The following is a 131,450-nucleotide window of genomic DNA, read 5'->3' on the forward strand; positions in this document are numbered from 1 at the left end:
CCTCGGACCCAGGCTCAAGCTGGCGACGAAGGCTCTGCATTTGCATCGTTGCGTGTGGATGTTGTGTGTGCGTGGCTGGGGATAAATTCTGGACCCAACCTCCTGCTCCACGCCACGGGTGGGTGGGCCCCACCCAGAAAGGCAGAAAGAATGGGGCAAAGTAGGCCAATGTTGTGGCGTAGCAAGTAAACCGCCACCAGTGGTGCTGGCATCCCACATGGGCACCGGTTCTAACCCCGGCTGCTTCACTTCCCATCCAGCTCCCTGCTGTGGCCTGGGAAGCAGCTGAGTACGGCCCAGAGCCTTGGGACCTGCACCCGCGTGGAGACCTGGATTTTAAGAGTGGGCCAGTGGGTGGAAGATCTGTTTCTCTGTCCCTCTGCCCTTCATATAACTAGGAACACCTTAAAAGGGGCAAACCCCGAACTAGCCACAGCTGGGCCTCTAGTGATAGCGCCAGTCTTCCCCAGGAGCTCCAGCCTCACCAGCTGCAAGGAATTCTGGGACTGCCGGTGGGCCTCCCTGAGCCCCTGCACATCCCACTGCCCGGGGTGGGGGGCAAGGAGCCCCGAGCGAACCCCATATCCTCAGCCTCGGTAGGCAAGTGCTGCCAATGTGTTCCTGCTCGCTCTTACCACAGCCCGCTGCGCCAGCTGGGAAACGCTGAACCACTCGCCTCCCGATAGCCGCAAGGGCACGTGGGCAGCGCTGGGCACACGCACACTCACGCCATCACCGAAGGCTTTTGTCCTGCAAAGCCGAAACCCTGCAGCTGGTAGATGGCACCCAAGCCCCCAGCACCAGCATCTAGCCAATATCCAGCCCCTGGCTCCAAGCACCTAGCACCCAGTACCAGCCCCAGCGCCCAGCCCCTAGCTCGAAGCACCTAACCCCAGCACCAGCACCCACTAGTGTACTTGCATCTCTGTGAGCTCAGCCCCTCAGACATGTCACGTAAGCGGGATCACACAGTGCTTATCTTCTCATGAACTCTGCGCCACAGCCTCCAGCCTCCACCACACCGCACACAGCCTCCAGCCTCCCCCACACCACACAGCCTCCAGCCTCCCCCACACCGCACAGCCTCCAGCCTCCACCACACCGCACAGCCTCCACCATACCACACAGCCTCCAGCCTCCACCACACCGCACAGCCTCCAGCCTCCACCACACCGCGGTGTGTGTCCACCACAGCCTCCAGCCTCCCCCACACCGCACAGCCTCCAGCCTCCCCCACACCACACAGCCTCCACCACACCACACAGCCTCCAGCCTCCACCACACCGCACAGCCTCCAGCCTCCACCACACCGCACACAGCCTCCAGCCTCCACCACACCGCGGTGTGTGTCCACCACAGCCTCCAGCCTCCCCCACACCGCACAGCCTCCAGCCTCCCCCACACCGCACAGCCTCCAGCCTCCACCACACCGCACAGCCTCCAGCCTCCACCACACCGCACAGCCTCCAGCCTCCACCACACCGCGGTGTGTGTCCACCACAGCCTCCAGCCTCCACCACACCGCACACAGCCTCCAGCCTCCCCCACACCGCACAGCCTCCAGCCTCCACCACACCGCACAGCCTCCAGCCTCCACCACACCGCGGTGTGTGTCCACCACAGCCTCCAGCCTCCACCACACCACACACAGCCTCCAGCCTCCACCACACCGCACAGCCTCCACCACACCACTCAGCCTCCAGCCTCCCCCACACCACACAGCCTCCAGCCTCCACCACACCACTCAGCCTCCAGCCTCCACCACACCGCACACAGCCTCCAGCCTCCCCCACACCACTCAGCCTCCAGCCTCCACCACACCGCACACAGCCTCCAGCCTCCCCCACACCGCACACAGCCTCCAGCCTCCCCCACACCGCACACAGCCTCCAGCCTCCCCCACACCACACACAGCCTCCAGGCTCACCCACACTGCGGCGTGTGTCCAAACGCCGGTCCCAGCACCAAGGCCGCCCTCCTGACCGCCGGGACCCCAGCCCTGCCAAGTCCCCGTAGCCTCCTGTTCTCGGGCCTCAGGGCAGCCCAGAAGCAGAAATGTTAGGCCACGTGGCAACTACATTTGGCAAGAAAATATATATATATATTTTTTTAATAATATTGTTGTTTCTTTTTTTTTTTTAGATTTATTTTATTTTTATTACAAGTCAGATATACTGAGAGGAGGAGAGATAGAGAGGAAGTGGAGCTGCCAGGATTAGAACCAGCGGCCATATGGGATCAAGACGAGGACCTTAGCCACTAGGCCACGCTGCCGAGCCCCAAGAAAATATATTTTTAAGACTTTATTTTTATTTGAAAGGCAGAGTTACAGAGAGCAGACAGGTTTTCCATCTGCTGGTTCACTCACCAAATGGCCAGAACAGCCAGAGCTGGGGTAGTCTAAAGCCAGGAGCCTGGAGCTTCGTCTGAGTCTCCCATGTGAGTGCCGAGGCCCAAGGACCTGGGCCATCCTCTGCTTTCCCAGGCCACAAACAGGGAGCTGGAACAGAAGTGGAGCAGCCGGGACTTGAACCCATGCCCACATGCCAGAGCCACAGGCCAAGGCTTAGTCTACTACACCAGAAGTAACACTTTATTTTAAAAATTTGCTTATTTTGGGCCCGGCGGCATAGCCTAGCGGCTAAAGTCCTCGCCTTGAACGCATCAGGATCTCATATGAGCGCCGGTTCTAATACCGGCAGCTCCACTTTCCATCCAGCTCCCTGCTTGTGGCCTGGGAAAGCAGGAGAGGATGGCCCAAGACTTTGGGACCCTGCACCCGTGTGGGAGACGCAGAAGAGGTTCCAGGTTCCCGGCTTGGGTTTGGCGCAGCACCGGCCGTTGCACTCACTTGGGGAGTGAATCATCGGACGTAAGATTTCCTCTCTGTCTCTCCTCCTCTCTGTATATCTGACTTTGTAATAAAAATAAAATAAATCTTTAAAACAAATTCGCTTATTTTAAGGGCAGAGTTAGGGAGAGAGGCCCAACGTCTGCTGGCTCACTTCCTAAGTGGCCACAGCAGCCAGGGTCGGGCCAGGCTGAAGCTGCTCTGGGAATTTCTCAAGTTCCCGGGCCGTTAGCCGGGAATAGAACCAGCAGGATGGCGGCGTTGAGATGGCAGCTCCACCTGCTGAGCCATGTGCCTGCCCGGCTCACAGCTGTGGGACTCCCTGACTCCGCCCTGGTGAGGGCCTGGGGACGAGCCATGGGACAGGAAGCCAGGGAGCTGACGGGGGTCCCTCAGGACAACCTTAGGACTTCCCACCAAGAACCTCTTCAATTTCAAAAAACTTTATTTTCATTTTATTTGAAAGGCAAAGGGACAGACTTGCACTCACAAAATCACTGGTTCCCCTAAATGGCCACAAACGCTGGGACTGGGCCAGGCTGGAGCCGAGAGGCTGAACCCACCCTGGCCTCCCAGCACTCGGGCCACCACCTGCCGCGTCCCAGAGAGCAGGGCTGGCAAGCAGGGCTGGGACACAGGACGTGACTGCGGCACACACTCCTCACACTCCAAAAGCCTGCCCCGGGCCTCGCCTGCTGTGGCTTCCTGCAGTGCGGGGCAGCCTGGGCCTTGCCAGGGTGGCTGTCTGTAAAGATTAACTCAATAGTGCCCTCTGCTGCCAGTGCGGTGAACTGTGGTACGCTGGCCTGGGAAGGGGCTAGGAGGAAGTGGTGTCTCTGGTGGGAGGAAGTGGTGGCTTTGGTTTTTCATTTCCCTTTTTCTCCTGAAACCACAACTTACCCCCCTCTCTCCCCTCACAGCATCTGTACCCACACAGAGGGTGATGACCTGTGCTACCAACTGGGCAGAGGGAGACCCTAAGGGTCCCAGCCAGGGCCACAGAGGGACCCAGGCGGACAGGGCAGGGGCACGAGGGGCGCTCAGCTCCTTGGCTGATGGGAGATATGTGGGCTGGACTCACCCCTGAGCACCACCTGTGAGGCCATGGGGCCATGCCAGCCAGGGGTTGGCATGGTCCCACTGCCACCACATGCTCACCCCTAGAAGTCTCAGGCTCCAACTCTGCCCGCACTCCTGATCCCTCACTTGTCACCACTCTGCAGGTGGCAGCTGTTGTGCGAGCCCCCCACTCCCACAGACACCCACAATTGTGGGGACCCAGCCAACCCTGGGGTGCTGGCCCTGAGACCGCGATGAGGGCTACAGGCCATCTGTCCTGGGGTGCTGGCCGTGGGACCCCACGAGGGCTAGAGGCCAGCTGTCTTGGGGTGCTGGCCGTGGGACCCCTATGAAGGCTTCAGGCCATCTGTCCTGGGGTGCTGGCCGTGGGACCCCTATGAAGGCTTCAGGCCATCTGTCCTGGGGTGCTGGCCGTGGGACCCCTATGAAGGCTACAGGCCAGCTGTCTTGGGGTGCTGGCCGTGGGACCCCTATGAAGGCTACAGGCCAGCTGTCCTGGGGTGCTGGCCATGGGACCCCACGAGGGCTACAGGCCAGCTGTCTTGGGGTGCTGGCCATGGGACCCCACGAGGGCTACAGGCCAGCTGTCCTGGGGTGCTGGCCGTGGGACCCCACGAGGGCTACAGGCCAGCTGTCTTGGGGTGCTGGCCCTGAGACCACCATGAGGGCTACAGGCCAGCTGTCTTGGGGTGCTGGCCCTGAGACCACCATGAGGACTACAGGCCAGCTGTCCTGGGGTGCTGGCCGTGGGACCCCACGAGGGCTACAGGCCAGCTGTCTTGGGGTGCTGGCCGTGGGACCCCACGAGGGCTACAGGCCAGCTGTCTTGGGGTGCTGGCCCTGAGACCACCATGAGGGCTACAGGCCAGCTGTCCTGGGGTGCTGGCCGTGGGACCCCACGAGGGCTACAGGCCAGCTGTCTTGGGGTGCTGGCCCTGAGACCACCATGAGGGCTACAGGCCAGCTGTCCTGGGGTGCTGGCCGTGGGACCCCACGAGGGCTACAGGCCAGCTGTCTGCCCCTGAGACAGTATAGTAAGTACGTACAAGGGGAAGCCAAGGCCCACACTCCACAAGAACACATTCAGCAAGACAACGCGGAACTGGGAGAGTCAGTGGGGAGCGGGGAGCCAGCCAGAGCCTGACACTGGATCGTGGGCAATGAAGACAGGCTGAGCCAGCCCACGGGACGGAGCCACAGGGAGAGAGGCCTGCTTCACCAGGGCCCCTGCGGGGGAGGGCCGCATCCCAACCACAGGGACTATGAGCTTTTGTCCGATGCGACACGTGGGGAAAGCAGGGTGGTTACAAGGCCAGCGGAGGCAGGTCGCTAACCAGCCCTGTGGACCATGAGGCCAGCACAGTGGCATAGCATGCTGATCCTCTGCCTGCAGTACCAGCGTCCCACAAGCGTAGGTTCATGTCCCAGCTGACCCGTTTCCTGTCCAGCTCCCTGCTCGTGTCCTGGGAAAACAGTAAGCCTCGGGACCCTGCACCCGCGTGGAGACCCGGATGCAGCTCCTGACTCTAACCCAGCCCTGCCTCTTTCAGTCACTTCACAAATAACTTTCGTCAGGATTTTTATGATTTTTTAAATTTCCTAGAAAGAAGCAAGTGTGTGAGGTTTCGGCTCAGGCCCAAGGGAGGAGCTTCCTCACCCCAAGCCCCAGGAAGCAGAAGTGGGGTCACACCCCCAGGCGGTCGGCAGGACATGGAGGGCTCGGTGGCCTGCCAGGGCCCCACAGATCCCGACACCTAGCCAGGGCTGGCACAAGGACCGTCTCCAGGGAACCCTGGCCAGCCATCTGTAGCCGCTGCTCCCTGTGCCCGAGAGTGACCGTGAGCTCCGGAGCCGGGAAAGACCAAGGCTTGCAGAGGCACAGACACGCACAGGGTCCCCAGGGATGCTGCCACCGAGGACGCCCAGCATCCTCCCGCCCAGCCGGAGCAGGGGAAACCAACCGCTGCCAGCCACCGCCTGCTCAGAGGGCCAAAGGCAGGCGTCACCCGTGGGCTGAGGAGCGTACACACTGCCCTCTGCTGGAGGACGTAGCATGGCAGCCCAGGTCTTCCTTTAGACGCACATGCGTGGTCAGCACTGCCCCTGGAGGGCACTTCAGAACTGGCAGCCAGCACCCCTGGTCTCACGGGGCGCCTGTGGTTGGCTCTGCCCCCTGGTGGAGGAGTGGTGCCCGGCCAGCAGCAGTCCCAGTGGACATCTCCACCCTGGACGCCCTGGTGGCTTTCACTTCTGCTCCAGGGGTTACTTGGTGGTGGACTGTCCCCTCACCAAGGATTCACCAGGTGCCTCCAAGCCCACCAGACGAGCACTCTCAGCCCAGAGCCTCCGGGCCACCTCCTCATCCTCCGCCTCCGGGGCTGCAGCCTTCTCTCGAAGTCCATCGAAGTACTTTCCAGAAACTCCCTCGAGTTCCTCCGCCACCGCTAGGTACGTGCTGGGTTGGGCCGCCAGCTGGGGGCTCTTGACCAGCAGCCAGAAGATGGGCCCTGCAATAAACCCAGCTCTGTCCACACTCCTGCAGGAAGGGGTCAGAGCCCAGCCCACCCCTGGAGGCCACAGTCGGCCCTGTGCCCTTACGGTTCACCTCCAGCTGGAATTCACTCAGACTAGCCCAAATGCCACCTCTCCCAGGGAGCCTCCTTGGCTTTTCCCCAGAACAGAAGCTCTTTCTCCTGTCAGCCTTGAGCCCTCACTCTAGCCATCCATCCCTAAAATCTTCCTGAGTGAATCCCCTGCTGTGGCCTCACCCCAAGATTCCAGTTCCCAGCACCACACTACATCTTTCTCAGCATTCCAGGTTGCTCTCACTGACAGGGCTCATCCACTCACCACCATGACCATGAGGTGGGTCACGGCACACCCTGCACTGGCCAAACGGGGAACCTGAGGCTAAGCCACGAAGGCATCTTCCTGGCTGGCCTGGGGGGGACTGGGCAGGACAGCATGCTGCTGGATCTCCGGTCAGCCACAAGCTCCAGCACACACAGCACACTCGGCCCTTCACACCCCACAGACACGGGGGAGGGACGCCTCTGAGGGAGCCCAGTGCTCAGCTGAGGGACGTGGGGACTCACCGAGTGTGAGGCTGGAGAAGGCGGAGCTGTGCATGCCTGTGTGTCGGCCCAGCTCTGTCCGGGCCACGCCAGGATGCAGGGCGTTGGCGGTCACACCTGTGCCTGGGGAAAGCAGAGAGTGAGGGACAAGGGCAGGGAAGAGCCAGGCTCACCCAGACACTGCCCACCCTGAGCTTCCAGACCTCCAAGTCTCTGCTCCAAGACGCCCAGTTAGGATGCACTCTCGGGGACTGAAGGACAACCATGAGAGCAGGGATCGATTGGTTATGTTGGCCAGGATGCCCAAGGCACTCCGCATGCCACACTCCGGCCTGCCCTCCCGTGCTCCCGTCAGGCTCCCAGGGGAGCTGCCCCACACACCTTGCAGCCGGCGGCTCAATTCCTTGGTGAAGAGGACCACAGCCAGCTTGCTCTGACAGTAGGCAGCTTTGGTGTCATACCTCCGTGCCTGCCAGTTCAGGTCATCAAAGTCAATGTGGCCAGCCACATGGGCCAGGGATGAGAGGTTGATGATCCGCGAGGGGGCCGAGGCCTTCAGCTTGTCCAGCAGCAAATTGGTCAGGAGGAAGTGACCTGGGTGAGGGGAGACCCACGCAGGACTCTAACAGCTTTGTCCAGGACGGCCATCCCACCTGCTTCACGCCCCGTCACGTCTGTCACTTTTTAAAATTGTAAACAAAGCCATCTTGGCAGAGGTGACACACCCTCATTGGGGTTGCAGTCTGATTACTTTCCTGACAACTGCAAACCAGGCATGCAGATCCGTAGACCACGATGGAGACACTGTGAAGCTCTCACACACTTAGAGGCAGCTGGCACAGTGACACTCAAGTTCACCTGCACGCACACGACGCGCAGCTGCTGCAGCCACAGCCCGGCAGGAAGCCCCTCCCGGCAGGAAGCGTGGCCTCTGGCTACCGTCTGTCCCTCCCACCACCCCCGGGCCCTGGGGTCTCTGTATTCCACAGACTCCAGGGAGGATGAGGGATCACAGCACTGGCGCCTTTCTGTGCCTGGCTTACTTCTGCCTAATGATGCCAGCCCCCGGCCAGGCCTCACCCAGGTGGTTGACCCCAAACTGCATCTCAAAGCCATCCTCAGTGGTCCAGTGTGGGCAGCGCATCACAGCAGCGTTGTTGATGAGAATGTCCACTCGCTCCTCCTCTGGGGGGTGAGACGCGCATCAGGGAGGGGTACACTCCCCGACACACCAGCCGTCTGCAGGGTGGGGAGAGCAGCCCCTCAGGGAGAAGAGGAGCAGTTATGGCACGGCTACGCCCAGGGCCCCACATCTCACGTCAGCACGCCTCGAGTGGAGTCCAGCTGGACTTCCGATTCCAGCTCCCGGCTAATGTGCGCCCTGGAAGGCAGCAGACAAGGGCTCGAGTCCCAGGGCCCCTGTCACTCCCGTGGGAGACCAGGATGGAGCTCCTGGATGCCGCGGCCATCTGGGGAGTGACCCAACAGGTGCAAGGCTGGTCACCCACGCCACCTCCTTCTATGGTTTACTGCTTCCAGTCACCCCACTACTCCGGCCCCCCAAGTCCTGGAGAACTCGCCCACAGGGTCTCTTGGGGTCTCAAAGTGGAGTGACTCACGGGAGCCAAGGAGCTGTGCATGCACAGGCACCAGTCGGACCCCCAACACCTCACCTGCAGGGAAGTAGCTGAGGCTGCACCAACAGGCCGAGGGCGCAACAGGGTCAAAGGCCCTGGGGCCCAGCTGGAGCAGGCACCGCCACAGCACCCTACTGTGCAAAAAGCCATGTCCCTGGAGGAGGGCCACCGAGGTCTTCCCAGACCCCATGAGCATGTGATTTGGAAGGAGCTGCAAGACAGGCTCGGCCAGCACATAACGCCCACCTTCTGCCTCAGCGGACACTAACAAGACCTGACCCTGCTCACCAAGGCTACGGCGAGCCAGCAATAGCCCCAAGCCACTGAACAGCCACGCTGGCCCAGGGCTGTGCGTGGGCCTCCAGAGTATCAGCAGACCCTACTCCGTGTGTGGGGATGGTATGGCCGTGAGTGGGCTGGAGCAGGGATGCCCAGCGCCAGGACCCAGCCACCGAGACCCATGGCAGCTCTACCGAGAGGCCCAAGGCTGAGCCACAAACTGGCACCCTCTGCTGCCCACCTGCAGGGGCTGCCTGCTGCACCTGCTGGCCTTGGGTGGGGAGGACAGGACAGGCTTGCAAGCCAACATGCCTGGGCACAGGGCTCTGACACGGGCTGGGAGGACCCAGGGTGAGCTTCGCTGAGGTCAGCTGGGCGAGCCCAAGGCAGCTTCCCAGGGCCCAGCCAGCCCAGCTGGCCTCGGGGCTCCAGCATGATGACCTCAATAAACAGATGCCTACTGTACACTCCAGCCTGCACACAGCACAGACGCCTACTGTACACTCCAGCCTGCACACAGCACAGACGCCCACTGTACACTCCAGCCTGCACACAGACGCCTACTGTGTACTCCAGCCTGCACACAGACGCCTACTGTGTACTCCAGCCTGCACACAGACGCCTACTATGTACTCCAGCCTGCACACAGACGCCTACTGTGTACTCCAGCCTGCACACAGACGCCTACTATGTACTCCAGCCTGCACACAGCAGACGCCTACCGTGTATTCCAGCCTGCACACAGCAGACGCCTACTGTACACTCCAGCCTGCACACAGATGCCTACTGTACACTCCAGCCTGCACACAGCACAGACGCCCACTGTACACTCCAGCCTGCACACAGACGCCTACTGTGTACTCCAGCCTGCACACAGATGCCTACTATGTACTCCAGCCTGCACACAGACGCCTACTGTGTACTCCAGCCTGCACACAGACGCCTACTGTGTACTCCAGCCTGCACACAGACGCCTACTATGTACTCCAGCCTGCACACAGACGCCTACTGTGTACTCCAGCCTGCACACAGACGCCTACTATGTACTCCAGCCTGCACACAGCAGACGCCTACCGTGTATTCCAGCCTGCACACAGCAGACGCCTACTGTACACTCCAGCCTGCACACAGATGCCTACTGTACACTCCAGCCTGCACACAGCACAGACGCCCACTGTACACTCCAGCCTGCACACAGACGCCTACTGTGTACTCCAGCCTGCACACAGATGCCTACTATGTACTCCAGCCTGCACACAGACGCCTACTGTGTACTCCAGCCTGCACAGACGCCTACTATGTACTCCAGCCTGCACACAGCAGACGCCTACCATGTATTCCAGCCTGCACACAGCACAGACGCCTACTGTACACTCCAGCCTGCACACAGCACAGACACCTACTGTACACTCCAGCCTGCACACAGCACAGACGCCTACTGTACACTCCAGCCTGCACACAGCACAGACGCCCACTGTACACTCCAGCCTGCACACAGACGCCTACTGTGTACTCCAGCCTGCACACAGACGCCTACTATGTACTCCAGCCTGCACACAGCAGACGCCTACTGTGTATTCCAGCCTGCACACAGCACAGACGCCTACTGTACACTCCAGCCTGCACACAGCACAGACACCTACTGTACACTCCAGCCTGCACACAGCACAGACACCTACTGTACACTCCAGCCTGCACACAGACGCCTACTGTGTTTAGCTGACACCCCATCCACACTTCCTCTGAATTGGGGTAGGAGCAAACGCAGGCTCCCAGAAGGAAGCACAGCCACATTGCATGGGCTGACAGCGCAGGCCCAGTGAACTGGGAAGCGTGGGAGTTTTAAACTGTTTCCTGTCACTGGAACTGACCAGGGTCCTCTGCCCCGGCCCTCTCCCTGTGGCTTCACAGAACTCCGCGCCTGCCCCAGCATCCAGGGGCCTACCTCACGGGCAGGGCAGCCTGCGGGCAGCAGCCCACACTGGCCTTGTAAACCTGTTCCATGCACCCAGTTTGTGTTGTCCACACATAATCCCCTCCGGACACCTACTTCCCCCTCCCTGGCTCCTCGGTGCCCTGCAAGGCCTGCACGCACCCCTACCTTCCACGACCCTCGCAGCAAACTCGCGGACAGACTTGAGGGAAGCCAGGTCCAGGTGGCGGGCGCTGACGCGGTGGTTGAGGGTCTCCCCACGGATGTCCTTGGCCGCTGCCTCACACTTGTCCTTGTCCCGACATGCCAGGATGACCCTGCCTCCTGGAGGCCCGGACAAGACTCTCTGAGAAACCCACCTCAAGGGAGGAACCCACAGGAAGACAACACACACTCCACAGCCACATGGGTGCCAAGGCCCGTGCTAATACTCAGATGAGGACCACAGGGTAGGGCCACCTGGGCCCATACCACACAGCAGAGCAGCACACAGCCAGGATAAGAGTGGCTGCAGGCTCTGACCTACAAACCCTGGGGAAACACCATATTCAAAAGGATACACAGGCCAGCGTTGTGGCACAGCGGGCACAGCCTCATCTGCAGTGCCAGCATCCCACAGGGGTACCAGTTTGAGTCCCTGCAGCCAGAGGTGGAACAGCGTGAAACCTTTTCCAGATCTCCCATGTCAGCGCAGGGCCCCAAGCACTTCTGCCAGCCCCAACCGAGGCCGCGACAACAGCCACCCCGCTCTGGGAGCAAGCCAGTCACTGGGCTGTGCATTTACGAGGGAGATACGGGTGTGTGAGGCAGACCCCAAGACCTGCTTCATGAACTTGTTTTTGTTTTAGGATTGTGTTTATTTTTACTGGAAGGTCAGGTTTACAGAGGAGGGACAAAAGATCTTCCTTTTGCTACTTCGCTCCCCAAGTGGCTGCTGTGGCCGGAGCTGAGCTGATCCAAAGCCAGGAGTCAGGAGCTTCTTCCAGGTCTCCCATACGGGTGCAGGGTCCCAAGGCTCTGGGCCACAGGCAGGGAGCTGGATGGGAAATGGAGCAGCCCAAACATAAATCAGTGCCCATAGAGGATCCCAGCATATGCAAAGTGAGGATTTAACACTTGGCGTGGCACCGGACTCAACTGCCAACAGGATAGGAACAGAGCAGAGGAGGATACCGCGTGCTGACCATGTAAATTACAGTTCTCACTTCCTGTGGGATCACATGTCCCTTCCCCTTGGAATACACCTCACCTAAGCCCTGGGCACTGCCAGGCCCAGAGTGGACGGGCAGCCCACGCTCCTGCTGCCCCTTCCATCCAAGGGCTCAAACCTAGAACCCTGACCCCTCCCTTCACACCTGACCCCACAGGGAGTGCCCAGACCTGTCCTCTCCAGTGACCAACCACCACAGCAGCCCAAGGGGAGCCGCACAGGCCCTGACCGTGACCCAGTCCCCGGGCCCTCAGGACCGATTCGACTACTGGGGGAAAGGGGGAATGCCCCAGGCAGACCAAGGTCTCAGACCTGGGCCCTGCTTGCACACCTCCCCTCTCTGCGGCCGCCGTGGGAAGGAAAGAGCTGCTCCACTCGCGATAAAACCCCCACGGCAAGCCCCCCGCGTGCAGGGCAGAGGGCACCGCAGTCCACCTCCAGGGTCCCTCACCAAAGCCTGCTGAGCGCCAGCACCCGCTCCTCCCTCCCCAGCACCCCACAACTGCGCCAGGAAGTGGAGTCCGACGGCATCATCGCTTCCCTGCTCCTGGCCCATTCCACACGACGTGACGTCCCACGCAGACAGGCCCACAGCCGTCTCCACCCAGCTCCACGGCATGGCTGCAAAAGCTGCCACCTCCAGGCCTGGCATCCCACAGGGCGCTGACGCCCCGCTGCCCCGCTCCCCTCCAGCTCCCTGCCTGTGCCCTGCGAAAGCAGCCGGGGACGGCCCAAAGCCTTGGGACCTGCACCCGTGTGGGAGACCTGGAAGAAGCTCCTGGCTCCTGGTTTCAAATTGCCTCAGCTCTAGCCGTTGTGGCCACTTGGGGAGTAAATCAATGGACAGAAGATCTTTCTGTCTCTCCTCCTGTCTGTATATCTGACTTTCCAAGAAAAATAAAATCTTAAAAAAAAAATCTCTCCCCACGACCAGTGGGCGGTACCTCTTCTGGCCAGCTCCAGGGCCGTCTGCTTCCCGATGCCAGTGTTGGCGCCCGTCACGATCACCGTCTTCCCGGGGATGGTGGCCTTGCTGGGGCACGCTCCGCCAGCCACATAGTCCCTGGGGGCGAGGACGGGTCAGCCCGGCGGCAGGGGGGCTGGGGTGCAGCAAGCCCCACCTGACAGTCACCAAGGGCACATTGGGGACCAGCCCCCCAATACCATCTTCACTATGGTCTAGTCTTTTTTTTTTTTTTTAAGAAAAAGCTTGGTTTCAGAGAACCAGCTTCCCAAACACCACAGCCAGGCCTGGACGGAGGGGGACCTCGTCTCCCCCTGGACCCTGGGCTGAGACCCTGAGTCTCCCAGCCTGAGGGGTGACCCCGGGCTGGGAACCCTCAGCACCCAAGGGGGCGTCCCCAGGCAATGACCCCAGCAGTGACCCCTCAGGGCGACCCCAGGTAAGGACCTCAGAGCCTCAGGGGCGACCCCAGGTAAGGACCCTCAGAGCCTCAGGGCGACCCCAGGTAAGGACCCTCAGAGCCTCAGGGCGACCCCAGGTAAGGACCCTCAGAGCCTCAGGGCGACCCCAGGTAAGGACCCTCAGAGCCTCAGGGGCGACCCCAGGTAAGGACCCTCAGAGCCTCAGGGGCGACCCCAGGCAAGGACCCTCAGAGCCTGAGGGAGTGACCTTGGGCTGCCTCTCGGGGGCTGAGGGTGACCTTGGCCGTGACCTGCCCTCTCCCAGCCTGATGAGGATGACCAGGCCGTGACCCCGGTCTCCCAGCCGGGCGGCCCCTCCCAGCACCAGCGCAGGCTCCCCGTCCCCGCGCCCCTCACTTGAGCAGCGCGGCGCCGCCCACCGCCGTGCCCAGCACCGACAGCGGCAGCACGTAGCGGCTCATGCCGGGGTCCCGGAACGCGACCCACGTGAGGAAGCCCCGGCGCAGGGCACGCTGCTTCCGGGAGGGCCCGGGCGCGGGGGCTGCTGGGAGTGGTAGTCCCAGGAGCCGGGAGCGGGGCTACAGGAGGGCCCGGGCGCGGGGGCTGCTGGGAGTGGTAGTCCCAGGAGCCGGGAGCGGGGCTACAGGAGGGCCCGGGCGCGGGGCCTGCTGGGAGTGGTAGTCCAAGAGCTCGGGAGCGGGTTCTGTGCTCCAGCGACATCACACGCGCCTCGCAAAGATGCAGAGAAGCTCCTAGAATACACGGGTTCGAGTCCCACCCCCGCACAAGCAAGAGGCGCCAAACCGAATCTGTCAAACATATTAACCTCTTTCCTTACCTAACAGTAGGCGTTTACCTAAAGAATCTGCCTAGACTACGAGAATCTGAAATCTTCCACGCTAGAAAACAGCTCCTAGGAGAGCCCAAGGGAACTATGGAGGAGGAGCTGAAGACCTGGACCCCTGGGTGTGAGGGAGGAGGGCTGGGGGCCTGTGAGGAGGGAGCTAAGTGTCTCCACGTCAGGACAGGGACATTTCCTGCATGTCTTATGCTCAATAAATCCACAAAACAGACACAAGGTGACAAAGGTTTGGAAGACTTCTGTTGCTCTGTTTCAGAAATTATGTCACAAGTAAGGAACTTACTCTGTGACCACAGATCGAGTCAGCAATGCTCAGGTGGACCTGGGGTTCCTCAAGCTGACTCTAACGTCCTCCTGGGATGTCCGCAGAGTGCCCTGAACCCAGTCTGACAGCCGGAAGCACTTGCCCAGGGTCGGGTAGGCTGGGAAAGGTTCTAGAATGGGTAGGAGAGACACCTTAGATGACCACAGTCCCTCTGGTCATGGGGCAATTGACCAGAGGGACTTGACAGGTGGTTTTAAGCGAGGTATTAGTGTCCTTCATATGTAAAGTCTGAGTCAATAAATAAAAGGGAGACTCCTTCGTAACAGAGAGGTAGGGCACCCAGGCGAAGCCACGAAGAGCAGCCTCCACAGTTGCCGTGAGAGCCACTGAGGGCCACGAGGATACGCCAAGGATGTGAGCCACAGGCCCTACTGTCCTGAGCTGGGAGGACCTGAAAGTCCAATCAGGCCTCCCTGAGGGCAATGCACGGCCAGACCCTGTGCCCGCTGCCCAGGCACCTCCCTCACAGGAACACAGGCCTGGGGGACCAGCCACACAAAGCAGGAAGCTGGATGCGCAGTGGGGCTGCCGGGATTAGAACCAGTGCCCATTTGGGATCCCCATGCATTCAAGGCGAGGACTTTAGCTGCTAGGTTACCACACCAGGCCTCCGTTTTTTCTTTTAAAGGCAATTTAGTTAGGGTCCCACGCCTTGGTCAGTGACCGCATCTTGCATGCACCAGGATCCTATATGGGTGCTGGTTCTAACCCTGGTGTCCCCACTTCCCATCCAGCTCCCTGCTTGTGGCCTGGGAAAGCAGTGGAGGATGGGACCCTGCACCCACACGGGGAATCCAGAAGAAGCTCCTGGCTCCCGGCTTTGGACAGCCTAGTTCTGGCCATTGTGGCCATTTGGGAAGTGAACCAGTAGATGGAAGATCTCTCTCTGTCTCTCCCTCTCTCTGAAACTCTTTCAAATAAAAGTAACTAAATTTCTCTTTTAACATTCATTTTTATCGGAAAGGGAGATTTACAGAAAATCTTCCATCTGCTGGTTCACTCTCCAAGTGGCAGCATTGGCCAGAGCTGAACCCATCTAAAGCCAGGAGCTTCTTCTGGGTCCCCTACAGGGGGTGTAGGGTCCCAAGGCTTTGGGCCGTCCTTGACTGCTTTCCCAGGCCACAAGCAGGGAGCTGGAGGGGATGTGGAGCAGCCAGGACACAAACCAGCACGTGCAAAGGTTGGCCACTGAGCCAGCACACAGAGCCTCTGTCGACAAGAGGGTGAGAGCCAGCCACGGGGCATTGTCCCTGTGCCCACCGCCCCTGGAGCAGGGGCTGCAACACGCTTCCTGCGTCAAGGGCACGCGGCAAATCCCACAGCAGGGCCAGGCCCTGCCCAGGCAGCACCCGCAGGCCCTGGTGCCTCCAACGCGGCTGTAACCCTGTTCTGATGAAATTTGATTCACAAAAGCAAGCGACGGGCCATGGCGGGCTGGCCACGGGCTAGGGAGACTAGCACAGCAGTGTCTGCAGCCAGGACCTCACCCTTACCACAGCTGGCTGCTGGCACAAGCAGTGGGCAGGCAAAGGCCGTCCCCTGGGACCTGCCACCCTCTCCAGGCACACCTGGACCGCAGTGGCCCTTCAGGGTGCTCACGGGGCTGCCTCCTTCTCACTCTCTGACACCTGGCCCTGTGTTGCAGAGTGGATAAGCATGCGCTGAATGAGTGATGGGAAGACAGAATGAAGAACGCACACAGGCTGCAGCGCTGGGGACCCACAGCCCTTCAGGGAGTCTAGGGTGGAAGCCGGCAGCAGGGTGCAGTGTGACCCTTGGCCACGTGGACACACAGGTGCCCAGGAAGTGGAGTTCCAAAGGAGCAAAAAAAAAAAAGCCAATGCCAGGCACGCACAGCCTGCAGCACGTCTTACTCACCCCAGCACTTAAACCCACTTAAGGGAAGAAACCAAGGTGTTCGGGGGGCTCGGCTATACCCTCCAGGCCCCCTGGGACCCTCCCACTTCTCTCTGGCGCTGGGCCAGCCGGGTGTGGGCCAGGGGCCACACAAGGACCAGGCTCCTCCGGTTTCAGGACCAGCAGCCCTGCTCACCCCACCCTGCCTCCCGCCCCGAGAGCAAACAGCGCCCGCCTCCCTCCTCTCCCTCCAGCCAGGCCGGTTCTGGGGCTCTCCCTGCCTCTCTCCAAACACCTGCCCCCTCCCCAGCACACATCCAGGGCAGCCCCCCCCCCCACTCCCCAGCCAGCCAGCCTAGGGGGCTTCCGGGACTGTCTGGCCACCCCACCCCACCACAGCTGCTGCCCACTCCACCAGCAGGTGCCCGCCTGCCACCCAGGCCAGTGGCCGCACCTGCTGGGCCCGGGTGCCACCCCCTCCTCAACTCTGTGAACATGACCAGCAGACCTCATTCACAGGCACTCCAAAGCCCGGGCCTCCTCTTCCTCCCACTGTGCTGAGAACACACCAAGCACACGGCACTGCTCGGCGCCTGCTCCGCACAGCCGGCACACACCACTCTCCGGCTAAGGACGTCCTTTCCAGCCATTACCTCGTCCTTGGCGAACTCCCACTCATGTCCAAACCCCTTTATCTGCCTCCTCTCTCGCACACAAGCTGGAGGACGCTCTTTGGCCCAGTAGGTGCTCAACCCACCACAGCTCCCATCCCCACCACCCTTGTTCTCAGGCTTCCTGTACCCCGACAACGGGGAGGGAGGAGGGGGAGACTGTGCCTCAGGGCTGGGGACACAGGGTGGGATGGGGTGGGGGAGCGCTGCAGATGGGATAGAGGCCAAGGTGGCTGCTCCCCTGCAGGGGGCGGAGCCCAGGCGCCCTAGGGGAACTTGTCGCTGTGAGCACCGTCCTGGGCCTTGGGAGCGGCCTCCGTGCAGGGAAGCAGGAAGCAGGCATGGGGCGGAGGCTCAGGTTTCGGTCTCCGCGCAGCTCCAAACCTCCAGCCACAGGGTGGAAGGGGCCAGGGCACCTGCTGGACCAGACCTGCATTCAGGCTCCGCCTTCAATGCCGCAACCCAGGCCCCACCCTGCCTCCCTCACACCCAGGGGTCCAGCCCAGACCCTCCTCCCTCACACCCAGGGGTCCAGCCCAGACCCTCCTCCCTCACACCCAGGGGTCCAGACCCTCCTCCCTCACACCCAGGGGTTCCCCAGCTCCTCCCTCACACCCGGGGGTCCAGCCCCTCCTCCCTCACACCCAGGGCTCCAGCCCAGACCCTCCTCCCTCACACCCAGGGGTCCAGCCCAGACCCTCCTCCCTCACACCCAGGGATCCAGACCCTCCTCCCTCACAGGGGTCCAGCCCAGACCCTCCTCCCTCACACCCAGGGGTCCAGACCCTCCTCCCTCACACCCAGGGGTCCAGCCCCTCCTCCCTCACACCCAGGGGTCCAGCCCAGACCCTCCTCCCTCACACCCAGGGGTCCAGCCCCTCCTCCCTCACACCAAGTCCTGTTGCCCCCCCCATGTGACTCAATCTGCCTCTGTGTCCCAGCCTAGGAGGCCATGCCCCAGGATTCCCCTCCATCAGTGACACAGGGCTGTGCTCCCTGCCCAGCAGGGCCAACTCACAGAAGGCTTGGGACGTGAGTAACCACAGGGGCCATCAGAGGGGACCCTCCCTTGTGGTGCCCTGGGCCGTCCCAGTCAGCATGTCCCCTCCCCTGGCCATAACCCGCTCCCGTCTGACCAGCCGTTCAGGTTGGGCTCCAGCCTGTCACCTCCTCCAGGAAGCCCGCCCTGACCCTCTCAGCAGCTGGCTCAGATTCTGGGGTGGGGTGCCTGCTGTCTGGGTCCTCATGGACCACTGGCTCTCTGCCAGGCTGTGTGCCAGCAGTTTCCGGCAACCTCATCTGATCTTCCCCATCTCAGAAGCAGGCACCTAGAGCAGAGAGTGAGCTGTTCGCCTAGGGCCACACAGCAAAGTCATACCAGGGGATGGCAGTGAAGGGCCTAAGAGGTGTGGCATGAGTGTGCCCACACCCCTGGGGGGCTCCAGGGGTGCAGCTGTGGACCTCAGTTTCTTCATCTGGTCAATGGAGCTAACAGGAGCCACGTTGCAGCTGCTGTGAGGGCAGAACACTCCACAGGCCGCCAGCATTGGAGCATGGGTTCAAGCCCCGGCGTCTCCACTTCCCATCCAGCTCCCTGCTTGTGGCCTGGGAAAGCAGCGGAGCATGGTCCAGGTCCTTGGGTCCCTGCACCCACGCGGGAGACCTGGATGGGTGCCAGCTACCTCGTGGCTTTGGCCTGACCAGCCTAGGCTACTGTGACTGTGGTCATTTGGGGTTGGAAGATCTCTCTTTCCGTGTGTTACTGCCTTTCAAATAAATAACTGCATCTTTCATTGACTATGTAAAGAGACAAACGCCCAGTCAGGATGGCTGAAAGCCAAGCCTCAAGCAGGGTCCACCTGGACCATGACCGCCCACCTGCACCGTGGCCGTCCGCCTGCACCGTGGCCGCCCACCTGTGCCGTGGCCATTGCATCACTGCGCACATGGGACCTTCTCCCTGTTCATGCCTCCCTCGGTCACCAGCGTCATGAACCATCATGCCTACAGATGTGCCACATGCCAGGGGCTCAGCGCTCTCCTCACAGTGTACCTGAGGTCAAGTTCCAGGGAACGCAGACAGCGGGAGATCCAACCATGGCCCTTGGGGGGGGGTCTCCTTGAGCTGTCTAGTGGGCTGTCTTCCCCAGTGTGGCCTGAGGGTAGGGCACTAGGGGCTGGGCAGAGGGGGTCCCCGAGGCCACAGCCCACAACCCCCAAAGGAAGGCTGTGCCAAAGGGAGGCTGTGCCAAAGGGAGGCCTCTGGCCCTGCAGGAGGCTGTGATGTCAGTTTGTTGTTTGATTGATGCCTGATTAATACAATCTCCGCCCACACAGTGCACTGCCCCAGCCCCCCCCAGTCTCCCCACCAGACCCGCCCCCAGGGCCTGCTGGTGCCAGGTGAGCGCTCAGGTATGCGGAGGGAGGCGGCGGCCCGGGAGGGAGCTAGGAGGAGGGGCCAGTGGCTTGGCCGGCCTGGGGAGCTGAGAGCCAGTGGGGACAGAGGTAGACAGCAGCGCAGGTAAGGAGGTCCGCCCTGGACAGGAGGGGGCGAGGGGCTGGACCCCGGGTCTGAGGGAGGAGGGGGCGAGGGGCTGGACCCCTGGGCCCGAACGAGGAGGGGCTGAGACTCCGAGATCTCCACTGGCCGCCAGGTCCAGTCCAGTCCCCAGTTCCTTGCTGGCTTCCAGGGCAGCGGCTGGAGCCGCCCTTGTCAGCGCCATGAACACCTCCACTGGGTATGTGCCCCCTGCCCCCGTCGCGCCACACCTTCACCACCCAGCAGACCCTGCTCGCTGCAGCCAGGCCCAGCGTGCACAACGGAGGATGAGTAGCCAGCTGCCTTGGTCGGGGGTTAGGGCAGACAGACACCACATCCTATCAGGGGTTCCGGGGCCTCTACCCCTCCCCTGCAGAGCCTGGCAGGGTCCCGCCTGCCTGGAACTGGCAGAAATGCTGGCTGCAGCAGGTGTAGAGCTGGGGCAGATTCCACTGCGGCTGCTGGCATCCTAGGCGGGCAGGAAAAGGCGCTGCGAGAATTGGAATGACAGGAGCTTCCGAGGGGCCAAGCTCCCAGAAACCCATCCGGCCCGTCCCGTGGGGTTCTCCAAGCCCCCAGGGCTGACCTGTTTTGCGGGGGGTACAAACTGGGCAGGAGGGGCAACAGGAGATGAGCTACAGGGCCCCCTCAGCTCCGGGTCTCTCAGGAGCCAGTGACCTTGGAGAGGAGACCAGGAGCCAGTGACCATAGGGCACGTGGCAGCTGAGAGGCCGTGAACTCTTACCTGCACGGCCACGGGGGGCCTGGAGCCACAGCCAGGGAGAAAGGTCAAGGCATGGGGAGGGGCAGCCGGGATCCAGCCCAGGCCTGTGTGACAGCAGGCACCTGCTCCCTGCACCGCCTCCCCTGTCTTCCCGAAACCCAGCTCAGGCCCCACCCTCTCTCCCCTGCCCACGGCCCACCTGTCCCCACAGGCCCCTCATCTCCCTCTATTTCCCCTCCCCAGCCCAGAGGCTGCCCCCAAGCCAAGTGCCAAGTCCATCTACGGTGAGTGGGGTGTCCCCAAGCCATGGAAAGGGTCTGTGGGTGCCAGCGATGCGTACCCAAGGCCTTGAGGGAGGAGGAGCTGGAGCCCTGGGTGTGAGGGAAGAGGGTCTGGACCCCTGGGTGTGAGGGAGGAGGGTCTGGGCTGGACCCCTGGGTGTGAGGGAGGAGGGTCTGGACCCCTGGGTGTGAGGGAGGAGGGCTGGACCCCTGGGTGTGAGGGAGGAGGGGCTGGGCTGGACCCCTGGGTGTGAGGGAGGAGGGTCTGGACTGGACCCCTGGGTGTGAAGGAGGAGGGGCTGGGCTGAACCCCTGGGTGTGAGGGAGGAGGGTCTGGGCTGAACCCCTGGGTGTGAGGGAGGAGGGGCTGGGCTGGACCCCTGGGTTTGAGGGAGGAGGGCTGGGCCCCTGGGTGTGAGGGAGGAGAGTCTGGGCTGGACCCCTGGGTGTGAGGGAGGAGGGGCTGGACCCCTGGGTGTGAAGGAGGAGGGGCTGGACCCCCGGGTGTGAAGGAGGAGGGGCTGGGCTGAACCCCTGGGTGTGAGGGAGGAGGGTCTGGGCTGGACCCCTGGGTGTGAGGGAGGAGGGTCTGGGCTGGACCCCTGGGTTTGAGGGAGGAGGGGCTGGGCTGGACCCCTGGGTGTGAAGAAGGTAGGAGGGACTGGGCTGGACCCCTTCCTGGGTGTGAGGGAGGAGGGTCTGGGCTGGACCCCTGGGTGTGAGGGAGGAGGGTCTGGGCTGGACCCCTGGGTGTGAGGGAGGAGGGCTGGACCCCTGGGTGTGAGGGAGGAGGGTCTGGGCTGGACCCCTAGGTGTGAGGGAGGAGGGGCTGGGCTGGACCCCTGGGTGTGAGGGAGGAGGGTCTGGGCTGGACCCCTGGGTGTGAGGGAGGAGGGTCTGGGCTGGACCCCTGGGTGTGAGGGAGGAGGGTCTGGGCTGGACCCCTGGGTGTGAGGGAGGAGGGTCTGGGCTGGACCCCTGGGTGTGAGGGAGGAGGGTCTGGGCTGGACCCCTGGGTGTGAGGGAGGAGCTGGGGAACCCCTGGGTCAGAGTTTCCTCCTGTGTCCACAGAGCAGAGGAAGCGGTATTCCACAGTGGTCATGGCTGACGTGTCCCAGTATCTGGTGAACGTGAGTCCAGTGTCTTCCTCGGGGACAGGGGTCGGGGGACTCCTGGGGGGCGCTGGGCCGCGGGAGGCCGGGGATAGCGGGGTGTGTGTGGGCGCTGCCAGCTCTCGGCCTCGTGCGCCCGCGGACAGTCAGGGAGCTCGAGGCGGCTCCGACACCGGCCAGCTCTGGCGCTGGGCAGCTGGCCACGGGGGTGAGAGAGGGCAGGAAAAGCCCGGGACTCAGCCCCCCGCGCCGCCCGCCCCAGCACCTGGTGACCTTCTGCCTGGGTGAGGAGGACGGCGTGCACACGGTGGAGGACGCCTCCAGGAAGCTGGCGGCCATGGACAGCCAGGGCCGCGTCTGGGCGCAGGAGATGCTGCTGCGGGTGTCTCCGGACCACGTGGCGCTGCTGGACCCCACCTCCAAGGTGCGGGGCCCGGGGTGCGGAGAGCCGCCGAGGGCGCCCCCGTCCGGCCGCCGCCTCGGCCTCAGCTCGCTCGCCGTCCGCCCCGCAGGAGGAGCTGGAGTCGTACCCGCTGGGCGCCCTGCTGCGCTGCGACGCCGTGACGCCGCCAGGCCGGGCCCGCGCGCTGCTGCTGCTGGTGTGCCAGGAGCCCGAGCGCGCGCAGCCCGACGTGCACTTCTTCCAGGGCCTGCGCCTGGGGGTGCGCGGGGCGGGGCTTCCGGGGCGGGGCTCAACACGTGGGCGGGACCACCACGTGGGCCCGCGTCTGTCATTGGCGGAGCCTCCGTGTGGGCGAGGCTACCGTGGGCGTGGTCCAGAGGGATGGGCGGGCATTTCATGTGATTGACGGGCCTTCTGCGATGGGTGGGGCCTCCCAAGGTGCGTGTGAGAGACCCTCCCGTTTGGGGCGTGTCTCCCTTGGTGGGCGGGCCTCCGTGTTGGGGGCGTTCCCGCCGGCGTGGGCGGGGTCTCCGCACGGGAGGGCGTGGCCTGACGGTGTGATTGGCAGGCGGAGCTGATCCGAGAGGACATCCAGGGGGCCCTGCAGAGTTACCGCTCGGGCCGCGGCGAGCGCAGGGCGGCGGCGCTCAGGTGAGGCCGGGGTCCGGAGGGGAGGGCGGGCCCCGGGCGCCCGGTCCGAGCCGGCCTCGCCCCGTCCCTCCAGGGCCACGCAGGAGGAGCTGAAGCGTGAACCCTCGCCCGCGGCCCCGGACACGCCGCCCCTGCAGCGCCGCCCGTCGGTGCGCGCCGTCATCAGCGCGGTGCCCGCTGGCCGCGGCCGGCCCCGGGAGGACCCCATCCCCGAGGCCGAGGAGGCGCCCGGCGCGGCCTCCCAGGACCCGGGGCCGCGGGGACCCGACGTGGCGGGGCTGCAGGCGGAGCGCGAGGTGGTGAGTGGGCGGGGCCAGGGGTGGGCGGGGCCTGCGGGCCCTGTGGGGGTGGGCGGGGCCTGTGCCCATTGGGCCCGTTGAGGTGGGCGGGCTCTTAGTGGGCGTGGTTATGAGCGGGCGGGGCCTCGTGGGGTGGAGTCGCGTCCCTCGTGCACGTGCACCCCATGCGACCCGCTGGGTCCCCCTGCACCCACTGAACCTGCGGCCCCTGTGCCCCCTGCACCCCTGCACCCCCTGAGCTCTCCTGCACCATCTGTACCCCCTGCGCCCCTGCACCCCCTGAGCTCGCCTGCGCCCCCCTGCACCCCCTGAACCTGCGGCCCCTGTGCCCCTGCACCCCCTGAGCTCGCCTGCGCCCTTCTGGCCTCCGCGGGTTCAGGGCCCGGGCTCAGGCGCGACCCCCCGCCGCCTCCCAGGACCTCCTGAACCACGTGTTCGAAGACGTGGAGAGCTTCGTTTCCAGGCTGCAGAAATCAGCCGAGGCGGCCCGGGTGCTGGAGCACCGGGAGCGGGGCCGCAGGGCCCGGCGCCGCGCGTCCGGGGGTAAGGGGGCGCGCCCGCACGGGGGTCCCCGCCTCGGGCCTGCGGCGGCCGGACGCTGACCCCGCGTCCGACCGCCGCCCCGCGCAGACGGGCTGCTGACGCTGCGGGCCAAGCCGCCGTCCGAGGCCGAGTACTGCGATGTGCTGCGCAAGATCAAGTACGCCTTCAGCCTGCTGGTAAGCGCGGCGGCTCCGCGGCGCGGGGACCCTGGCCCTGGCCTGAGTGACCGCTGCCCGCCTCCCCTGACCCTGGCCCCGAGTGACCGCTGCCCGCCTCCCCTGACCCTGGCCCTGAGTGACCGCTGCCCGCCTCCCCTGACCCTGGCCCGGGCCTGAGTGACCGCTGCCCGCCTCCCCTGACCCTTGCCCGGGCCCCGAGTGACCGCTGCCCGCCTCCCCGCCGCAGGCCCGGCTGCGCGCCAACATTGCCAACCCGTCCTCGGCCGAGCTGCTGCACTTCCTCTTCGGGCCCCTGCAGATGGTGGGTCCGGGGCCCCGGTCGCCCGCGGCCCTGACCGCCTTGACCACCCTGACCGCCCCGCCGCCCTGACCGCCCGCTCCGCCCCGGCAGATCGTCAACACGTCCGGCGGCCCCGAGCTGGCCAGTGGCGTGCGCAGTCCGCACCTCACCACCGAGGCCGTGGCGCTGCTGCGGGACAACGTGACTCCGCGCGAGCGTGCGCTCTGGGCCTCGCTGGGCGACGCGTGGACCAGGCCGGGGTAGGCGGGGCGTGGCCACGGGAGGGCGTGGTCACCGGAGGGCGCGCCGCTGGGGTGTGGTCTCCGGGAGGGGCGTGCTCAGGACGAGGGGCGTGGTCAGCTGATTGGGCGTGCCTCTGGGGAGGGGCGTGGTCACTGAGAGGGGCGTGGTCGCGGGAGGGACCCGGGCTGGGGACCCGGAGAGCGCAGGGGCCAGGCTCCGGGGCTCCGGGGAGGGGAGCCCCACGCGGCTGAGCCGAGCCCGCCCGCAGGCTGGAGCTGCCCCCGGAGGAGGGCGCCCCGTACCGCCCCGAGTTCTGCAGCGGCTGGGAGCCTCCGGCCAGCGACCCGCAGGGCCGCCCCTGGGAGGACCCGGTGCACAGGCAGCTGCAGCACGAGCGGCGGCGCTGGCAGGTGGGGCCGAGCGCGGGGTGGGCACAGCGGGCAGACCCCCGGGGGGCGGGCGCACCCTCCTGATCCGCCACTCCTGCCTCCCGCAGCAAAGCGCCCCCCGGGTGGCTGTCAATGGGTGAGTGTCCCCCGTGGCGGGCGGCGGGGCGGGAGGGGGCGAGCACCCAAGGCTGACTGCACCCCCTCTGTGTCTGTCTACCCCTCCCTCCTGCCTGCCGCCCCGCACAGGTGGGTGAGGTGGTGAGGGGCTGGGGCTGGGGGCTGGGAGAGGGGGGAGGAGCAGGGCATGGACAGGAGAGGGGAGCCGCAAGGGGTGGGAGTGGGTGGACCCCAAGGACAGGGCCCCTGGGGTGCTGCAGGGAGGTGGCCGGGGCTTGGGGGGTGAGTCTGGGGAGGAGCTGGGGGAACAGCTTCGGGGAGACTTAGGAAGGGGTGGAGTCGGCAGTTTGGGTGCAGGCAGAGGTAGTGTCTGGGGGTCAGGACACTGCAGGCTGAGCAGGAGGCAGAGTGTGGCGGGGACCCTAGGCCACCCAGGGAATAGGGGCAGTATGGAGGTGGGGGGACAGGACAAGGCTGGGGAGGCGGGGGAGAGCCTCTCAGCCGGGACAGCTGCCGGCCCCACACAGGGGGGCGCCGTGGCCCTGAAGACCCCCCTCTGTCGTGCACAGGTAGGCCAGCTGGGGACAGAGGTCCCTTGCTGCCAGTCACCAGCTCTGGGCAGCGGGCAGGGGGTGGGACAGCTGCTGCTTCTGGTGGTGCTGGGGCACTGGAGTTAGAGCTCTCTCCTGGCCTGTGTGGGGCTGTACCTGTGCTTGAGGGGTGTTCACAGGAATGAAGGGAACTAGGCGGGAGTCCAGACACCAGGTCCTTCCTGCTAAGGGCCACGTCCAGTCAGTGGCCCGTGCACGCAACAGCCTGGCAGGTGGCTGGGGTTGCTGGTCTCCCACCTGGGGCAGGGGTGTCTTCCCGGGGACACTCCCCCCGCAGCCCCCACTGTCCGGGCTCCATTAACAGTATTAACCTGGCCTCCTGCTCTGACCCCAGCTTGGCCATAACCCCAGCTCACCAGGGCTTTGCTCAGGCGGACAGTGGGCCTGGCTGCCTTCTGACCCTCATGCCCCTCCCCCCAGTCACCAGGATCCAGAGTTGGGAGCAGAACCACAGCTGGAGCAGGAGCCGGCGGCTGGGAAGTGGGTGCGGTGTGACTACGACTTCCAGGCCCGCAACAGCAGTGAGCTGTCGGTCAAGCAGGGGGACGTACTGCAGGTCGGCCAGGAGTGGGGTGGGGGTCAGGGGGACGTACTGGTCAGCCTGGGGGATGGGGGATAACTGGGGGTGAGGGGGACATATGCCAAGGGAGACAGGGGTCAGATGGACGTACCATCAGGGGGCGGGGGTGTCAGGTGAGGGCCTGAGGCTGGCCAGCCCTCACCTCCAGACCCTGGCTCCGAGCCCTTGCCCCCTGCCCGGTCCAGGTCCTGGATGACCAGCGCAAGTGGTGGAAGGTTCGGGACCCTCAGGGGCAGGAGGGATACGTGCCCTATAACATCCTGACGCCCCATGCGGCACCTGTGGTGGACTGCAGCCAGCACCCTGCCCAGCCCCTGGTAAGCCGGGGGGATCAGGTTGCGTAGAAAGGGTACAGAAGTGACCCAGAGCCAGGAGCCGGCCTCTCTACTTCCAGGAGCCCAGCACACCCCCCGCCCCACTGGCCCCGGCCCCTGCCCGGCCACGCTGGGATAGCTGCGACAGCCTCAATGGCCTGGACCCCAGCGAGAAGGGTGAGTGGGGCCGTGCGGCGGGGAGCTGGCCCCAGGGGAGCCCCGCACAGCCCGCCCTGAGCCCGTACCACACTCTGCCCGCAGACAAGTTCTGCCAGATGCTGAGCGTGAACGAGGAGCTGCAGGCGCGCCTGGCCCGTGGACGCTCGCTGCCCGCGCCCCGCGCCGAGCCCCGCACCGCCGAGCCCCAGCTGGGCCGGAACTCAGACGCCGCCGAGGTCCGCACCTGGCTGCAGGCCAAGGGCTTCAGCTCCGGGTGAGCAAGGGGCGGGCGCTGACCAGCAGGAGTGGGGGGGACCCCACAGGGCTGATTGTCACGTGGAAGGATAAGTGTGCCTCCGGCCCCTCTGCATGCTGCCAGCGGCGAGCCCCACTCCTGGGCCCTGACCACCACGCTGTCGCCCAGGACGGTGGAGGCGCTGGGGACGCTGAGCGCAGCCCAGCTCTTCTCGCTGCAGAAGGAGGAGCTGCGTGCAGTGAGCCCCGAGGAAGGGGCGCGAGTGTACAGCCAGGTGGCCGTGCAGCGCGCGCTGTGGCAGGTGAGCCTGGGGAGCGTGGGCGGAAGGCAGGTGAGCCCGGGGAATTGAGAGCGGGGTCCTGAGGCCCCCAACCCCCTGCCACAGGACAGGGAGAAGGTGTCGGAGCTGGAGGTGGTGATGGAGAAGCAGAAGAAGAAAGTGGAAGGCGGGACGGCCGCGGAGGTTCTCTGACCCCTGCGACCCTGCGTCCTGCGGGAGAAGGGCTCTGCGGCAGCCCCCCCGGTCAACGGGGCCCCTAACCCCAGGACGGGCACGCAGGGAACCCGCGCACTGGCACACGCTGCCCCCTCAATAAAGAGCCTCTCCGCATGTGTGTGGCTGTCCATCTGTTCTCTAGCCAGCCGCCCCTCGCCATGCCTGCAGGGCGCTGGTCCCTCCAGGTCTGGGTTCTTGCCCAGCACCTTCCCCGGCTGTTGGCAGGGCTGCAGCAGCCCTCTGGGCCTGCGTTGGGGAAGCCACCCTGAGCCTAGCTGCCCCCTGGCACTCAGCTCCTCCCAGAGGCTTGGCCCGTCCACCAGCGGCTGAGGGCCAGCTTTCTCCTGGGCTCTCCTCCCCCAGCACAATGTGGGCCAGCAGCCCTGTCTGAGGGGTCAGCTCCTCTGGAGCCATAAGCCCCCGGCCCTACGCCCACCCCAGAATGAGCCCTGTGCAGAAGAACACGGCCACGCTCACGCCCCTGCCCCGCATCCCTCCCACCGCACCTGCCTGAGCTCCCTGCAGGGCCTCTGCTGCCCTTCCCAAGCCTGACCAAGCTCAACGCGGTGCTGGGGCTGTCCAGTCACCCCTCCACTCCTTGCCAGCCCACCTCTCGCTCTTAACCAAGGAGCCAGACACGCCAGTGGCCAGAGGGAGGAGCCAGCACTGCCCCCTCACTGCCATGCTTTGCCCAGGCCAGCCTCGCTGGACCTGACTCCATCCTGCACCACTAGGGGCACAGCCAGGTGCACTTGGGACAGCCAGGTGCCCAGCTGGAACCCGTTCCTCCCCGCACACCACCCTGTCCCCGTCCGCCAGAGCAGCAGCAGCAGCCCCAAGCCTGTAGGCTCCGTCCTTAAGGCACCAAGCCCGCCCGTGGCCAGCTCCAGTCTCAAGTGGCAACTTCATAACATTTATTTGTGGTGCCTGTGCTTTGTCTCAAAAATACCTCCTCCCCCTCCCCACCCAGGAGTGGGAAGGGGGCAGCAAAAAATAGCAGACGCCCCTCCCTATTGCACATGGACCCACTTTGTGGCCCACCCGGCGCAGGCCGGTGGGCTCTTGGCACGTTCTGGATCCCTGCTTGGGGAGGGGTGCTGGGTGGCATCACACGTGCTGGGGGCCTCCGGGGCAGCCCCTCTGCTCCGACGCTGCTCCCTGCACAGCCTGTCCCGGCTCCTCCTCCCTGGTCCTCCACGACATCCCCCTACCTGGCTTGGCCTCCCCCCAGGGGGGCTATGGCTTCTCCTCGACCCCCGGAGCCCCGTCACTCGTGCTCAGGCGGGGAAGGGGTTTGTGTGTGACAGAAGCAGCTGTACACATGGTCACTTAGAGAGCTTGCTGATGACTCGGATCAGCGCTGCGTTCTCGTCCTTGAGCCGCTGGTTGTCAGCTCGGAGGTCGGACAGGGCCTGCAGGACGGGCAGCTCAGCCGGGGCCGTGCCCGCCGTGCCCACTGCCCCCAGCACCCAGCCGGCACCTACCTTCAGCTCCTCCTCCAGCTCCGCAGCCTTGCGCTCCAGAGCCCTGCGCTCCTGGATGGAGGGGGGGGGTCAGAAGCCCGGAGCAGCAGGGGAGGAGGTCGTGTGCCCCCAGCCCAGCTGCTCCTACTCACGAATCTCTCCAGCTCCAAGAGGGCTGGCCGCTCGGCGAAGCGCTCCTGCCTCTGGGGAGGACGAAGACACACCGTCTCAGGCAGGTGCCCAGCTCAGCACTCAAGGGCTGGACTGCCACCGCCGGCCCTGCCCCTCGCGGCTCAGCAACTGGGTCCCTCCCCCATGCCTACGGCAGATCTGGGGTCCCTCCCAGTACCCTCCTGCCACCCAGGGGCCCCCACTTGCTGGCCAGGGCCCCCCTGCCGCCCCGGCTGCCACTACCCTCACCTGCGTGGCCCGCTCCAGCTCCACCTTGAGCTGTGCCAGCCGCAGCGTGGTCTCGGTGAGGGCCTCGCGGAGCCGCTCGTTCTCCTGGCGCAGATCCGCATACAGCTAAGGGTGCAGGGAGGCAGGTGGGTCAGCCAGCCAAGGGGGGGTGCAGCAGGCAGGGCCACACCACGGGGCGGGGAGCAGGATCCGCACCTTCCGGAAACCTCCGTGGGAATCTCGAGGCTCGGGCTCGGGCTCAGGATCCGGCTTGGGGTTGCTCACACTTTGCTGCCTGTGCGAAGCGGGTCCGCCGCCGTCGAGAGCGCTGGAGGGGCAGAGCTGGGGGTCAGGCCGGCCGCCCGCGAGGCCACCGGCCCCGCCAGCCCCCTCCAGCCCCACCCCTACCTGCACTCCGGGCCGGGGTCCGCCTCCTCTCCCTGCAGGCACAGGGGGGCTCAGAAGGGGACCCAGGGGCACCTGCACCAGGCCCCCCACCCTCTGCAGGCCCCTCACCTCCGCAGGCCCCCTCCACTCCTTGCCAACCTTGCGGTGCTCCCGGGCTGCCTGGGGCCCCTGACCCTGCCCGTCGGGCGCCTCTGCTGGGGGAGGGGCAGCAGTCAGACCAGACCCCCCCCAAGGAGGCCGTGCCCTGGAGGGTCACTTCCCCAGGCGGGGGGCGCGGCCCTCACCTCTTTGGGCAGGGTTCTCCGTGTCCTCCAGTCCGGGGACCCGGGGCCTCCGGGAAGGCTCCTGCGGCGAGGGGGCAGGTCAGAGGACGGCGCGCCTGGGCCCTCCCGCCGCCCCTGGCGCCCGCTCACCAGGCTGGGCACGGCTGGCCTCCCGGCCTCGGCGGCCCGGCCCGCCGTCTTCTCGGCTTCCTTGAGGTCCGTCAGCGTGACACCCTGGCGGGGAAGGGTAGTCAGGGCCGGCCCAGCCCCTGCGGGCCCAGAGCCTGCCCAGCGCCTGCCCAGTGCCTGCCCAGCGCCTGCCCAGTGCCTGCCCAGAGCCTGCCCAGCGCCTACCCAGCACCTCCCCAGAGCCTGCCCAGCACCTGCCCAGCTCCTGTCCAGTGCCCGCACAGCACCTGCCCAGCGCCTGCCCAGTGCCCGCACAGCCGTCCTCACCTGCGTGGCTCTTCGCGACTGGCGCATGAGGCGGGAGCGGGCTTTGCGCTGGGACTCGGACTCCTCGTCACGCACGGGCATCTGGTAGGACCTGAGCAGGACCCCCCCTTCAGACAGGGCCCCCGCCGGCCTGGCACCCCACCAGGCCACCATGCCCGGACTGCCACCTGGGCTCACCTGCGCCGGTCCCTGGACTCGGCTGCTGGCGCTGGGGGGTCGGGCTCCGGCCCGCAGGAGGGGCCGCTGGAGTTATCCGAGGGAGGGGGCCGCGAGGCCGGCTCAGACCTGTGAACGCGACCTTAGCTGGCACGTGGAGCCTCAGTCCACACAGACAGCACCGGGCAGGGACAGGAGAGCGACACAGGGCCTGCAGGAGGCGAGGCCTGACGGTGCCCATGCTCAAGGCCGCGGGGCTGTGTCGGGCCGCAGCCAACCGGCCTGCAGGGTCCCACTGTGGTACTCACGGGGCAGAGGGTTCTGGCACCTTCCGGGAGAGGCTCGGGGTAACCCTGGCCAGCCGGGGCTCCCTGGCCTGAGAGGAGAGTCCAGTTAGGGTCTCTGGAGGGCAGTGCAACCCAGGCCCCACAGCCTCCCCACTCACCTGTGGGCAGGTCCCGTCCAGGCCAGGGGAGGAGGCTGAGCGCCGTAGCCCGAGCGTCTCCTCGGTCCCTTGCCCATCAGGGGGGCCCAGGGCTCCCGAACTCTCGGTCTTCTGCAGGCCGAAGCGCCTGGAGAAGGGGGCGTCCTCGGGGGCCTGCAGAGGCAGGGGGCCTGAGCTATGGAGCCGGGGACGGGAGCCAGCCCCTCACAGGGGACAGAGCCGACAAAGATGTAAAGGTCACGCGCCCAGGAGGACCCTGAGGACGGGAAGAGGAGGGAGCCGGGTGCCTCGGTTTTACTCCCTGGCCAACCCCAGACCGTGCTGCCCGTACTCACTGTGCGGCCCGGAGCACTAGGGGGTGGCGGGGAGGACACTCCATTGAGGGCACTGGGCTCTGCAGCAGGGGGTACTGCGGGGGGGTGCAGAGCAGCTGCTAGGACTACGACCCTGACCTGCATCCTTAGAGATGGGGGTCCAGCCCAGCCCCTCCTCCCTCACACCCAGCTCCCCCAGACCCCTGCCCAGCCAGTGGCTCTCACCTGCAGGGCCTTCCCCGTTCTCCTCGTCCCGCAGGGGGATAGCCCCGGCTGTGGCAGGTTTGCGTTCCTTGGACAGATCCTGCAGAGAGCCCTTCTCGCGGCTGCTGAGTCGGCACACGGAGCTCCTGGGAGGAAGAGCGGATGTGGAGTGCTGGGTTCCAGGCCAGGGGAGGCAGCACCCACCTGCCTCGGGGCCCCTACCTTCTGTGCTTGCCGCTGCCGCCAGAGGGCGCCTGGGGCTCCTGGCCCCTGCCCTGCAAGGCCTCCTTCTGGCTCCGAAGCTGAGTGGGAAAGGAAAGCTGCAGGGTCGGGGTCAACCCAGGCCCTGGGTGGGAGCAGACACCCCAGGGCGTCCCTTCGTCCAGCAAGGCTGGGCTGGGTCTGTCCTGAAGGGCAGCAGGGGGGCGGGGGACAGGGGAGGCCTGGCCCAGGACTTACATCCTCCTGCTTCCGGGCCAGCTCCTCCAGCAGGCTCAGTACCTCCTCATCCGCCAGGTCGCAGGGACGCTGCCCCTGGAGGCGGGGGCAGCAGATGCGGTAAGAGTGGAGGCACACCCAGCCCTGGCCCAGCTGCCTGCCCACCTGCCCGCCCTCACCGCGTGGGTCAGCGAGTCCATGCCCCCTCCGTGCTCCGCCAGCAGGCGGCACGCGTCTTCCACGCCCCAGTGGGCCGCAGCGTGCAGGGGGGTCCAGCCATCCCCGTCCCGCAGCTCCGTGTCATAGCCAGCCTGGAGAAGCAGCCTGGAGGCCAGGGGACAGTCAAGGCCATGGACACTGCCCCAGCATCCGCTCCTTGGACTGCCAGGGCTGCTGAGTGTGGGACTGCGAGCTGGCAGCCCTGGCCTCCCCTCCGCTTCCCCTGCACCCTGCCCAGGTCCCCAGCCAGTCATCTGCTACACTCCTGGTCTCACAGCAGGGGTGCCCCAGCACCAGGGCAGAGACCAGAGGTGCAGCTCTGCATCCAGACCAGCCCATAGGTCAGGTCCATCCCTGGACAGGCTAGGACCACACAAGGACCTGCTTCCCCTCCCAACCCGCATGGACTGTGCCAGGCAAACGTGTGCTACCTCAGGGCGCAGTACCAGGGCAGACAGCACCCACGCCTGCAGGGGACCCATAGGCACGGCTGCAGGGGACTCTCTGGTGTGCCTGGGCACTGGCCCACAGCAGGCCACTGCAGGAAGCAGCAGCAGCCATGCAGTGCTCACGGACTGTCTGCCGTGCCCGTCCTAGCTGACAGAGGAAGACTGTAAACTAGAACATGCCTCCCCGGGAACACGACCCGTGGAGTCGGGGTGACCAAGGCAGACCTTCGAGCTAGAGACCCCATCCACGGCCTTACCGCATGACCTCAATGTAGCCCTTGGCGGCAGCCACGTGCAGAGCAGAGGCCCCGGTGCGGGGGTGGCGGGCCTCAGGCATGGCGCCCCCATTCAGCCAGCATCTCGTGTCACGCAGCAGCAGCTCCTCCTCAGCCCGCTTGGCCGCCTCCACGTCCACGCCTGGGGTGAGGAGGGAAGGGGCGCCATCGATCCTGCCCCCCGGGAGCCTGGGTGGTGGCTGAAGGGGCCCCAGCTCAGCCCTGGTCCCATGTCCTCAGCGGGGTCCCACTCGGGGCCTAGCAACCATTACCAAGGGCTGGGGACATGGGCTGTTACTGCTAACACATGTGAAACCCACAGCCAGGCAACCCGGCGCTTGGCTCCCTGGCGCTTCACCAGTTACACGGGTTCCCCCAATCTTGTCACTCACATGCTGGGGATCACACCCTGCCTCCCAACCAGGCCGCAGCGGCAGATACAGACGGCAGGGACAACTTCTGCCCAGCTATGCTAAAGAGAACCCCTGTCCACCTGCCACTGACAAGCTCTTTAAGGATCAGCTGGCTTTAGGGAGTTACAAAGAGGGAGAGGCAAGATCTTCCATCCTGGTCCACCACAGCCAGCACCAGGTCAGACGGGAGCCAGGAGCTCTCTTGGGGTCTCCCACACGGGTACACCGGCCCAAACACTCGAGCCATCCTCCACTGCCTTCCCAGGCCCCTGGCAGAGCTGAATGGGAACAGAGCAGCCAGGACATGAACCAGCACCCTCACGGGATGCCAGCTACAGTGGTGCCTCTACCCACTAGACCGCACTGCCAGCCCAAGGCGGGAGGCACTGGGCTTTCCTCGGTGGTCTCCAGGGATGGTGACCATTGTCCAGTGCTGTCTGGAGCTGAACCATCCCTGCACCTGCCAAGCTCCTGGACTGTGTGAACACTGAGCCACAGGGCTCAGTGTTGTGACATAAAATGCCAGGGCTGCCGCTGTTGTGCCATAAAATGCACCTGCCAATTCAAGCTAAGAGGAGGAGAAAACCCATGCTGACATGGTAACACTGGCTACACCGTGTTAGGTAAAACGGAACTATGCTGAAGTCATCTACCTTTCTGATCTCTGCGCTGGACTTCCTGCAATCTCAAGCTGATTTCGTGGCCCACGTCAATCTCCCCAACATCCCCGGATGGCACCACCCAGTGTGGAGAATGGATACAATGGGGGCTGGCTCTGCCTGCAACACAGGCCTCCCCTATGAAAAGCAGTTCAAGGGCCCGGCGGCGTGGCCTAGCGGCTAAAGTCCTCGCCTTGAACACCCCAGGATCCCATATGGGCGCCGGTTCTAATCCCGGCAGCTCCACTTCCCATCCAGCTCCCTGCTTGTGGCCTGGGAAAGCAGTCGAGGACGGCCCAATGCATTGGAACACTGCACCCGTGTGGGAGACGCAGAAGAGGTTCCAGGTTCCCGGCTTGGGATTGGCGCGCACCGGCCGTTGCGGCTCACTTGGGGAGCGAATCATCGGACGGAAGATCTTCCTCTCTGTCTCTCCTCCTCTCTGTATATCTGACTTTGTAATAAAGTAAATAAATCTTTAAACAAAACAAAAAAAGAAAAGCAGTTCAAGGCCCACTGCTCTGCTCCAACCAAGCGCCCCCTAGTGTACCAGGAGAGTAGTGCATGATGGCACAATGCCAGGCTTCTGCACCCCCATGGGAGACCCAGATGGCAGACCCAGATGGCACAATGCCAGACTCCTGCACCCCCATGGGAGACCCAGATGGCGTGCCAGACTCCTGCACCCCCATGGGAGACCCAAATGACATGCCAGGCTCCAGGTTTCAGCTGGCTCCGCCTGGCTGGTCTAGGATCTCTTCCTATCTGCCTCCTGTCTCTTTCAAACAAACATACACTTTATTTTTTTATTTGTTTACACTTTTTTTATTGGAAAAGCAAATCAGATTTACAAAGCAGAGACAGAGAGAGAGCTTCCGTCCACTGGTTTACTCCCCAAGTGGCCACAATACCAGGAGCTGAGCTGGTCCAAAGCCAGGAGCCATAGCTTCCGGCTCTCCCATGTGGGTTCAGGGTCCCGAGGCTTTGGGCCGTTCTCTGCCGCCCAAAGCCACAGGCAGGGAGCTGGATGGGAAGCAGGGCAGCCAAGACACAAACCAGTGCCCATATGGGATCCCACTGCTTGCAAGGTAAGGATTTAGCTATTGAGCCATTACACTGGACCCAAGATTTATACATTTATTTTTATTGGAAAGGCAGATACACTGAAAGATCTTTCATCTGCTGGTTCATTCCCCAAATGGCCACAACGGCCAAAGCTAAACCATTGCAAGGCCACAGTCAGGAACTTCCTCTGGGTCTCCCACACACGTGCAGAGTCCCAAGGCTTTGGGCTGCCCTCTGCTGCTTTCTCAGGCCACAGGCAGGAAGCGGATGGGAAGTGGAGCAGCCAGGATACAAATTATACCCATATACAATCCCAGCACTTACAAGGTGAGGATTAGCCAATTGAGTCATTGTGTGAGGTCTTCAAATAAACATATAATTAAAAAAAAAAATTTCCCACCCAATGATTCACTTCCCAAGTGGCCACAACTGTGCCAATCCGAAGCTAAAAGCCAGGAACTTCTTCCAGGTCTTCCACAGAGGTGCAGGGTCCCAAGGCTTTGGGCTGTCCTACACTGCTTTCCCAGGCCACAAGCAGGGAGCTGGATGGGAAGCAGGGCCACTGGGATTAGAACCGGCACCCATACGGTATTCCTGCACGTGCAAGGCGAAGGCTTTAGCTGCTAGGCTACCACACTGGGTCCAACATATACTTTAAATTAGAACCAAGAAAACACAGCTGGGCAGCCCAAGGCCCAAGTGTGCCACAGTCGTTGAGGCCAGCTAGGCCCTTTCTCACCACAGGCAGCTCACAGGCATCTACCAGGACTGGGCCTGGGGTCAGTGTTTCGTGCCACCCGGTGGACTTGCACAAGGATTCACACATGATGCCAGTGTCACAAGTGGCGGCTTAGCCAACTCACTGTGCCACAGTGCTGCCAACAACGCCAGGAGCCGGCTCACGCGACTCAAGCCTGGGCACTCTGGGCTTTGGCCTTGTCAGCTGGGGGTACAACTCAAGTCCAAAGTTCCCTACCCCTCTGGTGCCCCCTTCTTGGGCAGCCGCTGCCAAGGAGTCTGTGTAACTCCTCTGGCACAGCCCAGTGGCCAGGCTGGGGAAGGGCCAAGTCCCACGGAAAGCACATGTAACAGGCCAAGTGTCAGGACGTGGCTAGTGAGAATGGCTGCCAGCAGGTGCCGGCACCAGGGATGCCCAGCAACACAGCAGGCTGAGCACGGGGCAGGTGTGAGACCAGGCAAGGAGGGGGCCAGCCCGGGGCAGACAGCTGCGTAGGACACAGGCTGGGCAGGGTAGAGGACAGCAGCTCCAGGAGAGGGCTATCGCCAACCATGGCTCTCACTCTGAAGTGGCTCCTCTCCAAGTCACCATAAGAGGCCTTCCCGCCCAGATCAAAGTGCTGTGCTGCCACGTGCAAAAGGGAGCAGCTGGCGCCGCACGGGCAGCAGTCAGGCACAGTCCCCAGGACAGGTGTGCTGTCCCCACTATGACCATTCTGCCAGCTGCTGCAGATGAACGGGTGTGGGCAGCCCCCACAAGGCCACAACCCCAGGTCACTGCACAGGATGCCCAATCGTGTCACAGTGCTGGGCTCCAGACCTGGCCCAGCTGCCTGCTAACACACCTGGGCAGTATCAGGCAGCTAAGCCCTGTCAGTGCAGCCGCCTGGGAGTGAACCAGGGAGTGGAGACCTGTGTCTCAAGACACCCAGGAGCCGCCATCTTCAGCACTGTCCTGCGAGGCTTGGGGCTAGGTCTCCCGCCTGCACATCGTCGCCACCTGAGGTCACCATTCCGCATTAGACAACTGCCCTGCGACACCCCACCCATCTGTGAGGAACAGCGGCCGGGGGCCACCCTGGGGCCGTCCCAGAACTTCCTTCACAATGCTGCATACCATCCCCCTTTCTCCACTCATCCATCTTGCCACGGGACACTTGACCAGCCACTTCCGCCACCGTCCACCCCCGGGCATCTGTGAGGAAGGCACAGCCAGGAGGCCTCCAGGAAGGACAAGCAGGAAGCTCTGGGCCGCTAGGCCCTGCAGAGTCATGGACACTGGGAGAAGGGCGGGGAGAGGACAGGCCTCCCCCACAAGGGCTGCACCTGCTTCTGTGGGGGCCTCCCCGCACCCCACCCCTTCAAGGACATCTCTCTCACTGGGCTGATGACCCTCGCCATGGGGGCATCACTGTGACTAGGCTCTGTGTGAAGCATGGGTCAAGCCGAGTCCACAGCAAGGCCTGGCTGGGTGGCAGCAGTAGAGTGTGGAGTGGGAGCCATTACAGTCTTGGTGGCTGTTCTGTCCAGGGCCAGCTCGAGCAGACCCTAAAGCCAGGACCTCCTACCTGCCAGCCTTTCCTGAACCACAGGAGGGAACATGGCCACTCCTACAGCCAAGTGAGCCACCAGCCACATCTGCAGAAAAACAGAATGCAGCCTCCCTCTCGGGGTCTCCAGACCTCAGTGGTCCCTCTTCTTAGCAAAGGAGGAAGCTCACAGACCCAAATCAAGGTCAAGAGCAGCTCTAACTACTGACAGTCAGCCTGTCTGCAGGGAATGAGATCCAGACTGAGGAGACAGACAACTGAGGATCCAGGCTGAGGTGACGGTGTTCTGAGGATCCAGAATGAGGAGACTGTGCACTGAGGATCCAGGCTGAGGTGACGGTGTTCTGAGGATCCAGGCTCAGGAGACTGTGCCCTGAGGATCCAGGCTGAAGAGACTGTGCCCTGAGGATCCAGGCTGAGGTGACTGTGCCCTGAGGATCCAGGCTCAGGAGACTGTGCCCTGAGGATCCAGGCTCAGGAGACTGTCCTCTGAGGATCCAGGCTGAGATGACTGTGTCCTGAGGATCCAGGCTCAGGAGACTGTCCTCTGAGGATTCAGGTTGAGGAGACTGAACCCTGAGGTTCCAGGCTCAGGAGACTGTGCCCTGAGGATCCAGGCTGAGGAGCCTGTGCCGTGAGGATCCAGGCTGAGGAGCCTGTGCCCTGAGGATCCAGGTTGAGGAGACTGTGCCCTGAGGATCCAGTTTGAGGAGACTGTGTCCTGAGGATACAGGCTGAGGTGACTGTGTCCTGAGGATCCAGGCTGAGGTGACTGTGCCCTGAGGATCCAGGCTGAGGTGACTGTGCCCTAAGGAATCAGGCTTAGGTGACTGTGTCCTGAGGATCCAGGCTGAGGTGACGGTGTTCTGAGGATCCAGGCTCAGGAGACTGTGCCCTGAGGATCCAGGCTGAAGAGACTGTGCCCTGAGGATCCAGGCTGAGGTGACTGTGCCCTGAGGATCCAGGCTCAGGAGACTGTGCCCTGAGGATCCAGGCTCAGGAGACTGTCCTCTGAGGATCCAGGCTGAGATGACTGTGTCCTGAGGATCCAGGCTCAGGAGACTGTCCTCTGAGGATTCAGGTTGAGGAGACTGAACCCTGAGGTTCCAGGCTCAGGAGACTGTGCCCTGAGGATCCAGGCTGAGGAGCCTGTGCCCTGAGGATCCAGGCTGAGGAGCCTGTGCCCTGAGGATCCAGGTTGAGGAGACTGTGCCCTGAGGATCCAGGTTGAGGAGACTGTGTCCTGAGGATCCAGGCTGAGGTGACTGTGTCCTGAGGATCCAGGCTGAGGTGACTGTGTCCTGAGGATCCAGGCTCAGGAGACTGTGCCCTGAGGATCCAGGCTGAGGTGACTGTGCCCTAAGGAATCAGGCTTAGGTGACTGTGTCCTGAGGATCCAGGCTGAGGTGACTGTGCACTGAGGATCCAGGCTGAGGTGACTGTGCACTGAGGATCCAGGCTGAGGTGACTGTGTCCTGAGGATCCAGGCTCAGGAGACTGTGCCCTGAGGATCCAGGCTGAGGTGACTGTGCCCTAAGGAATCAGGCTTAGGTGACTGTGTCCTGAGGATCCAGGCTGAGGTGACTGTGTCCTGAGGATCCAGGCTGAGGTGACTGTGCCCTGAGGAATCAGGCTGAGGTGACTGTGCCCTGAGGCCACGTTTGTGGGTCATTTGTGCAATGGGGGCTGGATAAGCAAAGCAGTAGAGGGCAGGAAGGCAGTGCACACAGCAGAAGCTCCAGCCAAGGGCATGCAAGTGAGCAGCGAGGCGGCCTGCTGCCTCCTGGCCTGGAGGCTTCCATGACCTGCGCCCACAGTCATGTCACGTCAGGGACACGGCACATTCACAAGCAGCACCGGGGCTGCGGGTGACGGTGCAGAGTCAGGCTAGGGCTGTGGCTGGTCCAAAGGGCGCTGCAAGCCTTGAAACCAGTGAGATAGGCAGGAACGTGGTGTGGCAGCTGGGACACTGCCAGGGACATCCCAATCGGAGTCTGGGTTCAAGGCCTCGCTCAGCTTGTAGGCAGCTTCCTGCTGACCCACACTCGGGGGAGGAAGAGATGGCTGTGCCATGCACAGGGAGACCCAGGAGGAGCTCCAGGCTCCTAGCCCAGCCATGGCTGACTTGGGCCTTCAGGGAGCAGAGTGTACTAGCGGATGGGAGATCTGCCTCTCAGTTAAAAAGTAGAAACAAGGAAGGAAAATGCTTAGTAAGAAGCAAGTGAGAGTCTTGTCAGGTAGTAGGGACACGCTGGGACAGGCAGAAGCAGGGCAGCCCCATCCCAGGACCACCTGTGCCCCCTCCGAGGCCCAGCTAACCCCGCTCGGTCACACGAGGCATCCTGCTGATGGAGGGGGTAAGGCAGGTAGGTGTGTGTGTAATACACAGCTGGTCCCTGGGGGCTCCACGGCCTCCCTGAGGACACAGGGGCCCACGGCCTGCAGGTTTTGCCTCCAGTGCCTGCCTGGGAGCCACCACGTACTGACCCTCCCCCACTCCCGCCCCGGGTGGTGATGCACTGTCCCTGAGAACCTGACAGGAGCCAGAAATGTCTCCCTAGCCAGCACTGCAGACGACCTGGCTGTGGGGACCAAGCCCCTGGAGGCCCCTTGGGGTCCAGGGAGACCAGCTCCAAGGCCCAGCTTGTCCGCTCACACCTAAAGACATCCCCAACTCAGTGGCTGCCCAGGGGCCCTATGTGCTCATTCACCGGACCTGGCAACAGGGTGGGCCTGAGGCCCATGGGTGAAGCACCCCTGAACACACCACCCGAGGGCCCACCCCACCCAGAGGCCCCACCCCCACCTCGGCGAGTGATCTCGGCCTTGAGCAACCCTTCCATGGCGTCTGCCTCAGCCAGGTCCAGGGGCAGGTCCCCGTCACTGTTGACGGCAGCGATGTTGGCCCCGTGGCTCAGCAGGTACCTGGGGGTAAGCGGAGGTCAGGGCTGCGGGTGGGTGCCGCCCCGCCCAGTCCCCTGCCCCAGCACCAGCCTCACCTGGCGATGTCCAGGCACCCGCAGGAGGCAGCCACGTGCAGCGGCGTCCAGCCCTCGTTGTCTGCCTGGTTCACGGTGGCACCCTGCTCTACCAGGAAACGCACCACTTCCAGGTTCTCATCAATGCAGGCCTGCAGGCGGGGGGCGGGCTCAGCGAGGCGGGATGGAAAGGGGTCCCAGTAGCCTCTGGCCTGGGCACTCTAACTTCTGACGGCGCGAGAGGGAGCCCAGCCTGACACCGGCGCCCAGTATCGGGAGCCTCAGCTGCAGGCCACAGGCCTCCTCAGCCCAGCCCGGGCTTCTGGAACTCCCAGCCTCGCAGACACCACAGTACGGGGCCTGGCAGGACGCCAAGGGGTTTCCCGAGGCCCCCTCTCAGGAGACACATACCCGACCTGGGGCAGGCCAGGCAGGTAGGGTCTGGGGGTGGGATGGACGTGCGCACACGCGCGTGTATCAGTGTGAACTCCAGGCATGCCCAGGACCCAAGCAGGGGAGGGCTCTGGATGCCAGGGTGCTCTGTACATTAACCCCCCATCTCCCTGGCTGCCGCAGAGGACCCGGGATGCCCAGGCCCATGAAGTCATGGAAACTCGGCTGTGAGGGGGGGCGGTGGAGCCCTGGGAACAAGATGAACTCCGGGCTCGTTTATTTCCATGCTGTTGTCATGGTGACCGGGAAGGGGGGCAAAGTGAAGCTGGGCCTTTCCCTTTCAAGGACCTGGCCCAGCACAGGCACCAAGGAGTGACAGCAGGCAGCCAGGATGGGATCCACTCCCAGCCCCTCCTCCCTCACACCCAGGGGTCCAGCCCAGACCCTCCTCCCTCACACCCAGGGGTCCAGCCCAGCCCCTCCTCCCTCACACCCAGGGGTCCAGCCCAGACCCTCCTCCCTCACACCCAGGGGTCCAGCCCAGACCCTCCTCCCTCACACCCAGGGGTCCAGCCCAGACCCTCCTCCCTCACACCCAGGGGTCCAGCCCTCCTCCCTCACACCCAGGGGTCCAGCCCAGACCCTCCTCCCTCACACCCAGGGGGCCAGCCCAGACCCTACTCCCTCACACCCAGGGGTCCAGCCCAGACCCTCCTCCCTCACACCCAGGGGTCCAGCCCAGACCCTCCTCCCTCACACCTAGGGGTCCAGCCCAGACCCTCCTCCCTCACACCCAGGGGTCCAGCCCTCCTCCCTCACACCCAGGGGTCCAGCCCAGACCCTCCTCCCTCACACCTAGGGGTCCAGCCCAGACCCTCCTCCCTCACACCCAGGGCTCCAGCCCCAGAGCCTCCCTCACACCCAGGGGTCCAGCCCCTCTTCCCTCACACCCGGGGGTCCAGTCCCTCCTCCCTCACACCCAGGGCTCCAGCCCCAGAGCCTCCCTCACACCCAGGGGTCCAGCCCAGACCCTCCTCCCTCACACCCAGGGCTCCAGCCCAGACCCTCCTCCCTCACACCCAGGGGCCCAGCCCTCCTCCCTCACACCCAGGGCTCCAGCCCCAGAGCCTCCCTCACACCCAGGGCTCCAGCCCAGACCCTCCTCCCTCACACCCAGGGCTCCAGCCCAGACCCTCCTCCCTCACACCCAGGGGCCCAGCCCTCCTCCCTCACACCCAGGGCTCCAGCCCCAGAGCCTCCCTCACACCCAGGGCTCCAGCCCAGACCCTCCTCCCTCACACCTGGGGTCCAGCCCAGACCCTCCTCCCTCACACCCAGGGGCCCAGCCCTCCTCCCTCACACCCAGGGGTCCAGCCCTCCTCCCTCACACCCAGGGCTCCAGCCCCAGAGCCTCCCTCACACCCAGGGGTCCAGCCCTCCTCCCTCACACCCAGGGCTCCAGCCCCTCCTCCCTCACACCCAGGGGTCCAGCCCAGACCCTCCTCCCTCACACCCAGGGCTCCAGCCCAGACCCTCCTCCCTCACACCTGGGGTCCAGCCCCTCCTGCACCCCCCATCCCTGGCCTCTACTACAAAAGCAGCTTTGGAGTGAGGGAGGCCAAACTCCCAACACAGAGGCTGGGGTCTGAAGATGGGCACGCAGCATAGTCCTGAATGGGTAAAGCCACAGAGGCTGGCGGACACAGACATGGTGACCAGTGCCCATTCCCAGGGCCGGTAACATTCCTAGGTCCTGGCACCTGCAGTCCAAGGCAGACAGTGTAAACTGCTCACCTCACAGTCAGACCCGGCCCAAACCCCATGACCGAGTAGAACATACCCTAACACCAGGACCTTCCACAGAGCCACCGCAGGCAGGGAGGCAGTGGGAAGGGGCAGCAGACTCCCAGGGAGCCAAGAATAGGAAAAGGGCAGGGGTAGCAACTCCCCAAAAGAACCCCCTCTGCTTCAGGACCGAGGGATCCTACAGGCAGGGAAGCGGAGCCCTGAACCCAGGGCAGTCTGCTTCTGCTGTCACTCCCCCTCTTCAAAGCGTCCCCCTCCCACGTTTCCCCCACAGGCTCCCACATCCCCTCTCGGCTCCCAAGGGCACCTGCAGCCTCCCACCGGCTCCCACGGGCACCCGCTGGCCCGCACCAGAGCTCACATCCCCTCTCGGCTCCCACGGGCACCCGCAGGCTCCCACCGGCTCCCACGTCCCCTCTTGGCTCCCACAGGCACCTGCAGGCTCCCACCGGCTCCCACGGGCACCCGCTGGCCCGCACCAGAGCTCACATCCCCTCTCGGCTCCCACGGGCACCCGCAGGCTCCCACCGGCTCCCACGTCCCCTCTCGGCTCCCACGGGCACCTGCTGGCCCCCACCGGCTCCCACGTCCCCTCTCGGCTCCCACGGGCACCCTCTGGCCCCCACCGGCTCCCACGTCCCCTCTCGGCTCCCACGGGCACCTGCTGGCTCCCACCGGATCCCACATCCCCTCTTGACTCCCACGGGACCCGCTGGCCTGCAGCAGAGCTCACATCCCCTCTCGGCTCCCACAGGCACCCGCTGGCCCCCACCGATGCTATGGGCCCCAGCAGCAATGGCCCAGAACAGCTCAGGCCAGCAGAGCGACGTCCTCCTGACCAGGACGGACAGGAGATAGCCCAGAGCCGGGCCGAGCAGGTGCCTTGAGGCTGTCCATTAAAGGGGCGCTGACGCCGGCCCGCCCACGGGCGGGGAGAGAAGAACAAGACACGGGGACCTCGAAGGTGACCCCGGGTGCAGGGTCTGTCAGGTCGGGCCCTGCCCGGCGGAGGGGGACACCGGCTAGACGCGGAGCAGGCAGAGGGCAGCGCCAGTGACCCCGAGCTGGACCCGCGGGGCGGCGGCGCTCACCTGGTGCAGGGCGCTGATGCCGTCGGCGTTGGTGGAGTCCAGCACGGCGCGGGCGGGCGGCGGCGCGCCGGGCTCGCCCTCGGCTCCGGGGCCCGGGTCGGCGGCGCGGAGCATGAGGCGCGCCTCGTCCAGGTCGCCCCCCGCGCAGGCCGCCAGGAACTCGGCGGCGCGCTCGAAGCGCACGGTGCGGGCGCGCCGCTCGCCGGGGCCCGGCTCGGCGCCCGCCCGCGCCCCCCAGCGCCGCAGCTGCTCCTGCCGCCGCTCGCGCGCCGCCGCCGCCGCCCCCGGGCCCGCCACCGCCGGGCCGTCCTCGCCCGACATGGCGGCACCGCCGCCCGGGCGCCCGGCGAGCGCAGACAGCGACGCCGCGAGCCCCGGGAGCCGCAGCCCTGCCTCGGCCGGCCCGCCCGCCCCGGGGGCCGCCCCGCGACGCCCTGCCGGCCTCCGGGCGCCGGCCCGTGACGTCACGACGCCGCGCCCCGGAAGTCCACGCGCGGAGTCGCGCTCCGCGGCCACGTGCCAGGACTTTGTGCCGCAAGGCAAACCAGGTGAGGCGCCCCGCGGAAAGCCCCGCCGGGGACTCTGGGAAATGGAGTCTTCCGACGGCAGCGTGTCCCGAGGCATTCTGGGAAGTGTAGTCACAAAAGGAACGGGCGACGTTGACTCAGCCCACCGGGACCCTGGAGGATACGGAACTAACTTTCCTTATGACTTTCCACAGACTTTACGATTTTTTTCTGGAACAGATTTCTGCTTCCAGCGTGTTCCCCGCTGGTTCTCAGGGCCTGCAATACACCGAAAGGCGGCGACGGAAAAGTCGCTCTCCGGAGGGGTGAACTGAGGCCACGCAGGACACTCCCCTGGCCGTGTGCACGTGGGCCACAGCCGTGCCAGGCCTGTGCTGTCCCTCCACTGTCCTTGGAGAAGTTGCTTGAGCTTCAGAGACACCCTGGGTCCTCCCCCGACTCCAGCCAACAGGAAGCTGACTTCAACACGGTCCCTAGAGCAGCCCCTGCCCGGAAAGCTGTCCTCCCTGGAGCAGCAGGAGCTCCCTGCTGTTGCCTTGCTATGGTATTCGCTACAACATCCTTACATCTTCCCTGTGCCTCCTCTGCCTTGTGGAACTGAGACATAAGTCTGTCCTGAACTCCTTTAAACAAAGAGCCCCAGGAAGCGTGCTTGGGAGGCGGGGATGCGTCTCCCCGTGTGGGGTCTGGGTACTGGAACTGAGTGATGACCGGCAGACGGGATGAGGGGCCCAGCGTCCTCCCCTCCTGCAATTCCAGACCCCTGCACCCTGCTAGCAAAGGCGCAGCCAGCAGCCCAGGCTCCTCTCCCGCGAGTGGCTGTCCTATCTCGTCTTCTTGTCTCTGCCATCTTTCTTCCCGGACAGCAGGTGTGATGGCTACAACTCCGGCGGTGGACATGACCTCCTCCCCTGCCCTGAGCCGCATGCCTTTATTCCCTGAGGTTGTGCGGGAGGAAGCAAACCCGTCCTTTCCCTCTCCCTGCAAAACCATTCAGTCTGTCTTGCCGGCAGCCAAGCACAACATGCTAAAGCAGAGTAGTGGTGATCCTCCGGGGGTGTCACAGGGCAGGGTCCTGGGTCGGGCCATGAGGACACGAAGAAGCATCGACAGATGGGCAAAGTCCTGGCGCAGGAGGCCAGGCAGGAACGCATCATCCACGAACCCCGGGGACAGCTCCCTGGCATCTGGGGTGACTGAGGAAGCAGCCAGGCCCTGCAGACTCAGCCCAGGAAGAACTGCCCAGCTGAGCCCTGCCCCAGTCGCCAACCACGCCTGCCACTCGGGGCAGCTGTTATGCAGTGAACACAAGCTGGCGGGGGCAGCATGAGCCTGCTGAGTAGAAGGTCCCAGATGGGCTAAGGTGGTGGACAAAGGAGCGGTCATCTTGGTGCTGCCCCTGTGGCCCAGGCGGCAGGCTGCCATCCCCTGCCACCCCACCCGGGGCTTGCTGCTCCCTTCCTTCCATAAGGCAACAGCTGGTTTCAGGCCGGGCTTCGGACAGCCACCCAGAGCAGGGATCCAGCCCTGGAAGCTGGCCCTCACCAGACAACTAACTGCCACCACAGGCACTGAGGAGGAGGGCGCAGTTGGCACCCCCACTGCCCACTCACTCCAGGCTCCCCTCACTGCCTAGTCTCCTCACTGCCCACTCACTCCGGGCTCCCCTCACTGCCACTCACTCCGGGCTCCCCTCACTGCCCAGTCTCCTCACTGCCCACTCGCTCCAGGCTCCCCTTACTGCCTAGTCTCCTCACTGCCCACTCACTCCGGGCTCCCCTCACTGCCCAGTCTCCTCACTGCCCACTCGCTCCAGGCTCCCCTCACTGCCTAGTCTCCTCACTGCCCACTCACTCTGGGCTCCCCTCACTGCCTAGTCTCCTCACTGCCCACTCACTCTGGGCTCCCCTCACTGCCACTCACTCCGGGCTCCCCTCACTGCCAATCACTCCAGGCTCCCCTCACTGCCCAGTCTCCTCACTGCCCACTCGCTCCAGGCTCCCCTCACTGCCCACTCACTCCGGGCTCTCGTCACTGCCATCCTTGTCCCTGCAGCCACCGTGGGATCATTTGGAGTGAGAGGCGTGGAAACTGGAGAAGGTGGCTGCTCGTGGTCATGAAGGCTGAGAAGCCAAGGTCACACCTCTGGCACATGGGGGGTGGGACAGGGATGGGCACCTGCTGCCGCCTGCCTCTGTAGCAGGAGGAAGAATGGGCTCCTTCAGCCTGTGCCTCTGCTCTTTCATCAGAGAGACAGGAGAGACAGAGAGACAGGAGAGACAGAGACAGGAGAGACAGAGGGACAGGAGAGACAGAGGGACAGGAGAGACAGACAGGAGAGACAAGAGAGACAGGAGAGACAGAGGGACAGGAGAGACAGGAGAGACGAGCTGCCACCTGCTGCTCCATCCCAGATGGCCACAATGATCCCCGTGACCGGACCTTCGTCCCCAGCACAGGGGGCACGCGCTGGCCGGCCGGCAGCTTTGGCTCGGTCATTCCTCCATCAGCTTTGCTTTCTTAGTGCCGAGGGCCCCTGACCACGAAGCTCAGACCCAGGTTGGCAACCCTCCCTGTTAACATCCACCTCAGAAGGACCGGGCATTTCCCATCCCCATCGCGTCCCTAGCAGATTCGCCTGGCGCCACTCGTGTCCATACAGGGACCTGCCAGGTGTGGCCGCATGCACCCCGTGCAGCTGTGTCCAGTCCCAGCAGGACACAGTGCTTCCTACCTTTCAACAACAACAAAAGGGATTGCCTGCAAGGTCCATTTTCCACCACCTTTTGGTGCCCCCAGGGCCAACAAGCTCGCAGGACTGTGGTAACGCCCAGCGTGGCCACCTCCCCAGGCAGCTGTCCCACAGCAAGTAGGGGGCTGGACCTGGTGTGCAGGAGCCACAGGCTGCTGGGTCAGACACACAGACCTCCACGCACGTCAGTGACCAAGAGGAACCACCATGTTGGGGGGAGTGTTTATTTCAAGCACAGAACAGCACGCACACTCCAACAGCCATGACGCCAGGTGTCCTGGGCTGGGCCTCACTTCCAGCGGCCACCAACACGGCCCTTCCCTGCCCCCTTCCGGCTGTGAGAGAGAGAAGAGACAGAGGCAGTGCCAGGTCAGGACCGCAGGGGCCTGCATGGACCCAGAGCCAGCCTGGAGTTTGAGCGTAGATGGAGTGTGTGATTTAGGGAGGGGGTTCACATAGGAGGGACCCCAGGCGAGGCAGATGGCCAGGCGAGAAGCAGACCCCGCAGCCCACGCCATGGACACCAAGGCTGGATGGATGGTCGAGCCGCCGGCTGTGCAGGTGCTGAGCTGCACCTTGGGCAGCCCTCTGCCCACCCGGGACCCCTGGACACGAGATCCCTGAGGCCCTGGACAGCGGACTGCAGAGTCCCCGAGAGGGAGAGGCAGGCAGGGACAGGAAGCCCCACGGGCAGGGGCAGGTGGGCACTGGCTGTATCTCACTTACAACTTCTGCGCGTGGCTGATGCGGTTGTAAAGCACGTTGATCTGCAGGGGGAGCAGGGAGAGGCTGGGGCGTCAGAGGCTGGGGCCCGCCCACAACCGATGACCCCGCCTACATTGGCCCTGACTCGCCACCAGCCCTGCCCATCACCGCTAGTCCCGCCCACCTCTCATGCTCCCCACCCATGGCAGGCTCCGTCTGTCATGGCCCCGCCCATCACCTCTGGTCCCATGTCCTCCATCAGTCACGTTGCCCCGCCTCGGACTGTCTCTGGGTCCCGCCCAGCCAGCCGGCCACGCCCACACGTCTCACCCAGGCCCCGCCCACCTCGTATTTCTGCTGCTTGAGCTTCTCCATGAGGTCGAACTTCTCGGATTCCAGCTGGTGGATCCAGTCCGACAGCTCCTGGGCCTTTTGCCTGGAAGGTGGAGCCCAGAGAGGGCATTGGGGACAGCACCCGGCGGCCTCAGCCCGGCTCCGGCCACATTCTGGCCCCGCCCACAGCAGAGGCCCTGCCCACTGCTGCACAGCCACGGCCAAGCCCCGCCCATCGCTGCCCCGCCCACTGATGCACAGGCATGGTGCGGCCCCGCCCACTGCAGAGGCTCCGCCCACTGCAGAGCCCCACCCGCTCTGCACCCCCGGGCTCAGCTGGCCTGTCCCAGAGGGACACAGGGTTAGGTCGGGCCAGCAGCCTTACTGCGGCTCCTGGAAAGCCGAGAGACAGTCGGCGCCCCCTCAGGCCCTCCTCCCGCACCCCTGTAGGAGCAGCTGGCCCAGGCAGAGAGGGGACGCCCTGGGAGGAGAGGGGGGTCCTGAGAAGAGGCGAGGGGGGGCTCCTGGCAGCAGGAGAGGGGTCCCTGGGAGGAGGAGGGAGGTCCTGGGAGGAGGAGGGGGGTCCTGAGAGGAGAGGGGGCCGTGGGAGGAGGAGAGGGGGGTCCTGGAGCAGGAGGAGGGTTCTGGGAGGAGGAGAGGGGGTCCTGGAGCAGGAGGGGGTCCTGGAGCAGGATGGGGGTCCTGGAGCAGGATGGGGGTCCTGGGATGAGCAGAAGGGGTCCTGGAGCAGAAGGGGGTCCTGGGAGGAGAGGGGGGTCCTGGAGCAGGAGGGGTTCCTGGGAGGAGAGGGGGTCCTGGAGCAGGAGGGGTTCCTGGGAGAAGGAGAGGGGGTCCTAGAGCAGGAGGGGATCCTGGGAGGAGGAGAGGGGGGTCCTGGGAGGAGAGGGGGGTCCTGGAGCAGGAGGGGTTCCTGGGAGAAGGAGAGGGGGTCCTGGAGCAGGAGGGGGTCCTGGGAGGAGGAGAGGGGGTCCTGGAGCAGGAGGGGGGTCCTGGAGCAGGAGGGGGGTCTGCTTGTCGTGTCTCTCACACTGTAACCCAGAGGACTGCTGTACTGGGGGCGCTGCGGGGTGGCGGCTCCCAGGGCGTCCGGGGCAGGGACCCGGCCGTGGGGGAAGCTGACCCGAGGCAGTCGCTCCACCAGCCCCAGCAGGGCCGGGGAGCCAGGCCGGCCCGCCGCCTACCGCAGCTGCTCCTCGCCCATGGCCTCGATGTGCAGCGGCTTCTTGCGCTCCGACAGGATCCGCAGCTTGGTCTCGCGCCCGGTCTGCCTCTTGCCGCGCTTCTGCTCCGCCTGCGGAGGGGGCGGAGCCCGGGGCTGAGGCCACGCCCCGGCTGAGGCCCCGCCCCGAGCCTTCAGCCCTGCCCCTGGGCTCAGGCCCCGCCCCGAGCCTGCAGCCCCGCCCCGGCCGAGGCCCCGCCCCCATGCCTGCCCCCTGCCCCTGGGCTCAGGCCCCGCCCCGAGCCTGCAGCCCCGCCCCCACGCGCACCTTCACCAGGTAGCCGCCGAAGTGCGCCCCCATGTTGGACAGCACCTTCTTCTTCTTGGCGTCGTCCTCCGCCCGCTTCTTGGCCTCCTCCTCCTCCTTCCGCATCTTCTCCTCCTGGGGGGCCAGGAAGGGGGGCTCTGGGGGCTCCCCGGGGGAAGCAAAGCCCCGGGGCCCCGGGACGCGAGGAAAGCGGGGTCGCCCCGGGACCAGAGGCGCAAAAGACGGGGTCCACTCCAGCCACCAGATGCGTGAAAGATGGGGGTCGCTCCAGGGCCTGCGGGAAGCGGGGGTTCGGAGCCCCGGGGCGCGTGGAAGGCGGGGGTCTCCCCCTGAGCCCCGGGGCGCGTGGAAGGCCGGGGTCTCCCGCTGAGCCCCGGGGCGCGCGGAAGGCAGGGGTCTCCCCCGGGAGCGGGGGTCGCCCCGGGCCCCCGCCGCACGCACCGCCAGCTTGGCCTGGCGCTCACGCTCCTTCTCGGTCCTGAAGCGCTGCTGCTCGGCTCTCTCGGCCCGGCGCCGCTCCTGGAGGATGGGGGGCGGTGAGGGAGGGGCCGAGGCCGCCCTGCTCTCTAGGGCAGATCCCGCGACGCCCCCCTGCCCAGGGGAGACCCCGCGACGCCCTGTCCCCAGGGCAGACCCCGCGACGCCCTCCCCAGGGGGACTCACGATGCGCTCCTTCAGCGCCACCAGCTCCTCCTCCTCCTTCTTGCGCTGCTCGAAGTGCACGTCTATGAGTGTCTGCAGCTCCAGCAGGTCCTTCTCCATGCGCTTGCGGTGGATGTCCTGCGGGACACGGGGCGTGCCAGGCACGGCCCAGGCCAGGCCCCTCCCGGGCAGCGCTGCCCTGGCCGCCCTCCCCGCGCAGCCCGCCACTTACGTCGAAGTCCACCCGCTCCCCTTCCGGGATCTTCGGGGGGATCAGTGGGGGCACCATGGGCCTGCTGTGGGGACGGAAGGGACGAGGAGCGCTGGGACCGCTCCCTCCGCCTCCAGGGGGCCTCGGCTTCCTTGGTGGGGGGCTGGTTGCGCTCGACCCGCAGAGCAGAGGCCAGGCGCTGGGGTACCGCACCCCGGTCTGACAGGGTCTCACCTAGGTTTGGGGCGCTCCTCTTCTGGTGGGGCGAGGGGATACAAGGAAACCATTAGTGAGCGTTCTGGGGTGAGGGGAGAGGGTATTCCCCGCGCCCCTACTACCCCCCGAGCCCAGGGAGGACTCCGGCGTCCAGTTCTGGGGAGAGGGGTGTGGGAGGAGGGGCAGTGGCAGAAAGTGGAGGGTCACACGCGTCACATATACATTCAGATCTGGTGTGGGGACCCCTCCACCCCACTCCTTCCCCGGGCACCCCAGACCCTCCTCGCTGACAGATCCTGGCCCCGTCAGACCCTCCGGAGGGCAGGGGCAAGGAACAATGCCCCTCTCTCTCCCGCAGCGACCCCAGAACCACACCCCCCAGCCCCTTCCTCTTGTCCCACCTGGGCATCCCACGCCCCAAGTGTGAATGTATATGGGGAAAGGAGATGGCTAGGGGTGGGCGATTGAGGGGCTCTCCGCGAACACCCAACCCTTCTGCCGGAGTCCCCCGAAGAAGGCTTGGGTGTCGGTCTCTTTAAGACGGAAGGGAACGGGTTAGGGGCGCGGCGACGCCATTTCCCTTCCGGCCGCCAGAGTGTGCTAGGGGTGCTTAAAGGACCGGGGCGGGTTGGGCTGGGGGTCCCCGGGGTGGGGGTCCCCGGGGAGGGCGGGGACCCCCGAGTCGGACCCAGGAAGCGAAGCAGCCACCGTTACCTCGCTCTGCCACCGGCTCCGGCTCCTCGGGGGCTGGGGAGGGGCGGGAGCAGAGGCGAGGATTTGGGGAGCAGGGAGGGGAGCGGCCAGGCCCGGGGAGGAAGTGGGGGGCGGCAGAGAGGGGAGAGACGGGAGAGGCTGTTAGAGGAACTGGAGCCCAGGCCCTGGGCGCCCCGCGTCCCGCCGCTGCCCCACGTGCGGCTCCAGACCTCACCTTCCTCCTCCTCGGCAGCGTCCTCCTCTGGAGGGAAGGGGAAGGCGTCAGGGGAGGGGGCGTGGGGAGAGCGCGTGGCCCCGGCCCAGGACCCCTCCGCTGAGGCAGCAAACGGGGCACAGGAGACAAGTGGGCTCTGAGTCCCACCCCGCAGCTCCCCAAAGCTCCCCGTACCTTCTGGCTGCTCCCTGGGGAGAGATGAGAGAAGGGTTAGAAAAGCCCCTGGGAGGGGACCTCGGCTTCTCGCAGCCCCCAACCCACCACGCCATGCCCTCAGCAGTCACTCACTCCTCATATTCCTGCTCTTCTACGTCCGACATTCTGGAAAGACCTGAGACCAAAGGGAGAGAGGAGTGTGAGGTCAGAAAGGAGAGGGACCTGGAGACCCTGGGTGTGAGGGAGGAGGGCTGGGCTGGACCCCTGGGTGTGAGGGAGGAGGGTCTGGGCTGGACCCCTGGGTGTGAGGGAGGAGGGTCTGGGCTGGAGCCCTGGGTGTGAGGGAGGAGTGGCTGGACCCCTGGGTGTGAGGGAGGAGGGTCTGGGCTGGACCCCTGGGTGTGAGGGAGGAGGGTCTGGGCTGGACCCCTGGGTGTGAGGGAGGAGGGTCTGGGCTGGACCCCTGGGTGTGAGGGAGTAGGGTCTGGGCTGGCCCCCTGGGTGTGAGGGAGGAGGGTCTGGGCTGGACCCCTGGGTGTGAGGGAGGAGGGTCTGGGCTGGACCACTACGTGGGCTTGGCACATGCCTGCCCTCCTCCCGTACAGCTGTCCCCTTTTGTCTAGTGACAGGTCTGGGGAACCTGAGCCGTGGGGATTAGGACAGGATTAGGACAGGACTGCAGCGGGCCAGGGCTGAAGACAATAGCAGCCCCACCCACCTGCTATTTTGGGGGATGTCTGCATTTGCTGGGGGGGGGGCTTCTGTGACAATTGGCACCACCTGTGTGTTTTCACCTTCACCCGAGGTGGCACACACCTCCCAGAGCGGCCTGTGCCCTGGACCTCGTTCTGACCCTTCCCCTGTCTCTGAGTCCCCCCACACCCCACTCGAGCCAAGAGTCCTGCAACTCCACGCACAGGGTGAGGATTGGCACGCTTTGGTAGCCCAGATGCGCTATTTGTCCTGATCCCTCACGGGCTGTGACCAAAGTCAGGGCTTAGCCTGTGACACCCCAAATGCCATCCCATCCCTGCGGACCCCGGGCACCATCCCTCAGGGGAGATGGAGACCCCAGTGCCCAACATCCTGAATCCTGAGACCCTCAGATTTGGAGACCCCCTAGTCATAATCTCGGACCCATTGGTGGCCAAGTGCAGTCACCTTCCGCTTGTGAGATTCCCCCAGACTCCCCCAAAACCACCATGGCTCCAAGGAGGCACCCCAAGTCCTATGGTGTACTTTTCCCCTTCACACCAGAGGCCTGCTCCTGTACCCTCACCTCGTGGCCCTCCATCCCCACTGCTGTTGCCCACCCATCCCTCCAGGACACCCTCCATGGAAACCACAGAGCCCCGTTACCTAAAGTGTGGGATGCAGGTGCTGGAACTGCAGCTGAGCCTGGCCTGTCCAAGGGGGCTGACGCATCCTGGGTTTATGGGGGTTTATAGCCGGACAGCTGGGCCCCGCCCACCTTGGGAGAGGGAGGGGGAATTCCTGAGCTCAGAGCCCTTCAAGTTAGGGTCCAGCACCTGCTGGTGCCCCAGCGCCGCTCCCCCACCCACCCCTGCTGCTTGGAGCCCTGGACTGGGGTGGGGACCCCTCAGCTGCCCACAGGGCTCCATGCTGGCCCCATGAGGTCCCTAGACCCAAACAGGGGCACGGCTTCTGGCTCCATGCTCCGGGGCATCTCCGGGGCCATCTCCCCGCCCCCACCCTTTTGTCTGCCACCAGGATTCCACTGTGTTGACAACAACTCTAAAACTGGGAAGCAGGTGTGTGGTGGGGGGAGGGAGGAGAGGATGGGGTGTCAGGCTGGGAGACCTCAGCGTCCCAGCACCCATCCCCACCATCTGACGCTGCTCTTTTTCTGTGTCCTCTCCCTCCCCCAGTCAGGCCGTGACCTTGACCTCCTTGCCCAGGGCGTCTTTCTGGGCTCCATCTTGGTCTGTCTTTGGGCCCCTCTCTCAGGGCATCCTATGTGGGTCTGGCTCACTCTGCCTTTCTGACTGTTCTCCAGGGGGCTGGGTCGGTGGGTATCTCTGTGCGTGCCCCTCTCTCCGTGTCCCTGTGTGGATCTTTCTGGCTCTTTCTAGCTCGTTCTGGCTCCCTCTCCTTGAGTCTCATGGCTGTCTCTCTCGGCTTTCTGTGAGCTGTTCTCGGCATTTCTCTCTCTGTACCTGCTTTTGTCTCAGCCTGCTGTCGCCTGAGGCCTTTCTCCCGAGTGTGTGTGAGTGTGTGTGTGTGTGTGTGTGAGTGTGTGTGTGTCTCCCTGTGTTCTCATTGACACTCCCCCACAGAACCAAGGATGCCCCACACTGGAGGCACATCTTGCTTCTGAGCTGTGAAGCCCCCCGTCTCCCCCAGTCCAGGCCCAGGGGTGGAGCAGAAATGGCTGCCACAGCAGGTGCAAGGCCAGAAGCTTTATTCAGCAGGCTGGTGTCGGGCCGGGGCGGGAGCGAGCTCAGCCCTCGAACTTCTTCTTGCGACCCTCCATGCCACTCAGCAGGTCCACGTTCTTGCGCCAGTCTCCCACCTCCCGGTTTTCCTGGGGGAACACAGCGGTTGGGGTCGTGTCTTGTGTCCAGCCCCTCAAGCCTCCTCCCACAGGGCCACCACATGCTGTTCTGAGACATTTTCTGTCCCCTCAAGCTCTGCCAAGCTCTCCTAGTGACTTTCAGTTCATCATGTGCTTCCTGTCTCCCTCATGCGCTTCCTGTCTCCCTCATGCGCTTCCTGTCTCCCTCATGTGCTTCCTCTCTCTTGCTTATGCTCTCCTGTCTGTCCTTGCGACTTCCTTTCTCTTGCCCTTCAGGTGGCCCCTCCTGCTTCCCTCAGCTCCCAAAGGCGTCGCCCTTGAACCAGACCATCCCTCTCCCAGCGTGGCCACACTCACCTTCTCTGTGTCTTCCTTCTTCACCTGCTTCAGGTGGGCCCGCAAGTCCAGGGACTCCTTGGCCCGGGTGCCCAGCAGCGCCTGCATCATGGCGTCCGCTGAAATCCGCACCCTCCGCAGGGTGGGGCGCTTGAACTTGCCCCTCAGGTCAAAGATCTTCTGGGTCAGATCTGCAATCTGGGGGTGGCCATGGCAGGAAGTGGAAACCCCTCCCTCACTTCCTTTTAAGGCTCACTTCTGGCTCACCAGGTAGCCCTGGTCCTGCCTTCCAGTGTCTCGGCCTCCCGTGCCTGGCTTGGCAAGTGCGGGCTCTTCGTCCCCCGTCCTCCAGCTCCCACCCTGCCAGGGTCCACGCGGCCCAGCACACAGCGCACACCTCGGTGATGTTCTTGGTGACCTTGGCCTCTACGTCATATCTCTCTTCATCCACCTTGTCCACACGTGCGTGCAGCTGACGGCACAAGTCCTGGGTGGGGATGGGGGAATTCCGTGTGTTCCTGGGACTGAGGGAGGAGGGAACAGACGCACCCTTAAAGGACTCTGGGCACTGCAGCTCCCACTGTACGCAGTGGCAACCCCGGGCTGCTTGGAGAGCCCCGGCTGCAAGAACAGGGCTCCAGCTTTGGAGTGTAGCCAGACATCTGCGTCCCTGAGGCGGGAGGGGCTGTGACAGTGGACCCCGGTCCTGAACAGCAGGTGGAACTGAGTCTGTACTTGCGGGGGGCACCTGGTACCTGCAGCTCGGTGAAACCAAGCCCCGCCAGCTCCAAGGGCTGGCAGCGGGTGCTCAGGGCGCGCCCTTTCTCCCCGCGCCGCTCCTCGGCCTCACGCTCCAGCTCCTGTTTGGCAATCTGCAGCATCAGGGTCTGCGGAGGGGCGTCCAGACTGGCACCGGTGCAACGCTAGGCCCCGCCCCTCGGCCCTCCAGAGCTCCGCCCTCGCTCTCAGTGAGCGGAGACCACGCCCCAACGCGAGGCCCAGCCCCGTCCCTCCAGAGCCCCGCCCTCACCCTCAGTGAGTGGAGACCACGCCCCAACGCTAGGCCCCGCCCTCGGCCCTCCAGAGACCCGCCCTCGCTCTCAGTGAGCGGAGACCACGCCCCAACTCTAGGCCCCGCCCCCTCGGCCTTCCAGAGCTCCGCCCCTCGCTCTCAGTGAACGAAGGCCCGTCCCGGCCCCGCCCCCGTGTCACGTTGCGCCGTCCTCTCCCGCCCATCTCACCTTCAGCTGCAGTTTTCTGGAGGCGGAGATCTTGGACTTTTTCTGCCCGTGACATGGAGCAAGGAAGGATGGAGGAGGGAGACGCTTGGAGGAGGAAGGAACCCACCCGCCCGCCAGCCCCGCCTCAAGCAGGTGCAGATTTAGGCCCGCCTTCCAACTTGAGTTCTTGGTTTAGGGGAAGCCGCGCCCGTCTTGGTGCCATCCACCAATCGGGGCTCTGATTCCGCCCAGGTACCGCCCATCCCTGGCAGAATGACAGGCTACGGGGCTCCGCCCACGGGCAGTTCTGACGCGTCCTAGTCCGGCTTCCCCTAGGCCCCGCCCACCCCTGGGGCCCGCCCCTCCCCCCACAGGCCGTCCCGGGGTTCCGAACCCGGGTCCTCCCAGACCCTGTCCACCTTGGCGTGCGGCTCCGTGGCGTAGGCGCGGTAGTTGGCGGAGGAGCGGCGTCGCACCGGGGCGGGCGCGGGGGGTGCTTCCCCCGCCTGGGGTTGAGGACTTGGTCACCACCGGGGCCACAGGCCGCCCGCCCTGGGACCCCCACATCCCGGGACCCCCCACTCCCCGGGGGCCCCCACATCCCGGGACCCCCGACGCCCCGGGACTCCTCACTCCCTGGCACCTCCCACTCCCTGAGGCCCCACACATCCCGGGACCCCCACTCCCCGGGGGCCCCACATCCCGAGGCCCCCCAAGCCCTGCGCCCCCCACACCTCGGGAGCCCCCACACCCCGGGACCCTCCCCTCCTGAGGCCCCCCACACCCCGGGAGCCCCCACACCCTGGGACCCTCCCCTCCTGAGGCCCCCCCACCCCGGGGCCCCACACATCCCGGGACCCCCACTCCCCGAGGCCCCCCACACCCCGGGACCCTCCCCTCCTGAGGCCCCCCACACCCCGGGGCCCCACACATCCCGGGACCCCCACTCCCCGAGGCCCCCCACACCCCGGGACCCTCCCTTCCTGAGGCCCCCCACACCCCGGGGCCCCCACTCCCCGAGGCCCCCCAGCCATGGCCCAGGGCAATCACCGCATCACTGCTCCTGCGGGGAGAGAAGCGCCATCAATGGTGGCCTTTCGGGGCCCAGGAGGCGCCCCTCGTCCCCTCCCCGGTCTCCTGGGACTTCTCCCCCCGCCCCCTCCTCCCACGTCCTGGGGGCTCCGGGGGTCCCCAGCCTCACTCACTCATCCGCCATGCTGGGCAGGGGGCGCCCTGAGGGGTGTCCGGGGTGACCTTGGGGCCGCAGGGGGACACGGGCTGTCCTCCGCTCGGGTCTGACCGCGGACACTGAGATAGAGGGCGAGCGCAGACACTATATATACCAGCAGATAGCGGGGCGCGTGAGGGGCGGCGCTGCCCTTGGCCGGGGTCACGGCCACTGCTTCCGGAACCCTCGGCCCTCCACCGTGGGGTCCAGCTTGACCCCTCAGGGCCCCCGGACACCCCTGGCAGATCGGAACCTCGTTGAGGACTCGGTTTATCTCTTCCCCATCTAGGGGTTCGGCCGCAAACCCGGGCCCAGTGCGGGTGACCGTGACCGTGAGGGGCCCGGGGTGGGGTCGTGGTCCTCCCGGTCCCACTCAGGACACACAGGACACGCTGGGCACGGAACTCGAGTCTTTACTGGCCCCCGCCGGCCCTACAGCCGCTGTGAGGAATGAGGTGCCCGGCGGGAAGGGGGACGCAGAGGGCGGACACGCAGCACGGGTCTCCAGGGCTGGCCTGAGAGGCCTGGGTTGCAGTTAAAAATCCTGAGAACATTCCAGAACACCACCAGTCACTGGGGAGACTGTGGAGAGGGAAGCTGAGAACCAGCGGCCTGGGTGTGACCCCAGCGGGACTGCAGGCTAACACTGGGCTGCTTCCAGACGGAAGGACAGGGGTCCGGTCAGACCCTGCGGTGCAGGCTGACCAGCGCGGGGCGGGGCCAGAGTCTGAGGGGCGGGGCCAGAACTGCCTGAGCCTAGGATGATGGGTGGGGCGGGGCCAGGCCGTCGAGGGCGGGGCCAGAGCCTGTGGGGCGGAGCCAGGACTGCCTGAGCCTAGGATGATGGGTGGGGCGGGGCCAGGCCACCGGGGGGCGGGGCCAGGCCTTCACTGCGTGGACTCTACTTCAGGAGGCGGGACCAGACCATCTAGGGGCGGGAAAAGGCCCTCACAGGGTGGGGTCCTTGCTTCGGGAGGCGGGGCCAGGTCACCTAGGGGCGGGGTCTTTGCTTGGGGAGGCGGGGTCAGGGCTCCAGGGGGCGGGGTTGACTGGGCAGTAGCAGGGGCGGGGTCGCCGCAGCAGGGAGCAGGATCCCGGAGCTTGCAGAAGCGCGCGAAGGTGTCCGAGGGGCTGACTTGGTTCTGCGGGACGAATCCCGCCGCCTGGGCCTGTTCCCTGACGCGCGAACACAAACCCTGCAGCTGCGGCTGCCTCAGGTCCACCAGGTACCTGAGCAGAGATACCGCGTCAGGGCGGGGGCCTGCCCAGCGTCAGGGCCCCCAGCCCGCCGCCCCCGAGCCTGTGCCTCCGCCCGCTGGCTCACCGGGCCAACTCCACAACCAGGTTCCCCCCAGGGGCCAAGCAGGCCCCCAGCTCGGGACTGAGCAGATGGGTCATCCTGCAGAGGGCAGAGGGGAGAGGCCATCACTCGGGTGTCCCTGGCAGAGGACTGGGAGGCCGCTGGTGCAGGAGGAGGGTGCCCACCCCTCCTACCCGCAGGCCACGTAGAGCAGCTGGAACCGGCCACGGTAGCAGCCCTTGAGGTGGAGCGCCTGGGCAGAGCCGAGCGGCAGGAAGTGGACAGTGAAGGACTCCCGGGCGGGGGCTACGGGGAGGACAGACAGGGGTCACCTCGGGGTGAGATGGAACCACGCGTGGACGTCTCGGCGCGCTCAGCGCCCACACTCCTCCTCCGCCCGGTGTGCTCCGAGTCAGACCCTTGGGACGGAGACACCTGCGGCCGGCGGCTCCGGGCTTCTCGGCTGTGCCCCGTGTGTCCCGGTCAGGTCCTCCCGGGCGGCTGCTGGGCACCTCCAGGCGGCCATCTCCCGGAGCAGCTCTGTCACGTTGTGCTGTGTGATCTCCCCGGCGGTCTGTGTGGGGCACACGCCCAGGTTACAGATGGGAGCCGGCGGGGCCCGCGACTTGGGGTGCCTGGGCACAGGACCTGGAGCACAGAGGGGATGGGGTGAGGCCCTGCCCACTGCCCACCTTGATCGGCTGTCCATTGCGGGTCCGCAAGAGATCCTTGTCGTCGGCCTCAATGCCAAAGGCCACGAAGGGTCCTGTGGCGATGTCCCCCCAGTACCCGCGTGCTACCATGCGCTCCCCGCTCTGCAAAAGCAGGGGTGGGAAGAGGAGCGTCAGCTGCTGTGGGAATCGCTGAGCCCTGGCTCCAGGTCCGGTCCAGCACGGACTCCACTCACGTGGCTCAGGACGCGGCTGGACGCCAGGGTTCGGTTGGGCACGTGGTAGGCACTGGAGTCTCTGAGCTCAAAGGCGACCCCCGTGTCCCGCCAGCGTCGGAACTCGTGCGTGTGGATGACCTGCGCCTGTGGTAGGAGGAACAGAGGCCCAGGAGAAGTGGACAGGCGTGCAGGGTGCTCCCCGGCCTCCTCCCTTCTCCCCAGGGTCGCCTCCGCGTCCCCCTCCCCATACCCCTCGGTCGTGCAGTTTCATGCGCAGGTCCCAGTCGCTGACGCCGTGCCGCGCGTCGTAGCGGGAGCCCAGGTAGTGGCGCAGCCGCGAGTCCCAGAGGCGGCGCATGGGGAAGGCCTGCGGCCCCTTCTCCCCGCCGGCCCAGAAGCGGAATACGGCCTCCAGGACGTCTCGCTCGCGGAACTGCACGGCGGGCGTGCGTGGGGCAGAGGTGGTGAGGGTGAGGGGCGGCAGGGACGGCTGCTCCAACGGCCCTTTAATCCCTCCCGCAGGTCAGGGAGTTGGGGCCCTCCAGCCCGCTCCACCCAGGCCAGCCCTTCCTGTCGGCCCTCCATCCCAGTCGGTGACCCGAGCGGACGCCAGGTCCCCGCACCTTGAGCGTGCCCAAGTCGAGCCAGGGCAGCTGCTCCACCAGACGGTCGGGCTCCGGGACCAGTTGTGCCAGCAGGTGTGCCTGGGTGCGCACAAAGGCGGCGGCCGCTGGGCGCAGCAGCGCGTTCCCCCACACCTCCAGAAAGGTCTCGCTCTTCTCTGGGAGGTTGGGGGTCATACAATGAGCCCAGAAATCAGGCCCTTAATATCTGTTGTTCGGTATTAGCCGCATGAGCATCCCCCCTCCCACGCATACCAGGAAGGATAACTTACAACCTAGATCTTTTCGGCCCTTCCTCCCCACCCCCACCCGCTCCAGTCCCACCTATATAGGTGGGGTGTGTGTGTGTGTGTGTGTGTGTGAACAGGCTGTTTAGTTTAGTTAAGGCTGTTACAGGAGGGAACTGTGTGCCACGTACACACATACCCGTGTCCCCCTGTCTACCATGCTGCGTGTCTGAATGGGCTGCTGGACCACCAAGACAGGACACCTGTGGCATCTGACCTTGCAACCCCATCTTCTCAGGGTCCTCCAGGGCCAGGCTGAAGATCAGCATGTGCCGCGCCACGGCTTCCAGATTGTTCTCCAACACGTAGAACTAGGGAGAGAGACGGTGTGATGTGGAAAACTCCCCGCAACCAGGAGTAGGCACAGGAGTCTGGGTCCCCGAGAGGGACCCCCTCCTCTCGGGAGACCTAAGCTGTAGGCGCTTGCAACCCCCCAACTCCTTTCTTCCCCAGGATTCCTGGGTCCAGGCTCCAGCCAGTTTTTCCCTGGACCCCATCTCCTCTCCTCGAGACTCATGAACCCAGGTTCTCCTCTCCACTATCCTCCTACTTCTGCCGCAGAATCCCAGCTCACATTGAATCTCCTGGGTGGCCAGAGAGAGGCTCGGGCCAGAGTCCGGAGCAGGTGTCTGCCATCCACAGAGCCCAACATCAGCACGTCCAGGTCAGGGATCTTGGACTTGGTATCAGCTTGCGAGTCTGGGTCCACCAGAGGAGCTGGCAGAGTGAAAGCGAGTTGGGACGGGCGGTCCTCAAGATTGCCCCCTCACCCTGCCAAACGCCCGGGAACTGTGAACTACAAGTCCCAGAAGACACTGCGCCCGCGACCAAGGTTTTTGAAGGGAGTTATGCCTCTGAGCATTCCGGAACTTGTAGTCCACGACCAGTTCCGATGGGGGACCTTGGGCAACGTTTGCGCGCGCAGAAGGCGGCGAGGCTGGTTGGAAAGGCACCCTTGGCGTGAGATGGCGTGGGGGGACTCACTCTCCGCCTGCAGGTCCAGCGCCGGCGACAAGCCCCACCAGGACACCGAGCCAAAGCCCAAGCCACAGCCGGCCGCCGTGGTCATCGCCCTGCGAGGCAGACAGTTGTCCTCCGCTCTCACGCCGCCCCTCCCGATGCTCCCCTATCCTGCACCTGGCGTCCCTCCCCCCTCACCTTTACCCTGTCCAGGGAGTCCCAGACGCCCCTGCCTGCCTGCCAGCTGCTGCGCGGGCACTCGGACTCGGCTCCGCAACCGCCGCCCGGGGGTCCCTGTGCTTTTCCAATAATGGACCAATGACAGCACGCGAGAAGGGCCCGCTGCGGCCTCTGGCCAACAGATGTGAAGAGGAGCCGCCCACTTACGAACTTGTGGCCAATGGGCACGCTGAGGGACGCCGCTCCCTCCCGCCTCGGAGAGCAGGGAGAGGAGGGCGGGGGGACGCGGTCGCCATGACGACAACGCTGGCCGCCAAGGTGCTGGAAGGGGACCGGGTGGGTTTGAATCTCCGGGCTGGGGGAGGCCTGGTCAGCTTCGAGCTGCGACGAGGGCGCCAGGGTTTGGGGCCCAGGCATGGGCGTTCCTTTCCCCCTCACACTGCAGCCTCAGCCAAGGTGGAAGACGGCGCTGACACCATGGTGCAATTAACCCGTGATTCAGACTGTTTGTGTTGCCCCTGGATCAAGGCTAATGGATTAAAAGAGGTTAACCCATTTCTTTTGAAAGAACTACGCAGGAAGAAGGCTGTTCCATCCACTGGCTCACTCCCCAGATGGCCACAAAGGCCAGAGGAGCCACACAGGTGCAGGGTCCCAAGTCTTTGGGCCATCCTCTGCCACTTTCCAGGCCTTTGGCAGGCAACAGGGTAAGTGGAGCCGCTGGGATGCGGATGCAAGGTGAGGATTTATCACGCAAGCCCGATGATTTTCTTTTGGCTTGATCCTTAGCATCAGGGCTCCTGCGGGGTCTAATGGCCCCTCCTCACCTCGCTCCGACCCTCACCCTGGTCGGGAGCATCTTCCTCGGAGTTCTGCTTACACCCTGCCCGCGGAATGGCCTCAGCCGTCCATGCTACACCCAGAGAGGGTGGCCTTCGGCCCGGGGGCCAGCAAGCTTCCTTCCTGCCGGCCCCTTGCTGGCTCAGCAGCTGCTGTGGGTCTGGATGCCCGGCAGGGTGTGGCTGCCATCACTGCTGTTGGGCTGTGGTCCCTGGTCAGCCCTGGAGGCCCATCCTGGCTGTCCCACCAGGGACCTTAGCAGTTTCCTTCATAGTTACCGCCACCACCACCTGCTGCGGCCTGGGTGTATCCATGGAGAGGACCCACCTCTTGGGCAGAGTAAGGCTTAATTCATGGTCATCACCTTCTGGGCACCACATGGGACATGGCCAGTGAAGGTGTTGCCATAGCCCCCAGACAGGTCAGCTTCATCGGTCATCAGTATAAAATCCTCCAGGACCACTGGGAAAGGGCTTCATTCCAATGGGTCAGAGCGACTAGGCGTTCCAACACTGACCCCCATCCCCCAAGGCCAGTGCCTGAGTCCTGGGGCTGGGCATCTGGTTCCCTGGCGAAGTTGCCACTTGGGACACCAGCATACACCCAGGAATGCCTGGTTCGAGTCCCAGCCCCTCCACTTCCAATCTGATCTGGTCCCCTGTGAGCGCTCCCACCCCACACCCCCCACTCCACACACTGGACGATGACTCAGACTGAGTGGCCACTGGGTGCCAGAATGTTCTCCCATTGGCTGAGCCGTGCGCCCTGCCCCCACCCCCTCCACCTGCTCACTTTCTCTGTGGTCAGCTTGGAAGATGGGTTGGTTCAAGTCTCAGAGACAAGACCATAAAGCACAGGCTCTTGTGTCCTCCAGGTCCTTCAGGCTAAAGTGTGACCTGGCAGCTCATGGCCCATCTTCACGGCTGACTAGTGCTCCAGGACACCGTCCCCACCCCCTCTGCCCTGACCGGACTGCCCGTTTCAATGCTCTGGGCTCTTCCAAGCACCACTGCCATTCTCAATGGCTGAGGTCTTTTCTTCTTTTTTTTTTTTTCTTTAAGATTTATTGTATTTACTTGAAAGGCAGAGTTACAGAGAGAAGGAGGCAATGAGAGCTTCCATCAGCTGGTTCACTCCCTAAATGATCATCATGGCCAGAGCTGAGCTGATCCAAAGCCAGGAGCCAGGAACTTCTTCCTGGTTCCCCAGGTGGGTGCAGGGTCCCAAGGCTCTGGGCCGTCCTCCACTGCTTTCCCAGGCCACAGGCAGGGAGCAGATGGGAAGTAGAGCAGCCGACACCCGAATGGTTGCCCATATGGGATCCTGGCACTGCAGGTGGTGCTTGGCCGTGCCACAGTGTCACTCCCCCTACCCTCCGTAGCCCAGGTCTTGTTGGTCTGTTTATCCTTGGCCACCCTCCAAATCCAAACGGGGCTGCCCCAGGAGAGCGGGTGCCTTCCTGGCTGTGTGGCTCAGGACAGGCCTCACACTGTCCCGGGGGCAACGGCCTCATCTCTCAGCCTGGGGCCATCATCACATTGATGACAGTGGTAGCTCGGGGGACTGTCTTCCTAAAGACATCGCCCCCCGTTCACACACGCATGTGCACACACGTCACACACAGACATCACAGCCTTCCGCTGCAGGAATTTTTAAATCCCACGAACATCACAACCTGCACAGGGATCTGACCTCTCAACCAGCAGCTCAGGGCACGCACTCTCTGTCCCTTCACTGGGTGCTCACGGCCACCTTTCCAAGTCCACAGATCTTCCTGTGTCACCCCAAACCCCATCTGGCATGTGACAGTGGTGGGGGGTGGGGGAGTAACAAGACACGCATCTCAAAAACAAACAAGCAGGTGGCATTTGCTGACAGGAGGACAGGGAGGGACGAGCCAGGGAGAGGACGAGTCTGAGCTTGTGAGCAAGTAACCCTCAGCAGTAGACACGAGGTTTGGGGGGGCCCGGGAGCCAGGGGAAGGGAGCAGGTGGAGAGACGAGGGGGTGCTGAGGCTCCCCACTCCTAGCCTACCAACCAGTGGGAGATGCTGAGTATTGGGCCTCTGGAGCAGGTGGAGCAGGTGCAGGAAGAGCAGGGCTGATTGTCACAGCAGGAGACGCCCCAGGGGTGTAGTGGGGCGCAGCCAGAGGGGCGTGGGCAGTGGTGCGGAGGCAGGGCTGGTGGGGCCCCTGGTGAGGGGGTTGGGGCAGAGGGGTGGCCTTGGTGAGGCGGTCAGGGTGCCGAAGGGTGCCGCGCGCGGTCAGGGGGCCGCAGCGAGTGCCACTGGGCGACGGGCCGCCGCGGGTTGGCCAGCATGTCAGCCCAGTGCCGCAGGCCCACGCCGCCCGCTGCCGCGCCCACCGCTACCCTCCCGATGGCCTCGTTCTTGCCCAGCTTGTCGTAGTCCAGCACGGTCAGCTCCACTTGGACCTTCTGTGGGGGCGAGGAGGAGGAGGAGTGATGGCACGCGAGCGGCTCACAGCTATGGGTCTCGCTGTCAGGGCTGGGCCAGCGGAAGATCTCGCACTGTCCCCAAACTGGCTCTGGCCCCAGGCAGGGGAGGCGGGGAGAACTCGGGCCACCTTGGTCCTGCTGGGGGCGGGGCCTCCCTGAGGGCTAGGGCTACCTGATCTTGCTGGCTCGCAGTCCATTCTGATTTTTTTAGAGGGGAAGAAGCCAATTTTGAGAGCCCCTGCCCAGAGTGCGTCCCACAGACGGGAAGGAAGACCTCCGCTCTCCAGAACCTGGTCTGTAGGGGGCGCTGAGGGTCTCTGTCCCCGCACGGGCCTGGGCTCACCTGCACCTGGTCACAGGGCACCTCGAAGCTGAAGGCCTCGTTGTAGTAGGGGCTCAGCGTGTTCTTCTTGATGGTGGTCTTCTTCTTGCGCACCTTTTTGCCGCCCTGCAGCAGGTGCACCTTGACGTAGGGATCTAGAGGAGAAAGAGGGGTCTCTGTCCAAACTGAGCTCACCTTCCAGCCTGGAAGACCCCCAGGGCCCAGACGCTGTCCCAGCCCCACCTGCCCCCCTTCCTTGCTCCCACACACCTGAGAGCCCACCCACGTCCATCTTCTTCAGGTTCTTCGCTTCCAGGACGACGACGGTGAGCTTCCCAGCCGTGGGGACATAGCGGAGGGAAAAGCAGATGTCCCCTAGTTTCTCTGGCTGTAAGAAGGCACGGGACCCGTCACTTTGGCCCTAGCTCTGCCTCCGCCCCCCCCCCCCCACACACCTTAGAATGGAATGGCCCGGGAGCAGACGCAAGGCCTGTAGGTCAGTGGCAGAGCCACAGGAAGGCCACACACACTCACCTCCTCCCGCGGAGCCATCTGCAGCTCCTGCCACGCCTGCACCGGCCGCCCCAAGTCCACAGAGCTCATGGGGACCCGCACCTCACCGATGGCGTCATTGCGCGAGAAGCGGTCAAAGTCGTACACTGCCATGACCAGCACCCTGCCCCCCAGCTCCACATAAGGAATCTGGGGACAGGGCAGGGGATGTGGAGAGAACAGAAGATGGGGTGCACACACAGCGTGGGGTGGGGGGGCAGCCCCGGGGGGCAGCCGGGGAGACATCTCAGTGGAGTCTAACTGGGGAATTGCGGCCTCTTCAGGAACTAACCAGGGTCAGTGAAACCCAGAAGGACGGGCCAACGATGAAGGCCATGACCAGGGGCCAAGCTGCAGGCAGCCTGAGGCCAGGGGCTCACCTTGAAGGCAAAGGTCTCCTCAAAGCGAGGGCTCAGTGTTTGCCGATGCACCTTGGTCTCATGCCGCCTCCGCTTGTCTGGCAGCAGGTACACCTGCACGTAGGGGTCGGACGAGCCACCCAGGTCCAAGGCTGCCAGGCCTTCTGCCCGCAGGATGCCCACAAGCAGCTGGCACAGGAGACAGAGGGGGAGGGGTGAGGCTCTCATCTGAGCTCCCTCCTTCCGGGAGGGAGCTGGGACCCCAAGATGCTCCCCCAACACCTCACCCACCTGGCCACTCTGGAAGTCATAATCCAGGGAATACTGCAGCCGTCCCAACGTGTGTTTCTCCGCTGCCTGCTGCCCCGCACAGGGTGCTGCTGGCTCCAGGTCTTCCACTTCCGGCTGCACCTTGGGGAGCCATGGGGCAAGGGCAGAGTCAGGGGCAGGGAAGGGACAGGGTGACACGCAGTGCCTCCTCAAAGTGGACCAGGAAATGTCTTATGACCACAGTTCCGTGTGAATCAGCATTCCCGAGTGGTATGCTAAAACTCGCTGGGTCCCTGGCAGGAGTTGCTTCAGTGTCTGGAATTACCCAAGGAGTCTCTGACGCACAGGGCCTCTATCCATCACTGGCTTAAGGGCTGGCTAACAGGACCCTAACACGATCCCGACAGACATACTTCCAGCAGCTATGGCAGAAGGGAGAAGTTCTAAGATGGGGAGCAGAGAGGGACAGGGAGCCCCAGGGTCCCCTGGCTGGGCACAGTCTCCCTGGGCTAGAAACCCAGAGTCCCAGGACCTGCAAGGCCTGCGGTCCAGTTCTGCAAGGGTGTGTGTCCCAGGAGCCCTCTTTCTTCCGTACTTGCAGGCTGCCACACCTTCCCGCTCTCCTGGCCCCAAACCTGCCCCAAACCGCACCTTTCTGAAGGTCTGCTCCTATGCCCATCTGCCCCGTCCCTCTCCCGGGGCTCCCAGGCTCTCAGGCCCCTGGGTGGCCGAGGGCAGGACGTGGACATTCCGTGCCACAGCTTCCAGAACTCGTCCGGGCTCCTCCCTGGGTCTGCTCGTCCCTGCTCCTGGCCAACTCTGCCTCGTACATCCCTGCATAGAAGTCACCTCCCCAAGGTCTCCGCCCTCCCCACCGTCTTTCTTTCTGCTCTTACAGTGCCGGTTAACCCCAAGCGTGACACAAGGCTGCCCTGGGCAGTGTCTGTTAGCGTTTGGCTCCCATCCTACCCAGGACAAGTTCCTGTGGACAGAGGCATGCCCAGCTTTCCAGCGTCAGACATGGACAGACACGCATGGGGCAGGTGAGTGAACAGGAAATGGAAGAGTGGGTCCGTGGAGCAGGGGGCGGGGCCAGACCGCACCTTGTCTATGTAACTCCGCCCCAGCTCCTTCACTTCCTGGAAGTGGACCTGGGCTTGGGCTGGGCTCTTCTTGCCCATCCGCCTGCGACATCGCTTCCGGTACAGACAGAAGCAGCAGCTGGAGAGGAGGAGGCCAGAGAGCAGCAGGAGGGTGGCCAGGGCCCAGGGAGGCACTGTGGAGGGCGGAGAGCAGGGTCACTGAGGCACTGGCAGGTGGGCTGGCGGATGTGGCCCGATCCGTGTGAGGATCTGGAATCCTCACCTCTCTTCCCCTCAAGCAGTTTCCATATGGTCTCCTGATTTTGCCTTCCGACTTGGAAGCAACTTGAGCCCAAACCCGGGCTGACAACCAACAGACTGGCTCACTCCCTCTCCCTTGCCTCTGGCCCTTGCAATCCCGCCAGCCCAGGATCCCCCTCCCGGCCACACCCTTCAGTCCTGGGCCAGCCCATTCCCTCCAGATTTCAGTCCAGAATACTAAGACTCCACATTCCAGCCTGATTTTCCAGCCTACCAGTCTCCCTTATATCTCTCTAATCCCACCCTGGGCCCAGCCCCTACCCCACCTGACTCACCTGGACCATGGCTGAGGCGGCTGGAATCTGGAGGCGCATCGGATACTGGTGACCCTTGAGTTGGGGGCTCAGGAAACATGGCTCTGGGGTCCTACGGTCCTTCCTGTAGATACCCAAGTGCTTGCGCCCGCCCACTCCCACCGCAAGCATCCTCACAAGAAAGGACTACAACTCCCATGAGGCTGCTGCTCAAGCCACCACCGCACACTAGCTGGCCAATAGCCGCGAGCCATGCCGGGAATTGTAGTCCCAGCCTCCTCGCAACAGGCGGGCGCGCCCTTTGTGGAGATTCCAGGATCTAGCTGCATCCACTCCCGCCCTCCTGGGCACCCCCGGTATTTCTCCGACTTCCTTCCTCGCTTCCCTCTCCCGCCCCCAGGCCCAACGGCCTGGACTGCAAGTGGGCGAGGGCCAACAAGGGAACCTGCGTCGCCCAGAGCAACCGCCGGTAGGGGGTAGGGTGGAAGGCAGGCTGGTTGCCGGGCAACGCCCTGTTACCAGGACGACGGGGCCGGGCTGACGCACACTCTGGGGAGCCGGGTGGGGCAGGTTTGCTCCAGCCGGGTGGGTGGGTGCCTGGGACCCCGGGCCAGGATCGTGGGGTCAGCCAGCAGAGGGAGGGGGGCTGCCTACGGTCGTCACGCCTTTGCTTCGGGCTGGGGACGTGTGGGCTGCCCGCTGCTCGGCACCCCGCCGCGCCCATCGCAGCAGGTGGGACCCTCCTGCCTGACCGGTCCTCACACCTGCTCTCCTGACCATCCAAAATGGGCTCCCACACCCGACCCAGACTGCCCCCGACTGCCTCAGTCTTGGGTCCCAACGGGACTCCCGTCCTCACGGGCGTCTCCACCCTCCTCCCTGCCTCTGAAACCTGGGCTCCCTGTTGGGCATCCGGTGCCCCCCTACCCGCGCCTCGAGGGGGCAGACACGATGACACGTTCGGGGAGGGGTCCCAGCAAGCTCCTACCTGCTCGGCGGCTGGATGGACCCTTCGGAGACGCTGAGGCGCCGCCCCGCACCGAGCCCGCCCCCCACACGTGGGCGGTGGTGCTGTCCCGGGTGCAGATGGCGGGCCGGGGGTGCTGGGGGCCAAGCCGGGCGCCGTGTGTGTGTGTGTGTGTGTGTGTGTGTGTGTGTGTGTGTGTGTTTGACTGTCACTGTGGGGATGCTCGTGTGTGACTGCATGTGTGTTTGTGTAGGTGTGTGATACATACTAGCGCATCCCAGGCGTGACTGCATGTTCATGTATGGCTGGCATGTGTGTGCATGCTTGTATGTAAGGCTGCCATGTCCGGGGACTGTCCTAGGAGGCTGGAGACCACCTGCTTCTGGGGCCAGGTGCCCTCCACCGCTTCTCTCCTAATCCTTCTCTCCTAATCCTTCCCTCCCCTGGCGTCTTCCTGGCGCCCACGGGTGTTTACCATGAGCTATAAAAGTCTCTACCTTCTGGACCGACATGGAAACTGCACGATTCCCCTACTCCTGCAGAACACACACCTGGTACCCTCACACCCTGGGGACTCCTCTACACACACCTGGTACCCTCACACCCTGGGGACTCCTCTACACACACCCAATATCCCCACAGCCCTGGGGACCCCTGAAGAACACACACCTGGTACCCTCACACCCTGGGGACCCCTGCAGAACACACACCTGGTACCCTCACACCCTGGGGACACCTCTACACACACCTGGTACCCTCACACCCTGGGGACTCCTCTACACACACCCAATATCCCCACAGCCCTGGGGACCCCTGCAGAACACACACCTGGTACCCTCACACCCTGGGGACTCCTCTACACACACCCAATATCCCCACAGCCCTGGGGACCTCTGAAGAACACACACCTGGTACCCTCACACCCTGGGGACCCCTGCAGAACACACACCTGGTACCCTCACACCCTGGGGACACCTCTACACACACCTGGTACCCTCACACCCTGGGACCCCTCTACACACACCTGGTACCCTCACACCCTGGGGACCCCTGCAGAACACACACCTGGTACCCTCACACCCTGGGGACCCCTGCAGAACACACACCTGGTACCCTCACACCCTGGGGACACCTCTACACACACCTGGTACCCTCACACCCTGGGGACCCCTGCAGAACACACACCTGGTATCCTCACACCCTGGGGACCCCTGTACACACACCTGGTACCCTCACACCCTGGGGACTCCTCTACACACACCTGGTACCCTCACACCCTGGGGACCTCTGCAGAACACACACCTGGTATCCTCACACCCTGGGGACCCCTGTACACACACCTGGTACCTTCACACCCTGGGGACCCCTCTACACACACCTAGTACCCTCACACCCTGGGGACCCCTCTACACACACCCAGCACCCACACAGCCCTGGGGACACCTCTACACACACCTGGTACCCGTACAGCCCTGGGAACCCCTCTACACACACCTGGTACCCTCACACCCTGGGGACCCCTCTACACACACCCAGCACCCACACAGCCCTGGGGACACCTCTACACACACCCAGCACCCGCACAGCCCTGGGGACACCTCTACACACACCCAGCACTGACACAGCCCTGGGAACACCTCTACACACACGTGGCACCCGCACAGCCCTGGGGACCCTTCTACACACACCCAATATCCCCACAGCCCTGGGGACCCTTCTACACACACCTGGTACCCGCACAGCCCTGGGAAACCCTCTATACACACCTGGTACCCTCACACCCTGGGGACCCCTCTACACACACCCAGCACCCACACAGCCCTGGGGACACCTCTACACACACCCAGCACCCGCACAGCCCTGGGGACACCTCTACACACACCCAGCACTGACACAGCCCTGGGAACACCTCTACACACACGTGGCACCCGCACAGCCCTGGGGACCCTTCTACACACACCCAATATCCCCACAGCCCTGGGGACCCTTCTACACACACCTGGCACCCTCACAGTCCTGGGGACCCCTCTACACACACCCAGCACCCCCACAGTCCTGGGGATCCCACTACACACACCCAGCACCCGCACAGTCCTGGGGACACCTCCACATACACCCAGCACCCGCACAGCCCTGGGGATCCCACTACACACACCCAGCACCCGCACAGCCCTGGAGACACCTCTACACACATCTGGCACCCTCATAGTCCTGGGGGTCCCTCTATACACATCCAGTAACCCCATAGCCCCCAGAACCCCTCTACATAACACATGGCACCCCAAAGCCCTGGGGAGCCCTCTACACATAGCTAGCACCCCCACAGCCTTGAGGACCCCTCTACACACACACACCCAGCACCCCACACACCCGGGGCCTCCTGCAGCACACACATGGAACCCCCACAGCCTTGTGTGTCTGGGATCTGAGACCCTGACATAGAGACTGGAGTATTGAGACACCTCTGCAGGACTCCATATGAGTTGCCCCTGACACCATCCTGCGAGCCCTGGGCCACTTTCCCCGGGAGCTCACGTGGATGCCCAGGCCCAACTTCCTCTGCCAGCCTCTGGCGCCCAGAGCTCCACTCTACTGGGCAGACACCCTACCTGGGACACGGATCCCAGACAGGGTATCAGGAACTCACAGCCACCAGCTTTGCAGGGACAACAATTTAATAAGTTACAGGACAGAGGGAGAGATGCGGGGGTGTCCTTCAGCTCAGAGCACAGAAGCCAGTTTGGCTGAAGGGAAGTGGGGCAGGGTCCTGCCTGCCCTGGCTGCACTGGCACCAGAATGTCCAGCCCTGCCTCCTTGGAATCTGGGTTCTGAGGGGACCCTGCAGCATGGGCTCCCAGCCCCTCCTCCCACAGGGCCCTGAGTCTGAGATCTCCAGCTCTCTGCTCTCCCCGGGGTCTGGGGATCAAGAGCCTGATGTGGCCTAGGACTCTGATTCCAGGGCCTGCAGGGCAGCCACGTTCTCGTAGATGTGGTCGACCATGGGGTCATCAGCAGCCAGCTGCTGGGCCGGGGCTGACTGCTGGAGGAACCGCAGGATGCACTGGTGCAGAAAGACGTACTGGGCCTGCGCAGGGAGGGACACCTTGCAGCCACGCTGGCCTCCCCCAGCCCACCCACGCCCTTCCTTCCCCTGGGCACCCTGTCACCTCGGTCTGCACCATCAGCGGCCGGCTTTCTCTCATCTTCTTCACAAAGTTGAAGGGCCCTAAGGCCCCTTCATATGCCAGCTGCCGGAGTAGGACATCCAGGGCGATGAGGGTGCCTGTGCGGCCCACGCCGGCGCTGGGTAAGGACGGGGGGGGGCTCAGACCACAGCACAGAGGGGTCTGGGGTCTCAGCTGATTGAAGGGAGCCGTCTGGGGAGCACACAGGGACTGTGGTGTCCAGCCAGACAATCCCCACACGGGGAGTACAGGTCACTGCCCCCTCCCCAGGCCTAGCATGCAGCGTCTGTTGGCATACCCACTTCACAGATGGGTAGAGGAAGGCAGAATGAGAGCAACTGTGCCTCTCGGGTTACTTGGCTAATCCCCCAACGGCACAGAGTTCCTTCCAGCAACATTAGCTGCTTTTACAACCCGAGGGAAGCAGCCCAGGGGACCAGCCACCTGCCTTCCAGTGGTGCTGAGAGCTGGTTTCCAAGGCTGTCCTGGGAGCAGGCCCTGTCCTCAGGCCCGGGGCGCCGGGCTTTCAGCATCAGCACAGGGAGGCCCGGACCAGGAGGTGAGGTTTCCGGCTCCGGCTGCGCCCTCACCAGCGGGCGATCCTCCTGGCTCATTCTCTGCCTGGTTTATCACCTGTTCTCTCCTCCTCCTCAGCTCCCAGGCCTCATCAGAAACTCTTCCAAGTCTCAAGGGCCGAGGTCCTGGGCCAGTCCTCACCTGCAGTGCACAATGGGTGGGCCTCCCTCTGCAGTCTGGTCCAACCACTGCCGGAGAATCTTCCAGAAGGCCAGCAGGGGGTCTGGAGAGTGGGGGACGCCATGGTCCGGCCAGGCCAGGTAGTGGAATTGGCGTGTGGAGAGTGTTTTCTGCTCATCCACCTGGAGGGAGGGAGGGAGGGAGCTTAGGGGACACGGGCAGCCCAAGTGGCAGGCCTGGTTGGGGGGGACCCCGGCACACAGACATCTGGGAGCTGCAGGGCTGGGGAACTCACATGGAGGAGCTGCAGATCTCGCACCGCCCAGTTCTCTGTCACCTCCTCGGCCAGCAGGGTGACCCGCAGCTGCCCGTGGGTGCAGGGCTGAGCGTCCAGGGGCCAGTAGTGCTCACACTTGACCTGGGGAGGATGGGACACTCTCTGGGAGGACGGTAGAGCCCTGCCTCCCCATGGCCAGAGGGTCACATGTGGGCTGTCTCCTCAGACTCAGACTAGTGGCGTCTGGAGGTGCGGCCTCCCAGAGGTGACCAACAACGCTGGCCTTAGGGGCTCTCTAAGAGCGACGTGAACCTGGGACCCTCGCAGCGGATCTACCTCTGTCCTGCACTTGTGCCCCAGCCCGTAGCACACAGGCACAGCAACAAAACACAGAGTAAGACAGCACCCCCACACAGACCAGGCACCCCCACACAGAGCAGTGCCCTTCCCTGGAAGAGGGTCCACAGAGAGACAGCCTGAGGGGCAGGGGACCAGAGTCAGCGCCAGGACTGACGGCTCCTCTCACCTGGCCAGACTCCACGCAGTTGGTGAGCATGACCAGGGTTTGGCTCTGCTGTTCCCACACCAGACGCCAAAAGTCACCCACGGTGTGCGGCAGGGGGCCCTGGGCTGCAATGAACTCCTTGGGACCCCACAAACCCTGGGGGAGGGAAGCAGGTGCATCAGGGCAGGGGAGAGCCCTCCCAGGAGCCCTCTGGCCCTTCGTTACCCAAGAGCTCTCCCACCCCCCTCTTACAGGCAAGAAGCTGGCGTTGATGTAGTCAGAGCCTGGTCCCCCGAGGAGGGGTTTCAGGGGCACCCGGGACGAGTCGTCTAGCAGAGCAGGTCAGGGGGACAGTGAGAGGCAGCCCTGGGTGGGGTTGGGAGGAGGGCCCAGGGCAGGTTTCGGGACAGAATGTGGGGCCTGGGCAGGGCCAGGCAAAGCCGGGATGAAGGGGCGGGGTAGGATGGCCAGGGACCCAGGCAGGCCTGGGAAGCTGGGGCAGGATGGTGGGGGACTGCAGCGGGGCGGGTGAACCCAGGGAAGGGTGGGGTAGCTGGGTAGGATGGGGGGCTGCAGGAGGGTGGTGGGGGGCTAGGGCAGGGCGTGGGGCCAACTCACAAGGCAGCACATTCCTGTAGCGGTTCTTGGTGACGTTCTCGGGAGCGGAGGCCACCAGCTGAGACAGGCCTTGGCCCTCCAGAGCTAGTTGCTGAGGGGCAGGCAGGGGCTGCTGGCTCTGCTCCACCTCCCCTCAAGGACGCCCAGCTGCCATACCCTCCCCCCGCCCCCCTGCTTTCCCTGGGGCAGCTGGAGAGGACACCAGGGCAGGGGAGGGCACTTTTGCAGGCCAGGGGGCTGGGCCGAGTGCCCCTCATGGTCAATGCGAGCCGTGCAGGAGGCGGCCCTGGGCCCATGGGAGTGGGCAGGATGGGGCCCGCGTGCCTCACCAACCTGGTACTCCTCAGCGAAACCGTAGTTGCTGTCCTTGCCCTGTCGCCTGACGTGCTCGGGGAAATCTTGGGCCGGGATGTCCCCTGGGAAGCTGGGGGTGGGAGACGATTTAACCTCCTCTGATCTTGCTCTGTACCCAGCAAGCCTACTCCTGGATGCGGGCCCAGACCCAGGGCAGAAAATGAAGCAAGGGCTCCGACACATGCCCACCCAGGAGGTCATGGCGGCAGGGCACAGTGGTGTTTGCTGGGGCTGTTAGATATAGGTCCAAGTGACGGTGGTGGTGGTGTTCGCCAAGCAACGTGTTAACGGGGCCTGGCCCCGTGGCACAGCAAGTTAAGCTGTGCCTGCAGTGTCAGCATCCCACATGGGCGCTGGTTCAAGCCCCAGCTGTTCTATTTCTGATCCAGCTCCCTGCTAAAGACCTGGCAAAAAGCAGCAGAGGATGGCTCAAGTCCCCTACAGGATGGCTTCCAGGTCCCCTACAACCCACATGGGGGACCTGGAAGAAGCTCCTGGCTCCTGGCTGCAGTCTGGCTCAGCCCTGGCTATTGGATGCAAGATCCTTCTGTCTCTCTCTGTAACACTTTCAAATAAATCAGTCTTAAAAAGTCAAAGCAGAGAGTCACACCCTGTGGGTGTCATGACGCCAGGTTGCACAGGGGAAGTGCAGCTTTTCCCACCAGAACTACCACCGGCTGACCCCAGCCAGTACCACCTCCCTCACTTCTCCCCCACTGGCCTGGAAACACGTGGTTTAAATCAGAATCCCGACGTGGTGCTGCTCCACCCTTCTCCCCCCTATGCTGCTGACCACACTCAGGAATCCGCTTAAATTAGCCCCCAAACGGCTGCTTCACTGCACCCTCACGCCAGGGCCTCTCCCCATCACCCCAAAGCCGGCCACCGGCCACCAGGGACAGCACATCTGTCCCAGAGCCCTAGAAGTGATTCAAAGCAGCCCAGGCTGCATCCTGTCCCCCAGTGCGGTGGACACTCCGGTTCCTGGTCCCTCAAGAGCCCTCGCTCGGGACGCATCCCCTGCACTGTATCGTCAGTCATCTCCCCCGCAGACTGCCATGGTGCAGTGCACACTACGACACCGCGCGAGGCCCGCAGCCTGAGGCCCGGGCCCTCCACCTGGTGCGGGTGGGGACACGCTGACCAGGCCAGGCTGTGTGGCAGGTAAGAGCCTGGACATACTCCTCTCTCTCACTCCTGCTTCTGCCCCACGCCTCGAGGGACCACTGTGTGTGGGCTCATCACGTACCCTGGCTCCCAGCTGCCCTTCCTCCCTGGCATCGCCCCTGGGGGTGAAACAGGAGGGGGGAGGGTCTTCTTGGGCAAGGGAGACATTTCTGCACCTCTGCGTCCACCTGCTGGCTGCAACCCCCGAGCTCACCCTCCAGCCTCCTGAGTACCCCACAGCACGGGGTACTGTGTGGATGGACTCACTGAACCTGCCCTCTGACCACAAGCCCACCCCCGCAGTGCGAGACCCGCCAGCCAATCCCGCCAGCACCCCACACCTCCGCTCACCTGAACGTCAGGTTCCTGGGCGCCGCCTTCTCCTGGCTCTTCTTCTTCTGTCTGGAACACAGGTGGGACACGCAGCTCAGCGGGCAAACGGGGTTCACTCTCCACTCCCTGTGCCACTCTGCCCTCCAGGGGTCTGTTTCATGCCTTCTTACCTGTTTTTCAAGAAGAAAACCAGCAGGCCCACCAGGACGAGGAAGAGAAGGATGCCCACGATGGACCCAGCAATGACCCCTGAGGGAAGAGGCATGGGGAACTATTGGGCAACGTCCCCCACCTGTGTGCCCACCCAGCACAGCGACCAGAGAGCCAAGGCAGAGGAGAGGAAGATCCACCTCCCGCCCCTCATTCCCTGGGAGCCTGGTCCCTCAGGAGGTAAAAAGTGTGTGTCTCTCCCATTGGTTCCAGTGGAAGACAGAGCTGGAAACAGAACCAACCCAGCAATTGCAACCACCAGCTGATTTGGGGTGATGAACTGTGCCGGGCCCTGTACTGGCAACTACACACAAGAATCTGGTCTGGGAACACCTCAGACAAAGTTTCTTTGGGGATCTCCCCAGTCGAACTGCTGGACTCAGAACCCTAACCATAAAGAGAAGTGCAGCTGCCATGGTCTGCCATGGAGTGCAAGCGTCAGAGCCAAGCTGCTCCCACCAGCAGAGCTGCTCCCACCAGCAGAGCCAGTAAGCTGGACAGGGAGGGGGGTCTGGGGATGAAGCACCGACAGGAGGCCAGTGATGGTGGAAGTCTCTGTGAAGTCTTTATTGCTCCTTCACCTCTCCTTGTATACTCTTCCCCCTCCACCGTCCTAATTTAGCCAGGAAACTGGATACAAATGAGTCCAATTAGTCTAGGTGCTTTTAGCTACAAGCCCAGTTCCTGTTCCTGCCCAGCCCAAAGCGCTAATCAACTCCTTAGCCCACAACACCACGCCTCCTCAGAGGCTCAGACGGAGCAGTGGAGAGCACAGTCAGGTGCACATGGAGGACGGGGCAGTACATTGGAGCCTGCAGAGGACACCTGGCACCACAACAGAGGACAGAACAAATCAACCAACTACCCCAGCCATATGTTGGCAGTGAAAAACTGGGCAAACGGAGACTCTAAGGTGGACTATGTCAATCAGTGGATTCTGCAACAACTTCATTGTGCTTGGAACGGCGAGATGGGCAGCGATTCCGACTGTTGAACTGTCAAAACCACTTGAGCAGGACTCTCGGAGCATGCCCCACATCGGGAACCTGGGGTGGGTGGGAGGCTGGGTGGGGCTTCTCCCTTTAGCTCCCCCTTTACCCCAGATACAGAAAAAAAATGTGGGAATAATAGTCTTACCCACTTTCCTGTAGCCCTTGACCCTTTGTGCCCTAATTAACTATGTAAAGATTGTCAAAAATAAAGGGAAAAAAAGAACACACACAAAAAGAGTGGGTGTCTCTTCTTTGGCTGACTGCGGATGCTTCTCGTGGGACACCTTGGGACTGTCACAGGTGGAGGGTGCAGGCTGGGGCGCTGCCCTGGACAGCCCCTCCCAACCCAAGGTGACTGCCCAAGATGTTGGCAGAACCTCTTCCCTGGAGGAGGCTGCCAGCCACCGGGCATGAGTAGGGTTCTGCAGCTGGATGTGCCTGGTGGTTGAGGGAGCCACACCCTCGGGCGCAGCCTGGGCAGCCCCAGCTCAGCCTGTGTCAGTTCCAGCCACACTTGGGGGCACAACCTGGGCAGCCCCAGCTCACCCCACCTCGGCCTCCAGCATCTGTCCAGGTTGCAGACCCCAGCTGCCAGAAGCTTTGACCCCTGAGTAGTGACTGATGGGCACAGGGGGCCGGGGTGAGGGGAGCTGTCTGGAGTTCACACCCCAGACTTGCTCAGGTGCCCCACTCACACGGCAGAAAACTTGCGGGTCTCCTGGGTCGCTCCTGGAGAGGAGGCGACACCCACACAGACTGGACGCTGGTAGTGGCCGTCCCCAAAACAGTCACAAGGGGGAGCCACCCCACCTGTCTCCTGCAGCCGAGTGGAAGAATCCTGCGTGGCCTGGCCCTACCGTCACCGGGATAAAGTGCCACCTCACTCCATCCTGTGGATAAACCCTGCAAACATCACGGCTGCTTCCACTTTGGTGAAACGCCAGGAACAGGCCAGTCTCCAGAGACGGAAGTAGCCTCAGCGTGTGAGACAGAAACAGCCTCACAGAGTGCAAACACTGAGCAGAGGAAATCTCCCGAGCTCTGGGGCCTGCGGGGAGAGTCTCACCTCCGCTCTCGGTGTGGCAGGTGGTGGAGGCGGCTGAGGCGCTCAGCCCATGCCGGAGAGTAGTGACGGTGGCTTTGTAGGCCCGAGCAGGCTGGAGCTCCCCCACAGTCCGGGGGATGTTGCAGATAGCTTTTTCCTTGATTATGTTCCCGCCCACCTGTACCTGGAAGGCGTCGAAGCCCCCCTGGGGGCAGGACCAGTTCAGGATGACCGCATAGCCCCCCGAGGTGCTGACACAGGAGTTGATGGCAACCGCGGCTGGCACTGGGGGCAGGGAACACAGAGGATCAGTAGGAGCAGCCGTCCAGGTGGCTGCCTCTTCTCCCCAGACACGATCCCCTCAGACTCCCATGACCGTGCATTCTGCGTCATGGCAGCTAATGATCTCACGGCCCCTTGGTCCACACACCTCTGACATCCCCAGTCCATCGGGTAAAGCAAGGCTGGGACATCTCACCAGTGGACGCTCGGAGGCTCTGTGTGGAACTGGTCACATTATTCATCTCCGCCCAGACGCTGAAGACGTACAGGGTGCCGGGCTCAAGGTCCGTCACGTTGTACCACGTGTCCAAGAGCCTGTCTGTCTGACTGGCTCCATCTCCCCGAGGGTCCTGCTTCCTCTGAGGCTGTTTGTCTTTGATCCACTGCACCCTGTACACATACCCCTCAGAGTAAAGGTCTGAGGGGGCTGTCCACCGCAGAGTGACTGAGCGGCTGGTCTGAGTCACGTTGTGCAGACCCACGACTTCACTGGGGGCTGAAATGTGAAGATGCAACCCTAAGAAGCAGGGTCTACCTTCAAGACTCCTCCCGAACGAGCCTGTTTTCCTGCCAAAATGTCCCTGTCACTGCGACTCTTTGACTTAAGGTGAGCCCCAGAAACGACCCTAGCACTTCAACACCTGGTGGGGGGCCACAACTTGCCATTTGTTTTCTGTTCCCTGGCTACAGCCCTGGGTCACACTTGCTACCTTTCTCTTACCCTGAATGGGCCCAGGTTGCATGAACTACAACTCCCGTGAGGATTTGAACTCTGTGTCTGTGCAGGATAAGCAGCAGGACCCCACAATCTGATGAGACTTGAAGTCTACTCACCTCTCAGCCCACAACTGACCTTGTCTAATTGCCTCATCAATGGCCTCCCAGGGAAAGGGCCCCTGGTGGGTCAGCCTGGTGCAGGATGGATGGAGCCTGGGAGCCTGACAACCAAGCTTTGAGAACATGAGCTGTGCAACTAACCTGGAACTTTACAAAATGTGATGGAGCTTAAAGTTTCACAGGCAGATGTGGCCCGAGGCAGCCACACTTGACAAGGCAAGTCTAGAGCTGTCCGGACCAGGGCACACGCATGGGGACTGGAGGAAGAGCTGTGACAGCACTCAGGGGCTCCTCCTTCAGGACATCACAGCACAGGTGATACCATGGACACGGAGAGGACACTACTGTGGGTCTAAAGGGATGTCAGCCATGTCGCAGCACCACACACTTACATTTATGTGTGTGTGCTTATGCTGATGCGGCCGATAGAAAATTGAAATTCTCTCATGTTGTGCTCAGACCCAGCCATGCTCCCTGCTGCCTCTCACCCGTCCCTGACTTGGAGCAGCGAGAACAGCCCGGGCGGCCCTCACCTGTGGCGGCAGTGACGATCTCCACGGGGCTGCTGAGCCCCTCCTGCTCCACCCACACGTGACACGTGTACGAGGTTCCCGCTGTGAGTCCAACCACAGTGGCACTGGCTGCTGTCGTGTTCTGGGTCACATTTCTGCCATCGTTGCCAGTGCAGTGGACCTGGTAAGTGAAGTTGTGGGTGTTGGGGTCCTCGGGGGCTTCGGGGTCCTCCCACGTCAGCGTGATGGAGCTGTTGGTCTGAGCAACCACTCTCAGGTTTCTCACTGCATTGGGGGCTGCAAATCACAAGAGAATCACAACCAGCTGTAGCTCCTGGTCTTGAAGGGGCTGGTGTAGTTGCCTAACAGGTAAGGCCACCGCTTGTGGTGCTGGCATCCCAGTTGGGCAGTGGTTCCAGTCCCAGTTGCTCCAGTTCTGACTTAGCTACCTGCTAGTGCATCTGGGACACGGCAGCCGATGACTCACATACTTAGTTCCTTGTACTTGCGTGGCCGACCGGGAAGAAGTTCCTGGCCCCTGGCTCCTGGCTTCAGCGCAGTGCAGTCATTGCATTCACTTGGAAAGTGATCCAGAGGATGGAAGATCTCTCTTGTTTTGCCCCTCCCCCTGTAACTCGGCCTTCTTGCGCTCAGCTGTGTCCTAACAGAGGACTTCCCCAAGCTCCTCTGTCATGCCATCTCCCAGGGGCAGATCTCACACACACTTGGCCCAGTCTGACTTGGCAAACCTCCTGCCCAGGCAGGTACAGCAGCCTTGCCCATCTGCCTACAGCCATGCCGGCTCCTACCTTTGGGTGCTACAGCCCAGTGGCACCTGGCCCACCCCCAGAACCCAGCTTTCACCAGACGCAGAGGGTGTCAGGATATAGCCCTGCCTGTCCTACACCCACTCTGGCTCTAAGGGGCAATAGTGGGTGTTAGCACCTAGCCCAGGCTGGCACACCCCAGAACCAGTCCACACCCACGCCGAGGGAAGCTGCAACCATGTCTAGACAATTCATTGTGCTGATTCTGGCTTTCATGCTCACCAGTGGGAACTGCAGCCCAGCCGGGCGTCCCCTTAGCTCCCCAACTGGGACCCCGCTCAGTCACAGATTCTGCACATATCGGTGGAAGTTCTAACCCAGCCTGACAAAAAAGCCCTTTCTTCGTCTTAGCCTTTGCCGTCAGATACTGCAATCTGACCTGACCCAGCCTGCCTCTAGTCTCAACCCTCCCTGGTGGGTGCTACAGTCGAGCACTGCCCAGACTGCCCCATCCCTGTCTCTCATGCAAACCAGTAGGAATGTAGCCTAGCCTATATCAGCATGGCCCACACCCAATCCCGCTTCCTGGGTATGCCAGTGCCCTCTACTTTGGCCTGCCTCTGACTGGTCCATGCCTCCAGAGCCAACCCACACACTGTGCAACACGTGCAGCCTTGCATGAGCAGCACTCAGCCCTGACTCATGTGCTCACAGGCAGGGGCTGCAGCCTCTCAGTGGAGTGTCCCCACTTCCCCCACAGGACCTTCTCCCACACCCGCCATCACACATGCCATCGGGTGTTAGGCCCTTACCCAGCATAGGCCGACCCCCAGCCACAGCTTTTGTGTGTGCTGGAGGATTCTGTGGCCCAGACTGGGTCATATCCAATCCTTGGGTGTATTTATGGGTGCTGTACCGGGTGCGCCACTTCCCATGGGGTCCCTGTTAAAGGCAGGGAGAGCAGTAGAGGATGAGGCAAGGGCTGGAGCTTTGCACCCACATGGGAGCCCAGGATGAAGATCCTGGCTCCCAGCTCTTGGCTTTGGGCCAGCCCAGCCATGGCTGATGCTGATATTTGGGGAGTAAACCAGCAGAAGAAAACCTCTCTCTCTCTGTAAATATGCCTTGTGAAAAAATAAGCTAAAAAAGAATTGAAATTCTCTTCTGGAAGACCCAGAGCTAGCTCCCTGATTCTGCCTGGGGACTGGCTCAGCTCTGGCCTTTGCAGCCACGTGGGGAGTGAACCAGTGGCTGGGAGGTCTCTCACCCTATGTGTGTGCGTTCACATCTCTGGGGATCTGCATTACATAAAAATAAATCAAACCCTAACAACGTGAGGGGAGTCGTCCCTGGTGGGGCCACAAGTCCTGATACTGTCCAGTGCTTCTTTCGTGGCTACATTGAACTGCAGAGTGAAAAACACACTTGAGGGCTGGAGGAAGGGCTGTGACAGCACTCAGGGGCTCCTCCTTCAGGACATCACAGCACAGGTGATACCATGGACACTGAGAGGACACTACTGTGGAGCCATGTCACAGGGAGACGCCCTTCCGCTGTGTGTGTGTGTGTGGATACGCTGATGTGACCAATAGAAAATTGAAATTCTCTCATGTTGTGCTCAGACCCAGCCATGCTCCCTGCTGCCTCTCACCCGTCCCTGACTTGGAGCAGCGAGAACAGCCCAGGCGGCCCTCACCTGTGGCGGCAGTGACGATCTCCATGGGGCTGCTGAGCCCCTCCTGCTCCACCCACACGTGACACGTGTACAAGGTTCCCGCTGTGAGTCCATCCACAGTGGCACTGGCTGCTGTCGTGTTCTGGGTCACATTTCTGCCATCGTTGCCTGTGCAGTGGACCTGGTAAGTGAAGTTGTGGGTGTTGGGGTCCTCGGGGGCTTCGGGGTCCTCCCACGTCAGCGTGATGGAGCTGTTGGTCTGAGCAACCACTCTCAGGTTTCTCACTGCATTGGGGGCTGCAAATCACAAGAGAATCACAACCAGCTGTAGCTCCTGGTCTTGAAGGGGCTGGTGTAGTTGCCTAACAGGTAAGGCCACCGCTTGTGGTGCTGGCATCCCAGTTGGGCAGTGGTTCCAGTCCCAGTTGCTCCAGTTCTGATTCACCTCCGTTGTAATGGTCTTGGAAATCAGAAAATGTTGGGGCAAGTCCTGGGGTTCCTAATCCCATGTGGGCAACCCAGGATTCCTTATCCTTAAAGCCCTGCATGGCTGTTACAGCCATCTGGGGAGTGAAGCAACAAATGGAAGCTGTCTCTGGGTCTCGCTGCCTCCCTCATTCTCTGTCTCCTCTATTCCCCTCTCTCCATGTTACTCCATTTTGGAATTAAGTAAAGAAATCCTTAAAAATGTTTCTTAAGGCCAACGCTGTGGCACGGTGGGAAAGGACACTGCATGTGATAACACACGCCATACAGCAGCTGGTTCACGCCCTGGTGTCTCCACTTTCCATCCAACTCCCTGCTTGTGACCCAGGCAGGCAGTGGAGGACGGCCCGAGCGCCTGGGCCCCTGCACCCATGTGGGAAACCCAGCTGAAGTACTGGCTTTGGAGCAGCCTATCTCCGAACAACATGGGCATCTGGGCAGTGAGCCGGTGGATCAACGATCTCTCTCCCTTTGAAAGGTTCTGTTTCTGCAACTCTGCCTTACAAATAAATAAAATCTTAAAATAGTAAGGGATTTGTTTTTGTTGGTGTCCATAAGTCCTGATACTGTGGGGTGCTCCTTGTGTGGCTGCCTTTACTGGGGTGCGAAATACATATGGAGGCTGGAGGAAGGGCTGTGACAGCACTCAGGGGCTCCTCCTTCAGGACATCACAGCACAGGTGATACCATGGACACGGAGAGGACACTACTGTGGGTCTAAAGGGATGTCAGCCATGTCGCAGCACCACACACTTACATTTATGTGTGTGTGCTTATGCTGATGCGGCAGATAGAAAATTGAAATTCTCTCATGTTGTGCTCAGACCCAGCCATGCTCCCTGCTGCCTCTCACCCGTCCCTGACTTGGAGCAGCGAGAACAGCCCGGGCGGCCCTCACCTGTGGCGGCAGTGACGATCTCCATGGGGCTGCTGAGCCCCTCCTGCTCCACCCACACGTGACACGTGTACAAGGTTCCCGCTGTGAGTCCATCCACAGTGGCACTGGCTGCTGTCGTGTTCTGGGTCACATTTCTGCCATCGTTGCCAGTGCAGTGGACCTGGTAGGTGAAGTTGTGGGTGTTGGGGTCCTCGGGGGCTTCGGGGTCCTCCCACGTCAGCGTGATGGAGCTGTTGGTCTGAGCAACCACTCTCAGGTTTCTCACTACATTGGGGGCTGCAAATCACAAGAGAATCACAACCAGCTGTAGCTCCTGGTCTTGAAGGGGCTGGTGTAGTTGCCTAACAGGTAAGGCCACCGCTTGTGGTGCTGGCATCCCAGTTGGGCAGTGGTTCCAGTCCCAGTTGCTCCAGTTCTGATTCACCTCCGTTGTAATGGAAAAGCAGCAAATGGGGCCCGGCGGCGTGGCCTAGTGGCTAAAGTCCTCGCCTTGAACGCCCCGGGATCCCATTTGGGCACCGGTTCTAATCCCGGCAGCTCCACTTCCCATCCAGCTCCCTGCTTGTGGCCTGGGAAAGCAGTCGAGGACGGCCCGAAGCTTTGGGACCCTGAACCCGCGTGGGAGACCAGGAAGAGGTTCCTGGTTCCCGGCTTCGGATCTGCGCACACCGGCCCGTTGCGGCTCACTTGGGGAGTGAAACATCGGATGGAAGATCTTCCTGTCTGTCTCTCCTCCTCTCTGTATATCCGGCTTTCCAATAATAATAAATCTTTATAAAAAAAAAAAAAGAAAAAAAAAGAAAAGCAGCAAATGGTGGGCCAAGTCCTTGGGTCTCTAAACCCATGTGGGCAACCCAGAAGAAGTTCCTAATCCTGGCTGCCCAGTGTGGCCATTACAGCCATTTGGGGAGTGAAGCAACAAATGGACCATCGCTCTCGGTCTCGCTGCCTCCCTCATCCTCTAGCTCCGTCAATTTCCCTCTCTGTATGTAACTCTATCTTGCAATTAAATTAAAAAAAAATCTTTTAAAAATGCTGTGTCCTATTATAATTTGAAGAAATAGTGTTAGCAACCATGACTCTCTCTCTTGCTCTTTTTTTAAAGAGTTATGTTTTTTATGGGAAAGTTATACCCAGAGAGGAGGAGAGACAGAGAGGATGATCTCCAATGTGCCAAATCACTCCCTAATAGGCCACAATGTCTGAGACGAGCTGATCCGAAGCCAGGAGCCAGAGCTTCATCTCAGGTCTCCCACGCAGGTGCAGGGTCCCAAGGCTTTGGCCTGTTCTCAAATTCTTTCCCAGGCCACAAACAGGGAGTTTATGGGAGACGGTCCGGCAGGCTACAAACCAGAGCCCGTATGTTATCCAATACATTGAAGGCAGGGCTTTAGCCACTAGGCTACCATATTAGCTAAAAGAAATATTTGAAAAAATCTTTCATGGGGAAAGGCTGGCATTGTGTGAAAGGACACCGCATGTGATGACACGTCCCACAGCAGCTGGTTCTAGTCCTGGCTGTTCAACTTCCCATGAAGCTCTCCGCCTGTGGCCCAGGAAAGCAGTGGGGACAGGCCAAGCGTTGGGCCCCTGCACCCATGTGCGAGAACCTGATGAAGCTACTGCTTTGGAGCAGCCCAGCACCAAACACTGTGGGGAATCTCTCTCCCTGTATGTGTTTCCGTTTCTGTAACTCTGCCTTACATATAAATAAATAAAATCTTAAAAACATGAGGTGTGTCACACAGGAAGGGTTCCTAGGTCCTGGTGACTGTGGGGTGCTCCTAGTGTGGCTGCCTTTACTGGGGTGTGAAACACACATGAGGGCTGGAGGAAGAGCTGTGACGAGCACTCAGGGGCTCCTCCTTCAGGACATCACAGCACGGGTGATGCCATGGACACTGAGAGGACACTACTGTGGGTCTAAAGGGATGTCAGCCATGAACAGGGTGACAAATTTACTGTGTGTGTGTGTGTGTGTGTGTGTGTGTGTGTGAACGGTTATACGATGTGACCGATAGAAAATTGAAATTCTCTCATGTTGTGCTCAGACCCAGCCATGCTCCCTGCTGCCTCTCACCCGTCCCTGACTTGGAGCAGCGAGAACAGCCCGGGCGGCCCTCACCTGTGGCGGCAGTGACGATCTCCACGGGGCTGCTGAGCCCCTCCTGCTCCACCCACACATGACACGTGTACAAGGTTCCCGCTGTGAGTCCATCCACAGTGGCACTGGCTGCTGTCGTGTTCTGGGTCACATTTCTGCCATCGTTGCCAGTGCAGTGGACCTGGTAGGTGAAGTTGTGGGTGTTGGGGTCCTCGGGGGCTTCGGGGTCCTCCCATGTCAGCGTGATGGAGCTGTTGGTCTGAGCAACCACTCTCAGGTTTCTCACTGCATTGGGGGCTGCAAATCACAAGAGAATCACAACCAGCTGTAGCTCCTGGTCTTGAAGGGGCTGGTGTAGTTGCCTAACAGGTAAGGCCACCACTTGTGGTGCTGGCATCCCAGTTGGGCAGTGGTTCCAGTCCCAGTTGCTCCAGTTCTGATTCACCTCCGTTGTAATGGTCTTGGAAATCAGAAAATGTTGGGGCAAGTCCTGGGGTTCCTAATCCCATGTGGGCAACCCAGGATTCCTTATCCTTAAAGCCCTGCATGGCTGTTACAGCCATCTGGGGAGTGAAGCAACAAATGGAAGCTGTCTCTGGGTCTCGCTGCCTCCCTCATTCTCTGTCTCCTCTATTCCCCTCTCTCCATGTTACTCAATTTTGGAATTAAGTAAAGAAATCCTTAAAAATGTTTCTTAAGGCCAACGCTGTGGCACGGTGGGAAAGGACACTGCATGTGATAACACACGCCATACAGCAGCTGGTTCACGCCCTGGTGTCTCCACTTTCCATCCAACTCCCTGCTTGTGACCCAGGCAGGCAGTGGAGGACGGCCCGAGCGCCTGGGCCCCTGCACCCATGTGGGAAACCCAGCTGAAGTACTGGCTTTGGAGCAGCCTATCTCCGAACAATATGGGCATCTGGGCAGTGAGCCGGTGGATCAAAGATCTCTCTCCCTCTGAAAGGTTCTGTTTCTGTAACTCTGCCTTACAAATAAATAAAATCTTAAAATAGTAAGGGATTTGTCTTTGTTGGTGTCCATAAGTCCTGATACTGTGGGGTGCTGCTGGGGTCCGTGTGATGGGTGTGGAAGACAGGAAGCTGTAGAGTATTGTTCCATGCTGGCAGGGCCGCAAGGAACCTCCTGCTGTGCAGCAGGGCTCTGGGGGAATATCTCTAGATCACCTGGATGCCTCCTCCTCCCTTTGCATGGACACCGGACTATCCCACTGAGATTTCTGTAATTTATTTAGGCATTGTCTGCCTCTGCAGAGTGAACAGTTAACGTATGGCTGCCCCCTTTGATCCTATGCTAATCAGAGGCATAGCGGTTACCTTTGTTTAGAATCCTCTTCCCCTACTGACCTTGTGCTGATCAAGGGTGCCAGTCTCCAGGTAAAGGGGAAACCCATTCTTTCCCTCTTCCTTTGATCTTTGGGTCCTGCCTCCTGTATTACATTTCCGCCCTTAGCTGATTCAAGAGGTATGTGTTACTGATTGAGCTTGCCTTAGGTGAAACAAATGGCAGAATTATCTTTAGCAACACCCATTTGATCATGATGTAAAAAGTCTGAGCCAGAGTTTGACTGATTCTGTATAAATAAAGCGGACAGATTTATTGCATAGTCCACCATCATCATGGACTCCTAGTGGTCCGTCTCTTTCTTTCTGCGCCTCATCCATGCACCCTTCCCGAGTTCCGAAACCCAGGCTGGAGCTGGACTTGGGCAGGGTGCTCCTTGTGTGGCTGCCTTTACTGGGGTGCGAAATACATATGGAGGCTGGAGTAAGGGCTGTGACAGCACTCAGGGACTCCTCCTTCAGGACATCACAGCACGGGTGATGCCATGGACACGGAGAGGACACTACTGTGGGTCTAAAGGGATGTCAGCCATGTCGCAGCACCACACACTTACATTTATGTGTGTGTGCTTATGCTGATGCGGCAGATAGAAAATTGAAATTCTCTCATGTTGTGCTCAGACCCAGCCATGCTCCCTGCTGCCTCTCACCCGTCCCTGACTTGGAGCAGCGAGAACAGCCCGGGCGGCCCTCACCTGTGGCGGCAGTGACGATCTCCACGGGGCTGCTGAGCCCCTCCCGCTCCACCCACACGTGACACGTGTACAAGGTTCCCGCTGTGAGTCCATCCACAGTGGCACTGGCTGCTGTCGTGTTCTGGGTCACATTTCTGCCATCGTTGCCCGTGCAGTGGACCCGGTAGGTGAAGTTGTGGGTGTTGGGGTCCTCGGGGGCTTCGGGGTCCTCCCACGTCAGCGTGATGGAGCTGTTGGTCTGAGCAACCACTGTCAGGTTTCTCACTGCATTGGGGGCTAAGCAGTCGTACATGGAACAGAAGGTAGAAGATGGTTATTATCCCCCAGTCAAACCCATGAATAGTCGCTTCCTCTGTACCTGCCAGAGCCCTTCCAGGAGAAGGGCTTCAAGGAGAACCACCTCCACCCGAAACTCATGGGCAGTGGGACAGATGATGTCACTCACCGGCACTTCCAGTCCACGTCCAGCTACACAGGCCCTAGACAGAACCCGGAGAGGAAGGAATCATATGTGGAGCCCACTTTCCTGGAGCTAGGTGAGTGGGCATCTGGACAGGGTGCTCTCACTCTGCACGGCCTCTGCCTGTGCCCCCATAAGTCACCCCAACCTGAAGCCAGGAGGGGCCAGTTGGAGGCTCAGCCGGGATAAACGTCACCCCAGTGTATGGTTGCTCGAAGGAGGAGGAGGTGGTGTGCTATGGGGCAGCCTACCAAGGACAGACCAGCTGGGATTGGCTCCACCCGATAAGACTCAGAGATACACCTAAAGGTCTCACTGAAAAATATGCCCTTGGTTTCCGGGCCCTGTACTGGCAAGCACACACAAGAATCAAGTCTGGGATCATATCAGACAAAGTGTCTTTGGGGATCCCCTCAACTGAACTGCTGCTCTCAGAATCCCAACCTTGAACAGTCTTATGTCAGCCAGTGGATTCTGAAGAGATTTCATCGTGCTTGGAACGGCGAGATTGGCGGCAATTCAGAACTGTTGAACTATCAAAATTGCTTGAACAGGACCCTCGGAGCGTGCCCCACATCGGGGGCCTGGGATGAGTGGGAGGCTGGGTGGGGCTTCTCCCTTTATCTCCCCCTTACCCCAGAAAAAGAAGGTAATAATAATAATAATAATAATAATGAAACAATGATCTTACCTACTTTCCTGTAGCCCTTGGGCCTTTGTGCCCTAATCAACTATGTAAAGATTATCAAAATAAAAATATATATATATATACATGCCCTTGGAATACAGGGCGCAGGGAAGCAAACAGTACAGCGGGGAGAGGCTCTGAGGGACGAGGGCAGAGAACAGAAGGTCTGAGGAAGCAGGGGAAAAGCTCAGACGGTCTGAGGGAGGAGTGACTGGGGTTTAAATCTCAGGGTGTGAGGAAAGAGGGGCTGGAAAGTGTGTGAAGTATCTCAGAGCATGCCCCACATCCGGGACTTGGGGTGGGCGGGAAACCGGGTGGGGCTTCTCCCTCAATATCCCCCTTTACCTCAGATACATGATGGAAACAATATGGACATAATAGTATTACCCACTTCCCTATCCCCCTGAACCTTTTTTTTAACCACAATTAACTATGTAAAGATTGTCAACAACAATACAATACAATAAGATAAAATAAGATAAAATTTAAAAAAAAAAAACAAAGTGTGTGAAGGAAGAGGGGCTGGGGGTCTGGACTTCCGGGTGTGAGGAAGGAGGGTCTGGGCTGGACCCCTGGGTGTGAGGGAGGAGGGTCTGGGCTGGACCCCTGGGTGTGAGGGAAGAGTAGCTGGACCCCTGGGTGTGAGGGAGGAGGGGCTGGACCCTTGAGTGTGAGGGAGGAGGGTCTGGGCTGGACCCCTGGGTGTGAGGGAGGAGTGGCTGGACCCCTGGGTGTGAGGGAGGAGGGTCTGGGCTGGACCCCTGGGTGTGAGAGAGGAGGGCTGGGCTGGACCCCTGGGTGTGAGGGAGGAGGGGCTGGCCCCCCTGGGTGTGAGGGAGGAGGGTCTGGGCTGGACCCCTGGGTGTGAGGGGGGAGGGTCTGGGCTGGACCCCTGGGTGTGAGAGAGGAGGGCTGGGCTGGACCCCTGGGTGTGAGGGAGGAGGGGCTGGCCCCCCTGGGTGTGAGGGAGGAGGGTCTGGGCTGGACCCCTGGGTGTGAGAGGGGAGGGTCTGGGCTGGACCCCTGGGTGTGAGGGAGGAGGGTCTGGGCTGGACCCCTGGGTGTGAGGGAGGAGGGTCTGGGCTGGACCCCTGGGTGTGAGGGAGGAGGGTCTGGGCTGGACCCCTGGGTGTGAGGGGGGAGGGTCTGGGCTGGACCCCTGGGTGTGAGGGGGGAGAAGGGGCTGGGGCCTGGACCTCTGAATCTGATCATGGTCTTTGTGGGCACAGCAGTTTGCCAGGTTTGCCTTCACAGCAGCCATTGACGGAGTTCCTTCTCGGTATCCAGCTCCTCGCTCCCCAGGCCCTGGATTCAAAGCTCCCTGGTGTGTCTTTTACCCAGAAGTTGCAGCCCTGGCCAGCTCCTCCCCAGGGACACCTCCTCTGCAGCCTCCCGTGGTGGGGGACACTTACCAACAGCACCAGGCTCCCCCAGGCGCCGAGGCCGCCACCAGACCCGGCCATCTCTCCCGGACTCCGCGGAGGGACCCAGGAGCCCCAGGGCCTCTCACCTGCTGGACTTTGGACGGCACAGTTTCCTCCCTGTGGGCCTGCTGCTGAGTCTGGAGGCCAGTACGGGAAGGGGAGGAGGAGGAAGTGGCAGCGCCGGCTTGAGAGACCAGCCCTGCTCTGCCCATCTCACCTGCTGCCTCGCCTTGACCTCTGGCCCGTCCAGGCCTCCTCAGCCCACCACGCTGCTTCCCACCAAATGTCCCTGCCCATGTGGGTGAAGGCGGGACCTGGGCACAGGTGCTGTCCATCCTGCCTGAGGCTGCTTGCTGTCGGCCCCTTGTGTCCCACAGGTGGGCTCCTGTCTGCCTCAGGCTCTGGCTCGCTCCCCTGTCCTCTCAGGAGCCCTTGCAGCTCTTCCAACAGCAACCCTCTAGTAAGTCCATGGCCTTTGTATGAACTGCAGTAAGTTGCTTTTTTTTATGTTTACTTATTTGAAAGGCAGAGTTAGAGAGATCTTCCAACTGCTGGTTCACTCCCCAAACAATGACAATGACCAGGGCTGGGTCTGGAGGAACCCAGCAGCTTCATCTGAGTGGCCCATGCAGATGCAGGGTTCCAAGCACCCGAACCATCTCCCACTGCTTTCTCAGGCACATTAACGGGGGCTGGATCAGAAACAGAGCAGCTGGGATTCACATTCGTTCTCATGTGCAAAGCTGGCGTCACAGGTGTCGGTTTAAGCTGTTGTACCACAATGCCAGGAATGTTGGATGGCGGCCCTGTTTGGCTCTACTTCAGCAGGTCCCGATCTTTTAGCACCACCTGTCTAGCCTTCTTGTCTGAGTTTCTCTCCCAATCCAGCGCCACATTAATGTCCCTAGGAAAGCAGCGGGATGTGTTCCACGTGCCTGGGCCTCTGCGTCCGTGTGGGAGACGCAGATGGAGATGCTGAGTTCGCCCTGGCTCAGCCTTGCTGTTTCAGCCATCTGGGGACGGAAGATGCCTCTCCCTCTGCAACTCTGCCTTTCACATAAACAAAATACCTTACAAAAAAAAAAGAAAGAAAGAAAAAGAAAACACCATGGATCCTGCCATGAACCCGGCGACCCGCCCAGAGCGATTTAAATTCCGGGTAGCAGTGACCAATCAATCACACCCCGACCTTTGAACCCTGGCAGTATTCTGCACAGCACTTGCTGTGGCTATAAAACCAACAGCCTGACAGCTCACACCTCACTTGCCTTTGTGTGCCACACCTGCCCGTGCTCTCCCAATCCATTCCTCTAAGACAAAGTCTGTGCCTCAACTCTTCCTCCTGGTCCTTGCAGGGGCCACTTCCAGGGTCCTATGGGGTTCAGGGCCGGGGCAGCAGCTTTGCTGGTCTCTGAGTCCCTGTCAAGTGGGGTCCGAATTGGGGTCCTGTGGCTGACGTGTCCCGGGAGGAGGACCGAGCAGCCTTCAGTGCTCGCCTCACAGCCCGGGAGAGGCTTTCACCACTGTCCTGGCAAACCAGAAGGGACATGGGACACTCTCCTGGCCCACAGGGACAGACGTCCTCTCCAGTGCCTGAGATCGCCTCACAAAGAGAGATGCTCACGGGAGCCTCCTGGGCTCTCAAGGGGCGGCTGCCCAGTGGTCTTCACTGCAATGGTGATGCCTGGGTGCTCCTGCCCAGTGGGCCAGGCCCACTTCCCCTGGCAGGCCTCTAGCTGCTGGGACTCCTGTTGGCCCCCCCATGGCTCCTTGCCCACACTGGCAAGTTCTTTCCCTGACTCCCCGACTGTACCAAGGCCCTCCAGCAAACACACATGTGGATCTCTTACTGGTGCTGCTGCTCCAGTGAAAGCTCCTCACTCTCTGGGGACGTGGGACTGGGCCACACCTGGGCACTGAGGAAGTCTCAGGTCTGAATTGGACTGTGGCGTCATCCATGCGTGTCACTCCTACATCCTCAGGTTCCACCGGGCGCCGGGGAACCTGTCCGCAGAACTTGCACCCTAAGGACCCGGGTTCTCCCAGCTCGTTTTTCTCACTCACCAAGCTGGGAGCAAGAGCTCTGAGGAGCACAGGGGAGGTAGCCCCCCTGGTGGCCACAAGAGGTATGCTGGGAGTGCAGGACGGTATGGACAGAATGTGGGCCCTGTCCTGAGGTCAGAGACCCAATCCTCCGGGTGTGGGATGCCCAGGACATGTCCCCAGGCTCCTGCTCTGTGCAGCACCAGCACAACAAGCGGCTTTGGACACCTGCTTCACCCCATCCACCACACCACACTACCCCTCTCCATCACCCACCCTACCACTCTTGGTCCTCTGCCACCCTATCCCTTTCCCAGCCACCCAGAAGGGACATGGGGCAGTCTCCCGGCCCACAGAGTGCCCCCACTGCTCACTGGGGGGGTCGGAAGACCACGCTTACTTGAGGGACAAGGACATGGCCATCCCAAGTCAAAAGCAATGAGCATGTGACAGCCCTATTTCTGCAGCCCTCTGTGAGACGGCTGCTTGGCCATCCAGGGTCTTGCAGGGCTGCCCTGAGTCACATTCCTGAAGGGGCACTGGAGGGGAGAGTGGCTCCCACCCCGGCCAGGGTCCCGATCAGCGGTGGGGAGAGCAGCTCCCACCCCATCCAGGGTCCCGGTCAGCGGAGGGGAGAGAGGCTCCCACCCCGGCCAGGGTCCCGATCAGCGGAGGGGAGAGCGGCTCCCACCCCATCCAGGGTTCCGGTCAGCGGTGGGGAGAGCGGCTCCCACCCCATCCAGGGTCCCAGTCAGCAGTGAGCAGAGCAGCTCCCACCCCATCCAGGGTTCTGGTCAGCAGTGGGAAGTGTGGGTCCCACCCTGTCCAAGCTCCCGGTCAGTGGCCAAGGGGGATACACTGCCCCCTTCATGACCACCTATTGCTGAACCTCTGGGTCCTGGCTGCCCTCAACAGCGCTGGCCGTGGTGCTGAGCGGGAGTTGCTGGGGATATGCACTGGGCTACTATGCACTGGCTAGGAAAATCCCGCGGGGAGCTGGGCTCAGAGAATCCACTCAGCTCTTCTCATGTTCCTCAATCGTGGGGACCCCCACAAAGCGATCCTGATGCCAGGGAGAGAACAGGAACTCCCTTCCCTCTCCAATTTCATGAGAGGGAACAAGGTGGATCCCAGAAAGTAGCAGAATCTGTGCCCAGTCCCCTCAGAAAGTGAACTTGCTGGGGCCGGTGTGGTGGCATGGCGAGTTAAACTGCTGCCTGCAATACTAGCATCCCATATAACACCAGTGCAAGTCCCAGCTGCTCCACTTCCCCTCCAGCTCCCTGCCTGTGACCTGGGAAGGCAGCTGAGGATAGTCCAAAGCCTTAGGACCCTGTACCTGTGTGGCAGACCCAGAAGAGGCTCCTGGCTCCTGGCTTAGGCTCGGCACAGCACCTGCCGTTCTGGCCACTTGGGGAGTAAATCAACGGATGGAAGATCTTCCTCTTTGTCTCTCCTCCTTTCTATATATCTGACTTTCTAATAAAAATAAATCTTAAAAAAAAATCTTCCATCATGGTCAGCATGGTGTGTGTGCGTGTGCGCTGTCCAGCTGGTCCTGGCACAGCCAGCCATGGTCCGGTACAGCCCGGCCTTCCTTACCTCCCTCCTCACAAAAGCGCTCTCTTCCTGGGCCTGTGGCATTCACATGCAGAGAGGCTCTGGCACGGAGGATGCCTACTGGCTCCGTAAGAACAGGGGAGATTCCAGGTGAGGAGGCACAGCCTCTACCGAGCTTCACCGCCGGAGTTTGCCTCGATCCTCGACTCCATTGCAAGCATGGAGCAGGAGGGCCTGGCGTGATGGCTCATCGGCTAAGTTCTCAACCCACACGCACGGGGATGCCACACGGGTGTTCTGGCTGTTTCACTTCCCTTCCAGGAAGGAGCCTCCAGGGGCACTGAGGGAGGAGGGCACGAGACAATTCTTCAGTGACTGCATGCTTCTGCATGGGCAGAGATGAGGCCGCCTGGTGTAAACTCACATCCCCTCTCCGTGAAAATGCAGCAAACGGTGCTGACAGATCATAGGATGTTTGAGGAGTTTGGGGTCAGGAGGCACCCACTGACCCCAACAGCCTCCCTTTCTGCTTCTCATAGGAGTGGGGGTTGCCTACAGCGGGAAGCGAGGCCCCTCTTGTCCTCCACACATTCACTTCCTCTTCTGCTTCCTGTCTGCCTCTATCCGAGGCGCACCAGCATGGCTGTCACCAGGGGCTGGATGTCCAGGACCACGAGCCACAATCACCTGATGGACAGGACAGGACACGTCCTGGGCACAGGACACAGGCACTAGGACAAAGCTCAGTGACACAAAATGCCAACCTCAGCTACATCACTGAGCACTGCTTAAGACCCCGGGAGCCCCCTGGGTGTTTCACGACCCTGATGTGTGTGTGGGATGGGATGGCTCGAAGCTCCAATTTGGGTCTCCCCTGGACACCCCGTCCTCCTCACTGTCCCCGTTAGCGCACACCTCCCCTCGACTGGGGCTGTTTCTATTCTGAACTTCACTGTGGGAGCAGCCTGACCCCAAACCCCTCAAATAGCCTGAGCTGGCACCCAGAAAGGTGGTGGGGACATTTTGATTTGTAACTGGGGTCAGAAATGGGGGGTCCTATGGGTCACCCCGACACTGCAACCTTCATAAGTGTGACACAGAGAGGAAAGTTCCTGGAAATGGGATGAAAGGCCAGGTGCAGAGGCGGACCTCTGGCACAGCGGATGCCACCAGCGGGCATGGCCACGGCCAGGCCGGAGGGCCCGGGAAGCCGCAGGTGTCGGCCTCACTGGCCATGGTCCTGCCATCCTGGGCAAGGCCTGCACTGAGTTCATGGCCACCGGTGTTGTCGGCTCAGTCAGCCCCAGCTGTTGCGCAAGCATATGGGGAGGGAACCAGAGAATGGGAGATCTCTCTTATAAATATTTTTAAAGAGATGTTTATTTCAGTGAAAAAAAAAAAAAACGCGTGAAAGCCATGTATATAATGAATCCTCAAAAAGCGTGTGAAAGGGGGCCCGGCAGCGTGGCCTAGCGGCTAAAGTCCTCGCCTTGAACGCCCCGGGATCCCATATGGGTGCCGGTTCTATCCCAGCAGCTCCACTTCCCATCCAGCTCCCTGCTTGTGGCCTGGGAAAGCAGTCGAGGACGGCCCAATGCATTGGGACCCTGCACCCGCGTGGGAGACCCGGAAGAGGTTCCAGGTTCCTGGCTTCGGATCGGTGCGCACCGGCCCGTTGCGGCTCACTTGGGGAGTGAATCATCAGACGGAAGATCTTCCTCTCTGTCTCTCCTCCTCTCTGTATATCTTTGTAATAAAAATAAATAAATCTTAAAAAAAAAAAAAAGCGAAAGGACCCAGCGCAACAGCCTAGTGGCTAACTCTCCAGCTTGCACACCCAGGATCCCATATGGGTGCCAGTTTGTGCCCCAGCTGCTCCAGCTCCTGGCCATTGGCTTTGGATTGGCATAGTTCCAGCTGTTGCGTCCACTTGGGGAGTGAACCAGCAGATGGAAGATCTTTCTGTATCTCCTTCTCTCTGTAAGTCTGCCATTCCAATAAAAATTTACAAAAAAAAATTTCTTAAAAAGTTTGTGAAACATATTTCAAATTTTTGCCACCAAATAAAATTTTTTTAAAAACTTCTTTTAAAGACTTATTTATTTTTATTAGAAAGCCAGATATACAAAGAGGAGAGACAGCGAGGAAGACCTTCTGTCTGTTGATTTACTCCCCAAGTGGCTGCAATGGCCCAGAGCTGTGCTGATCCGGAGCCAGGAGCCAGGAGCTTCTTCCAGGTCTCCCACGTGGGTGCAGAGTCCCAAGGCTTTGGGCCGTCCTCCACTGCTTTCCCAGGCCACAGGCAGGGAGCTGGATGGGAAGTGGAGCAGACGGGATTAGAACCGGTGCCCGTATGGGATCCCGGCGCATGTAAGGCGGGGACTTCACCCACTAGGCTACTGCACTGGCCCCAGTTGTTTCACTTTCAAATGCCGCGGTGGTTGCCAGGGGTGAGCCAGGGCAAAGAAGCGGTGCTCGGATCTCCTGTGGCGTCTCCAGCCTGCAGCACGGCCACCCTGAACTGCCTGACCTTGTCACTCTGGGACTCCCAGGTGGACAGCGGGGTCCAAGCCCTCGAATCACTCCCTGCAGCCTCCCGGAATGCTCCTCAGCAGGAAGCCAGGACCCGAAGCAGGGTAAGGGATGCTGTCCAGACTGGCGACCGACCGGCTGTGCCTCACACCCATCCCTGAACTTACTTACCTCTTGATTCACTTTCCCACCAACTGGGACAGACACACACAGTCAACTTTCCAGATCTGAGGATTCCACAGCCAGACCCTACCACCCGCTGACCCAGAATATCCAGGAAGACCCGTGTGTAGAAGCAGTCTACGGTTCATCAGCCGTCTGCAGACACCATGCCGCCTCCCGAGGAGACCTGGGCCGCTGAGCACGGTGCTACCTGAGGGGGTTCAGCACCTTGAAGGAACAGGCAGCTCAACAGATACCCCGAGGACGGGAGGGCATGATGCTCGTGTATGCGTGTGTCCAACTGGAGACCGCCCCACTCTCCCTGTGCCTCGGCCAGGTGAGCCCCAGGATGCAAAACTCCCCAGTGTCATCTGGTCATCTGATGACAGAGCCCTGGGTCTAATTACATGCACCCCAAGTTGGAATTCTATTCCCGCCACCTCTGACATGTCTGCCTAGAACTCCAGTGCTCCCAGGCCAAGCTGCCCACTGCACGCCTGGCCTGTCACTTGGCCTGCGCCATCCTGAGGCCTGCCTGGATGCTCACGGGAAACCACTCCCAACAACAGGGACACCTCTGGGAGCCCACAAGTCTGTGGCTCCTCAGCCCCACAGGGTAACTGTGTAGGCCCCGTACAGCCCATCCACTGCCCCAGCCCAAGGTGTGCCCACCTCGTCCTTCACTGTAGCCGGAGCCACATGGTACAGGCCAATGGCCAGGCCAGGAACTGGGAATGAAAGAACAGGAGTGCTAAGGTCTCCTATGGGCCCTGATCATGAAGGGACAGGCACGTCTCAGCCAGCTGCTGGCCTCCCCGGAGGCAGCAGGCTCAGAGTCTCCCCACATCCTGTTATCTGCTCTTCACACGAGCCCACGGCAGTGTGGGAACTACTGCAATGTCCATTTTGGACCTGGAAATGGAGAGCCTATTGACCGGGTAGTGGCAGAGGCGCGGTGGGAGCCAGGAGGGCTGGGGCCTGGGGGGCCTGCTCTCGGCTTCTCTGCATTTACAGGAACATGTGCCCTAAGCTTCCCGAGCAGCAGATACGGCACGTCCCAGTTCAGATTGGTATGGGGTGGTGAGCAGCGGGCTGGAGGCCAGAGGCAGGTCCCCTAGAGTGTGAGCCTAGGTGAGGACGGGGCTGGTCCCTCCTGGGGTCTCAGGTGGAGATGAGGAGCCATGTCCCTGTCTTCCACACTTTGAAGCCCCTGCTCCTGTCATCTCTCCATCATCTTTGCTGCCTGCTTCGCCCCTCTGGAAGGACGGTGGGCCCACCCCAACATACCCACACCATCCTGTTTGCTGGTTGGCAGAAACTGTGTCCCGAGCTGGCCTTGCTGTGTAATGCCCAGACTATGGACAGCTTTGAGAGCTGTTCTTCCACCGGCTACAGATGTTGTATCTGGAGGCAGCCCAAGGAAAAAGTTTCTCAGCCAAGGTCCAAGGGCACCATCCACACTCACTCATGCACCAGAGAAGGGAGAGCCAGCCAGCCTGTTTGATACCTGTGGACTCAACTGAGGAAGTCCCTGGAGCATGCCATCCTTCACAGCCCCATGTGGGGGTGGAGGTTCCAGGTGACAGCCCCACAGAGGGGGCGGAGGGTCCAGGTACAGTCCCACGGAGGGAGCGGAGGTTCTAGGTACTGCCCCACGAAGGGGCGGAGGTTCCAGGTACATCCCCACAGAGGGGGCGGAGGTTCCAGGTGACAGTCCCACAGAGGGGGCGTAGGTTCTAGGTACATCCCCACGGAGGGGGGCAGAGGTTCCAGGTGACAGCCCTACAGAGGGGGCAGAGGTTCCAGGTACAGCCCCACAGAGGGGGGCGGAGCTCCAGGTACAGCCCCACGGAGCCGGTGGAGGTTCCAGGTGACAGCCTGGAGGGAGGTGGATGAGAGGGTGCCTCGGCTGGCCCGTCCTGGAGCATGCCCATGGGGTCACTCAGTTCAGGGCACATCACAACAGTGCTGGTGGTTCTGAATCCTACAAGTGAACCAGGCCTGAGACCGCCTCATCCCAGTCAGCTGCCCTGTCTGGCACGGGAGCCTGGTGTCACTCCTTCCCCAGTCTGGAAGGAGGCACATGCCTCCTGACCCTGTGTCCAGGGGAGGGGGACTCTGTTTTTAAGGGATGGGATTATGAGAAGGCTCACCAGAGGTCAGAGGGATGCTGAGAGCTCCTGGCACTGGCAGCAACACCATGAATGTCCAGTTCTCCAGAAACCTCCTCTCCCCAGAACCACCAGGCTGGACAGCAGAAGCCTGGCGACACCTTCCTTCCTTCTCTTGTTCTCCAAACCCAAGGACTTCAGTCCCCAGGCCTCCTCCCGTCCCTAGAGCCTGTTCCAGTGGTCCCAGTGAGGAGAGCATGCCCACATCACCAGGACCCCCACCCCCTCATATCACAAGCCACCCCAACATGCACTTTTCACTCTCCTGTCTGCTCCCTCCCGGCCTTGAGTCTGGGGCAGGGAGGGAAGGAGAGGGCGGAGGACTTTGGGGCTGGGAGTCCAACCCTTGAGAGATTGTTCAGCTGCCCCATCTGGTGGCCCCTCAGCCTCCTCACCCAGACAGTGCCGGTCCCTCAGGGGTAGAACTTGGGGTCTGGCTCTGCCTGCCTTCTGTCGTCCCTCCCTTCATAGCAACAAGTCAGCTGTGTCGCTCATGAAGCATGCTGTAACATGCTGTACCTACATGGATATCGGGGTATGTCTATGTAGATAAAGATCTTACATGTTCTTCCTGGGTTTCAAACAGGGTCCCGAAGGCAGTGGCCACTCGATGACTGAGGGTCACTGGGAGCCTCTGCAGAAAGCAGACACTGCCCATAGCTTCGTGCTGAGCTTATGGCCTCCTGGAGCCCGGGCCAGGCAGGAACATCTGTGTCATTCCAAGGCACCTGGCGTCTGGCCATTTGTGACCGCTGCCAACCATGACGCAATGACACTGGGTCTGGGTCCTGGTCAGGCCTCCTCTACCCCAGAGGCCCCCAGGAGGATTTGCTGGGCCTTCTGTGGATGTCCACTCTGGATCACGGCCCTCCCGCCTCCCCTGGCATCCCTCCTGGAAAAACAGACATTGACAATTCAACACCCACTTTACTTAAAGCACTGGAAAAAATAGGCTTGGGGTGGTGGGGATGAGGGCTAGCAGATGGAGGAAGGGGTTCTGCGGGAAACGCACAATCAGCCAGGCAGCCACGGAGGTTGAATGCAAGCCCAGTGCACGGCCTGGATTCCCGTATTAGATCTGAGGGACAGGAGTTGGATGCCCAGTACCCTGTGCCAGCCTGAGATATCCTGCTAAGCTTAGCTGCAGGGGGCATTCCGCAGGCAGGGCTGACCTAGGATAGGGCAGGGGCAGCGGAAGCCGGCCTGGCCTGGCCTGCCTGGCGTGCGCTCCCTTAGTTGGTCTTGAGCCCGGCGTTCTTGAGGGCTGACAGGGCAATGAGGGTCTGGGCTGCGTAGTAGGTGGCCATGGTCAGCAGGCGGGCATTAGACAAAGGCTGGACAAAGTTGTCCCAGGCCAGCACGCCATCTGAGAGCGCAAAGAGCACTGCCCCCCAGCCAGCGCTCCCACCCCGAGCCAGGCCGCGCCACACCATGGCGCTCAGGATGAGCCCATAGGCCACCACGGGGAGGACCATGTCCTCCTCCAGGTGCAGCAGCAGGACGCTGCTGAACATGACAAAGACGGGCACCACAGCCAGCAGCAGGCCTGGCTGCAGCGGGGACATGCCGAAGGCCGCCAAGTAGAACAGATGGGCCACTGCAAAGGCGGCCATGCCTGGTAAGAGAGAGTGTGTGTGTGGTGGGGGGGCAGGGATGGGAGGGTGGTCCTCTGCAGGGCCCTGTCACCCCATCCCAGCACCAGCTCCCACCCTGGCCACACCCAGCTGCAACTAGGCTAGCCGCCCCCGCAGCCTCCTGGTCGGTTCTCTCCCTGCCCATGCCTGTCCAGCAAGCCTCACCACTCTTCAGGAGGGCCCCCACCTGTCCTCGGCCCAGGGCATTCCTACACCCTCTGCTGAACCCCCCGCCCCCAGCATGCGCACACGCACGTGCGCACACACACACACACAGCATTTGCTTCAAGGAGCAAGACCTTCCTTGAACAGTCCCCTACCCTGGTCTGCCTCTGCGCCATTGCCTGGCCCCTCCTCACCCCCCCTAGGGACACCATAGCCTCTGTACCCCCAGGTTTGTGTTTCACACCAACCCAACCCCATGTGGGCACCCCAAGGTCCCTACTCACCATAGAGGAAGGTCTCATGCCAAATGAGGAAAGTGTCCCCCAGGGCTGAGCACAGCAAGGCTACCTGGAGGAGGCGTGCATAGCTCCCCACTGGGGACACGGCCCACAGGAACACCGCCAGGCATAGCACGGGCAGGCACTTGATCAGGGCGCCGAGCCAGGATGGCTGGTCCTCCGGAATCCACAGCAGGAAGTAGACAGAGCAAGTGAGGAGGAAGGGGCTCATCCAGCGACGGACCTGCAGGGGCTCAGGACGGGGAGGGAGCTCTGAGCCACCAGTGCTCAGCTGGGTCCCCCAACCCTAGAGGTCCGGATGGCCCACTCTGTGAGGACCATGGTCCCCTGGCTCCTAGGACCACCTTGGGGCGCAGCCCAACCCCACCCCCTCCTCCACAGGTCCTCACTTGGATGGAGAAGAGTGGCCCCAGGAGCCCATCTTTGTTAGTGTCCATGCTGGCCTGTGATGCCCCCAGGCTCAGGCGGCTCCCGCGGGTGTCAGGGGAGAACCTGTGGTTACACGTTAACCAGAGGAGCGTCCTGTGGACTCTGGGCCTGATAACAGGGCCCAGGGAGATGGCCCCCTCGGTGGGGGGATGGCTTTGCCTGCCACCTGCTGATAAGATGCCAACAAGGACCCGGGGTCCCTCCACCCCACTGCCTCTGGACACAGTAGTGCCCCTCCCATTGTTCTATGTGCAGCCAATCAGCAGAGAGCAACGGCAGGATTCCAAGGAGCCGGCAACAGTGGGCACCCAGGAACTGCCACTGCTCAGGCCAGCCCAGCAGGGCCAGGATGGGCAGCTCCCTCCCCCACCTACTGCCTAAGGGGCCTCCCCCTCTGCCTCTGCATTCTCTACCAGCAGCGGTACAGGGTGGGCCACAGGGAAGAGTGGGAACTCCTGGCCACTCCTATCAGCGGGCTGGCAGGGACTCTGCAGGGGCTTGCAGTGGGTGACGCCAGCGCCCAGGAGCTGACGTAGCTAAAACCAGTTTCCCAGAGCAACACAAGAGCAGGGGCCACATCCACCGTCCAGTCTTCCCGTCTGCAAGGTCCTGGACACCCCGTTGGCCTTGGTCATGCAGGCGCCCTGTTGGACGGCCACCCCTACTCCCCCAGCCCCTCCACTGTTACCCATCCTCTCCCACTCCCCCCACTCCCTTATTCCCAACCTAGGCTGCTCCCCCAGAGTGGACAGCTCAGCCACTGCAGGCTCAGTATCTCTTCCAGGCCATCTGTGAAGGACAGTGCGGTAAAGTGGCACATGTGGCTCAGGCATGGATGGGATGGAGGTGGGGATATGAAACGGGCCCGTGGGTGGCCCCCAGGCCCAGGTGCACCTGGCAGTGACCCTCCCTGGAGGCACAGGCCCTCCCCACCACACATCCCAGAAGGCAAGGTCTGACCAGCAGTCGTAAACTGTCTTCCTTTATTTGTATTTGCAATATGAAATAGAAGCTCAGCACAGACACACACACACTCACGCCAGCCTAGGGGAGGGAGTGGGACAAGGCCACTTGGCAGCGGGGCTGCAGACCCCCTTGGGGTGAGATTCAGAACCTCTGGGGATGCTGCTGGGGAGGCCCCTGCCCCCCAAGGCCAGGTCCCTGGGTGAAGGCACTGCCCCGCCTCGGGCCCCAACGCCCCACCCTCACCAGCCGCCCCCAAGGTGACCTGAGCTCGGAGGCCGGGTGTGGGTGTGGGCATCTGCACCAGAGCATGGGACGGACCCCCAGTGCCAACCCCCACCAGGCTGGCCGGGGTGGAGGTTGTGCTTAGGGCTGCTGGCCTGGCGGCATCCTGCCTCCTCTTGCCCTCCTCCCTCAATACATATATAATATATAATAGACGTCTCTCTCCTTTCTCTCTCTGTGACTCTCTATATCTTTATTCCAGGAGGCAAAGCTCTGTAATTTCTCTCCTCAGTGCAAATGGGGGTGGGTAAGTGGGGGGTCCATCTCCCTGGCACCAGCCTCCCGGGAGACCAGAGAGAACGTAGGGGGGGCGGATGGAGGCAGGCAGCCAATCCTGAGACCTGGCCTGCCCCACCCAGGAATCCATGTGGAGGACGGAGGATTTGGCCACCAAGAAGACCAGGCAGCTACCTGGGGACAGAGAAGGTCGCGTGAGAGTCCAGCAGCCCACCCAGCCCCTGCCGGCCCAGGCTGTGGTTGCTGTCACACTCACGGGTATCCCAGGGATGTGGGCCCTGTTGTGGCAGAGCCGTTGGGCATCTGAGGCTCGAGGGGCTGGGCACTGTCAGAAGAGAAGGTTCCCACATCACTTTCTGCCTCCCCTTACCACAGCCCCAGCAGGAGGCTCAGAGCTCACCTCTGGCTTTGGGGAGGCCCCATGGGCTCTGGGCTCTTCTCCCCATCTGTGGTCTTGGGGGGCTGGCTGGCCCCGGAGGCTGGGACAGAGGTAGAGGGGTCTCTGGTTGCACTGTGGGGAACAGGCCACTGTTAGCACCACCTCATTCCTCACCAGCCCATTGGAACCTCCTGTGAGACCTGGGAGGGGCAGGCAGATGCTCTCTGTGCCCAGAGACCCTGGGGATGCAGGCAGCACAGCAGGGGAACCTCACAGTCCTGGGGCAAGGCGGGCAACTCCCCCCACCCCAATCCAGGGAGCCAGTACTGCACAGTACTGCCCAGTCATGTCCAGAGAGTGGCCCAAGGCTGGGTGACCTGGAGCCACACTGGGACAGATGACAGAGAATGGGTGCTGGGTTCTCCCAGGTCCGTCACCCCCTACACCATCCCACAACCACACTGGTCACCTGTCCAAGGAGCTAGGAGCGGAGCACGTTTTGTGGAGGGCATCCTGGAGGTCCCCAACACTGACCAAGGCCTGGCAGGGGGCTGGAGGGAGGAGAGAGGCCGTCAGCTGGAACCTGGAAGGCTGTGCTGTCCCCTGAAGCCTGCCCATGGGGGGCTGGGGCACGAGAGGCTCTCACCTGAGGGCTCCACAACTTGGCTGCCATCTGCGGCTTCCTGAGGTGCTGAGGGGGTCATGAGGGCCTGAGACCTGAGGCAAAGAGAACCCAAGGGTATACTGGGGTCAGTGCACAAGCCTGAGGGGACCCTGCCCCCACCTGCCACCGGCCCCACGGGTGCCCACCTGAGCTGCAGGGCGCTGCAGGCAGGAGGGATGGCCAGGCTCTGAACGGGGAGGCCCTGGGGTGCATCAAGGGACCCCTGTGGGGTTGGAGGCCCAGAGCATGGCGGCTCTCCCCCAGACACTCGGGGACAGGTCGGGGCATCCGTAGGCACTGGCTCGAAGGTGGCCGTCCAGCTGGGGCCTGATAGTGGGGGAGACAGAAGGTAAGCTCAGCAGCAGGCAGATGTCCCTACACGTGTCTGCCCACAGGCTGCCCAAAATTCACCAGGAGGTCGAGAGTCAGGGCTGGGGTGGGAGGGGGGTCCAGCCTCTCCTCTGGCAGCCTGGCTGTCATTCTCTTCTTCCTCCTCCTCTTCCTCCTCCTCCTCGTCCTCGCTGTCTGTGCTGCCTCCACTCCTGTCCAAGAAACACCTGGTTAGCCAGCAGTGCGGACTGCTGGGCCCCTCCTCTGTTGGCAGCCCTGGACCACCAGGGCAGCCCCTGCTGGAGGAGCAACAGAGGACAAAGGGACAGGCAGGGGCAGGGCGGGGAGTGCTGCTAGCTGCCCGAGGGGGCAGGCAACAGCAGGGCTGTGGCGGCCCCCTGGAATCTTCCACACAGGCAGGCAATGAGCACGGATGGGCGTTGGCTCCCCAGCCTCCCTGACCACCATCTGCACAGAAGCTTTAAGCCATCCTCCTCCGCCAGCTACAGCTCCAGAAGGGCACAGCCCGAGCTCTGAACAACAGCGCCAGGCACACACAGCTGGCCCCAAACACTGGCTGAATGCTGACCACACACAATTCAGGACTGTCAGGAAGGCCCAAGTGTAGGGAAGTCCAGCCAGCCACTTGGTGGAACTGACGCTGGACTCTAACACGCACGTGTGAAGCCCAGCGAACCCTTCTGACCACCAAGGGATGCCAAATGCCTCAGGCAGACCTGTGCCTAGCAACACGAGACAGACTGTACTCCTGACATCACAGGGCTAGGGCTGTGGAGTAGTGAGCTAAGCCACCAGTTCAAGTCCTAGCGGCTCCACCTCTGATCCAGCTCCTTGCTAACGCACCTGAGAAAGTAATAGCAGACGGCCCAAGTGCCTGGGCCCTGCACCCAGGTGGGAATGTGGAAGACAGTCCAGGATCCTGACTTCAGTCTGGCCCAGCCACAGCCATTATGGCCATCTGGGCAGTGAACCAGCTGAGGGAAGACCTCTCCCTCTATGTGACTCTGCCTTTCAAATAAATAAGTAAATCCTTAAAAAAAAAAAAAAAAGACGAGGCTTTATGTTCCTGTCATTCTGACCCAACAATGCCCTGGAGGTCCTAGGCAAAACATCCAGGTAAGAAAGGAGCTATCCTAAGCCCAGTTCAGTAGCCTAGCGGCCACATGCCAACAATCCCATACAGACACCAGTTCTAATCCTGGCAGCTCCACTTCCCATCCAGCTCCCTGCCTGTGGCCTGGGAAAGCAGTCGAGGACAGCCCAAAGCCTTGGGACCCTGCACCTGCGTGGGAGACCCGCAAGAGGTTCCTGGCTTCAGACTGGCTCAGCTCCAGCCATTGCAGCTACTTGGACAGTGAATCATTGGATCGAAGATCTTCCTCTCTGTCTCTCCTTCTCTCTGTATATCTGACTTTCCAATAAAAATAAATCTTTAAAATAAATAATAATAAAAAAGAACAGTCTTGGGCCCGGCGGTGTGGCCCAGCGACTAAAGTCCTCGCCTTGAACGCCCCGGGATCCCATTTGGGCACTGGTTCTAATCTCGGCAGCTCCACTTCCCATCCAGCTCCCTGCTTGTGGCCTGGGAAAACAGTCGAGGACGGCCCAAAGCCTTGGGACCCTGCACCTGCGTGGGAGACCTGGAAGAGGTTCCTGGTTCCCAGCTTCGGATTGGCACGCAGCAGCCGTTGCGGCTCACTTGGGAAGTGAATCATCGGACAGAAGATCTTTCTCTCTGTCTCTCCTCCTCTCTGTACATCTGACTTTGTAATAAAAAATAATAAATAAATCTTAAAAAACAAACAAAAAAAAACCCAAAACAGTCTTGTCTGTCACAGGCGACCCCGTTCAGGCCCAGGAACAAGCGCAGCCAGGCTGGGGACAGGAGGCTGCTGCACAAACCTGCATCCCCACACATCCACAGCTGTCTCCAACCACTTGGAGGAACTAAGCACAGAGAACGCACACAACAGCGTGGCTGGGTTTCTATCAGTGAGAAGCAGGAGAGGTGGGAGTGAGGGAGGTGTCCACTGCTGAGGCTGAGCGACGTGACCCAGTGCTTTCCCAGGGGCTTCAACAGAGAGACAGCCTTTAAGTGGCAGCTTAACACACTCCATCATGATGCCAGCCCCATAAAAAAGCATATTCGGAAATAATCAAAAAAACTGCAAACTTTCTATGTTTATAAACAAAAGAATACTGAAAGAAGTTAAAGAAAGGCAGGCATCTTACTGTTAACACACCACTGAGCATCTATCATGTCAGAGTGCTTCCTGCAAAGGCACACTTGGCAAACAACACGCCCAAGTGGCCCAAGTGACAGCCACAACGAGTTCAAGTCCTGGCACGAGCCTGTCCAGCACTGGCCGTCGCGGGCATCTGCAGAGCAGACCAATGAACAGGAAATCTGTTGGCCTTGCAAACACATTAACAGTAACTTTTTTCAAAACAGTACAGAATAACTAAAATAGAAACATACTCCACATTCATGAGCTGCAAGATGTAATGTTATGTTTTAAAAAACTCTCTAGGGGCCCGGCATGGTCGCCTAGTGGCTGAAGTGCCCGCCTTGCACGTGCTAGGATCCCATACGGGCACCAGTTCAGTCCTCGCTGCTGCACTTCCCATCCAGCTGCCTGCTGAAGCACCTGGGAAAGTAGCAGAGGACGCGCTCGGTGCTTGGGAACCTGCACCCGCTGGGAGACCTGGACAGAGCTCCTGGCTCCTGGCTCCGGCCTGGCCTGGCCTGGTACTGGCCAATGCAGCTACGTAAGAAGTGAACCCCTGGAAGGAAGATTTCTGTCTCTCAAAATAAACCTTAAAACAAACAACAAAAAGAGAAACAAGGTGGAAGATGCACATTTTCCCGTTCTAATCATCCCAAGTGTGAAATGGAGACACAGAGTGATGACAGCTGGGCAGGGACAAGCCCTCACCCATCCGGCCAAAGGACGCTGCCCAGGGGCACCACGCAGCTAGGACAGTCTGTCCACATCTCCACCTCACGCCACACAGGACATGACGCTCATTACACATCCAAAAATCTCCATCCAAGTGCCAACAGCACAGAACGCTGGAGTAAAGCAAGCTGCTGGACCTAGCCAGGTGCACCACCACATGCACACCAACATGTGGGCAGATGTTCACAACCTGAGCCTGCCCCAAGAGTCAGCAAGTCAACCAAGGCAGTGTACATGGTGGCACGCCCAGCTCTGGCAGCCAGAATGAGCAAGACCCAAACATGCCAGTCAGAGGGAGGGTCTTCCTGAACACAGTGCTGAGAACAAGTGATCAAAAATTAAGACAGTGCTACCTGAGGACGGAGGGTGGCTGCTGGCCCGGGGGTGGCCGGTTCCAGAGTATGGTGGGTTCTGACACACTGGTCTGCACAGGTCACACACCACTAAGAAGGTTGAAATACCCTAATCTCTTCTCCAGGAGTCCTGGAGGGCAGGCCGTGAGTCGGTGCAGATGGCAACAAGCAGTATGATGCGAGTGCCCTTTTGCCACTGTGACTCCAGGCCCAACCAGTGCACACTGCAGAGGGAGTTCTACTGGACCTTCAGGAGAGAGGTGCTCCTCCAGGGAGACAGAGCACACTGCAGAGGGAGTTCTACTGGAACTTCGGGAGACAGGTGCTCCTCCAGGGAGACAGAGCACACTGCAGAGGGAGTTCTACTGGAACTTCGGGAGACAGGTGCTCCTCCAGGGAGACAGAGCACACTGCAGAGGGAGTTCTACTGGAACTTCGGGAGACAGGTGCTCCTCCAGGGAGACAGAGCCACGGGACAGAGGGGGGTTCTGGAAGTACCTGCTCCAGGCCACAGCTCAGAACAAGGAGGCCACAAGCAACTCCCCTGCTACTTCCGAGCAGGTGCACACACACCTGCATCATGCCACACCTGACTGGAGACCTGCATGGCTGCAGGGGTACTCACCGCACACCAGGGGGCTGGCCCAGGCGGGACCCCCGTGCCACATGGCTGCCCTGCCAGGGCCCGTACTCTCCATCGGACTCCCCTGAGCCCTGGCCCTCTTCCTCCTCCTCCTCTTCCTCATCATCAAACTGCTGGATGCGGTCCTTGTAGCAAATCTCCAGCAGGTTGGTGTTGGGCTGTGGAGGCAGGGGAAGATGCTGGGCACACTGCTTTCAGCTCGCCCACACCCTGCCCGCCTACAGCCAGGGACGTGTGGCACTCACGTTCTCATCGTCGGCATTGAGGGAGAAGGTGATGTTGGCAGTCTTGTCGAAAGGTGCGCTAGGGGGACAGCAGAGTCAGTGTGGTCAGGGGAGCAGCCAGGCGAGGCCAGCCTCACTCGGCACACAGCTCACCCCGCACTACCTGGGATGCCCCCAGTTCCTGAACTGCATGTGTAACCCAAAGTCAACACCCACAGCCCTGGACACATGAGGAGCTGCCTGACACACACTGGGAGCAGAGCCTGCCCTCTGGGCTTGGCTGCCCACAACCCAGGGACGGGGACAATAAGGGTCAGCCACTCGAGAAGCCCTAGCTCTGGGCCTGCCCAGCTGAGCCTGGGTCCCACATTCGGACCAGACTGTGGCTTCAGCCTTCGGCACATCACTAACACTTCAGATCTCATTTCATCATATGCAGAACAAAGAAGAGTTTGCAGGATTTTTCATCACAGCCTGTGAGACATGACGTGGGGCTGCAGGCTGTGCCAGGTCAGTGCCCTTGAGCCTTCACACAGTCAGACATGTACCCGTCCCACTGCACGGATGCTTCTGTCTCATCCAGGGACAACTCAAGTAGAAATCAAAGCAAGATGCAGTGTAGATCCCTCACACCTGCCACCAGCAGAACATAGGAAGGCAGTGAGGGTGGCTGGCCAGCAGTGACACTCAACACCCTGCCCCACGTCTGTAAGACGGGAGCTGACCTAGCTGACCCCAGAGCCCACCTGGCCACTGCTCTACCCTACCTCCCCAAACAGATCCCAATGGCCGCTCTGCATCAGCTTACGCAATTAGGTCACAAAAGTTCATGGATTCATGCTTTTCTTTCACATTGCTTGTGGCAGGAAACTTAACAACTAAGAAGAAATTCCCTCTCCTAACACTGACAGAGAGGTATTCCATCTTAAAAAGTCACTGCCCAACAACACAAAGCAGAATCAGGCCTGGGGCCTGCTGCAGAAGCCAGGCCCACGTACAACAGGCCTTGACCCCACGGCTGAGTCACAGGTGGACAGCTGTGGGCCAGCCACTGGAGCTAGGCCCATGTACACCAGGCCTTGACCCCACGGCTGAGCTGGAGGTGGACAGCTGCACACAGGTGTACAGGTGGACAGCAGGTGGACAGCTGTGGACCAGCTGCTGGAGCCAGGCCCACGTATGTCAGGCCTGGACAGCAGGCAGACAGCTCTGGGCCTCCCTCTCCAGACAGAAGGGGACAGTAGGGGCAGATTTCTACCAGGAGGTGAACACTAGGGTCCCAGCCAGGGCAACCCACATGTAGGCTGGGTAAAGAAGGAGGGACAGGTGTCTACACACACACACACACACACACACACACACACACACACACACACACACACACACACACACACACACACACACACACACACACGGTGTGGCTGCAGGCTGGGCAGGACACCTACTTTACACTCTCTTCTTGCTCCCCAAACTCCTCGTCATTGAAGCCAAAGTGATCAATGAAGGCTGAGGTCATACGCTGCATCTGGAAATCCATGAAGGCCTGCAGGAGATGGAGGGGGTGCTGCGCGGGTTGGGGCACCCCCACACCCTGCAGGGGGATGGAGGGGGTGCTGGGTGGGTCGGGGCACCCCCACACCCTGTGGGGGAGTGGTGGGGAAGCTGAGCAGGTCAGGGCACCCCGACACCCTGCGGGGGAGTGGAGGGAAGGAAGCAGGGCGGGTTAGGCACCCCCCTGTGGGAGGTGGAGTAGGCTGTGCTGGAGGGGAGCTAGGCAGGTCAGTGCACCCCCATACCCTGTGGGGGATGAAGGGGGTGCTGGAGAGGAGCTGAGCAGGTCAGGGCACCCCGACACCCTACGGGGGATGGAAGGGGTGCTGGAGGGGAGCTGGGCAGGCCAAGGCACGCCCTCAGACCCACCTGCTGCAGCACAGCCTCCTCAGGGAAGTTGAATTCCTTGAGCCGGTCATCCTCGTCATCACTAGAGGAGTGCAGGTGGTGGGTGTTCACCTGGGGAGGGGCACAAGGCGCTCAGGGCCTGCCAGGGCCCAGCCCAACGTAGTGAGGCAGTCAGGCCACTGGCTCACCAGATCCACGGTGTTCCTCTTGTTGGTCTCTGCCAGGGGTCCTGACACAAAAGTCTCCCACCGCTCCTGCTGCTCAGCTGGCAGCTCTGCACACAGAGAGGTGCTAAGGACAAGGCCTTCTCCAGCCCCCAACCCCAGCAGACCCCAGGCAAGACCCCTCACCTTTCAGGAGCTGCCCCAGCTGCTCGGCATTGGGCCCCTTCTCCGTGTTCTGCACCAGGGCATTGGCCACTCGCGTCAGGTGGCCCATGTAGCCTTTCCGAGGGCCGCCTCCAGACCTGGGCAGAGAGGCCACGCTGGACACCAGAGCCTGGGCCCACTACCATTCACTACTACCCTCTGCCCACCCCTTCAACCCCAGACAGGCCCCAGACACATACTGCACACGGTCGTTCTCCTCCCAGGAGGTCAGGATCCGCTCTGTCAAGTGGCAGCGCTGCAGCAGCTGTCGGGGAGAGGGAACAAGGCGGCTGGGGGTGGGGGTGAGAGGCTGGGCTGCACCCCTCCACCTGCCACCACAGCTGGGTTTTCTACAAGGAGCCCTCAGTCCCTGCTGTCTCCACAGCGTGTGAGGCCAGGGTACTTTCTGCCTGCCTACACCCATGCTGCCAGCAGCTGACGTCACCCAAGAAGCACCAGCGAAAGGGGTAGGGTAGCCTCTGGGAGGCGGGGCCCTGGCTCACGTGTGTCACGACGGGGTTTGAGTGGGGCGCCTCAGGGCTGCTTTCGGCAGGGGGCCCTGAGCTCAGCATGGCGCTCACACACATCTCCACTTGAGTGTGCAGGAAGTTGTTGAAGACATAGTGGAAGAAGAGGTCCTGGGAGGACAGGCCAGCATCAGAAAGGCCCCAGCCCCGAGCCTGTCCTCCCGCCCAGCCCAGGTCTTGTCACACACCAGCAAAGTGCTGGGTACATCCAGTGCCAGGAGCTCCTGCGTTAGAGCCATGTCATTGGCACTCAGGGCACTGGCCAGCAGCTTGACCACATGTAGCCGTGTGTTGCCCAGCGGGGGTGCCAGGCTGCCCCATGTCATCCTCAGAGGCTCCAGCTGTAGGTGGAGACAAGGCAGGCTCAGTTTCCCAGGAGCCCTACCCACCCCCTTACACCTCCCCTGGGACCATAATTCTCTTCACACTGACCTTGGGTGGCTCCAGAAGGATCTGGTGGAAGTGGCCAAGCCGTGGGCGCAGGGCGTGCAGGACACCCATGCTGGACATGACACTCTCTAGGGCCCCCTGGGCCAAGAGCTCCAGCTGCCCATCCACACTGCTGAAGAAGTTGTTCATGGTCACCGACTCAGGCCTGCAGCAGGGACAGGGCAAAGGGCAGTGCACACCCAGGAGGGCTGAGCGCCCGTGTGTGTGCACAAGAATACTCCGGAAGGGAGCAAGGACTTGTGGGCACCATGAGCGGCTGCTCTCATTTGGAGCCCTGTTGGCAGGAGTATTACAGGGAAGAGCCAGCAAGCTCCTCAGGAACAGGGGGACTGGGTGAGCAAGTGGGGGGGCTTGACATCAATGCCCACACGCGTTCCTATCCTACCCACCATGAAAGGGACCACAATCCTCGCCACGTGAAGCAGTGTGTGGTAGGGCTCTGCACAGTGGACCCAGCAGCCTCCCCTCTGGGCCCTCACCTTGGCCTGCGGGGCTCCAGCAGGGTCAGCAGCACCTGGATCCCGCTGACGATGACGGACGGGTTCTGCTCACCCTCTAGCATGTTGCTCAGCAGCTGCTCCATCGTCTCCTGCCTAGGCCCAGGCAGGGTGGGGTCAGGACAGGAGGCTGGACCCAGTGCTCCCCCTCCCAGGCTGGGCTTCTTGTAAACCTACTTCTCCAGGGTGGCCAGCAGTGGGTCTGGCTCGGGGCCATCCTGGCCTTGGATCATCTGCTCCCGGCTCAGGCGAATGATGTCACATAAGGACTGGGACGCATTGGAATGTTGCTGGACAGGGTAAGACACCGAGGGTCCCGGTGAGCTGTTGGCCCTGCACAGACTGGTGCAGGGAGTCCCGCTCACGAGCCCCTGGGCGTTGTGGACAATTCAAGGGTGCTCAGGCTTCCCAGCAAGCACTGGGGCATACACAAGCCAGACAGGTCTCCTTGTGCCACAGAAGGGCAGGGTGCTCCAGGAAGCCAGAGAGCACAGAAACCCCTTGGCAGGGCAGGTCCAGGGCAGGTCAGGCCCACAGAGACACAGGGGCCTGGGCCTGCAGGGAGATGAGGGGGCGGACTCGGAGGGACTGCAAGCAGCGATTCTCCCTGGAGTGACGGCAGCATTCAGTACTGTGTGAAGGCCAGAGTCCTCCGCTAGCTCCTTCCATCTCAGTTGTTCAAGAACAGAAAGAAAGAGACAAGACAAGCAGAGTCGAGAATCTTGCCCAGCAGCAGTCAGAGTACAGCCCGCAGCTCAGCCACTAAGACCTCCTGGGGACAGGTCGGCCTAGGGGAGCCTGCAAGCCCGAGGGTCTCCCAAATTGCAGCCAGCTCAAGCACACACCACTTCCAGCGACCTCGGGGGGCTGAAGCCCTGGGACAGGCACTGGGGTAGAGGGAGCCAAGACCGAAGGCTGGGGGAACGTAAGCTTTGGGTGAGGATGTTGGGACTGCCGGGTGGAAGCTCAAGGACAGCAGAGACAAAGGATGAGAACGTGGTGGGCACCTGGAGGGTCCGCTGGATCCTCAATAGACCCATTCCTCAGGAAAGAATACTGTGTGGCCGACCCTTGTCTTGAAAGGCTCGAGAGCCCTGGTTCTCCCTGCTCGCTCTCACTAATTCATCCTTTAAAAGGGCAGAGCTGGGGGCTGGCACTATGGGTAAAGCTGCTGTCTATAGTGCCAGCATCCCACATGGGCGCTGGTTCATGTCCTGGCAGCCCCACTTCCCATCCAGCTCCCTGCCTGTGGCCTGGGAAAGCAGTGGAGGACGGCCCAAAGCCTTGGGACCCTGCACCTGTGTGGGAGACCCAGAAGAGACTCCTGGCTTTGGATTGGCTCAGCTCCAGCTGTTACTGCTGCTTGGGGAGTGATCCAGTGCAAGGAAGACCTCTATCTCTCCCTCTCATAGTTAATCTTTTTAAAGATGATTTGTGCATGTAGAAAGTAGAAAAACACTTTGAAAGTCTCAGCAAGAGTTAAATCATAAACATGAGGAGTTACTGTCTTTAAGAACACAGACTATCTGTTGCTAAAATAATTCAGATGTAATTTGTTCATGATCTTTTGTTGTGAGGGGGGAAATGTGAAAGTTCTGCTCTCGGATTTTAAGGTTAATAATAAATATTCAATGCATAACAAATAAAAGATGATGATTTGACTTTACTTGAAGGCAGAAGTGAGGCATGGACAGCCGACCTGACAGGGAGAGGACAGAGCAGCCCACACTCACATTGTCATCCTTGGACGGGTGGATCTGCTCGATCAGCCGCTGGACAATCTTCTCCTCATTGAGCCACTGAGGGCGAGAGGGCACTGGCTCAGCCCGGCTCCTCCCTGTCCTCAGCCCCGCCCCGCCCACGGCGCCAGCCCCTCACGTTGACAACGTCCTGCCGCAGCTGGGGTCGCTCCACACAGGTGAGCAGGCGCAGCAGCAGGTCCATTATGGCCGAGGTGCCAATGTGCTGCAGCAGCAGGTCCACAAAGTCATCCTTCTTGCGCAGGAAAGACACGAGCTGGGGACACAGATGCCACGTCAGCACGTGGGGCCCGACTGACAGTGCCCACCCGGGTGGGGGTAGCGGCACCTGGTCAGTCTTGCGGTTTATGAGGATGCCCATGACCTTGCTGAAGAAGCTGGCCAGCAGCGGGTTGAGACTGCTGCCACTCTGCAGGAAGCCGTACAGCCGGTTCAGGAGGGACTCGTCAGCGCCCAGAGCATCGTTGATCTGGGGCACATCCGAGGTCAGGATCTCACAGGCCACACTGGGGTACCTGCAGGGGGGCACCACACGGCACAGGCTCAGAGATGTGGCACAGGTGCCACCCTCACCCCTGCACGAAACCACGTCCAACGGTAGCCTGTCCTGACGGTCTTAATCCCCATTCCTACCCCTCTGCCTCTGCCAGCTCCACGCCCAGGCCCCATCCTGGTTGCCATCCAAGCCTCTCCATTCTCTAGTCCTGGTGACGCTCCTACCCCCTTCTCCCCTCATGAGGTGCCCCATCACACCTGGCTACCCAAGGCCCACGGGACCACAGTCTGCTCCAGGTGAGACCACAACACCAGGGCACTCTACAGACATCTCCTCCCCTGGAAAACTGGGTCCCTGGTGCTGCTACAGGCCAGGAACTCCTGGGGCCAGCAGCTAGGAAGACTGTCCCTGCTATGCTGAGTAGCAGCCCAGTCCTGGATGAACAGAGGCCCTGGGTCTGCAGCCAGGAGACTCTGGGGGGCAGGAGGGACACCCCACTGATCCTCACCCCTGGGTGCTGCAGCTCACCCTGGCCCACAGGGTCTCCACAGCTCAGGAGCACTGATGGACAGCCCCTGCCCGGTCCACTTAGAGAACATGCAGGAGCAGCACAGACACAGTACAGTGTGGGCAGCAGGAACGCAGCAGAGATGGGCAGAGTTCCAACACCATGACAAGGCCCTGCCTGCCCAGGCCTGCCTTCCCCATGGCTAGCTCCTGGGGCACAACTCCCGCCCCACCAAGGGGCAGCAGGCAGGAGGCACGCGTCAGGCCAGGCACCACGGACACGCAAGGGGGCAGGCACAGCCACTGCCCTCAAGTGGCTCACAGTTCAAAGCGTGTCAAGTGACAAAGACGCCCTGTGGGCTGTCCCACAGTCAGCACTCAAGGTTGGGTCAGTTCTGATGGGAACCTGAGGTGTACCCTCTGTGCCGAGAAGCAACAGTGGTCTACTCCCACGAACGGGCTGACTCTCCAGGGAATTCTGCTGAGAACAAGGGTGGCAGGGAGCCGGCACTGCGACACAGAGGGTTAAGGCCCTGCATGTTATACTGGCCCTGACTCCAGCTGTTTTACTCCCAACCCAGCTCCCTGCTGAAGGCCTGGGAAGAGTAGTGGAAGATGGCTGCTGTGGCCATGTGGGGCGTGAACCAGAGACAGAAGAGATCTCTGTAACTCTTTCCAGCAAACCCCAACAGGAGACCAGGCACTCACTTGTAGCGCAATCGCTCCTCGCCGCTGGCTGGGGGCTCCTGGGTCACCCAGGCCACCATGGCCTGCAGGTGGGCTGGCTGCAGCAGGAAGTCCAGCAGCTTGCGGTTGACGACCTTGCACTCCTGCAGCACGTCCTCCTCGTCCAGCAGCTCTGGCAGGCTCAGGTCCTCCCGCTCCAGCAGCGTGTCCAGGTGCGAGCTTGTGTGCAGGTCAAACTTCCAAAACATGGCGCCCTGCACACAGGGGCACACTGAGCAGACAACACACCTCGGGAGCCCCCTCCCTGACTCTTCAGCCACACCTCACAGACCAGGCTGCCCACTAGCTCATCACATCACTCAGCACAAGGCTGTAGCCATCTCCCACCTCTAGCGGCTTCTTTAACAGTCCAAAGGACCTGCTGTCTGGCCCACCCTCAGCCCAGGCCTGGTGAAGCCCTTGGTGTGAACCACACGAGGCTCCAGAAAAGACCAACACTGTGCACAACATAACCTCATGAGGACCACCGTCTACTGTTCCAGCCCGGGGGCTCCGGGGGCTCCGGGGGCTGGGGTCTGATCCTCTCTTGTCAGATCCACTCTGGTCTGTGTGTGCTGACCAAATGGAAATGTGCCCTGACATCCAGCACTCGGCTGCTTCTGGCCCGGCAAACCCCCGAGGCCCCGTGTGAGGTACAGGGTGGTGGCAAGGGGAAGAGAGGAAGGACACGCACGCTCCAGCTTGTGGTTGTTGCCTGGATACAACACCACACAAACACACCCAGCTCATCCTCTCCCCACCCGTGCCTAGGCCTAGGACAAGGAAGACGAAAAGTTGCGGGTGGGGCTCCCAGAACAGGATCAGAGACTTCAGGGAGTAAGAACACTGAGCTACCAGCACAGGCTCAGACCTCCTCCATCCAGACAGAGCAGCGCTGGCAACACCATCCTGAGGCCCCGCGAGGCCCCACAGACAGCAGACCCCACTCTGCACATGCCCTGGGAACAGGCACCAAGCGCAGCACTGTCACCAGCCCATCAGATGGGGCAAGGCCACACTCACCTTCCCTTAGGGTGACACTGGTCAAACTCACTAGAGGGAAGGTGCTGACCGAGCTACGATCACCTGCCCCAAGTCATGGCGAGGAGCTCTGAAGACAGAGCAGTGCTGGCCTGGGGCGGGGACACTCCTCCTCCAACACAGCCACATCTCTGTCCAACACTCCCTCCGGGACCAGCTGTCCCCCTACAAAGGCCTTCAGCCCTAGTCCCCAGGAAGAGCCAACTACAGATGGAGGACCAGGTCCAGAAGGAGGCCGTCCATGCTCGGGGCAGCGCCAGCCTTGTCCTGGCTGGACAGGCTGAGGTGCCCCCAAGCCACTGTCCCTCCAGGCAGTGTCAACAGCCAAAGGACGGGCCAACATGTGCCCGCCTCACCACAAGACAGGCACAGCCAAGGCATCAGGAGTGACCTTCCTCCCCTCTGCTTCCCAGCTCCGGGCTGTGAGAAGACATCCTGGGTGCCCCATCACAGTCGCACGTCCTGAGACCTCACAGGCCTGTAGTGGGGGCAGGGAGACACTCCCTGGACAGGTGCACCCTGGGCTTCACCGTGATAAGCCCGTCTTCACACTTCAGGGCCATTACCTGGACCAGGACTCAGGACCGATCCCTGGCCAAGCACCACTGGCCCCAGCTGAACAGCGCAGCCTGCAGCCAGCCCTGCAGAAGGACCCCTCAGAGCAACTGCCTTGCCCCTTCACAGGGTCTCACAGAACCAACGACTGACTCCAACCTGGTCCGCTCCAGCACCTGCTGTGCCTGGGCAGTGCCCTGGCCACAGCCAGCTCTGGCCTAGCCTGAGAAGTGCCCAGTACAGCGTCTGGCATGGTGGGCTAGCAGCCAAAGTCCTCACCTTGAACGCGCCGGGATCCCATATGGGTGCCAGGTTTTTTTTGTTGTTTTTTCTTTTTTTAAAGATTTATTATTTTTATTGGAAAGGCGGATATATAGAGAGGAGGAGAGACAGAGAGGAAGATCTTCCATCCCATGATTCACTCCCCAAGTGAGCCGCAACGGCCGGTGCTGCGCCGATCCGAAGCCAGAAACCTGGAACCTCCTCCAGGTCTCCCACATGGGTGCAGGGTCCCAAGGCGTTGGGCCGTCCTCAACTGCTTTCCCAGGCCACAAGCAGGGAGCTGGATGGAAAGTGGAGCTGCCGGGATAAGAACCGTGGGTGCCAGTTCTAATCCCAGCTGCCCCGCTTCCCATCCAGTTCCCAGCCTATGGCCTGGGAAAGCAGTTGAGGACGGCTCAAAGCCTTGGGATCCTGCACCCGCATGGGAGACCTAGAAGAGGCTCCAGGCTCCTGGCTTCGGATCAGCGCAGCTCCAGCCATTGCGGTCACTTGGGGAGTGACTCATCGGACGAAAGATCTTTCTGTCTTTCCTCCTCTCTGTATATCTGACCTTGCAATAAAAATAATAAATCTTTAAAAAAAAAAGTGCCCAACAGGTCTTCAGTGGAGTGTGCTAAGTGCCACTCGGGGCCTGCTGTGCTGCGGTACCTCATGCTTCTCTCCAGACACCGTCCGGGCTGAGAGCAACAGGCTCCTTGCTCTCTGTAACTGGCTGGCTGTTCTTTAAGATTTATTTATTTATTCCCGGAAAGGCAGATCTACAAAGAGAAGGAGACACAGACAGATCTTCTGTCCACTGGTTCACTCTCTGGTCGCAATGGCCAGAGCTAAGCCGAGCCGAAGCCAGGAGCCTCTTCTCGGTCTCCCATGTGGGTGCAGGATCCCAAGGCTTTGGACCGTCCTCCACTGCTTTCCCAGGCCACAAGCAAGGAGCTGGAGGGGAACTGGGGAAACTGGGACATGAGCCAGGCCCATATGGGATGCTGGCACATGCAAGGCAAGGATTTAGCCACTAGGCTACCACACCAGGCACTGTAACTGCCTTTCTAATCATTATCATCGTCACTGTCATCCCTTCGAGCAGCTAGTGTTGGCCCCAAGGGTTGAGCTGCTGCCTGCAATGCTGACACGGCTATGGACACTGCTCTGAGCCCCAGCTGCTTCTCTCCTGATCCGGTTCCCTTCTCATGCGCCCAGCTGGTATAAATACCCAGAGAGCCAATCAGCAGCAGGAAGGCAACTTCATCACAACTCAGTTAAAAATAAGCATTTTAAAGACTTCAAAAAAGAGGAAAGAAGAAGACTGGACACTACAAACCCTTCCCTAATCCGAGCCAGCAACAGTGCCCACCCTCCAGCAGCCGCAGCCCGCAGGCCTCTCCAGGCCCATCTTCCACAAGCAGCCCGGCTGCAATGATGACAGGCCCCGAGACCCTCACGGCCCCCCACAACTCTCAAATCACCCCAAGTCTACACTGGCTCCTTTGGTCTTCCTCACCCATTCCACACTCTATTTCCGGAACCTGCTATGACCAGTGCACCTTAGCAACAGCATTGCATCTCAGGATCTCCAACAAGTGCTCACTGTCAGGAGGACCGTACCTAGCCAGTCAGGCCAAGGCCCAGTATAGCCTCACACCCGAGACTTCCTGGATGTGCAGTCCCCCTGTGGCTGTGCTGTGCTCAGTACTCCCACGCTCCCACACAACCCCAATGCTTCCCCAGAACGCTGCTTGCCCAAGGCCGGCACCCAGCACAGAACTACCATGTTCTCACGAGCCCTGGGTCACAGCTGTCAGGGCAGCAGTAAAGAGAAGTCATCCCACAGCAGGCTGGGCTTGGGGCTGGCAGGCGCTGGATCGGATGGGACGGGGATGAAGCCCCTGCTTCATAGGGAAACACACAGCTTACTGTCCCCACACAGTGAAGCCCGACTTGTGCCAGGTGCTGGGCCTTGGCAACCTCCCATACACAGCGAAACCCCAACATGTGCCAGACACTGGGCCTCAAGGGACCAGTCACCCCCCCACCCGAGTTCAGCCACCTGACAGCCCCCGTCACAGGTGAGGGAACTGAGGCCCAGGGAGGCTGACTCACCAGCCCACAGAGCCCTGATGGTGGCAGCAAGGATGGATTTCCTGATCTGGGTGTACCTGGGGAGCAGAATAATCTCAAAGGGTAACCGCCAAAATAACCAAGACTGCCAGTTTCCGGCCAAAGCCCGTGCTGAGACGAACAGCAGACAGAAGCTCCGGGTGGTGAACACATGACCTCTGTCCACACAGAGGAGCAGCACCCGTGGCAGGCCAGCACTGGAGGGGCACGGACAATGGACACTGTGGTCATGTCTCCACGACGCCATGTCCACAAGGGAGCTCAGAGCTCACCTGGGCAGCAGCTTCAGCTGCAACCTCAGGGCTGTTGTGTAACTGGTGCGCAAAACCACGTAACCATCACTTGGCAGGCTTCGCGCAGAGTAAGGACGAAACACAGGCAGTGCGCAGGCAGCTCCCACCCTCCAACTGCAGGGGACTCACTGGGAACCCTGGGTGTAGGCAGCAGGGGTGGCTTTCACTCCCACTGTTACTGGGTGACAGCCTGCAGACTGTAAAACGGGCACACATCTGGCAGGAGCTGCTGCGAGCTGGGCAACCACAGGTGGTCCTTGCACAGCTGGACCTGAGAGGTGTGAGCCTCCCCCTAGCCTGTCCCCAGCACCACTGGTGGACAACACCCCCAAAGGGTGCCACCTTTGTCGCCAAGAGCAGGGTCCTTTCCTCAGTCCAGTGGCCTCCGGGGCTCAGCTGCTCGGTGTCAGATCACTCAGACACTCCCCGCCACCCCCACCCTTTCCAACCTTCAGCAACTTCAAGAAAACGGAAGTGACTACCACTGGTGTTCAGAACCGTTTGAAAACTCTGACTCTGGCTGCAGAGGAAGAGGAAACTGAACACGACAAACGGAAGCCACTGCCAACGATAGCCGCCTCCGGGCACGCTGTCTGCCGGCTCGGCCATTGCCCCGGTTCCTGGTTTGTCCTGGGGGTGGGGGGCCCAGGCCTCTGTCGCAGTTCCCCTGTGCCCCTCTCAGGAGCCTACAGTCCCTTCCTCGGCTTCGGACCAAACTACAGCTCCCACTGCCCTGCAAACACAACCCACTGCCAGAGAGCTGCAGGGCTGCCTTTCATCTGCCCACCTCTCCCCTGCCCAGGGGCCCAGCACTGGGGAACGGAGGTCAAGGCACAGAGGCCTTTGGGAAGGCCACCAGAGACAGCCACCAAAGCCACCTGGAGGTGAGGGTGCTGACACCAGGACAGCCCTCAGGCTGGACCAGCACCCTACTCCTTACAAGGCCTGGCAGTTCAGACAATGGGGAAATATGACCCTCCTCGTCCCCATAAGCCCCCCATCCCAGTCAGCGCCTGGCTTACTCTGTGAAGGGGGTGGGGGACTCAACACCCAGGACAGGGTATGGGTAACAGCAAACCCACCACCTCAGAGCTGGCCTGAGCAGGTGCCACAGGCTCACAGCCACCCAGCGAGGCAACTCTGGGGACACGTGTAAGCAGGGTTATGCCACCTGAGGAGGGAGGCCCAGAGACCCTGTGGCCGGAGACCACCCCAAGGGCCACCCCCTCCAGAACGTAGGCCAGGCACCAGCTCTGGCTTGGGGAACAGAGTTCAGGGAGCTATGGCTGTGAATGCCGACGTCACGAAGGACACAGACGGAACAAGCTTAAAGGGGGCGGGGGTGGGAGCACTGCCCACAGCACCCAAATCCAACGGGAACCAGTTCAAGTCCCAGCAGCTCTGCTTCCAGTCCAGCTCCCCACTAGTGGCCCAGAAAAAGCAGCAGACAGCCCAAGAGCATTGGCCATGACACACATGTGCAAGACTTGGATGAAGTGCCCGGCTTCCGCCTGGCCCAGCTCTGGCTCAGGCCTGGCCATTGCGCATGGACAACCTGTCTCTCCCTTTCTCATCATAACTCTTTCAAAACAGGTAAGTAAATCTTAAAAGAAATAAAAAAGGAAATAGTAAGACCAATAACTTTGCAAAGTCCCTGGGAGAAACAGAGCTGGTTAACAGGGCAATCAGAGGTCAGCGCGGCTTGCGTTCAGCCGTATCTCACAACCAGAAATCTGCGCAGCTGGACCAAAGGCCCTGGCCCCTCCTGTCGTCACCTGAGAAACACCTCCAACAGGGTGACTGTAACACCGACACGGGTGGCAGTGGGCCCTGCCCCTTGGGACTCCCACACCCCATGCCAGAGCTGGGCTCAAGCCCCAGCAGCTCTGCTTCCCAGCCTGCTGCCGTACCTGGGAGCAGCATGGGGGGAATCACATGTTCGGGACCCCCCAACCATGTGGGAGATCCAGAGCTCCTGGCTTCTGCCCAGCCCAGCCCCAGCTACCGCAGACATTCATGCGAACATGAAAGGTCTCTGTCACTCTAACCTTCAAATAATTCAAAGCTAAAAGAACCACGGTCTGGCATGGAACGGATAGCCAGTCCCCCCCACGCAGGTGCCGGGCGATTCTGGGCCATGCGTCCCCCAGTCACCTCGTCTCCTGCTGCAGCCCCGACGGCTCCCAGCCCGAGCAGGCCTGCTCTCGCCACCTGCCCTCGCCGCCTCCTGCGTCCCTGAGACACACTTCCTCCAGGAGGTCTCCCTGACGGCCAGGGCGTCCTCGGCACGCTGCCCACAGCACCTGCGCCTCAACTCTGCAAGCCCATTCGACTCCCAGGCCACAGCCACGGGAGCTGCCAGCACGACCCCAAGCTGAAGGGGGTCTCTGCTGAAGTCGCCTGGCTGAAGTCTGAACACGGGATGAGGGGTGGGGACCGGACAGACGCTCGAGCCAGCAGACGCCACAGCCACCAGGACGGAAGCCGGCCAGCCCCGAGCACACGCGCCGCTGCCCAGTGCCCACGGGAGGCTTCCCTGCAGCCCGCTGCCGCGTGGGGCTCGGCGGGCTCCGCGGGTGGGGGCCTCCCTCCACCGGGCGCTGGCAGCGCCCAGCCAAGCAGACCAAACCAACCTGTCAAAACATTCCCAGGATCCCCGGGTGACACCCCGTCCTCCGTGAGAGCCCCCAGGCACGCCACAACCCTGTGCGCCCGGCGAGGGCAGCACGCCTGCTGGCAGGGCGACACGCACAGACCTCGCCCGGCGCCACAGCACCTGCAGGCACGAGCAGCCCCCACTGCGACCCCGGGATGCCACCCCAGAGCCAGCCGGGGCTGAGCTCCCCAGGACGCACACCGAGCCAAGGGCTCCTTCATGCCCAAGAGCTGGGCACCTGAGCCAACCGAGCCGGCAGCAGCACCGCGCACCCCCGAGCCACCCCTCAGACAGCACAGCTTCCTTTCCAGAACCTTCCAGCCCTCAGGCAGGTGCACCCGCACCTTCACATTTCTGCACGTGCTGCTCCTCCCCACGAGGCCCTTCCTGCCGCTCTCCATCTGTCACCGCCTGCCAGCCACCCTGAGCCAGCTACACCTGCGGCCTGCCACCCGGGGACAAGGGACACAGGCAACAGAGGACAAAGAGCAGCGGGGGCAGGCACGTGAGGTCACAGAGCCCGGGGCCAGCCTTGGGGGGCTGAGGAGACCGACCCAAAGACCCGGGGGGACTGAGCGGAGACCCGAGAGACCTGGGGGGAGACCAGGGAGACCTGGGGGACCTTAGGGGGGACCTGGGGACCTGAGGGGAGACCCGGGAGACCTGGGGGACCCGAGGGGAGACCTGGGGGACCTGAGGGGAGACCTGGGGGACCTGAGGGGGGACCTGGGGGACCTGAGGGGGAACCTGGGGGACCTGAGGGGGGACCTGGGGGACCCGGGGGAACTGAGAGAAGACCAGGGGACCTGGGGGACCTGGGGGGACCTGGGGGACCTGAGGGGAGACCTGGGGGACCTGAGGGGGGACCTGGGGACCTGAGGGGAGACCTGGGGGACCCGGGGGAACTGAGAGAAGACCAGGGGACCTGGGGGACCTGGGGGGACCTGGGGGACCTGAGGGGGGACCTGGGGACCTGAGGGGAGACCTGGGGGACCCGGGGGAACTGAGAGAAGACCAGGGGACCTGGGGGACCTGAGGGGAGACCCGGGGGACCTGAGGGGAGACCTGGGGGACCTGAGGGGGGACCTGGGGGACCTGAGGGGGGACCTGGGGGACCTGAGGGGAGACCTGGGGACCTGAGGGGAGACCTGGGGGACCTGAGGGGGGACCTGGGGGACCTGAGGGGGGACCTGGGGGACCTGAGGGGAGACCTGGGGACCTGAGGGGAGACCTGGGGGACCTGAGGGGGGACCTGGGGACCTGAGGGGAGACCTGGGGGACCCGGGGGAACTGAGAGAAGACCAGGGGACCTGGGGGACCTGGGGGGACCTGGGGGACCTGAGGGGAGACCCGGGGGACCTGAGGGGAGACCTGGGGGACCCGGGGGAACTGAGAGAAGACCAGGGGACCTGGGGGACCTGGGGGGACCTGGGGAGACCTGGGGGACCTGAGGGGAGACCCGGGGGACCTGGGGGACCTGAGGGGAGACCTGGGGGACCTGGGGGGACCTGAGGGGAGACCTGGGGGACCTGGGGAGACCTGGGGGACCTGAGGGGGGACCTGAGGGGAGGCCTGGGGGACCTGAGGGGAGACCTGAGGGGAGACCTGGGGGACCTGGGGAGACCTGAGGGGAGACCTGAGGGGGGACCTGAGGGGAGACCTGGGGACCTGGGGGGATGCGAGGGGAGACGCCGAGAGGCTTGGTGGGGGCGCTGAGGCCAGACAGACTTGAGGGACCCCAGAATGACAGGTCTGCCAGGCTGGAGGAGACTCAGGCGGCCAGGAGAGCCCCGGGGCAGGGGGCTGAGGGCCGGGAGGCGAGCCGGGGCCCGGCGGCGCTCACCTGCGCGGGGGGGCGGCGGCTCCTCACACTCGGGGCTCATCGGGGCGCCCCCCCCGCCCGCCGCCGGCGGCTCCGGCCCCTGCTGCGGGGCCCGGGCTGTGGGGGCGGGGGCGGCGGCGGGGTCGCGCGCACGCGCCCTCGGGCCGGGGGGGGTCTCCGTCGAGATCCGCCGGGTCCGCGGTCAGCGTCCACGGGCGTCCGGCCGGGGGCGAGGCGGGGGCGCGCTGGGCCGAGGCGGCGGGTTGGCTGGGCCGCGAGGCCCGCGCAGGCGCCTCGGCACAGACAGACGGAGGAAGTCACCCCGGTTTCGCCCGCCCAGCCCCGTCCGCCGCTGGAGGCGACAGCGTCTTCCTCCGCCGTCCTAAAGGGCCGCGCTGTTGAACAGCGACCGACGGAAGCCGAGCGCCGCTTCTCTAAGGAACCCTGTCCCCCAGAGCCGCAGGTCTCCCAGCTCCGCCGCCGGCTCGGGGACTCGGCCGCCCTCGGCTCTCCGCCACTATCCCACAATCCCCGGAGCGCAGGGGACGCCGGAGGCCCCGCCCTCCCGCGGGCGTCTCGCTGCGCGCAGGTGCGCCAGGGTCGGGGCGCTCGGGTTCTGCAATGCGCCTGCGCGCTGGACCCCGGCGCCCTTGCCTCCCCGACACCCCGCGGCAAGCCCCGCCCCTCCAGGCATCCCGCCGCAGGTGCGCCTGCGCCGGCTCGCGCCTGCGGTCTTCCGGGCGCGCCACTGCGCAGGCGCCGCTGCACGCCCCGTCGCCGGCGCTGTGAGAGTCATTTCCACAGTCTGACGGACATTTTGTCCCGTCGTCTGCCCCGCCACGCCCCGTCCCGTCCCTCGCTCTGGGGCTCCCGCAGTAACGGATCTGCGTTGGCTCCGGGGTTCGCTTGTCCTCGCGTCTCGTCCTGACCTCTGGGGACACCTGCTTCCAAGCCCTGTCCGGGGCGTCCCCCCAGGCCCGTCTCCTGGAGGGGCGCTTCGGACCCTCTCTGTCCATCTTGGAGGAATTTGGGAAGAGCCACCTGCGTCAGCACAGGAATTTTTGAAAGAGGGACGGATCTCCCACACGCTGGCTCATTCCCCACATGGCCTACTCTGTAGCCCCGAGGCCAGGAGCTTCCTGGGTTGACCCTCGGCGTGCAGGAGCTCAAGTGCCTGGCCCATCTTCCACTGCCTTCCCAGGCAAATTATCTGGGAGCTGGGTGGGAAGTGCAGCAGCCGAGGCTCGAACCGGTGCCCATGTGGGATGCCACCACAGGCAGTGCTCTGTGTGCATACCCGTGGGAAGGTTTACTCAATCTTCATTTCAGGATCGTGTTACTAGATTGTGTGTGTGAATGATGTCTTTTCTGTTCCAGTCCGTTGTAAGAGGGTGCAAAATCCCGGTGTGAATCTGAGCCCAAGACGCAGAGGTGCTGAGGTCCGAGGGCAGCATGCGGCTCCCTTTCCGTTCCCTCGGGGCCCTGGGTGGGTTGCAGGAGGTCCACCTGTACCTTCACTCTATTGACAGGAAATGACCTCTCTGGGCCAGCATCCCTCACCCACACACACACCCAGAGGGAACCATCCCAGCGACACACTTTCTTCCTTGGATGTCAGGATCTGTCTCCCCAGCAGTGGCTCCATCCCACCCTAACCCAGGGGCCAGGGCATGGCCATATCCAACCACTGACTGGCGGGGCTCCCCATTAGAAGGTAGGATGGCGCTGTTGTTTATGGTGGATCAGGAACTAACTTTGAGAGGCAGAGAATTCTCCCATCCGCTGGGTCACGCCCCAGACGAGCAGCCGGTGTATGTGAGAATACTTGAGGGGAAGGGGCTTCTGCCGACCAGTTAGTGCATCTCCTGGCCTCAACCCCCACGCGGCGACCAGGAGGGACCTGATTGGAGCCGACCTGATGCCTGTGTGCCCTACAGGAGGCCTGGGCTTGGCAGCCGCGGCACAAAAATAACCAGACATCGCCAAAAGGCAGGATGAGGGAGATGCAACCTTTGTGCCTGCTCACTCGAGCAGTAACGAAAGGTGGATCTGATCTCCAGTGCTCAGGTCCTGCAGCCCAAACCCTTCTGAAGTTTGCCCTGGATGTAGGAAGAGGGGGAAAATAACCCAAATCAGCTCAAAAATCCACATGAGCGGAATGAGCTAGCACGAAATGGGGCCAGGGAACCAGGATCTGAGGAAATGGTGTGTAGCTTTTGGCCTGAGCCCCTAACAGTGCAGACAGCCAAGGGCTCCCTCTCGCGCAGGCTTGGCGTGAGCCCCTAACTGTGCGGACAGTCAAGGGCTCCCTCTCGCGCAGGCTGCAGAGCTGGTCACTCGGACACAGAACAGCCTCCACCCCACACCTGGCTGTGATGCCAACCCAGAACCACTGCCCGCACCTTTAACACTCCTCCGGTCCTGGCTGCCTCCATCCCCAAAGCAAACGGGGCTATGCTTAGAGGAAACCGGTCACATGGTCACTACAAGGCATGCTGGGAAGTAATGGAGGAACCGGAGTCCCGTGGTTGCTGCAAGGCACCCTTCCAGCCTGGCTGGCAGAGAGGCTGGGGGCACAAAGGGGCGCTGCTCCCTCGGAGAGGCTGGGCAGGGAGACCGGAGCTGTGCAGTCAAGAGCAGCACTTTATTGTTCCCACAGCTCCCCAGGTCCCCCATGTGCTCTCCATGCACGCCCAGAGGAGGAAGTGGAAGGGAAAGGGCGTGAGGGCGAGCAAGGCAGGGGTCTCCCAGGGACCCACACGGAGAACCCCGGCACGCCTGGCACCCAGGCACCGGCCAGGCCCGGCAGCGGCTCTGGAGAGGGCCACGAGGTCAGGGCGGAGGGGCCGAGTCGCCTGCGGCCTCATCGGTCCATGCTGTCGTCCGTGGGGCTGGAGAAGCAGATCTGCAGCAGCTTCTCACAGAACTCCAGCTCCTCCTGAGGTGGGGGAGAAGACAGCCCTGAGCCCCCGCCCAGAAACCAAGGGCTTCCCCGACTGCCTCGCCAGCCTGGGTCCAGCCGGAGTCCCAGCTGTGGGGCAGCCCTGCTCAAAACCCCTTCCATGGACACAAACCCAGCAGCAGGCAGGACAGGTGAGCTACGTAAGAAATAACAGGCACCTCCCATAACAAGAAAAGAATGTAGACTAAAATGACAGCCGGCTGCTGGGGGGCGGGGGAGTCCTTGTGATGTCCAGTATAAGATCCTGACACTTGGTACTGAAGAGCTTTTCTTGCAAAGAGCCCACTGCAGGGACCTGTGTGTAGCCCAGCGGACGGCTCCAGCTGGGTCTGCGCCTGCTGACCCTAAGGGGCAGAGGCTCAGGGAACCGCGTGCCTGCCACCGACCCGTGTTGGACTGTGTTCTTGTCCTGACCCTGCCGTGGCAGGCATTTGGGGACTTCGGTTAACAGGCTTATTTATTTCTTTGAAAGCGTTAACAAAGATGGAACTGTCTCACTACCCAGATGGCCGTCCCAGCTGAGGGCAGGGGTAAGCAGCTTCTTCCAGGTCTCCCAGGAAGTAGAGCAACCGGGAAGTCAGATAAGCAGGCAAAGGATATAAATAAACAGTCCCTAAGAAAAAAAAAATGGCCAACTGCTACAAAGTGGCCTGGAATGCTGCTTTCCAGCAAGAAAAATGTCACCCTGAGGTCCCTTGTCCTGGCCAGGACCCAGGTTGCTGGCAACATTGTGGTTCCAGTGTCGAAGGGTGGCACAACATGGCACCAGCTGACCCCTCACCCTCAACCCCATGTCCCCGGCAGGCGGCAGCAGCCACTGGCCCGGGGGGGGGACCCGACGCTGGGGCCCAGCCGCTCACCTGGTATTCCTCATGCTGCTGCAGCAGCTGGCAACGGTGGCGGAGCAGCTCCTCCAGGCCCAGCTCGGGCTCCCGGCACTCACGCACGCCCTGAGGGAAGTCTGTCACCAGGCTGTGGGCGACACAGGAGCAGACCTAGGACCTTGGGCCTTGGTCCTGCTGGGCCAGAATCGCCCTGAAGGCCCACCCACCTTCTGCTGCTCCCAGGGGGACCTGGCCATTCAACTGCACAGGGGACAAGCATTCCACACTTCCTGCTGCCCGCCGTGGGTCAGGATGAGGGTCATGCAAAGCAGGGTGCTTGCCAACATGGTGTGTGCCGTGGAGTCCGCTCCCAAAGCCCAGCAGTTGGCCGCTCCCACCTGGCACTTTTGTGGACACTAATGTGCTCAGTTTGTGAGTGAGGAAGTGGCAGAACAGGAAGCTTTTCTTCCCTGGGGAGACTGCACAGCACCAGCAACTGAGCAGATCCATGATGCCGCCCCTATGGCCCCAGACCCCCTCCTCTCTGCAGGCGACCACAACCTCTGGGTCCCCAGGGAGCAAAAGGCTGGCTGTTTCCTGAGCCTCCCTGCTGAGCAGGAGCCCGCCCAGGCCTGGCCTCACACTGCTCAGCCCACCTGCACAGGGCTCCAAGCACATGCTCATGGAAGGCGCTATGCTCTGTGCGCACAAGGGCCACCAGCTGCTGGACCATCCCCATGGAGCACAGGGTCTCTGGGGAGAGAACCAGGGTGGTCAGAGGGACAGCCCCAGCCGCACCCCCCTCCAGCGACCTCCATCTTCCCTCGGGCCACCCACCTTTGTGCTCGGGGTGGCCCACCAGCAGGTTCTGCAGCAGGAATGCTGACTTGACCTTGAGCTTCTGCACCTGTTGCTGCATGGCCCGCATCAGCACAGAGAAGCCGTCGAGACGCAGAAACTGAAGCAGCCCGGCCTCCTGCTCCCGCACCAGGCCTGCAGGAGGGCAGGACAGGGTCACGGTGCTCACCGTCCTCCATCATCCCCACTACCAGCGACCTCACTGGGGATGGCTACCATGCAGCCGACATCCGCTGAGCACTTGGCACGGGCCAATTGCAACCAGGAACTGACTCATTCCAACCTGAAGGAGCCACAGCCGTGCAAACACGCCTCACAGCCGTGCCACTGCGCCTCACACTGGTCTCAAGGACATGGCCTGCAACCTAGGCGGTGCCCGTGTGTAGGGGGTACCAAGTCTGGAAGAAGACACGGCGGCCGTGTGCACTCTATTAACTGCATGCTGAAGGTACAATAGTTGTGCAAGGGCGAGTGCCTGGCCCAGGAGTCAGCACCCCCACATCCCACAATGTAGTGCTGGTCCAGCCTCGGCTCCACTTCCCACCCAGCTTCACTGTAGCACACGCCCAGGAGCCAGGAGACGCTCCCATCCCTGGGGGAGACCTAGGGGATCACGGCTCCTGGTTCTGGCCTGGTCCAGCCCCTGGCTGTCGTGAACATTTATGGAATGAACAGCAGATTGAAAATTTCCATCTCTCTTTCTCACTGTCTCCCTGCCTTTCATGTGAAGTGAAAATAAGCTGTTTTATAAATAGATGTATTTTGGGCACAGCACAATGGCTCAGTGGCTAAATCCTCGCCTTGCATATGCCAGGATCCCATATGGGTGGTGCTCCATGTCCCAGCTGTACCACTTCCCATCCAGCTCCCTGCCTGTGGCCTGAGAAAGCAGCAGAGGACGGCCCAAAGCCTTGGGACCCTGCGTAGGAGACCTGGAAGAAGCTCCTGCAGGTGGAAGAGGTCTGTAAGGCATGGAGATCCCACAGACAGGTGCCCAACAAGCAAGGACTCCTCTTGGCGTGTTCTTGTGGGGCCTCCTTAGCCAGTGCCCTCTGTGTGGCAGGGACATGGCTGTCCCCAGTCACATGGTGTGAGAAGACTAAGTAAATCTATCCCCCGCTGGGAGCCACCCCACTCCCCCAACCACAGCCCACTGACCCAGCACCCTTCTTCCAGGAAGCAGTGGGGACGACAGCCCAGCCTACATGCCAGGCCAGAACCCCCTCTGTCAGATGGACAGGACAGCAGCCCCCTCCACAGGCCTGTCAGCATGAAACTGCATTGCGAGCACACAAGGGGCAAGGCTGGAGGGTGTTGCGAGTGCCCACAGCGCCCGAGATGGGCCTGACGCAGACAACACACCGAGGCCAAGACAGCTGTGTCCACACTGCTCAGGGACTGCCCTGCCACCCTCACCAGCGACCAGCAGAGTCCCGAGGAACCCCAGGCCGCACCTCACCCACCTGCCCGCAGACCCCGGGGGACACTCACAGGAGATGGCGAACAGGGCCTTGACACGCACCGTGTCACAGGCGTCCCGGTCGAGCAGCCGCAGCAGCTTGCGCAGGGCGCCGAGGCCCAGCACCTGCTCCTGGATGGCCGCCACATTCTGGCTGCACGTGCCAATGAGCTGTGCCGCACGCCACCGCAACCCGGCCGCTCCCGCCTCCAGGTACCGGCCCACCAGGAGGTGCATGCCCGACAGTTGGCAGAAGTCTGGCAGGGAGCAAGGAGAGGGGCTGGATGTGAGCAGCTGCTGGGCTCTCAGCCTGAACCCTGGGACCTTAGACAGGACTGCATTTGCAGTTGGTGTCCTTAAAGGGAATGAAGCCTCAATGCGGTCATACCCAGACCCTAACTCAGTGGGATTGATGTACTGTGTTTTTAAAGATCTACTTACTTAAAAGGAAGAGTTAGAAAGAGAGGGACAGAGAGAGAGAGAGAGATCTTTCATCTACTGGTTCACACTCCAAGCGACCAAGTGGCTGCAACAGCTGGAGCTGGGCTATGGCAGGGATTTGAAAAGTGAATCAACAGTTGGAAGATCTCGCTCTCCCTTTTGCTCCGTGGCTCTGCCTTTCAAGTGCGTGAAAATAAAGAAACATTTTTCTTGTAAGAAAAGAATGAACAGAAGAGGAGATCTGACACAGACTTGCGGGGGCCGACCACATGGGGACCTGGGAAAATGCCGCACCTGTAACGAAGCAGGGACACCAGGCGGGCCACGCCAGCACTGCTGGGAGTCCACTCTGCCACCCACACCAGCTGCTGCGAGAGCCTGTCACAGCGGCCATCACTGTGAGGCTAGCGGGCTCCCTCAGGGTCCCTCCAAAGGTGTGTCCCCTCAATACTGTCAGTGTGCCAGGCTCCCACTCGCTGGATGCCAGCTCTGACCTCCCATCTTTGTGACCACCACAACACCCCCTGGGGGAGAAAGGCACCCTAGCCCAGGTTTAGTGAGCCCTGGGACCTGCTGCTTGCCCCATGAGGATGGCGGCATGGAGGTGGTGGTGGTCCCTCCCAAAGTCCCCTGGGGCCCCCTACCTTCCTGACACAGGCCCCACAGGATGGCGCACGGGGGTCCATGGCAGCATCGGCCCGGGGGAAGTGACCCAAGTGCTGGCCAGCAACTCCAAGGCCAAAGGGATGATAGAGTATTTCTCAGCTATAAAATGCCATGAGCGCTCAGCCATGCAGAGCACA

The 131,450-nt window shown here is 62.1% G+C and overlaps 11 protein-coding genes across 19 annotated transcripts in view; 1 reads left to right on the forward strand and 10 right to left on the reverse strand.

The window, feature by feature from the left end:
• Positions 1-6,058: 6,058 nt before the first annotated feature.
• On the reverse strand, positions 6,059-14,053 carry RDH13 (retinol dehydrogenase 13). The gene is made up of 7 exons (XM_058674729.1): positions 13,847-14,053; positions 13,009-13,127; positions 11,023-11,178; positions 8,086-8,190; positions 7,387-7,599; positions 7,027-7,128; positions 6,059-6,438 (listed from the first exon to the last, which is right to left on the reverse strand). The coding sequence occupies exons 1-7, from the start codon at positions 13,909-13,911 to the stop codon at positions 6,194-6,196; spliced, it is 1,005 nt and encodes a 334-aa protein (XP_058530712.1). The 5' UTR covers positions 13,912-14,053; the 3' UTR covers positions 6,059-6,193.
• A 5,681-nt stretch (positions 14,054-19,734) lies between these two features.
• EPS8L1 (EPS8 like 1) lies at positions 19,735-27,394 on the forward strand. Its single transcript, XM_058674725.1, has 19 exons — positions 19,735-19,903; positions 20,672-20,712; positions 21,781-21,839; positions 22,084-22,245; positions 22,334-22,483; positions 22,793-22,875; positions 22,949-23,174; positions 23,591-23,717; positions 23,805-23,893; positions 24,123-24,197; positions 24,288-24,436; positions 24,688-24,829; positions 24,916-24,944; positions 25,957-26,092; positions 26,302-26,433; positions 26,511-26,607; positions 26,692-26,863; positions 27,014-27,146; positions 27,231-27,394. Exons 1-19 carry the CDS (start codon positions 19,887-19,889, stop codon positions 27,315-27,317), a joined length of 2,106 nt encoding a protein of 701 aa, XP_058530708.1. The 5' UTR covers positions 19,735-19,886; the 3' UTR covers positions 27,318-27,394.
• Positions 27,395-28,666: 1,272 nt separating this feature from the next.
• Positions 28,667-43,936, reverse strand: PPP1R12C (protein phosphatase 1 regulatory subunit 12C). 2 transcript variants are annotated; one of them, XM_058674724.1, is made up of 22 exons: positions 43,524-43,936; positions 40,255-40,385; positions 40,062-40,180; positions 32,813-32,972; positions 32,067-32,211; positions 31,909-31,983; positions 31,672-31,751; positions 31,471-31,595; positions 31,267-31,340; positions 30,932-31,084; positions 30,795-30,862; positions 30,508-30,615; positions 30,331-30,421; positions 30,025-30,108; positions 29,896-29,956; positions 29,720-29,802; positions 29,612-29,643; positions 29,420-29,531; positions 29,225-29,329; positions 28,957-29,007; positions 28,826-28,876; positions 28,667-28,753 (listed from the first exon to the last, which is right to left on the reverse strand). In XM_058674724.1, exons 1-22 carry the CDS (start codon positions 43,842-43,844, stop codon positions 28,667-28,669), a joined length of 2,316 nt encoding a protein of 771 aa, XP_058530707.1. In that variant the 5' UTR covers positions 43,845-43,936. The 2 variants fall into 2 exon arrangements, with proteins under 2 accessions (XP_058530707.1, XP_058530706.1); XM_058674723.1 differs by having other exon boundaries at positions 29,720-29,805.
• Positions 43,937-47,013: 3,077 nt separating this feature from the next.
• On the reverse strand, positions 47,014-51,286 carry TNNT1 (troponin T1, slow skeletal type). 4 transcript variants are annotated; one of them, XM_058674144.1, is made up of 10 exons: positions 51,132-51,286; positions 50,436-50,457; positions 50,223-50,283; positions 50,012-50,128; positions 49,790-49,867; positions 49,349-49,462; positions 49,043-49,152; positions 47,853-47,943; positions 47,529-47,569; positions 47,014-47,137 (listed from the first exon to the last, which is right to left on the reverse strand). In XM_058674144.1, exons 3-10 carry the CDS (start codon positions 50,277-50,279, stop codon positions 47,092-47,094), a joined length of 654 nt encoding a protein of 217 aa, XP_058530127.1. In that variant the 5' UTR covers positions 50,280-50,283; positions 50,436-50,457; positions 51,132-51,286; the 3' UTR covers positions 47,014-47,091. The 4 variants fall into 4 exon arrangements, with proteins under 4 accessions (XP_058530127.1, XP_058530128.1, XP_058530126.1 ...); XM_058674145.1 differs by having other exon boundaries at positions 50,223-50,286; XM_058674143.1 differs by lacking the exon at positions 51,132-51,286 and having other exon boundaries at positions 50,436-50,667.
• Positions 51,287-53,906: 2,620 nt separating this feature from the next.
• Positions 53,907-56,128, reverse strand: TNNI3 (troponin I3, cardiac type). The gene is made up of 6 exons (XM_058674366.1): positions 56,013-56,128; positions 55,615-55,656; positions 55,129-55,260; positions 54,771-54,860; positions 54,395-54,571; positions 53,907-54,046 (listed from the first exon to the last, which is right to left on the reverse strand). The coding sequence occupies exons 3-6, from the start codon at positions 55,252-55,254 to the stop codon at positions 53,963-53,965; spliced, it is 477 nt and encodes a 158-aa protein (XP_058530349.1). The 5' UTR covers positions 55,255-55,260; positions 55,615-55,656; positions 56,013-56,128; the 3' UTR covers positions 53,907-53,962.
• A 1,580-nt stretch (positions 56,129-57,708) lies between these two features.
• On the reverse strand, positions 57,709-61,215 carry DNAAF3 (dynein axonemal assembly factor 3). Its single transcript, XM_004597103.2, has 12 exons — positions 61,079-61,215; positions 60,905-60,993; positions 60,495-60,637; positions 60,138-60,231; positions 59,634-59,791; positions 59,261-59,443; positions 59,029-59,154; positions 58,814-58,936; positions 58,557-58,695; positions 58,316-58,427; positions 58,146-58,220; positions 57,709-58,051 (listed from the first exon to the last, which is right to left on the reverse strand). The coding sequence occupies exons 2-12, from the start codon at positions 60,987-60,989 to the stop codon at positions 57,709-57,711; spliced, it is 1,581 nt and encodes a 526-aa protein (XP_004597160.2). The 5' UTR covers positions 60,990-60,993; positions 61,079-61,215.
• Positions 61,216-63,890: 2,675 nt separating this feature from the next.
• SYT5 (synaptotagmin 5) lies at positions 63,891-68,626 on the reverse strand. 2 transcript variants are annotated; one of them, XM_058674431.1, is made up of 9 exons: positions 68,506-68,626; positions 67,539-67,641; positions 66,964-67,136; positions 65,882-66,001; positions 65,612-65,779; positions 65,214-65,381; positions 64,950-65,067; positions 64,701-64,834; positions 63,891-64,336 (listed from the first exon to the last, which is right to left on the reverse strand). In XM_058674431.1, exons 2-9 carry the CDS (start codon positions 67,615-67,617, stop codon positions 64,136-64,138), a joined length of 1,161 nt encoding a protein of 386 aa, XP_058530414.1. In that variant the 5' UTR covers positions 67,618-67,641; positions 68,506-68,626; the 3' UTR covers positions 63,891-64,135. The 2 variants fall into 2 exon arrangements, with proteins under 2 accessions (XP_058530414.1, XP_004596988.2); XM_004596931.2 differs by lacking the exon at positions 68,506-68,626 and having other exon boundaries at positions 67,539-68,286.
• Positions 68,627-71,419: 2,793 nt separating this feature from the next.
• PTPRH (protein tyrosine phosphatase receptor type H) lies at positions 71,420-90,165 on the reverse strand. Its single transcript, XM_058674231.1, has 19 exons — positions 90,044-90,165; positions 87,929-87,962; positions 87,484-87,759; positions 85,449-85,724; positions 83,324-83,599; positions 81,961-82,236; positions 79,519-79,794; positions 78,345-78,644; positions 77,888-78,151; positions 75,790-75,868; positions 75,638-75,688; positions 74,099-74,189; positions 73,766-73,856; positions 73,400-73,476; positions 73,169-73,303; positions 72,661-72,783; positions 72,387-72,547; positions 71,652-71,787; positions 71,420-71,569 (listed from the first exon to the last, which is right to left on the reverse strand). Exons 1-19 carry the CDS (start codon positions 90,092-90,094, stop codon positions 71,426-71,428), a joined length of 3,117 nt encoding a protein of 1,038 aa, XP_058530214.1. The 5' UTR covers positions 90,095-90,165; the 3' UTR covers positions 71,420-71,425.
• Positions 90,166-99,558: 9,393 nt separating this feature from the next.
• TMEM86B (transmembrane protein 86B) lies at positions 99,559-101,601 on the reverse strand. The gene is made up of 3 exons (XM_004597101.2): positions 101,011-101,601; positions 100,607-100,844; positions 99,559-100,138 (listed from the first exon to the last, which is right to left on the reverse strand). The coding sequence occupies exons 1-3, from the start codon at positions 101,056-101,058 to the stop codon at positions 99,756-99,758; spliced, it is 669 nt and encodes a 222-aa protein (XP_004597158.2). The 5' UTR covers positions 101,059-101,601; the 3' UTR covers positions 99,559-99,755.
• A 924-nt stretch (positions 101,602-102,525) lies between these two features.
• On the reverse strand, positions 102,526-124,325 carry PPP6R1 (protein phosphatase 6 regulatory subunit 1). 4 transcript variants are annotated; one of them, XM_058674151.1, is made up of 24 exons: positions 124,125-124,325; positions 115,322-115,554; positions 113,939-114,125; positions 113,729-113,866; positions 113,584-113,649; positions 112,028-112,140; positions 111,833-111,946; positions 111,336-111,498; positions 111,092-111,244; positions 110,880-111,014; positions 110,577-110,641; positions 110,359-110,474; positions 110,197-110,282; positions 110,030-110,119; positions 109,555-109,652; positions 108,131-108,188; positions 107,868-108,043; positions 103,990-104,120; positions 103,725-103,905; positions 103,561-103,631; positions 103,384-103,465; positions 102,936-103,046; positions 102,792-102,860; positions 102,526-102,709 (listed from the first exon to the last, which is right to left on the reverse strand). In XM_058674151.1, exons 2-24 carry the CDS (start codon positions 115,546-115,548, stop codon positions 102,706-102,708), a joined length of 2,634 nt encoding a protein of 877 aa, XP_058530134.1. In that variant the 5' UTR covers positions 115,549-115,554; positions 124,125-124,325; the 3' UTR covers positions 102,526-102,705. The 4 variants fall into 4 exon arrangements, with proteins under 4 accessions (XP_058530134.1, XP_058530133.1, XP_058530132.1 ...); XM_058674150.1 differs by lacking the exon at positions 124,125-124,325 and adding an exon at positions 122,626-122,761 and having other exon boundaries at positions 111,336-111,465; XM_058674149.1 differs by lacking the exon at positions 124,125-124,325 and adding an exon at positions 122,626-122,761.
• Positions 124,326-126,730: 2,405 nt separating this feature from the next.
• Positions 126,731-131,450, reverse strand: part of HSPBP1 (HSPA (Hsp70) binding protein 1) — a 6,950-nt gene continuing 2,230 nt past the window's right edge. Inside the window, exons 4-8 of the mRNA XM_004596930.2 lie at positions 130,239-130,463; positions 128,727-128,882; positions 128,546-128,642; positions 127,926-128,037; positions 126,731-127,041 (exon numbers count right to left, since the gene is read on the reverse strand). Coding sequence (XP_004596987.1) covers positions 126,967-127,041; positions 127,926-128,037; positions 128,546-128,642; positions 128,727-128,882; positions 130,239-130,463 — 665 coding nt within the window. The 3' untranslated portion in view covers positions 126,731-126,966. The remainder of the gene's footprint in view (positions 127,042-127,925; positions 128,038-128,545; positions 128,643-128,726; positions 128,883-130,238; positions 130,464-131,450) is intronic.

This window comes from Ochotona princeps, chromosome 16 (assembly GCF_030435755.1).
Source record: "Ochotona princeps isolate mOchPri1 chromosome 16, mOchPri1.hap1, whole genome shotgun sequence".
Classification (NCBI taxonomy): Eukaryota; Metazoa; Chordata; class Mammalia; order Lagomorpha; family Ochotonidae; genus Ochotona; species Ochotona princeps.

Excerpts from the sequence above, each read along its gene's own strand:
- RDH13 (XM_058674729.1), bottom strand. The coding sequence starts at position 13,911 with ATGAGCCGCTACGTGCTGCCGCTGTCGGTGCTGGGCACGGCGGTGGGC. Across the intron at positions 7,600-8,085 it reads GTTTGGGGTCAACCACCTGG|GTCACTTCCTCCTGACCAAT; the intron begins GTGAGGCCTGGC and ends CCCCTCACCCAG. Across the intron at positions 7,129-7,386 it reads ATTGAGCCGCCGGCTGCAAG|GCACAGGTGTGACCGCCAAC; the intron begins GTGTGTGGGGCA and ends TGCTTTCCCCAG.
- EPS8L1 (XM_058674725.1), top strand. Across the intron at positions 21,840-22,083 it reads TGTCCCAGTATCTGGTGAAC|CACCTGGTGACCTTCTGCCT; the intron begins GTGAGTCCAGTG and ends CGCCCGCCCCAG. Across the intron at positions 24,945-25,956 it reads CCCCGGGTGGCTGTCAATGG|TCACCAGGATCCAGAGTTGG; the intron begins GTGAGTGTCCCC and ends CCCTCCCCCCAG.
- PPP1R12C (XM_058674723.1), bottom strand. The coding sequence starts at position 43,844 with ATGTCGGGCGAGGACGGCCCGGCGGTGGCGGGCCCGGGGGCGGCGGCG. Across the intron at positions 31,984-32,066 it reads TGGACTCGCTGACCCACGCG|GGGCAGCGTCCCTGCGACCT; the intron begins GTGAGGGCGGGC and ends CCCCGCCTCCAG. Across the intron at positions 30,422-30,507 it reads GAGTCCAGGGACCGGCGCAG|GTCCTACCAGATGCCCGTGC; the intron begins GTGAGCCCAGGT and ends GGTCCTGCTCAG.
- TNNT1 (XM_058674141.1), bottom strand. The coding sequence starts at position 50,488 with ATGGTTTCCTTGTATCCCCTCGCCCCACCAGAAGAGGAGCGCCCCAAA. Across the intron at positions 50,129-50,222 it reads GGGAGCGGGTGGACTTCGAC|GACATCCACCGCAAGCGCAT; the intron begins GTAAGTGGCGGG and ends CGTGTCCCGCAG. Across the intron at positions 47,570-47,852 it reads TCAAGCAGCAGAAATACGAG|ATCAACGTGCTTTACAACCG; the intron begins GTGGGCGGGGCC and ends CTCCCCCTGCAG.
- TNNI3 (XM_058674366.1), bottom strand. The coding sequence starts at position 55,254 with ATGCTGCAGATTGCCAAACAGGAGCTGGAGCGTGAGGCCGAGGAGCGG. Across the intron at positions 54,861-55,128 it reads TTGGTTTCACCGAGCTGCAG|GACTTGTGCCGTCAGCTGCA; the intron begins GTACCAGGTGCC and ends ATCCCCACCCAG. Across the intron at positions 54,047-54,394 it reads AGAAGGAAGACACAGAGAAG|GAAAACCGGGAGGTGGGAGA; the intron begins GTGAGTGTGGCC and ends GTGTTCCCCCAG.
- DNAAF3 (XM_004597103.2), bottom strand. The coding sequence starts at position 60,989 with ATGACCACGGCGGCCGGCTGTGGCTTGGGCTTTGGCTCGGTGTCCTGG. Across the intron at positions 59,792-60,137 it reads TGAGAAGATGGGGTTGCAAG|AGAAGAGCGAGACCTTTCTG; the intron begins GTCAGATGCCAC and ends CCAACCTCCCAG. Across the intron at positions 58,428-58,556 it reads CCCGGAGCCGCCGGCCGCAG|CCCCCGCCCGGGAGTCCTTC; the intron begins GTGTCTCCGTCC and ends TCCTCCCCGTAG.
- SYT5 (XM_058674431.1), bottom strand. The coding sequence starts at position 67,617 with ATGTTTCCTGAGCCCCCAACTCAAGGGTCACCAGTATCCGATGCGCCT. Across the intron at positions 66,002-66,963 it reads GGCGGAGTTACATAGACAAG|GTGCAGCCGGAAGTGGAAGA; the intron begins GTGCGGTCTGGC and ends TGGCTCCCCAAG. Across the intron at positions 64,835-64,949 it reads GGACGTGGGTGGGCTCTCAG|ATCCCTACGTCAAGGTGCAC; the intron begins GTGTGTGGGAGC and ends TTTCTCCTCTAG.
- PTPRH (XM_058674231.1), bottom strand. The coding sequence starts at position 90,094 with ATGGCCGGGTCTGGTGGCGGCCTCGGCGCCTGGGGGAGCCTGGTGCTG. Across the intron at positions 83,600-85,448 it reads GATCGTCACTGCCGCCACAG|CCCCCAATGTAGTGAGAAAC; the intron begins GTGAGGGCCGCC and ends TGTGATTTGCAG. Across the intron at positions 78,645-79,518 it reads GATCGTCACTGCCGCCACAG|CCCCCAGTGAAGTCGTGGGT; the intron begins GTGAGGGCCGCC and ends TTCACATTTCAG.
- TMEM86B (XM_004597101.2), bottom strand. The coding sequence starts at position 101,058 with ATGGACACTAACAAAGATGGGCTCCTGGGGCCACTCTTCTCCATCCAA. Across the intron at positions 100,845-101,010 it reads GGCCACTCTTCTCCATCCAA|GTCCGTCGCTGGATGAGCCC; the intron begins GTGAGGACCTGT and ends GAGCCCCTGCAG. Across the intron at positions 100,139-100,606 it reads GCATGAGACCTTCCTCTATG|GCATGGCCGCCTTTGCAGTG; the intron begins GTGAGTAGGGAC and ends CTCTCTTACCAG.
- PPP6R1 (XM_058674149.1), bottom strand. The coding sequence starts at position 122,682 with ATGGAGAGCGGCAGGAAGGGCCTCGTGGGGAGGAGCAGCACGTGCAGA. Across the intron at positions 110,120-110,196 it reads AGAGGAACACCGTGGATCTG|GTGAACACCCACCACCTGCA; the intron begins GTGAGCCAGTGG and ends GCCCCTCCCCAG. Across the intron at positions 102,861-102,935 it reads GGGCCTCCCCAAAGCCAGAG|TGCCCAGCCCCTCGAGCCTC; the intron begins GTGAGCTCTGAG and ends CTCTTCTGACAG.